Source organism: Chaetodon trifascialis, chromosome 6 (assembly GCF_039877785.1).
Source record: "Chaetodon trifascialis isolate fChaTrf1 chromosome 6, fChaTrf1.hap1, whole genome shotgun sequence".
In the NCBI taxonomy this organism is placed as follows: Eukaryota; Metazoa; Chordata; class Actinopteri; order Chaetodontiformes; family Chaetodontidae; genus Chaetodon; species Chaetodon trifascialis.
This window is the reverse complement of record NC_092061.1, coordinates 18,011,153-18,132,588: the sequence shown is the minus strand read 5'-3', so window position 1 is coordinate 18,132,588 and position 121,436 is coordinate 18,011,153. Positions and strand designations below refer to the sequence as shown.

The following is a 121,436-nucleotide window of genomic DNA, read 5'->3' as shown; positions in this document are numbered from 1 at the left end:
TTAAATGGATCAATATTTACAGAATCTTGTTGAAATCTTTAAGAAATGTTGCTCTTTCGAACCAATGCACTTCATCATTAAGCTCTCTTCCTTATTCTGAGGCTACATTATCACTTTGTGACCTTATATCCTGTGTTATTTTTTTGTATCACTTGTGTGTGTGTGATCTTAGTAGTACTTGTCTCAGTACTTGTCTTGATGCTCCTGGAAGTCCAGTGGAGGCCAGTGTTTCCTGCTCTAGCTCAAGCCAGCTGTTATGATGATGTAAGCAAGACGGAGCTGCTTACAAAGCTATTGGGACATGAAGTAAATGAGTTACTGCATGAATATGTGAGTATCATCAGTGATTTTTTTTTATTTTTATTTTTTTAAAGATCTGATATATTTCCTGCAACTTCCAACTTTGTTGGAATTATGCACAACACTCAGTCCATTGGGGACATTTGTCCACCAAGTGCAGTTTTTGTTGTTGGTGCAAATGTGACGCCATGGATTTTTATGGCACAGTCTGATATGTTATGTGATATGTGCTGCAGGACATCATCATAGCCCATTCCGCTCACTCATGGTGCTGTGATCATTTGCCAAAAATAGATGTACAGCCAATCCCCTGCTGAATCAGCACAATGTAGATACAAAGGAGTTTCATCTCACATCTACCACAGAGAAAGTCAGTTTGAAACTGAACTAAACTTTAAAGTTGCTGTCCTTAACTTTTCGGTCCTGATTGACTTGGTGAGACCCTTATTTACTGAGTAACAGCAAGGGGACAAGTTAGACCAACTGGTGTGTCAGCAACTGGTGTATATTTATCTATTGGTATATATGTTTTGAAGTTACATCACCATAGAAACTGAAATTTTACAATGATCACCTTCATTCTGCGCTTATGGGGAATTCATTTCTTTCTTACAGATTCGTATTCATGGACCACTTGGTCCATCACTTCCAGACGATGTCCCCAGTTCCACAGTATCTGGTATCAACATATATATGAAGCTGCAGGACATCTACACCAAGGATGAGCTTTTTTATTTGCACCTTTCAAAGGTGGAAGAATATCAGAGGGAACTTTTGGACAACCCACAATCTTTTGAGAGGCCCCTGTCACAGGTCAAAGGCAGACTCACCCACCTTTTAGGCAGGATAAGGACAGTTCTCATGCACACCAATCCGGAAATCCCTTTACCTACAACACCAGCCCCAGCACAGCTGTCCCACCCCCATGACTATGCAAAAAAAGTATACGGTTGGGACGTCATAGTCACACTGAAGGACTGGCTTACAACAGTGCTGCAGGTACTTAAGGCTAAGGAAGTGTGTGAAAAACAGCACGAGCAGTCCTGAGAAAATGACCCAAATCATGTCACCTGGTATCCTCACATGTTTTTTACTGAAGCCCAGGAAATTGCCATATCTGCCTCTGGTCATTGCCAGCATCAGAACTGGATGTGTGTTGTGGATGTCAGCATATTTGGGGGTCAAATTTCAATTTAATTAACCTGTGGCTGCAAAAACTGGTGGAAAATCAGTGTAGTGTGCACCATTATGGCTCACACAACTGCCCATGAGAGCATGGGCTTTTAATTTATATACTTATATACTGGCACTTATGGATATTTATTTTTTTAAATGTGAATTAATGTGAATAAAATCTATGGACAGCAGACTGAAATGTAGCTTAAATTAGAATTATGTCTTTATTGAATATGTCTTTATTTTCATAAAAGGGTTGACGAAACACTTTATTATTATTATTATTATTAGTAGTAGTAGTAGTAGTAGTAGTAGTAGTAACTTTTAGACAATAGCACTTTATTTATACAATACAGTACCAAAAGCAACATTCCCGGCAGCAAAAGCAAATACAGTAAAATGCGTGATGAGATGATGAAAAGGCCCTGTTTCCCAGGATGAATAGTTTTTGCGTGTTGTATCAACCCAATCGCCAAAGAAAATGTTGCCATTGTACGTTTCTGCAAACCACAGATATGCTGAAACTTTCCATTTCTTTATGTTTCAATTTTATGTGGTGAGAACATGTGGTGGTTAAGGTCTGGTTAGGTTAAGGTACCAACCCCATGTGGTTAGAGTGAGGAAAGCATCATGTTTTGGCTTAAAATTCCCAGTTTTGTTGGTGCAAAGACAGCTGGAAAACGTCCTGACGTCTTGTTAAAAATACCTACTTTTGGTAACTGAGTGAACAATTCTGTCTGCGAGTGGAACCCTTCTGCATGGCCAAGGCTAATTTCTGCTGTCAACTGTAACTAAGAAATGTTAAATGAATGCTTTATTTGTATGGTTTAGATGTTTTGGTCACAATATGCTTCCCTGAGCATGTTGTAGGTTCTTTTTCTCCTTTCTTCAGCTTGAGGTTGTTATTTTTATTTATTAATATTAATGTTGAATTTCACAGTGTTCATTTTTGCCTCCATTTCATTAATATTTTTGTTATTAAAAGCCTTCTTTTTTGCACTGGCTCTTGCCTTCCGATCTGCTTCTTCAGCATCTTCTTTATTGTTTTCCAGTGTCACATCACATCTGTTCTCTTTATATAGGGTGGCAGCACTACAATAGTTTACATTTGCATAAATTACCCAGAGGATAAAGATCTATCTATCTCTCTCTGTATCTCTCTCATATATATATATATATATATATACACACACACACACACACACACACACACATTTACAAAAATTGACAAAGTTGCGGGCATCAAATTCAGAATAAGCATGTATTTACAGACCCTGCCTTTCGCCCGTTGACAGCTGGGATAGGCTCCAGCCCCCCCGCAACCCCGAAAGGGATAGGCGGTATAGAAAATGGATGGATGGATGTATTTACAGAATCCAATGAAGCAGATGAGGTCAACCATCAAATATATTGTCTTCCTGTTTTCAACAAGTTATCAGAGTCTGTTTTAGGCTTGTGTGTATACAGTTGCACACTCTGTGTGAGGGGCAGGGGGGTGTAAAGGGGCACTAGCACACGGAGGCACTGGGCCACTATAGAGGGCACTTTATTACTCCTGAGTCCACTGTGTGTATGGATACAGTATGTCATATAAAGTAACTGCAGCCATAACCTCAACCTCTTCTGTAACATCTGTATTTGTATACAGAATGAATATTAATATATAAAAACAACAAAAATGCCATTCAACTGCTGTGCTGAGGGTTGGATCGCTTGTTATCAGCCTTCCCCATGTAATATCAAACAAATCAAGCCAGTGACTTAGAGTTAGAAGATGCAGTTGCAGGATTAAACTAGTCTGAACCAGGCTGACGTTAAAGGATATTGTCAAGCTGTGGTGAGCGTCACATCTACGTACAGGAAGTATCGTGTGAGAGGGATCAGAGAAGTAATGAATCAATCATAAATATGTCATTACAAAAGTATGTGACAAACACCTGTCATATAACAAAGAATGTTGTTTATCAGCCTAAGTGTTTCTTCTGAAATGAGGCAAAGATTTTATCTTTGCTGTTAGATCCAAAGAAAAAATACACATACATACAAAATACAAATTCACTGTTGTGTGTAGATCATGCAAGGTAAATAAAAGCCTCACTATCTACAACCCAGAATCATTTCCCAAAGCAAAGTTCTGTAGGATCTTTATTTGCTTAAATATGACTCGAGGAACCTGCTGATTTATTTATTTTTTCACTTATTTGCAGTTTTTGAATATATCTGCACTGGACATGACAGTTGTGCCAAAGACAAATCTTCACTGTCAAGTTCAAGGTCTTTACACGTTCAAGCAAAATATCTTCAGTCTCAATCTGCACTTCAGTAATTTGCAGCATTTCCTTTAGTGGGAGTGACAAAAAGCACTGCGCAAGGTGTTGACCTGTCAAAGGAACCCAATCTAGATTGGTTTGCCACTTTACTCTTTTTATCAAAGGATACGGTTAAGTTAGAGATAGAGGGTGTTTATCTTCAGTGCATCTTTCACACGCCTCCTTTTAGAGCTGTGCAAATATAAAAATGGTCTTGGCGTGATGTGATTGTATTACCACAGTGATCAGTCCTTGTCATGTTTGAAAACTTGTGCAGAATCAGAATGAAATGCAGAGCAGGTACAGTATGCCATGTAGCGCATTTCCTTCATTAATCAATGTGTGTCAAGAGTTCGTTCAAGCTTTCATGTGCATGTAATGGATTTGAAAAGCGGTGCATGTGCTTGCATTTGCAGGTTTTCTCAAAGTGGCGTGTGTCTGGATGGTGATTCTACTGCAAAGCTTGGATGCGGGTCACGCAGGGAGGAAACATGCCACCGGTGTTCAATGCAGGCCGAAAGAGCTGACGGCCCTCACCAAAAATCTGGTTGAAGCCAGCTTGAAGTTTTTTGTAAGTAACATAATACTGTGTGTCTCTACAGGGTACTGAAAAGTAAAAAGTAACTGCAGCTGTTAAGATAATTCTGGTAAACATAAGCAAACTAAATTTTTCACTGTTTCCCTGTATGGTTGGATATATTGTATTAAATTACATACATTTTAAAAAGAAATCTCAAAATTGTACTTCATACAGCACTTGTGTATATGCACTTATTTCTTTTTTTACAGAGTTTACTTACTTGACTAATAACAGACTTATGCTGGTTCGGAAGTCTGTTACACTGTACTATTTCAACACTAAATTACATGAACTTTTACCTTCAGTGTGTGGGATGGTGGCAATGTGTCGTGTCATCAGTCATTGCTCTTGTCTGTGCTTTGATCTCTCTTCATTCTGAGATGTCTCAGTGACCCTGCAGAGGTTCGGCACATATTTGTGATACAGTGAGCTCACAGACAATTAAATTCACTGTTGATCTTCTTCCAGGATGAAGCCAATGGGAGGCACCTTGGCGTGTGGTCCCCAGGCTTCCCTGAGCTCCAGGACAAAGACAACTCTGCTTTCCATGGGTCAAAAGTTCAGTGCAGTCTCCTTTTCATGGCTCAAGGCCTGGAGAAGGTCCTGGAGGACCAGAGGAACAACCTGAACCCCGATGATGTTTCACTTCACAGGAAACTCAGGGAAACCATCTCCAGGGTCAACATGCTTGCAGCATGTGTGAAGGAAATTCTGGGAGGAGAATGCTCCCCAAAGCCATCCCCACCAAAAATGCCCAACCATGTGTTTGAGAGGAAGCAGTGGAGTCACACACTGTTGAAGACAGCCAGGGACTATCTGGACTGGCTGGAACTTAAGTTTGGGGTCCAAATTTCAAAAGTCAAAGGGAAAGATAAGATGAAACCTCCAGGTACTGTAGCAACACGTCAGAGGTACTCAGTGGGGAGTGGATACCTCTTGTAATTTTTTTTAAAAACAAGTTGATGTCAGTTTGTGATGCAGGCATATTTACAGTTTATGGCAGCGTTTCTTTCAGGTCTTTTTCAAGATTTGTTCTCTGAATGTATCCAGTGTGTTGACATGCATTTGGGACATTTAAAACCTGTGTTTCTTTTCTTACTTTGTAGGAATGAATGAATTTAATGTAATCAGTATTTTTTAATTAAGTAGATAAAATCCCAATTTTAGCATTTTTTGTCAAAATACTGTGACATTTTGGGAAATATGTACCTTTGCTTTCTTGCTGCGAGTTAGATGTGAAGATGGATAGCATTCAGTCTGTCCGTGTTGGGGAAGCTGCTTTGAAAGCATAGCATTGCACGCTACCAATTACTTCAGACTGGAAGACGCTGAACCACAGCAAAGACATCAGTGGACAGAAATCTAGCTTGATTTTCTAAAGCTTCAAACTCCTTTGAAAAAATAAAAAAATAAAATTTACATGTGATATGAAATCTTAACAAACTAAAATTAGTGCTGTCAATCGATTAAAATATTTAATCGCGATTAATCTCACAAATGTCATAGTTAACTCGCGATTAATCGCAAATTAATCACACATTTTTATCTATTCTAAATGTCCCATTAATTATCATTTTAATACTCATATCAACATGGAAAAGTGGATAGGCTTGCTCTGTGCAAACGTTTTTGTAGTGTTTTATTTCACACTAACATGCTCACTTTGAGCAGTCATTCACATTTGAAGCAAAATCTCACACAATTTAACACTGTCAATAAACAGATGACAAAAAATAAATTCTTGGTCACAAAAAAGCCCCTTCAACAACCCTTTCTAAGGGATCAAAACAGGGTGATCCAAGATAAAGTTACAAAGTGCACATCATTGTAAACTAGGACTCAGCCTATAGTGCAGTTAAACCATGTCTTAAACTTTCATTTCTTAAGTTTCCTTTGAACACACAAGCAGTCAGACTATGATGCTCTTCTGTTTATTCACCAGAGGCTTATCAACGCAGCCTCTTATTTCTCTCCAGAAACAATGAACATTACTTGGCTATGGCTGCAGTAAGCTTGTTCTTAGTTGCGGTATCCATATGCCTGCTGTGATTTTTGTAACGTTGCTAGCAGTGGTCACAGCTTATAAAAAACTACAAGTTCACTAGGTCACAAAGAGCGTTAATCGCGCCCCAAAAAAAACAAACAAAAAAAAACAACAAAAAAAAACAATGACGCCGTTAAAATTGATTTGCGTTAATGCGTTAATGACGCGATATTTTTGACAGCACTAACTAAAATATAAAAAAAGTCACATAAACCAGAAAAATTAAATATCCTTGAGTCTTTATGCTAAGCTAAGATCATATTGACTTCACAGATATGAACGTAACATAAGAGTGGTATCAGTCTTCCTCTCAAACTCATTAACACGGCAAATGTATTTCCCAAGATGTCAATCTATTTGTCTATTTTAAACTATTTTAACTATTTTAAAGCTGAAATGCTCTGTTCCAATAAGACTTGATACTTTTCAGCGAATGACATTGTCCCCATGTGACAGCAATTAATCAACTTGCCTAAGAGGCAAATGAAAAGGGGCTCTAATAGGCTGCATTTCTTAATTATGACAGTTTGTTTTCTCAGCGTTCACAATGATTAATTGTTTTGCTCTGGCCATCTATCCCCTGTGAGCGGGCCATGTTGCCTGAGGTGGAAAGAGAAGCTGATGAGGCTCACCTTCAGAGAGCCACGAGTTTGGACTCCAATCAGCATATTCCACGGTGAAATTTGTGGACAGATGGACAGTGCATGGTGAGGCAGATCAGTCTGTCACACTCCCATCAAAGCAATGCAAGAGAACAACACTGGAACAAAGATTAATGTGGCCCCTGTCCTCCTCAAATTAAGTGAGCAATTAGTATTTAATACAAGTTCTGATGTTTTGTGGGTCCGGATGAGTTTCAAATGAGTCTGCATGTTTAAAGTTAGCAAAGCCCCAGAACTTTTCATACTTTACAGAACATGGACGTTTCCATACTTCCCAACACATTTAAAACGATTGTGGATATTCTTCATGAAACTCAAATGCTTTTATCACAGCTTTTTGAATGTTTTAACACCTTCTATTTGTGCACTAGTTCCATTAATGTCATGCTCATTTTGGCTAATTAAATAAAATGGTGATCTCAAGTTCCCTTGGTGCTGCTTGATCATACAGTGCTATTTCCTTTAAACACATTAGTTTTCTTTAGCAAGCTTTAAAACACATGATTTTCTTTTGACAATACACCTGTGACAGAAAGTTCATAAAAACAGCAAAGCCACTATCCTGAATGTCACCATTCATAAAAAGCATAAACTTATAACCCAGCTCATTTCACAGTTACTTTTATTAAATAGCAGTTTCATATGCATGCACTATACACCAAAGTACTGACACATTCTTTGCTGTTAAAATATTCAACAAAGCACAAAACAGCTGTTGCCTTCTTTTAAAATGAAGCCTATTTTATGTCATGAACTGATGTGAAGCGGATTCTGATGGATGAGCTGCCTGCTATGTAGACCTGATGATCATCATGGATGAATGTATGAAGCATTCTATGCACTTATGAAGTGTAAATAATCAAATCACATACAGCATTTGTCCATTTAGAGGTTGGTTGTGGGTGTCTCCACCTCTTTGTCACTATAATGCAAAACTGTCCAAGACGGCACTTTATTCGCAGAGAGTCTCTACTCCAAACAACCTTAGATGTCCAAACAGGGACGCTTTACTGGCCCACTGCTGCTGTTCCTCTATGTCCTAAACCCGAGAGGATATTTCATACAGGAAGGAGCTCTGGGGGGCTCTCTCCGTAGCAGTACTTCGCTTGAGGGTTTCGGTAGGTGTTCTCATGTTGAACACTCTGCATCAGAGGAACAAAAAAAAAAAGTTAATACATTCAGGTATTTATTTGTTATTTTTACTGCTCAAAAAATTCAACACATTGACAAAGAAAACGAGAAGTGAAGCGTTTCTCACCTAAAAAATAATGCATTTCTATCTAGATTCAGCAGCTGAGTGAATATTGAATTTACTTGTGGCGAAAATCTGTGACAAAACCATTTGCACCAATCATGCAAGCAGATAGGCTTTAGACTTATTGTGTATCTATAGAGTTAGGACTGGTGTCTGTCAGAGTTGATCGTCTCCATTCTGATCTATCTCATGACATACTTGTGATGAGGTCCTACACTTGGCCAGGCACAGCTCAAAGTGATCCTCCACAGCAGTGAAGAGATTCTGGAAGCCTTCAGCGGCACGATTCAGGAAGCGCTCAAGGAGAGGTTGCTGCAGAAGAGTGCACAGATAAGAGAGTGAGCATAGCAAGTGCAGATTTCAATCTGTTCATTTTTTGCATCTTTTTTCTGTCCCTCACTGTCACCATTATGAGCAAAATTCAAAATCAGTATTCAAATTTGAAACATATACAGTGTCTGAATTCTTGCATTTCAGGATCATCGATCAAAATGTATGCATGCAGCAGATGCAGCATTTGGACAGCACTTTGTGTGACGACAGTAATACCCCAAGCCCCTTAACATCCTTGATATGACAGATTACCTTATCAGGCTGGAGGCAACAAGACACGCAATACTCATAGATGCTACAGCAGCCGTTGGCCAGGCAGCTTTTGCAGATGTACTGTCTGCTGCTGGGAGCATTGACGTTACAGCAGCCATTAACCAACAGGTCTTTTCTCTCGCAGACATAACCTGTGAAACATTAACACAGATAAGCATATACGTTGATTAAAGGCAACAGTCCCGTGGAGCTTGCGTTATCGTCTCCGTATGGTGGTGAGTAATGGCTGCATTACTCACCAAGTTCGTCTGTGAGCAGAGTCTTGCCCTGGATGGAGTTTCTGCACTGAGTGATCTGTCGGCTGCTGTTTCCCAGGTTGAAACGGACTTTCCAGGGGATGCGATGGTCTGAATCTCTAACCTCTAAGAGTGTGCGGTCCCGTATGGTCCGCTCCTCCTGCAAAGTTCACACAGGAGGTCATGAAATGCCATCCAGCAACCATCAAAGGACAGCTCACCAAAGCTCAGAACAGGGTCTGACAGTATCATGATGTAAAAAGTGGGAAAATACAGTCAGGCTGGAAACTGAGATTTGTTCAAATGCTGAGAAGTTCCCCTTTTGTAGTAATACTAAATACATCTGCAGAGATTTTGTTCGCTCATGTATTAAGCCATTGAGGGCGACATTTCAAGTCAGTGAGCAGGGCTGCTTTAAGGCAATATTGGATTCAAGGGATTTTTAGCACCTTTAGGTGTCAGGTGATTTCTTCTGTGAGACAAAGACAGACATGCCATGAGGCATAACATTACACTTGTCATTTAAAACACATACATCAAGGATCTTATGCTGATTATCCACACCTAGTGCAGAAGATATGACCATTTGCTTTACTGTCTGTACCTGTTTTAGTGTGCTGGTGAGAAAGTAGATGAGAGACAGTCCGAAGACTACTCCCAGCACCCAGCGCTTTCTCAGTAATCGCCGTAGCACCATCATAGCATGGCTTTCTTGGGGAGACGTCGGTGTCAGTGTCCGTCCACAACATCAAACGTCCACGGGTATCAATTCCCTGACTGACGTATTAGTCAGGACTATGTGCTGATGTATGCCTACGCGACTATGACCGACTCAAAAACTGTAACACCGAGCAAAACTGGCTCTGTACACTGACGTTAGCTAGTTTTATCACGCAGCAAAATGAGACAAACACAGAAGCTACCAAAGAGAGAAGACGTTTTATTGTCAGTCAGGACAGCCGCATTAGCTAACCCATGCTGCTGAGTTAGGCAGCTGATTCGCAATTACGCTAAACGGACAACGGCTGTAAATATGAATTATGGTTTCAAACGGCTCAAAGCAGTTCACTGGTGAGTACGCAAGCTAACGACATTTCATCATTAAAGACAGCTTTGTTACCCTGCTAGCTAGCTGTCATTAGCATTAGCTTTCTGTCTTATATGAACTACACACACACATTAAAAAAAATTAACCACTATGATGCAGTCTAGTGTCGCACTTTCATCCTTTTTGACGACAACGATTCTGTAATATTCAGCATTGCGTCTACCAACATTCAACGGTGATATTTATCCAGCGAAAATTGACATCTGCCTTGGGAAAAACAAATTTCCAACACGGATGTAGTGGGGTGGGGAGGAGGACGCTGATTGGCTGATAGGCGCCATCGGTGACGTTATACAGGAAGTTTTTTTCGAGCCGGACGGTCGGAGCATCTTTTGCAGCGATAACAATCCAGCTAACCTGACACTAAATATGACTAGAGCCGAGGGGCAATTCGCTGAACTGATTCAGGTAACTTCGTCCACATTGTTATGCAGCCTACGGACGCATGTCTAACACCTGAAACACACACAGAGATCAATAGATGAAGATATAAGCTGTAAGCCGGCGGCCTGTCTGTCAGTCAGACTATTGATGTTGATTTGCATTTGCAGGGCTGGACCATGTGGTGATGAGCGGTATGCCATGCAGAGGAGACACAGCAGCAACACGGATGGCATGCCCTCTGAAAGGTAGGAAGAATAGCCCTCAGAAGCATCCCTTTGCTTGTGTATTGTCTTCATACACTATACAGCTAAATATAGGTCACAAGCAGCTCCCAAATGCAAACGTATGGGGAGAAGTCAGACCAGCATTCAATTTGTTACACTGCAGCACATTTTATCTTCAGAGTGACCTGTGATAGTCACATGTTTTGGTGGGGGGAAAGCTAATGTTTATATGCAATATTAACTAGTCTCCTCTAACCATACATACACTCATACATGACAACACAACAACGTATTACATGTTAAGAGAATATACTAGGAACGGTAGGAAAAATAAAGCATCTCCAAGGCTTTTAGCTTTCTTGCATTCTGCCTTTTTCCCCACTCAGGAGCCGAAGCCAAACCCTTGGATCAGAGAGCAGCCTGGATGAGGGTGGTGTGTTTGACTGCCTGAAGCCCGACTCGCCTGCGTCACCCCAGCAAATCTTCTCTGGCCTGGTGGGTGTCCCCTCCAGCTCTGTCTCCTCTGCCCAGTTCCAGGCTGCTGGCTTAGTCCTGGGCTCTCCCCCTGAAGTTTTTATCCAGATGACTGCATCGTCGAGAGAAGAAGGGGGCCCCCACCGCACAGAGGGTGGACCTTTTCTCCCTCGGCCACCCCAGCACCACCATCACCACCACCACCTTCATCACCACCCCCTGCAACACAGGACCTCCTCTCTGCTCCAGCAGGCCACCACGGCGGCCGCCTCGGAGAGGCACAGCTCCAGAGAGGAGGCCCAGGAAGACCCGTCCACCCCAGCACCAGCCCTGTCTGAGTTGAAGGCAGTGGTCACATGGCTGCAGAGGGGCTTCCCCTTCATCCTCATTCTGCTGGCTAAAGTCTGCTTTCAGCATAAACTCGGTATGCCAGTTTTTTGAGTAACAGTGCAGCTAACATTGTGTAATAGTGCTCTACTTACAACAAAGAATCATTAACAGCATAAGGTCTGGTTTAGTGATACTGTTGCACGTCTCTCCTGCAGGTATTGCTGTGTGTGTGGGCATGGCCAGCACATTCGCCTATGCCAATTCCACCTTTAGGTATCAAGTGTCATTACGGGTAAAGATCTACAGTTTATTAACTGCTGTGCTGATACAGGTTTTTAAACAATGCCAGCATCTGATATTTTTAGCTTAATCCATAGACAGATCAAATTCAAGCTTTTCACACATGCGAGTAAATGCTGCCTTTTTCTGGGGAACTGTTTTCAGCTGCAGATTAAGATAAAAGATAAAATAAGATATACTTTTATTAGTCCCACAGTGGGGAAATTTCAGGTATTACAGCAGCAAAAGTGGATAGCAAACATAGAGGGCATCAGTAAAAAGGACATTGAATATCAAACCAAACAATATAAACTATGTAAACAAGAAATAATGAAATATGAACAAACAATACAGATATTGCACGTTGATATGAACATTAATTATATAATTGACATTTTTAAGACCCATACAGTGCACCGGTGAGTATTTAGAGCAGTGGCACCGTGTGTTAGATTGACTCCAAGTAAACTACAGTGAAGGACATATGACCCAGTGCAACAGTGTGGCTCAATGATGTGTTTTCAACAGCTTTTAGACAGTGTAGCTCAGTGTATCAGGCTTTGGATGCACAGGCAAAACTTGGTAGTTTTGGTATTTTCATAGGGTTTGTTGACTGTTATAAAAAAAAAAAAGTAAGCATTTTTTATACAGTTATTTAAGTGTTTAAAAAGATGATAAACCTGTAGTTCTGTTATTTTGTAATACAATGTGGTACAATATTTTACTCAGAGAAATCACAAGATTCACATCTCACCATTATGAATCTTGCTATGAGCTGAACCTGCTAATAGGCAGACGGATCTCTTTATACGTGTGTTACTTGCCCTTTCGCTCATAAGTAAATATGAGCTGGTATTAAATTACAGTTGAGATGTGAAGAAATGTGTTATAAAAATATCTGTGTGTTCCTTTTATGCTTCCAGGAGGAACGTTCTGTAATCGTTGCTCTGTGGATCGTCATGTTCCTCGCAGGGAACATAGTGTATATCTACTACACATTTAGCCATGAGGAGCTGCACAACAGGTAGTGTACACGCAGGTGTTTTAATAATAGCTGTGTGTTTTTTTTTTTTTTTGCCGCCATCTTGTGTTTTTGCGTTGACTTTTTATATTTTGTTTTTCCCATTCACTTTGTGTTGTGTGAGTCATTTTCCTTTTACTTCCTTTTATTTCCTTTAGGGAGGCCTCCTGTTCTTGTCTGGTCTTGTCCTGTGAGTACTTTCAGTTTGTTTTTTGTGTTTTTCCATTCGACATTTGCCTTGCTGTCGCTTGTCATTTTTCCCATCCCCGGTGAAAACAGTAGACCTCCTGAGAACAATTCACCTGGATGCTGTTTCTATTTCTTCTAGCCTCATATTTGCCAAGCCCAACCTCAACAGCTTTGACTTCTTTGATCTGATCTGGGTGGTGGGCATCACTGACTTTGTCCTGAAGTACTTTACCATCGGCCTGAAATGCTTTGTCCTCTTCTTGCCCAAGATTCTTCTCGCCTTCAAATCCAGAGTAAGAAATGCACATTTATTCCTCTGACCTTTGGTACAGATTCATTTTTCATGGCACACTGCAGTTTACACTGTATCCACAAATTCTAACTAACTTAGATTTAATGATCTCCACACACAGTTAAAGGCATGGTAACATCCTTTTTCCCCTCAATTATGTGTGAAGTGACAGATCAATTAGTGGATTTTCATTTATTTATTATTTATTTTAAATCAAAAAGCAAGATGCAAAAACCTTCTTTGAGTTTTGGACTGTTGTAGTTCACAACAGTCTTACAAAACATTAATAATCAAGCAATTTAAATGATGATAATTATAAAAATTGTTGTCCCTCTGTTGTTGCTGCAGCTTTAGTTGTGATGCGCATTTAACGTTTTCTCAAACTGCAATGAATGCTTACAGCTTTTTGCCAAACCTGTTCATGTCAAATACTCAAAGGACCAACGTTTAACCTTTTTATAAAAAGTGACTAACAAATCAGTTCGCTAATATGGCTGCAACTCATAGACGTGTTGGATTTGTCCTTTAAACGCGTTGCTGAACGTGTCCACCAGGGAAATCTCCTTGAAAGGCATCTAATCAGAGTTTTATTTGCACTCATCCATAACACGGTGTAGACAATCAGTGAGTTGCAGGAAGTTCACTGTCAAAGTTGTGAAACTTTGCTGTTAATTTCAAAAAGAAAATTTGCTGAACGATGATGAAATACTCCACAGAGTGAAGAAAGCGCTCAAGGGTCACAGTGTGAAACTGTTTTGTATTCATAAGGTTTTAAACGGTACTCCTTAGGTGAGCCTGTGCACATGGGTGTGTGTGTGTGTGTGTGTGTGTGTGTGTGTGTGTGTGTGTGTGTGTGTGTGTGTGTGTGTGTGTGTGTGTGTGTGTGTGGTTAGTCTGACCTGAGGCGATGGAATATGACTGCAAACGCACACACAGACACAGATAGACTTTGATTTCCATACCGGGCAGCTCATATTCCTGCTGTGTGTTTGTGTGTTGGATGGTGGGAGGAGGAGGGGGTTTACAAAGTATTAGGATTGAATTTTCCACTGATAAACAGACCTACAGGCCTATCAGAACCACGGCAGCCAGCAACTGAGCTCATTTGCCCTCGAGGGGGTTGCACGGGTGAGGTCATCCCTCCCTGGAGCTGGACCATTACCTGTACCCTCCACTGACACACGCGGATGTACCGCACACACACACACACACACACTGAATTTGAACATGTTGGTTTTTAGGGAATCCCAGATTGTATCATCACTGTTGCTGGTTCACAGAGGCCAAACAGTGGCGTATACTCTGACCTCCACACAATCACATGATCAGCTTCATTACTGCATCCATCCACGGATACACTAATGATGCCACATAATCACCGCAGTCAGCACGAGTCTGCACAAGTGATGGCAGGCACGCGTGCACAGGTTCCATGATGGCTTTGTTTTAAAGTCTGACAGGGCTCCTGTCTGCAGCCTGTGGAAGTGTTTTCACTGTTGTACAAGAGGTTCTCTCCGTGTCTTTCGGCACATGCAGCGGTTCCTAAATTCGGGCTTCATAATATTGATCTGTGGTTTATTTTTTGCTCTGTTGGTGTTGCTCCACATGTCTGTTCTGTTGGCCTCCAGCGAGATTTAATGTTGAAGGCTTGCTGCAGCTCAGGGAAATGGTTCAACAGTGTGTTGAAGTCAGTCAGTCAAAACAGAGCTGCGCGTTCTGATTGTTTTTTTCATTTTCATCAACTGATGAATTGTTTCTAAATGTCAGAAAAGTGTGAAAAAAATGACCAAGACAAGCTCTGAAAGGCCAAGATCTTAAATGTGCTTATTTTTGTGATAACGAGTTGTCTCTGCGTCTATACGACGTACAACCTGGAGCACATCCGCACGACAGTGTCCTTTTTGATAACAGCGTTTGAGCTTCCCAACCTGAGCGTGACGTCACAGGAAAATGGCCGCTGTGTGAATATGGACTATGGCGCTGACTCAGACTTTTTGGCTTCTGTCCAAACTTTAGATTTGACAGTTTTCACGTGGGCGTGATGGGCACTGTGGGATACCAGGCTGAGGGGACAATAAGGAAGATGAATTAGCCACTGGCAGAGGTCTTCCTCCCCTGCCAACCTGGCTGCTTGTGGCTCTTTTACCCACAGTCATCAATCTTTGTCAGCTAACATCCTGGAAGTCATTATGGGAGCTGGGATGCCACGGGGGCCGTTGGGGAATCAAGTCTGCCTTCATTTCGGTCTGTTTTTAAACATCCCCATTAGACTTCACGCACTTTGTGGCGGTGGGGACTTATTCAGAAGTTCATTTCTTCTCTGTGATTATTTAGGGGAGCGGAGGTCCTTTAAAGGCAGCTAGCAAACCCCCGTAGGGCTGGGTTTAATGTGGGCACTGGGTAGCAGGTGGAAAGAGCCGCTGCCAGTTTCCCTCGCAGTGTGGGGAAATTGCCTGTACTGCTGTGAAACTGCGGCGCTCTGGACAGCAGCCATGTTTGGGCTGGAGGCGTGCTGTTTTAAGCTTTTAATACCGCGCTGCTCTTGACTAGATAGAAGAGTGCCCCAGAGCTGTTGGGCCCTTTCTGCTTTTTGGACAGTTAGTGAGTGGATCAAAGAAAGAATACATTCTGTCTCAATTTCCTAGTTTTTATTTCGATAAAACTTGGGCTGAGACTGCTGAGGTCCCTTTTTCTGTTGGTGTTTTGTCTTCGAAAGTGGCCTCATTCACAATCACTGGCACTTGTGTACAGACAGAAAGTTTGACTAAGCATCTAAAGAGGGCTGCACTTTGTGATTATGTGTGTTTGTCCAGGGTAAGTTCTACCTGCTGATTGAGGAGCTGAGCCAGCTGTTTCGGGCTCTGGTGCCCATCCAGCTGTGGTACAAGTACATCATGGGAGAAGACCCGTCCAACAGTTACTTCCTGGGAGCCACACTCATCATCATCTACAGCCTTTGCAAGGTAACCAGGGCCCAGTAGCAAAATATTTTGCAAAAATCAAATCAGTTTTTGTCTTTTATTTAGTAGATTTTTTACAGCACTATTAACCAAGAAGACTTACTGTGCAGATATAGATGACTAGATTTGGATTTCTGCATCAGAAACATTGCAACCCGTCTTTGATAAGATATACTTATATTACTTTTTAGTTGTCCAAATTTGATTTTTATTACCAAATATCGCCAATGTTAGCATGCTACCACGCTAATCTAAGAAAGTGAACATGGTTTACATTATTAGCATTGTCATTTTGAGCATGTTAGCATGCTGACGAGCTCCGACCATCATCAGGAGTATTTCTGTTCATCAGTTGAGGACCATGAGTGTCCACCAAGAAAAAATCCAACCATTAGATTTCCAGATGTGCATTGCCACTGTCTTTGCTATTTGAGGCAAGCTGGTGGACGAAACTAAAGCGACTAAAGTGCAGTCCTCACAGGTTACTCTTAATCTTCACTTGAACTGGAAACAGATTTTTTAAACACTGTTGTTTCTGGGGCGTCAAATGGAAAGCAATAGTTGTATAATAAGAAGGGGAGGAGTGAAAGAGACAGAAAAGCCAGAGTTACATGTCGCTGCAGGGTCAGTTACTGAACTCTCACATCAAGAAACTTCAAGACACTTCAGGAAAAAGAAGTTTTTGGAGCCGTGAGTCAGTTGCGAGTCAGCCACGACATCGAATGGGAAGCTGAAATAGTGAAACTAAATGGAACTGCGATGAATGAAGCTCTGAATGATGCACTGATGAATTATTTACACGGTGAGCTTGTCACTGTCATGTGTTGTATAGCGTGTGTTGACAATTATCGTCCAGTTCTGTTTTGCTCACAGTGATTCAGCGGATGTAGTTGCTAATGTTGACGCTTTCCTGGGTGTGTGTGCTGAGGTGGAGCAGGTGTTTTCCAGGGACAGGCCATATTTGCAGTGTGACAATATTGGAGTATGCTGATGAGCGTGATTTGCCTCGGTTGTTGATTCACTCTCGTCATGCTGTTGTGTCACATGAGGCTGGCTGAATAAAGTTTGGAGAAACAGGCTTGAGAACTAAAGCTTGCCACTTTGAGTCTGACTGTTTAGTTGAGAGTAAAACAAAGTCAGAATAGCGAAAGCAGCTTGTGAACATTTGTAATGGGCGTTCTCATAAGAAAAACTGACCGTGCTTTGTCTTTATTGTTTCGCAGTCCTTTGACATCTGTGGACGTGTGTCTGCCATACGGAAGGCCTTGGTCATGCTCTGCAGCTCCCAGGTCAGATTCAGACTAATTTCACTCAGAGATATGTTTCACTTTGTGTTTTTGCTTAGAGAGTTCAGAATAAATCTAGAAGAGCTTAATCCTTCAAATTTAACTCTTTTTTTTTTTTTTGTCTCATCCAGAGTTATGGCGTGAGAGCAGGCAGTCAGCAGTGCAGCGAGGCGGGTGATGTCTGCGCTATCTGTCAGGCTGATTTCAGAGACCCCATAGCTCTTCTCTGTCAGGTAAGGACTCTTTAAACTACTTAGAAGAAGCTTAATAAATACAAACTGCTTAAAAGATACAAACTAAAAAGCTGTTTTTTACTGTCCTCTCTGGTTGGAAGATTGATCACTGGTGTCTGTGGTTGGGTGGGGTCAGACGTGTCCTGAGCTGCACCTGTAACCACACCTAACAGCGATGTCACGCTGTGCTGACAAAGCAAATTATATAAAGTTTCCTATGCAAACTGCTATCATTATTGTTATTATTTGGTAATGCAAGTGATGGATTAAAGGTGAGTGTCAGCGATTGAACTCATAGACACAAGTCGCTCTTGCAGGGCGAATCTTTCATTGCCTGTGATGTTCACTCCTTCAAGAAGATTTCAACTTTGAGTTGCCAAGTGCAGGCTGAGCGTTCTCTACGCCTCAGACTCGAGAAAAGAAACGTGTGTACATTGTGTTCCTCTGCAGCACGTGTTCTGCGAGGAGTGCCTGTGCTTGTGGTTCGACCGCGAGAGGACATGTCCGCTGTGCCGCTCTACTGTCATTGAGACCCTGCGATGCTGGAAGGACGGCACCACCTCGGCTCACTTCCAGATCTACTGAGCTCATCATATGCACCCGCAAAGATGTGATTGTGCCGTAATGCCAGTTAGATAATGGTGTGTCATATCGCTCTGTTTATCTTAATGTGGTAACTCTGAAAATCAGGATAATCATGACTGCAGTAAACACACAATACATAGGGGACTTCAACTTTAGAGGCATCTGAAAAGGCCGCAGCCGAACGTGTGTAAGTCACATCATTTTCAGATTGCATATGAAGCTAATGGTTGAGGCCACGTGCACAAACTGAATGATCAGCACGGCATCACTAAGAGACATAGAGCTGGACTCTGGCCAGTTTTACAGTTGGACTGGCAACACTCACACCTTTGTGTACATGTAAACTTGCCACTGCTGTTAAATGTGAGCAGCAATTTATTTGACACCAAACACATGATGCGGCTTCGATTTAGTGTGGTGATAATGTAAACAGTCGCAGCATTTACACTATTTGTGGTGAATTTGGCACAGTTTTTTGTATTCTTTATCATATTGTCATATCTGTATACTGTCTATGTTAATCTTTTCTTTTTCATTTCCACTATTGGTATGTAACATCATTTTTATTTGATATTTAGCTGCAAGTTTTGCAAGATTTATTTGAAAATGTAAACAAAAAAGAGTGATCTAAGTAGGAAATCAGTACAAACATTTGTGCTGTCTGTAGGTAAAAAAAAGGTTCTTGCTTAGTGAACGGTGAGGTTATTTAGATACTGAGAAATTAATGTAAGTTGGCGTGTGACTTTTACTTACCCAGAATGTAAACAGTGCAGTGTGTAATTGTTTATGATGACAGGCATACGATTTTGTAGATTTGTATCAAGCGTAGTGCATTTTCATTGACAGAGCTCATGTCTGATCATCTTCCATGTTGCAACCTTCATTTCCTTTATAATATTCAAATAGTCAATGGTATGACTTTAATACAGAATGCACTGCAGCGGTCTTTGAGTATGACATTAAAGTACTTTAGCCCACTTTAATGGTGCCTCTTTGTCTGATTATAAGGACGCCTGCAGAGAATTTTATTTCCCAAAGATTTTATTAACTGCTAAAAATCCATATGAAATATTTAATTAGTATAAATAGCACACACTTTATAAAAGACAGTTCCAGCAGTTCTGCTCACGTTACACTTGATATATCAGAGAAAGCTTATTTCCAGACGTCACAGACAGCATTAACAGCATAGCTTCCTATGCGCAGGTCCTGCATGTTGTTTATGATAAAAAGCCACTTAACACTGCCCCCCACAGATAATGCTAAAGCACACCAGAATGTGTAGACATCATCTAAAACACTGTAGAAAACATCTACAAAAACGTTCACCCGCTCATTATTCACATGTTTACACTTACAGAATAGCTTATGTAAAAAAAAAAAAAAAGGTCCGTGCATTTTTCAGGATTGCTGCACTTATTGTCACCTTAGATACATTTGAAGGTCTAATCACTTTAACCCCCTTGTATGCACTCACATCGTGGGAGGTGAAAATTCAAAGGAGTCCTATTAGTAAGCTTTTCCCTCCGCTCTACCAGGGGAGGATTACATCACCGTTTTGTAACCGGGATGACTGAATCGGAGAGTCACGCAGGGGGCAGGACGTGCAACTGGCTGACTGCAGGGCTGCTGGGGTTCAGCGTGTCAGCTCGTTATCAAACAGTTAGAGCATCCAAATCGGCCCTGAGGATGTCTTCATGACACAAGGAGTTCGGTCAGACACGAAGTCCGGACCTTGGAGCCCACCTTAACCCCGCATCCTCCTCCCCTGCTGCGTGTCACACGTCCTCCTGGACCGCATCCTCCGACTCTCCCGCATCCCTTGCTTTTAGTGCAAATGATGTGCGCCCGTTCCTCCTGCATGGTCCTGTAAGCACCATCTACACAGGATAAAATGTATGAACTTAATTTACATAAAGCATCCATAAGAGAACCGTTTATATAATTCAGACGGCCTCTGGTAGAGGTGTAGATAAATCCATCAGTTTATTATTCATCTTGGTTATTAATGTGCACTTAACAGAGTATTTCATCATTTCAGCCAGGAAGGTGCAATACCCTTTGCTACACAAACCTGGCCAACATGATCACATTAGCTTGTCAAATGTGGATACAAATTAAGAATATTTAAAGATACACAGCGAGGTAAAAATAACATGAATGACGGGTGAAAACCTCAACCTTAACAGTTTTATGCGTTCACTATTCATCATGAAATGTGAATTAAACTCATCCAGAACTTAGTTCGCCCTCTCTTCATGTACAGAATTAGGCCAACATGAGACACTTCAATTGGATTTAATATAAAAGTGAAAAGTGTTAACTGCGTCTTTATGTGAGAATAAATTTAAATGAGACGGCTGAAGAATTACTGCTTGGCAATAATAAAAGTAAAGCAAGGAAAACACCTGTTTTGTAAGTTAAAACATAAACGGTTCAATTTATAGTTCACATTATGTTAAATTCAGTGTCACTTTATGACGTTTGTCTGATGTTTTCCCCTGATAATTCTGAAGCTTTCAGCGTTGTGTTGTGGAAACATTTCCAAAGTTTCAAGAGAATATCAATCACTTTTTTTTTTTTTTTTTTTTTACACCTTTAACACATTTTTACCAGTTTATCCGTTAATCTGAAAGACCAAGAACACTTGAAGAAGTAGAAAACTGAAGAGAAAACTTCTGTCTAAAAGTGCCTTTATGGCTCAAAACTTCGCCTCCAATTTCCTTTACCACTTTGTATCAAATGAACCTCGCGCTGCCAGATGTTCAAATGAATGCTGACACATTATTATTATCATGTTATTATTCGTTTAACATGTTTCCACAAACATTAACGCTTTTACACACAGATGTATGCTGATAAATGAAATAGTTTTCCCTCGCAACAGCTGGCCTTCATCGCTTTCTCACCTAAAAACTGCGCAGGTGACATGACGCTGTTTACGCACCTGTTGCTGGTGTTGCCGCCTCGCGCCCTACAGGTGTCGCCTCGCGACGACCAGCACGAGAACGGTGAAGTGTATCGCAGTGCACAGGAAGCTCTTGAAGTGGCCTCGCCCGGTCGCTGCCGCCGTCCGACTGCCCCCGCAGCTGAATCCGCCGTCCGTCTCTCCGGCCGTCCAGCTCTTCTCCAGCTGGTCCCCGATCCTCCGCAGGCGCGACGCGAGCAGCTGAGCCACGGAGCACGGCGAGGGTCGGCGGGCGCTGCAGGTGGAGTCACCGGGCAGGAGCAAAGGCTGGTCTATCGGCAGCCAGCACATCCTCCCTGACAGAACGACCAGTCTTTTCTCTTTAAGTCTTGAAGATATATGACCCTCCTTCTCTTCTCTCATCAAACCTTAACTGTATTTGCGTTCTCTCTCTCTCTCTCTCTCTCTCTCTCTCTCTCTCTCTCTCTCTCTCTCTCTCTCTCTCTCTCTCGCTGCTGTATTATTCATTACAGTGTCACATGGTGTAGGGTTTACATCATCTTTTCCCAAAAGAGAGATGCAATGGTTAACTCTTGAATCTCTCCTGTCTGGTTTGATCTTAGGAGCCTTTGTTACAGGGTGTTCTGGGACATTGTGTTCTCTTGTCTTATTTTTCAACTATAAAAGAAACATTTTGTATTATTTTCAAATACGACCATCCCGTCGGCATGGAATACGAAATACTTGCAGTAATATTCAGTACAGTTGCCAGTTGTGGCCACAAAACCATATATAAACTCTGAGAATTGCCGCTTCTATAATAAAACTGCGGAATTAAAAGCTCTAGGAACTTAAGTACAGCAGCGCCTTGTCCCTCTTCGGACTGTTTATAGAAAAGGACGTGCTTATTCTGCGTCAATACCGAGCGAGGGCTTTCGTTAACAGGTCTGGAACACAAACAAATGAATACGACACAACTCTGTAAAACTTATAGTGAAATTAAAGTTATATTTTGTCAACGATGAGTGAGAAACATGGCCGAGGACGAACTTGCTGCGTTCAGGACGCGTTGGAAACAAGAGTTAACGAGTAAAAAAGAGGAGAAGCGACTTGTTTGTGCTGCCTCCCCTTCCTGGGATGTTCCTGGTCAATCAGGTCAGAGAGACTTGAAAAATAGGTATTTTGAAGACTCCAAACAAAGTCCCAACAAGGTATGTCGTCCTTCAAAATCAGAGGATTGCACTGAGGATGAAGGATGCGTTCGTGGAAGCGGAAAGGCTGCATCAGAGGATCAGCCCGAGTACGTGTCCATTGCACATGGTTTGTTGAATGGGAGGACCAGTCCCCTGCTGGACAGGATTCAGGAGGAGAGAACCAGGAGAAAGAGGCAGTATGCTAATGTGACTAGTGTCTGCAGCACATCCCTGCAGCAGCAGCATCCGCCTCAGAGAAAGGTCAAGAAAGACGAGGAGCTGCTGGATCAGCTCATTCAGGATCTGGTATGAGGGTGATGATGATGATGGAAATGATGATGTGGTTGACCAGAATCAGCTCAGTATCTAATGTCCGTTTTCATTTTCTATTGCAGAATGAAGTCAATGAGATTCCCTTCTTTGATATTCAGTTGCCGTACGAGTTGGCCTTGAAGATATTCCAATATCTGAACTGCACTGAGCTCGGCAGATGTGCACAGGTGAGGAAGGAGCCTCATGCCCAAGCAAAATCCATTCATTTACTTCATTTTGTGTATAACGGCAGTGTCATGAAAGGGTTGGACAATAACAACAAACCGCAGACATGCAGAGTCCCTTTAAAGCAGCTGATTCAGACTAGATCCCACGGAGGAATGGACAGTACAGAAAAATTATACGACAAAAACATTTATGCTGCATTGAACAGGTGTCATTTTCTGACTTATCTTAAATTTCCACTATTTCCTTTTGAAATACCAAATAAGTCCTCAAACAGTTATTTATATAAAATCTGAGAAGGCAAAATCACACTTAAATGAAACAGCTCACAGCACAGATTTATGCAACCCTTTGAGGAGAGGCTGCAAGCAGACACAGTTTGATTTCACCCCAGAAAGGTCAGGAATCGCCACTTTAAGCCAACAATTTCTGCTCAAGGTAGTTTTGGTTGGATTTAGTTGTGGTGTTAGTGAGGGTAACGGTCTGGAAAGGGACTGTGCCTGCAGCTTGTTGGGCTCGAGCAGACTTAACAGTGAAATGTTTTTCTGCAGATAGATTGACTTTCCTGATGGTGTCTGGCGATCAGACTGTACTGTAACCTTGCACTTCCCCCAACATGCAAAATTGCTGAGCGCAGCTTTAATAAACCTTGTGTGACTTAAATTGGCATAGATTAGTAAATTGCATTTTGTGTGGTCGACCCACACCACGCGGTGCACGGAGTCCATCTGGCAGTCAGCCGGGCTCGTTAAGCACGAATAAATCAAGGGATGCGAGCCTGTAATGTATGCTGACTCAATCCACCATCACGCTGTCCAATCTCCTCCCAGGTGAGCAGGGCATGGAGAGTCCTCGCAGAGGACGGCGTTCTGTGGTTCAAGATGTGCACGAGGGAGGGTTATCATCAGGATGCCAGCGTGTCAGACTCCCCCTGCTGGAAGAGCACGCTGCGAGACTGCAGGAACTCGGCCAAAAGGGTGTGCTCCAACTGGAAGGTGGGCTCGAGCTGTTCCGCTGCGGTGAATCAGAATCAATCCTTTTTTCCCACCCAAATCCAGCACCTATGCTGGGGTTTGTCTGGTGAGATTGGGACAGACGTCAGTGTAGAATATACAGGAGACCTTGAACTGTGCATCTCTTATTTTCAGTTTTACATTTTATACTTCTGCAGCCAAGTGATTTATTGTTAGCTTCATGCTCTGCTTACCAGTTGCACACCCCAGATTCCAAAAAAAGTGTGTAAAATATCAATATAAACACAATGCGATCAATGGAAACAACTTATTTGATAGCTGTTGCTGCATCAAATTCAGAATAAGCAGATATTCACAAAAATCAATGAAGCTGATGAGGTCAAACATTAAATGTATTGTCTTTGTACGGTTTTCTATTGAGTATATGTCAAAAAGGATTAGCTAATTAAAATGTGTTTGTGTGATGGATGGAACGGTGCGTTTTCAACCAGGTCATATTTTCTCTCTAGAACCGAGTGGGCTCCATCAGCCAGCTGCAGTTCGAGCTGGGGAAGGTGCTCTGTGACGTCAGCTCCTGTGACAACTTTGTCTTGGCTGGGTGAGTTTCAAGGAGTCGCTCCTGACATCTGATGTGTGTTAACACTCACTATAGAGGGAAATACAGCCTGGCTGTAAATCGTCTGATTTATGACTGGCTGTTTAGTTAACAGTATATTGCATTTAGACACAAGATGTTATGTATCATGGGCTGATACAATGAGGTTGTGATTGACAACCAGAATTCATTGTCTTCTGCGGTTGGCCACAGAGCAGTTAGGAGTTTGATGATACGGTGAGATGAAGCCTCATTATGATACATTACAGTGATCAATGTTCCATACACTCACAATATATTAAACAAAGAGAGAAAAGAATAAACAGACAAAAAGTGCAAAAGTCGTTATTTTGCATATTTTTATACACCCATTAATGACACTACAAACAGCAGGAGCTGGTAAGGGAGGAGTCCATGAATTAGAGCTGAACTGCACCGAAGCTGCTCTGAAACTGTGCTGGGCTGGGACAGTGATAAATTGTGAGGGCCCGGAGGAGCCTGATAGACTGCCCACAAGGAGATGTGCAGCGTCTCCAGGGAGCCATGTGATTAGATTCCCTTCAGACCTGCTGTGTCTCACTGGAGAAGATGGTGTGTTTGTATTGTTTCAGGTTAGCAGCTGGACGACGCTCAGTACCAGAACAGCCCAGGCATGAGATACAGAGCACGTTGCAAAATGTGAACGTACTCCTAAATCCTTCTTTTTCTGCTGCTGCTATCAGCAAATTCACAACATCAATACTTTTCCCATTAATGGTGCTTAAAGGGCAATTCCGTAAGTGAAAGTACTTGAATTTGGTGAACCGGAGAAGAATCGATAACAGTTAAAGAGTAATCAAGAATGATTCAATTGCATCCACAGAATCTTATTAGAAAAGCGGTGGAATGAGGTTTGGCACTTAAAGGGGAACAGGAGACGTTGTCTCATTAACCCAACAACTCTTGCAGTCACACAGTGACACGCAGGCCAAATCTGTTGAGGCTTCCTCACATGAAGATCGCAGTAATCTGCTCAAAGTTTCCCTCATGCACAAGTTTTTTGACAAATGACTTGGGTGAGATTCAGCCTCATCATCCTGCTGATAAGCTGGCATTGAGGTGATGTACCAATTAAGTGAAAGTGTGTATTCCTATTGTTTGCTTCCTGCCCAAACCCTGCCAAGCCAGTCACACACACATACGGGCGCACACATGTACACCCTCTGTCACACTTGCTGTGTCACACACTCTGGCTGCGAGGCGGATATTTGCTCAGACATGATGGTATCTGTGGAGGTGGTAACGCCGGCGGTTTGTTGTCTCCCACAGTCAGATCTCATTGTCTTGGGCGCAGAGCGAAGGGGGACGAGGGGACGGAGCAGAGGCCGTTTGAGTGCGGGGGGGCTGATGTTGTTGTGGATGTGGATCCAGGCAGCACACAGGGGAAAAACAAGCACAGGTTGACGTGAGGTTGTACGAGAAGGTCACATTCTAAACTGACTTCGAGGGTGCTGCGTGCAGTATTTTAAGATCCAGAAATCATTAGCAGAAGTTACGAGACATTTGTGTAATTAGATTTTGTAAGAAGTCTGTTGGTTTGCCTTCAGGCGCAGAGAGGCGGCACAGTCAGATAGACGGTACGCCTCATACTGTACTAATGCAAACTGAGCAAACACTTTCAGTTTGTTGAAGAGGAAAAGTGAAAGGCCAGTGGAAGACTGTCTTCATACAGGTACAGGGCTGCAGCCCATGATTATTTTCATCGTCTGCTGATTGTTGTCTCCATTCACTGATGAAATGTGTCAGAATATTAGAAAATAACAAAAAAAAATGCCCATCGGCTGGTTACTGCTTTGTTAATATGAGAATTTGCATTTCTCTGTATTATATAATTGTAAATTGCAATAAATTGTCAGTGTCATGTAAAAGTGCAATATGTTGCAGAATTAACAAAAACGCCATGTGTTTATTTGAGTTTAAAAGCTCTTTGCAAAGGAGTCAACTGGATCGTACATTCAAAGTTGCATAACTGCGTAGGAGTTCTCCAAACCCAGAGACGTGTAGCGACCGCTCTGGTAGGATCGCTGTCACTTCCTGCTCTAAACCCTCCCCACGCGCGGCCAGCGGCAACGGGTGAAATGTTCAGCATTGTTCCGCCCAAACAACACCCCTGTAATCCTCGAAAGATCACGATGTAGCAAAGATTTTAGAAAGCAAAATAACAACAAGTCAGAGTGAGTAAAGTGAGGAAAGTGTGAGAGGGGAAATGATTCAGCGGTGAGAGGGTGACGTCAGGTATTCTTGAAGAGACAAACTTCTCAGCCTGTGCTGGAAAATGGGCAATAACTCTGCTGTTGCATTCGTCTGCCTTTTGTGTACAAACCTAAATGTTTGAGGCATGTGTGCTGAGCGGACTCGGTGTGCCTGTTCTGTATCTCAGGTACACGTCTGGCGATGTGAGGCTGTGGGACACGCTGCACTGGGACTCGACGGCCTCCTTCCTGAAGACCAACAGCCTGTCGGCGAACTCTGACCCCAGACCTTTTGTTAGTCTCGTCCAGGTCAACAGCACAGTGGCTGCTGCTGCATATGAAGACGGTGAGCGTGTGTATGTGTGTGATCTTCTGGTAGATGATGAGCACTTCTTGATCTTTCATTATATCTAAAGGAGATTCTTAGGTTTTAAATGACCAGCCTGGTTAGATGCCCCCTCCTCCCTCAGTGCAGCTATAAGGTGCTAAGTGGCTGTGTTTCACTGTCTTGGGTAAAGGCTGCGTGGACCTGTGGAGCACAGAGACAGGTGGAGAGCCCATCCACCACTACCAGAGCCCAGGGAGGATCCAGGCGCTGGCCCTGAGCCCCGACACCCCCGTCCTGGGCTCTGCAGCTGGGCCTGATGTTCGGCTGGACCGTGCCGACGATCGGGGCTACTGGAGGACGCTCTGCAGGGCTCAGCTACCCAAGACCGTAAGTTAAGCAGTTTGATCCCTCACATGCATGAAATGCTCCATACTTGTGCTTTATTGTGTTAATTAGTAATTTGTGCTAATGATGGAAGCATTTAATGCTGGTAAGAACTGGCATTAGTGCCGAAATGATCAGCCAATTCATCATTTTGTCGATCAGTTTAGGCAGCTGATCAGCTGTTTAAGTCATTCATCAAGCAAAGTTGCAGCACATTCATTGTTCCCAGCTTCTCAAATATGAGGCTTTTCTTATATTTGTATGTCAGATTTGTTCTGATGGTGGCACAAAAAATAATTGATTTGAAATGTGGAAAATTGTGATGGACATTTTTATACATTTTTTGAAATAGATTAATGAAAATAAACTTTGTTTGCAACTGTACATAAAATAATGGCTTCATGGCACACTGAAAACATAGTCATAGAAATTCTTGGAGGAATGAAAATAGGCAACGTTCTTATTCGCTGCTGTGTGAGTAAAGGGTGCCCGTGTCTTGTCTGCACGGCAGGTAGAGAGCCTGGTTTTGGTGCCCGGCAGGGGGCAGCAGTGCCCACTGGCGGCCCTGACAGCAGGGGAGACGGTGTACCTGTTGGACCCCCGGGAGGAGGAGCCACGGACGCTGCACTCGGTCTACGGTCATCCTGTGACCTGCCTGGATGCCTCTGACTCCCATGTTGCACTCGGAGTGAAGCGCACGGGCTGGGCCATGCATGATGGAGGAAACAAGGTGGGTCCAGTGTCTCTGCACAGAAAATACGTTGTTTCAGATCTTTCTGGCCCATCTGCACATGGAGTTTGACAGCCTTGCATGTAACCCAAGGACACGTTACACCCCGCGTTGCACTGCATTACAATAACATTACAGTGTAAAAGCAGTGCTAATGTTACAGACTTACGTGTTAAGTTATGCAGCACCAGAAAACATCTATGTTCTTCTAGAGAAAACAGGACAAGCGCTGTGATTTGATGATTGTCGAGTCCACTGTCATCAGCACTCCAGTACGTATATATATATTAATGGGACTGATGGAGCTGGATCAAGAAGCTTTTGTGCTTTCTGGAATGGAAAAGTCTCAGGAAGACAAATAAAATGAAACAAAACCTTGAAAGCTGGCAAAGCCTCTGAACTCTTGTTGCTGGATTTTAGATGTAAAAGAAATACAAAAAAACAAGTAAAATAAATAAAAATGCTAGCCAGAACTCACTAATTGCAATGAAAGGTTTCCAATGGAGTTAACAAGGTCACTTCTGCTCTCAACAGGTGCATGATGAAAAAAAGGGAAATTGGACAAGGGAAATAATTTAGTTTGCTCAAATGGAGTGACGCACACTTTCTCTTAGAAACACAGTCCGTCGAGGGGAGAGCAGTGAGGTGAGCTTTTGGCATTAGGCCATCATCAGTTTAATCACTGGCTTGTAGCTGAAATAGCCGTCTTCCCGGCTCTCACTTAAATGAATTACTCTTTTGGAGAAAATGTGCCTCCTGCCTTTTAAACGTGGAGCCCACTTTTTATTTTTACTGCGTCTGATGCACACTTTTAGCTGGTTTGAATTTTCAGTGCTTTGCAAACACGACTGACTGTTCTCGTAACACACCTTGTGTGTAAGTGTAAACTGGGTCTCTTGACAGTGTGATCGCTTTTACTCTGGTCCCCTTAGAAATGAATGTCATGTACCTGTAGGGGATTTGTTTATAGAAATAGCTAGCTTAAATAGCAGCAAGCCCTCCTCAGGCCCTGCTCCTAATGACTATAGCCTTTAAGGATAGTTTACCTTTAAGGGTCCCATTCCCCAAGCTGCATCTGTTTGCTTCTAATAATATCATGTTTGCCACCTAACTGACTCTAAAGCACTTACTTAGAATGTACACGGAGCCACGAGACAAACCGTTCTGCTGGGATCAGGAGGCGACGACGCAGCGGTCGTCATGCTGTCAAGTTCGCCTCATCAAGATGTTCAGTGTTACACGCATGAAACAAACGCTAAAAGCTGCTGCATCCAAAGTGTGTCGCCTCATTCAAAAATCACGTTAGTTGTAGAGAGTAGAAAGTGAGTGGACAAGTGGTGGCTTTAGTGGTGTGTGTGTGTGTGTGGGTGTGCAGCAATCTGTTAGTAATTGACATGGTTTTGGCAAAGCTCCTCCACTGACATCAGCCCCTGTGAGAAAAGCTCAGCTGATATTCTGCAGCACTGATTCAGTGGCAGCACTAAAGCACCACATAGTGGAGCAGGCAGAGAGCAGCAGTGAGGGAAGTAACAGCCTCACTTTCTTCTGTCCTCTCCCGTTGAATATTCTTTCTGTCCACTCAATCGACCATGTAATGAGGAAGAGGCAAAGAGTCGAGATGAAGCAAGGTCTGAGGTTCAGGTACACAGTGAAAAGTTTTCCCTTAATGGGATTATTTCACTGGATCTGCAGTTTTTCTTGAGACTACTGTATGTTATCTCAGACTCCCAATCCAACTGAAATCCTAATTTTTGTCTTCAGCTGTAAAATTTCTAGAGTTAAGGATTTAAAGCAGCAGTTCTTTTCCCAGGAAGCTTCACATTTTAGATTCAAATCATTGTATATGCAGCACAGAAGCACAGAAAGTCTGTCAGACTTTCTTGTTTCCATAGTGAGCTTAGCCCAAATTTCCATCTAAATTATGCCTATTCATGATTAGCATACCCCTCGTCCTAATTAAAATATTTCACAAGTTTAATTAACCTGTCTGCCACTCTTGTCATGCTTCTAACAGCGTTTTCATACTGCGAGGAAGACAAAGCATGAATTGACTGCAGTAGTAACTGATGCCAGGGACTTTCTACGCAGCCTGTAGTAAGAAAACATATGCTTCATTAAAATCTGTTAAAATGCATGGAGCCGGCATCCAACGAAGTCATCTCACACCTTTTTCTTTCACCGAAGAGTGAAACATTTTCATTTGCAGCATTTTGACTCAGATGAACTCAGACTCAGCGGCGATCGGCGAGTTTGCTGCATTTTTCTGACAGCTCAAAGCACAAAAGCTGCTTTGTGTCAATGATATGGAAGATTCTTGATCATATTTTTGGCGTGCATTGCAATATGTGGCTTTGTCTTCTAACCGTCCCAGTCTTTGTTGGTGTTGTCAGTGGGCGTGTATAAGTGCGTGTGGTCGGAGCCAGTCTCCAGATCCTCATTACTACTGCCCACCTTCTTGCCAGTGGACTGGGGGCACCCAGGCATCCACCCAGCTCGTCGCTGGGCATTCAACACAAGCTGGCATCGCCGTTGGCAAACTATCCATCCACTGCAGTGAATCTACCACAGAGCACAAGAGCTGTCAGAAAACCTGTCATCTTTTCATTGCCTCAAGTTCAGAGTGCTTATTGGATGCGTGGAAGGCTGGATGAATGGGTTGATGAACAGTGTGTATGTGCATGAGGTTTACAGACATATGGACAGACACATGTAGGGCGGATAGAAGTAATCAATGGTCAGGATCAGGGCATTGGTTTCATTTACTCAGTAACATTCTGAACAAGAACATTTTAAACATGGGTGGATGCTGGGGTGGAGGCGAGGTTTTTACAGTTTCTCTCAGTCGCTTCGGTACATTTCTCAGATCAGAATTGAAATTCTCAAAACTACTTATTCAATCTTCACATCATTGTATCACTTGTGCACATCAAAAAAGCGGTTTGTCATTCCTTTGAACAAGTTCTAAATGCTTTGGTACATCCATGCAAATGATTCTGTACAGTTCTCTTCTGTTTCCTACATTATCAATTGCTCATGTCATGTTGATCAAAATCTTTTTTAATGGGTCTCTGTTGAATATTCTCGCCCTCCACAACATTCAGGCCTTAGTTCATCGCATAAGTCTTTACATGCAAAATGGTTGAACAAGTTGTCATAACATGTCAAGCATATTTCTATAGTTTTCCATTAGACTTCTTTTCTAAATCTGTCCTGAATTATTAACATGCTCCCAGGTGAATCTCGACTTTCTCTAATGAAGGAAATTTGTGGAACGTCAGGATGTATATGAAGACTGCACTGTAATTCCTGCAGCACTGCAGGTACAGTTTTCCCTCAGGAGATTGTTTTTTTCTTTGTGCTGTGCAGTGCTGTCTTTTCCTTTCTGTATCACATGGCCTGTCAACAAATGACAGTACAAACAGTCAGAGCGTAAATGTGAATCTTGTCCAGTCTCTTGCAATCAATCTGCCACATACACTAAGGTGGAACTCACAATTTACAGTAATTGTCAAAACTTTGGCCATAGTTTCCATCAGAACATCCCTCCAGAGTAACTGTTATATCGAAAACATGACTCAGCAATTTGACTGTCTTATCCGTACACACTGACACAAGGACATGTCCTTCTGATGGCACTCACACGTTCATTGACACAGATATTTACTTTTGAGAGATGAACTAAGGATTTTGAGCAAGTCACTGCCTTTTGCAGGTAAATCATGGTGTTTTGTTATTTGTGCAAATTATTTTGGGAAATTCACTTACTGTTTTCCAAATGTGGAGGATGATTCGAGAAATGTACCAAAGCAACTGAGAAAAACTGTAAATGCCATAAGAACGGTACGCAAAGAGCCGCAGCACCTTATTGCTGCAGTTAACAGCAGAGTTTCAGGTAAAGGATGCATATCAAATATCTGGATATGTGCTTCTACAGGACACTGAGATATTTGAATATAAAATACATGCAGAGTTTTGACCTTGTTGCTCCCAGCACGCACGCACAAAGATCAGCCCTGCAGAGGTCGAGGAGTGATGATAAACACCACCCTGCGAAACCACAGTGCATGCAAATCTTAAGAGCAGCGATGATGTGTAATCCAGCTGACTTGTGGCCATTACACTCAGAGACCTGAGGTCGCCGGGGAATATACCGTCTCGTGAGCACCTTGAGTGGGAGAGCAGGGAATCAACCACTATGGGACTATTGCCCTGCTAGGCCCCCGAGGCCGTCATGGTAATATACTGCTGAACTAAGCTGGATAAATACTACTTGACCTAACTACCATTGCTGGGTAATTACATAGCATACACACCTCCCTACCCAGTATGATCCAACAATATCCACAATGAAACACCCTCGTACTTAACAGAACACCTTAAACACATGTCTGGTGCTGTTCAGGAAGTTTGTGCTTTCAGAACAGTTATCTCGGTGGATGACATGAGAGTGGCGACTTTCTTTCTTTATTCATCTTGCCTTTGTTTAATTAGTTTGGGAAGCAGCCAACAGCTTCGAACCACAAACCACTAATGAGCCAAGACTAATCTACTGTTTGTGATTTGGCTGTTAGATTTCTTGTTCCTTTGCTACGAGCTTCTTGTCTGTTCAGGGAGAGATCAGATTCAGCTACTCGCCGGCGTCTCTGCAAAAATAACAAGTACAGGTATACAGAAGTAGAGCTGAGCTTGTGAAGCATTCCTAAATGAGCATCTCCTCAGCGAGGCTCTGCTCCCAAATGACATCAAACCGCTAACCTGCCATCATCGTGCATCTGGTCCGCTGTGCTAATCTCTGTTTGTCCACATGGTGTCTGAACCGAATGCAGCTCTGGTTCCATATTTGCTTCAGATGTGGGTGTTTGTGCATGACAGGGATAGAGGATCATAGGCCACGGAAAGCCAACAGTCTACAGATTTCATTCAAACCTTTCACCTCAGCTGCTGGCTTCACTCCGTTGTTTCTCTCTACTTGATGGAGCCTTAATCAGTGAACTCGGCTGGTGGAGCCTTCGGTTGGAGGCCCTCCATGGCACGAGGGCTTCCTTCCCTGGTTTGTGATATTCCACTTAAGATTAATCAAAATCTGTTCTTTGGCCAAACGTGCTCAATGGTACAGACAATGGCGACAAAGGGTTTTCTCAAAAGGCAGCAGTATTTGCCAAATTTTTCATCTTTTTAAAAGCAAAGAGAGTAATTCCATTAACATCCCAGTGCAAGCCACCATTAGAGTGCCCTTTGTCTGCAAACCTCACAGGGGCTCCAGCAAGTGCATTAACCTAACAGCTCCTCTGTAGTCATGATCATGATTATTCTTCCTCAAGACATACTGCTGCAGTCTCCAAAAGCCCCCGATATTAACACAAAACCGCTCTTTTGCCTCCCTCAGTGGCATTTCTTCATTTCAGTGGGCAGATATTTAATAAAAGAATATCTTCCTGCAACTGTAATGATTCATCGAGAACAGCAGGCTGAACCTCACCCCCCCACCCCCCCCACCCCCCTCTTCCGCTGTCCAAATCCTATCAAGCTGTCATTTCAAAGTCTGGTGTGATTTGGGCTCTGCCCTGGGGTGGTGCACAATTAAAGCTCTGCTTGGCCCAAATAAGGGACACACAAAACCTGCTGGCACCTCCTTAAGGCTTACATCATGCCTCTCTTCCTTCAAACTTCTTTATCTTTGTCGCTGTCTCTCCATCCCTCTCTCTCTCTCTCTCTCTCCCTCCCACGGTTTAATTTCTTTATCGTTTTAATTATTCAAAGTCAATTTTGCCTGGCGGTTATCCTGTTTGTTCTCTCTCATTTGGATGAGAAAACACCAGCCGCTAATTGACCAATTAGGCCAGCTCCAGATGACATCATTGTAAGTTGTATGAAGAAAGTTTGCTGCAGCCATTGAGCCAGAGGCAATGGTGTGCATCCCTGTCTGTATTTGTAAGTATGGCCCGAGGTTGCTTTTTATTATTGTTTTTTTCATTTCAACCAAATTTAACACTTAAACGTTGCTTAGCAATTAATTAACTGGCAAAGCATCACTTCAGTTTGCTGTGTTTGTCTATTGTACCATATGTAATATCCAAATATCGTCAGTTCACCAAAAGTGGATCAGACTTTGTCCAACTGTGCATCTTTCTAATCTAATCAAAGGTGATACTCTGCACCACTGCTGTGGTTTGACGTGTCTTTGGACTTTGGTCCAACGTGCACGAAGCAAAGGGCACGCTTTTGGTGCAATTGGCGAATTAAAGGTAAAACAAATTATTTGAGTGAGTTAAAGGAAGCACTTCTCAGATCTTGACTGAAGTCAAAATATCAGGACAGTTCTTTAGTTTTGCTGTTTTCTCCACACTCCATCCAGTTGCAGTGTAATGTAACAGTGACTGTGAGGTAAGAGCAAATAATCATCTTCAGCAACTGAAATACATGATATGTCGGCTTGAGTTCAGGCAACTGATGTGGCCAGTCGAGATCACGTTACTGACTGGCCTCTGAAACTCTTTGTTTGCTTTGGTTGTATATTTAAGCTAATTATCCTATGTATAAAAAGAGCTACAAACACCGACGCGGCTCACCAGACATTGATGTAAACACGCTCAAAAGCTTAGAGTTCAGTTTTTCAGCTCATGGGCATGTTGTACTCCAGGCTTATACATTTGCTGCACGACTTTACATTTCAAAGGACTGATGTTTGCACGTGCTCTTGCTTTTCAGATCCACGTCTACAGCCTAGAGACGGGCCAGCCTGTGGCTTGTGTCGGGAGCTCGCCGGGAGATTTCACTTGCATCAACCTGAGAGACGCCCCCCCTCACCTGCTGGTGTGTGGAAACAAAGACAGGAGGTAGGACACAAAAAACACACGTTCACGGAGATGGAGACCGTGCACAAGGGCAGAATCTCCCAATACTGACTCTCTTTTATTCATTTCAACATCACAAATGGTTGAAAGGGGGCCACGAGCTGAAGCTTAAAGGAGTGTCTCTTAACTAGTTTCCCCACAGTGGCGCCTGATGAAGGAGGAAGCTGAGGCTACAGTGTCTGCCGTGGAGAACAGGTGTTAGGAGGCTGTGTGTGAGAAGACAAGGCTCTATTCAATTTGTGAATTATTGACGCGTCTCAGTCTCGTGAAACACTGAGCTTCTAAAAGCTTAATTAAATAAAAGTAAGACAGAGGCATTGAGATACTTAGATGTGAGGCGTTTTGTTCTTTTTGTTGAATACAGATGTCTGTCCGTCTCCTCTTCTACCTGCGATATCATACAAGAACAAGAAATTTGGCCGTCTTCCCATCCACCAACGACACACACACCCATGCATGGGCACACACTTGCCACATCGCTAACCTGGCTCTCCAGATGAGAAAAAGACACATAAAAGAGCCATTCTCATCCATTCTGCACTTGTTAGCGGCTGCTGCGGTGCATGCGCTGGCAGGAAAGCAAAAATCCCTGGCGCGTCTTCATCCAAAGCTGCCCCCGCTGTTTCTATTCAGCACCAAATCCATCTGGCTGTTAAGCAGTTGGCTTAAAGAGAAAGACAGACCATATCATATTGTTTAGGTTCTGTGTTTTTTTTCCCCGTCTTCTTAGTGGTTAGGACGACTCACGATCCCTCAACAAAATGCTCTGTTTCAAAGATGTTTCATCATGTGCCAAAAGAAAATGTTCAGCATTGTTTCGAGTGAAGAATTGAAACGGTTGTTTTCTTGCCAGAGCGTTCTGCTTTACTTTAGATGTTTGTCTTGCTGATAGATGTGCACTTTTGTTCACACACCAGCTTGGCTCTTCCACCCTGGCCCCAGCTGATGCGGGGCACAGTCGAAGGCAAATGGAAGTGGTGGAGACTGAGGGACAGTCTGCGATCTTGGCCCTCTGACAGGGTGGCTGAAGGCCAAAGCCTAATGCATCCCTTCCTTTTGTCCAAATGATTTTAGTCCCTCTGTTTTTTGCGCAATCCAGGGAGCAAATGAGAGGTCCTGATAAGGGCTGTTTGGACGACGGCCACATCTGTGCAAACAGGAAAGATGCGGGCAAAAAGCAAAACTGGAGACAGTGAGACAGAGGAAAGAAAGAGTGAGCGCCACACCTGTGGCTGTTGGTCACTTATCAGAGACCTGAGTCCAGCCTCGAGACCGCTTAGCTGAAGTCTTGGACTTGACTCAACTTTGTCCCGCCAATTTAAAAAGTTTCAGCGTCTTCAGTATCATTTTTAGTCACAGCAGCAGCATGGCTTCAGGGATGGCCGTGCCGGTCTGTTGGTCAGGGTCCCCCACTTCAACCCAGAGTGATGTCTCTCAAAAACCACAGAATGGGAGATTTATGTCCCCTCAGGAGGAATCGTGTTTGTGATAATCGGCAAATGTTAGCATGCTAACAGGCTAAACCAAGATGGTGATCATCATAAATATTACACCTGATAAACATCAACGTGTTAACATTGTCATTGTCAGCGTGTTACATGCTGATGTCAGCGTTTAGCCTGATGCACCGCACAGACTAACAGAGCTGCTAGCAGGGCTGTCGACTCTTAGTCTAGTTTACCTCCCAGGTCACATTTGCACATTCTGTTCTGAAACCATAAAAACACACCTGTGTAATATGTACTGTCCTTCAAACTTCTAACATCAATGTTTTCCGCCTGGTGTGGAATTTGGTTAATTCAGGCCTTGTTTTTGACGTCATTTTTGCTCTGATCATGGAAGAGAGAGGGACACAGGTGGTTTTAACTCATAGTTTGTAAATGCAAAATCTCTGTCAGAGTTTGACAGCACTGTCCACTGCAACAGCCAAAATGTGTTGGAATCCTGAAGTTATCCATCCGTATGGAATATCAAACAAGGTTACATCGTGGGATCATCCAATCACAGATCTGCATCAAACAGTCCTCAGCGTGTAATGATTAATGTCCCGTGTATCTGTGGGAAACTAACTGGTTTTATCCGAACCTCTCCCACACTTCTCTTATTAGGCAGAGCTCCTCCTGATTAATGAAGAGGAGTCTGGCCACTGACAGCTCACTGAAGACAGAGCCGCCTCCAACATTAGATTTATGGTTCCCTGCGGTCCGCCAGTTATGTTCAGCCCTCATTGTTTAAACGTGTGCTTCCATCACGTAATGCCACTGAACGGGCAAAACTAACTGCAGACAACAAGTCCGCGGTGCCCATTTAGCCATTTACCTCTGATTCTTTTGCAAAAAATTTGGAAGTGGAAATGAAATCTGCCTGAGTCCCCAAAGTGAATTTGATTATGGTAATGAAGTCTTGGAAGAAGGTTGAGCCTGGATGGAGTCATGTCCTGGATGCTTTCAGCTGCAATAAAGCCACAGTGACAACAGATGGAGCTGAAGGTCCCCCGGGCTTGTGTTTGCTCATGAACCCAGCAAGCAAAAATCATGCTCTCACTGCCAGTTATCCATAATACATACTAATACAAATGCTAGCATTTGAATAATAATAATATTAATAATGCTAATAATGTACAATATCTACGACATATATGGATGGGACACCCCTTACTTGATCTGCTCTTATCTAAATTCTGCTACAGTTTTGCACCTTTTTGTGCACCATAATGGATTTTTCACACCTCATCTAACATGACATCAGTTTCACGTTCAGCTGGTTTCTGTTTGTATGTCACACTCTGTATCTTCTCTACGTTAATTAGAGTTTCATGTTTTTCTGGATCCTGATCCAGTGAAAGTGATAAGTCCAGCATATCCTGGTGTCGGATAGCGTGAGATGAAATGATGTGATCTTTGGATTCGGCCCAGGGCAAGCGAGGCTGGTACTTGCATTGGTGCATGTGCTTCAGTTTGCATTTGTCTGTGGTCTCTTGGCTGAATGAGAAAAGTTCCTTCAAAAGTGAGAATAGTGTCCTTTTGTCTGGAAATGAATGCACTCTTTGACAAACTCCGCTCTCTCTTGCGCGGCCTTGGAGTCCTCCGCCTCCACCAGGAGGAAGTGCAATCCAAAATTACCACGCTTCACTGGAAGTGACTGATACTATTGTACTCACTATTCTTTTACTGGACTCAGCTCGAGCGTTGGAGAAATCCCGAGCACCTCCCTGGTGTTACATGAACAACCTCTGGCCTATAAGCACAAAACGACCTCCATAACTGCAACGACATGACAAAGCTAAACAGCACATTTCGCAGTAAAGAATAGCAGCATTTGTTCGTCTCTGCTGTGATTCAGGGTGAGGGTCTTTGACCTACGAGCCGGCTCCTCCGTGGCGTCCCTGTACGCCCACCACCTGGGCGTGGCCTCGGTGCAGGCGGATGACTGGAAGATCGTGAGCGGCGGAGAGGAGGGATTGGTGTGCGTGTGGGAGATGAGGATTGGAGCGAAGCTGTGGGAGATGCACAACAGGTGGGTTTTTTTTTTTTTAATCTGTAAATAAAAAATGTATATGTTTCACACTGAAGGTGTTGCTTTCTGTCTTGGCTGCAGACATCCTGTAAGGCATGTACGCTTCAACACAAGCACCCTGGTAACAGCCAACGTCCCCGATGACAAGTCGCCACGGGGGGCCTGCATCACAGACGACGACCTTACAGCTCACCGCAGGTCACTGATCTCCCGCCCACACTCTTCTTCTTTTTTTAACCAGGATCTCTTCTCTCCATCAATCTCACATTTCCCACAAGCTTGCAGACACTCTGAGTCAGAAATACTTGGTGAATTGACTGCTTCTCTGCACTTTACGCTTCTAAAAAGCGAATCCAACCTCGTAACGGTCTTAAATGACTTTGGGATATTTTGGGAAATACACTTATCTTAGCATGACTGGAAACGTGGTGAAGCAGCTCGCCTGGCTCTGTCCCAAGGAAACCAAATCCACCTACCAGCACCTCTAAAGCTTCTATTTTTCATTTTTTATTTGTCATCTGTTCATAAACCAAAGAGACTTCATTTAGTCGCTGGTCCTGGCCAAGAAATAGTCTGACACATCACCCTGTGTAAAACCGCTAACTGTTGCTTTTACACTTTTGTTTTTGTGTGGATTACACAAACCAGATGATGACGAGAGGCGTTAATCTGTGAGCCTTAGAGGCGCTGATAGGTGGAGTCTTTCACCTTAGGGTTTCTCCTTGTTTGTCTTTATGCTTAGCTAACCAGCTGCGAGCTAAAGCCTGGAATTCACTATACAGGTGTGAGAATGATGAGAGTGGCATTGATCTGCTCACCTTACTCTACAAATGTATTTCCCAAAATGTTGAACTATTCCTTTAAGTGGCAGTCATTGTTGTTACTGTCAAAGTAACTACAATACCTCGTTATTACAAATTAGACAGTGGTTAAGATGGCTGGTCTCATGCTGAATGTGTCATCAATGGGGCCACTTTTCCCAGACAACCTGCTGCTCCTCTCTGTTAAATGTTGTTGTTGTAAATAAAAACTCCAGAAAAGCACTAGTTTAAACTTGCACTTTGAAACAATGAATATCTCTGTTGCTGATTCTGAATGTTTTTATCCCTCAGACACAGGGGAGTCATCTGCCATTACGACTTCTCCGAGGACGCGCTGTCACAGGATCACATCCTGCCCATCTGCAGGTCCGACTACACCGAGTCATACGGCTACAACTACAACATCGGCCTGGCGGTGCCTTACGACAGGCTGTCAGGCTCCCATCCGTCGCACTGACAGTTTGATTCTCCAAACTGTATCCTTTTGTTTTTTTACTTTTCTTTTATCAGCCTAGTCAAATCATGCTTTTTGGAAATCTCACATTTTATAGTGTCCTGTATATCATATGTAACTGTTGCATAAGTATTTGTAATTTCAAATGCTGAATTCAGCTACCCAGATGTTGCACAGAATCACAGCCTTGTAAACAATTCCTGTAAAAATTTTGGATTTTTAATTGATATTTGATTCAGTTTGGCTGTGCAACACCACAGCAATAAAAAATAGCATTTCTACCTCAATTACTAAATAAGAGTGTTCTTTGTACATTTATTAGTTTTCTAAAAAAAAACAAAAAAACATTAACATCAATTCAGTGCAAAGTCTATTAATTCACATTAGGGAAAGTTTTTATTTATGCACTAACAGTCAGCAGAACAGCAGTGGTTGGTTACACAGAGTCTCAGAGGGACAGATAAATTAAACCTGTAACTATTCTGGAGCTGCAGAGGAATGGCATGTGCTTGCAGCGGATGTTAGCCATAACAGATGACCCATGAATGCCAGAGCAGCCACCGAGCAGGACTGACTTCATCTGAACTGTAAACCTTTTGACTGTAGTACAAAGAATCTTTCACATTACACGCCGATTACAAAAAGAGTTGTTGAATAGCAGGAGAATACAGACGAGGTAGTGTTAGTTTGAAACCTGATTAAATGAAAGGAGCTATATGTAAGAATTTTAACTTAAAACATTCAAAAATTTACTAAAATTATCAACAGAATGTGAAGAAGTAAGACTTTTGACGTGATGTTGCAGAGATATTAGTTTGCACGCTAACCAGCTAGCCTTGCACCCCAGCTTTGTGGTGATATTCTGCTCTCAGTTTGTTTGGGGTATGACAGGTGGCCAATTCTTACACATAGCACCTTTTAATAGTGTTACAAAAGATGGGAAATAAATCCCTTTGAAATATATGATGCTTGCTTCTTGTAGGATCACAATGCCTTACAATGGAATTAAAAACTGTGTGAAACTGAATTTTTAGGCTTAAAAGTTGTTCAGCTTGTGCAGCAGACAGTCTGTGATTCGCATAAAAATGTTCTTTCAGGATGGTATTTGGTCTATAATTATTATCCTCCGTCCAAAAATAAATTCGTGCGTATCGAAAGTGTTTGGCTTCATTCCATTTAAGGACTGGAGACGCTCTACTAAAAACAGCAGCAACAGAAACATTTCTTTCAAGAAGAACTCCTTCAAGAGGTTGATTTCCCACAACGCATTGTTGTGGTGTCCACGTCCAAAAAGCGAATGTGCATCCTGGACTCCATCTCCAGCCCTTTTAGAATCTGTGGGCAGACAACGACATGATGTCCAGAGTAAGTGACAAAAACAAAACGGTCTCCTACGTTTTGATCGGGTGGAACATGAAGTTGGAAAAGTGCAAACCTGTTCAAAATGCTCAAACGTAATTCCTTCATAGAAATCATCTGGGGCCTGAAGCGACAGAGAGGCAAACGGTTACTCCGCTGCAGACATTCGACTGTGAGGATTCATTGTCACACGTTCGTTCTGTTAAGTTCGTTACCATGTGGGGCACATTTGTGCTCGCCACTTCCAACATGGCAGCATCTGCTATCGCCTTGGCAGCTTCCAGCCCGATGGCGCCACTTTTTGACAGAAGCTCCTCTACTACCTTGGATGAGAAAAGCGTTGTTAGTCTTTAAACCGTCGTCGGGGCTTGAACAGCATCAGTCTTCAGGCCACATGGGGACTTCAGCGGCTGAGAGCTCCAAGTAAATACTGTAAGTACAGCACGCACAGCTGATGACTTAATGCCAGATGTTACCGAAGGGATCAACCTGGTGAGACTGGTCGCTTGTATGTGCTCACACACTGATGTTAAGAAAGTTACTTGAATTTCACTTACAGCAAGATTTAAAGTGAGAACAGATTTGTTTGCTAGTATAGAAGCTAATGCGTTCAGCCAATAAAAACGAACTCTTCATCAATCCCTATTGTCTCCGCTTCACCTCTTCCATCTAAAACGCTGTTAGTAACTTCACTTTTCAACCATCCCTGCCTACACTGTGCTCTCTCAACAGGAAAAACCCTCAAATTAAGGAAGCAATATGCTCTTTTTTTTTAACCATGATGTCGTAAAATGCAAATCTCAACCACCATTAGAGTGAATCACGTGTGACTTATTTAGCATATTAAGTGTTTGTGGCGTGTTGAGCAGTCTTGTGACTTTTCCTAGACTGAAGCAAACGGCTCCACAGGAGTCCTCAATTTCACTTTTTCATGCATTCAGAAAACAAAGTATAGATCCTGTCAGCCTGTATTCTTACTGCTCATTAAGTGCTAGTATAACAACAACATTTAAAGCTACTGCACCTCTATGATCAGCCCACACTTATTTTGTCTGATTACACCTCTTCTCAGGCCTGTGTGGGTGTGTGCAGACTGCTTGATTCATCCTCGTGTTAAAAACAGCAGCTTTGTTGCACCTGTTCGGGTGGGACAACATGAACCCAACACTTTTGAAAATACATAGTTTTGTGACATCATGTAATTGCCCCAACAGCTCAACCGTACGTCATCCCGAGCAGTATAATTTGCTTAAAGCGCACACAGCACGCACACGTGCACTTTCTGGTTTTTAAACATCCCTCTCTTTTGTTCGTAATGGGGTCCAAATTAGTTTAGATGCGATAAATTGTCCGATGGGACAAAGGCTGCCATGGTTTCCTTACCTTCCTGTACTCCTCCAGAGTGATGGTGCCGTCGTTGTCTGTGTCATGCATGTTGAACAGGACTGGGGAAAAACAGAAAAGAAAGAATTTACTGGTTGGTCTGATTTCTAAGGAACTTTCCATCATCACAATCTAGGACGGCAGGATGTTACTATTAGACCAGAGGAAGTTGAGATTAGAGGAATGTTTGTGAAGAGGCAAGACTATGCACGGCCCCTTCAGGCCACGTCAGGACCACCACTGCTGAATCGAAAGAATCACACCGAGGCAATGGCACACCTTTAAAATGCCACTACTCTCATTTACAGTGACATTTTCAAGATTCAGTCCCATGGCAATGCTGCATGTTCAGCAGTCGTGTGGCACTAACATCCAGTTTTCTTCCTCAGGCAACGTCCAGCCGAGCAGTCGATAGAATGTCAGTTTTAATGTCAAACCGACTCATCTTTGTTTGTGTGTTTGTTTTGGACAATTCCCGAGGTGGAAATTTATCACTGTGACAGCAGGGAGAGATGTCTGATTTGTGGTCACATTTGTGTTAAATGTGCGCGGAAACAACATTTTGACACAACAGGTGATGACAGGCAGACGGTTGGTGTGAAGCCAAGCAGGACTGGTCACTATCAGTCTTCAGGCTGTTTGAGACAAACGCAGTTTGTAGTGCCGTCTGGTAATTATCTCCTTTATGTAAGTCCTTGTGCTTTTTTTTTTGGCTCTAAAATAGTGATTTAAATGAAACTATCTGAGAGGCTCAGAGGAAAAATGTCTCTTTGGTCAAACTGCTAATGTTACCTTTTTATAAGGGCTCACAAGCCAAAAAGGCTGGAAACCACTGGTTTAATATTTAACAACACACAGTTTTCAACGTATTTCAAATAACAGAATTTTAAAAATGCGCTCACGAGGCTTTAAATTCTTAGTGCATTTTTTTGGTTTTGTGCGGTATTGGCCACAAGACTGTGCCACAAAACGTTTCAGTGATCTAAAACATAAACGGCAAATGGCAGCTTTTGGTGACAGCCCATTAGAGAATTAAAGGAAGCCGAGCTGCAACTGGAAACACACCCCAAGTGCATGAAGGAGGAGCGACTCGAAACAACGTGACTAACTTGTTTGAATGGTGTCTAAAGCCTTTTTATAGGGCAAGAGTGAGCTGAGGACATACCTGAATTCTATCCTACGTAGAACAATGGAAACAATGACCTTGTGCTCGTGTCAGTAAATTTGCTTTAATTTGAGTAAACACAAATTCGTTCAGGAACGCGTGCAGTATCAGTTCCGCAATCTGAGCCTAAAGGGGGCCCTTAGGCTGGATTTCTACCTGCGAGAACATGATGCAGGGCCCTTCTTAAGCCCCCCGTCATTTTAATTATTGATCAGTTTAAGATAATATCGTTCTTAAATGGTGTATATAAACACAAATGAGGTTTGGTTTAGGTGCCACACACCAACTGGACAAAAACACACATTGGGCCGTCGGGGCCCCTAAGAGTACCAGGGACACTTGCTAATTTGCCCAGTTGTTAATCCAGACTTGCTGAACAGGTCATTCCCATCTTTTCACACTTCTGACACTCTTTCCCTGGAGTGTGTTTCAGTTATTCTGGGAAATGTTAGAAGTCACAACTGACGCAAGGGGAAGGTTGAGGGGAAAAAAGATGCACCAAAAATGTAAATCGTGAAATACCTCCTACACTACCAACTAATTATAATCTCATTGCATTAAGATATCTGAGGCTGAATTTGGGCCTTGACTCGGTGGCTTCAAATGATCTTGTTCTACTTGTGAGTGTTGAGGTTGTAAGCTGCTGCTCTGGCCTTCTGCCAGCCAAGCCATGAATACATAGAGAGCCTCTCCAGTGTGATAGCTGACATGCAGTGAGGAATCCAGCGCTCACATATGCAGCTATGCATCGCAATACTCTTTGTGGCACGGCAGCGGTGGCTGAAGTAAGACTCACATTACCGATTTGTTAGCTACGCCGGGCGGTGCACTTTTTTCCGAGTATTTTGTAATTGAGGCACACTCAAAGGGGGATGCAGGAGAGAAAGCTTTGGTCCTAGACCAACAGCTGGCACTGTAAACACAAGTAAACCAACAAGTAAAGAGAGTTCCCCTGTGTCCAGTGCTGCTGTATTATAACTGAAGTGCAGTGTCTTACAGCGCAGCTTCTCTTTTCTCAAAGCTTCCTTCTCCTCCTCCGTCGTCTTCAAGGTTGGAGGGCGGAAGTGGGACATGACCATGAGGAACTGCTCGAAGCTGATCTCCTCGGAGGAGCCCACCTCACCCTGACGCTGGTTCCTGGGTCACAGGCAGAAGAAATCAACGTTTAGGCATTAAGAAGTGAAATTCTTCCATTGTGGCTTTTTCAAGATCGACACTAACACCAGTATTTTTTTCAAGTTGGAAATAGACTAATTCTATGCAGACTGCATGTATTCCCTCGTGAAAAATCCTGAAAATATGGGTGCATAGGATCCGATGAGACATCACAGAGTCAAATTTTCTAAAGTCCAAACCAAAAGGAAAATTTTACTGATGTTTTTTTGCTTCTTGTCCCTTTAGGTTTCCATTGTGCACATGACGTGTGGCTGTGAGCAAAGGTCAAATGAACAGATAGCTTTTGATTGGACACTGTGGTTTGTCCCGTTAAGCTCGACATGAGTATGAGAAACTGCTGGTTTTAACATGTCAGCAGTTAGCTGCCGTTTCCTTTGATTAATGGATGGATTACACATAATAGTCACAGTTTTTACAAACTGCATAGTGGGTGGAGAGACAGAGTGTGGTGTGAGTTGGCCGTACCCACCTTTTGTCGAAGAACGCATCGATAATTTGCTTTCTGATTGGATTATTGGCAAGGGCTGGAATGCTGTTCAAGTTTTCTTTACTGCAGTGCGACAAGAGAAAGAACATCATCATAAAACAGATAGAGCAGCGCCTGCAAGCCTTAATAACAATGAACGTTATTTATGGGAAGTAACATGAAGAGTGAGTCTGTCTGAAGGGCAACTGTGTAAGGAAACACATGCTATCTACAACTTTTGTTCCCTGTTTCCTTTTAAAGGGAACGAACTTGTGACATACCACGACCAGAATGCCACTTTGGCAGTTTTATGTGTGTGTTTATTCATGAATGAGTGTGTGTGTACAGTATGTGTCAGCTCTGTGTGCCTCGTGCATCGACATATTGTATTTACCGAATGTGTCTTGCATTAGTTCAGCCAGCATGTATCACCATATGCTGCGCGTTTGTGTCCATGCCAGAGACACTAGAAATACCCACAATTCATCACTCCAGCCACAGAGCAGGTAGTATTTCATATTGGCCATGGCAAAGGCCAAATGGTTTCCATTAAAACCACATGCGGCTGAGCAGCAGAGCTTTTCCACATGTGCAGTTTTTTTTTTTTTTTTTTTAATATATATGTATAGTCCGTTTTACCTTATTGTTTCTTCATTTCCACTCAGCTGCTGGAATCTTTTGTAGAGGTTTTTTATCTGGTCTGGTGAAACTGAAAAGAAGCAAACAACATAAAAGTATGTTCACGATACACCCATAATTACTCCACCCCATCAAAGGCCTCTTCCACTCCTTCAATTGTTTTTCAAGGATGTCCAACATGCAGTTACCTGATACTAAACACAAGATTATTCTCGCTGAAAAGACACAATCACTCATTTTCTTGGTTTTCTTTTCATTGTAATATACTAGATTATGATTCACCTGCACGGCAGGTGCAGCTCCACCATCAGCCTAATGGCAAAGCAAACACCCTTTGCACTGCTGCGATTGTCCTTTTACGCCATTTCAAAGCATTCCCGGAATCATTAACTCACTGTGTGGACTAGTGAACACACACTGAAAGGTTTAAACGGCATAACCAGGCTCTGCCTGTCCCCATATCAAGATGGGTTTGGCATTTTCAATTGTTTCGGTAAACACTTGTGTTTATTTTGACCATTTTTTTTCCATCCCCAGAGGCTGTTGGGTGAATGTTTGCAGGAGCAAGTGCAGCTGCCGTGGGTGAAGAATATGCAATGGACTGTGTGTATTCTCATGCAGGAACAAGTTTGTTGGTCTGAGTGGACTGACTATTACAGTAAATGTGCAGGATTAACAGACACAACACACAATGGATTACTATTACATGGACCAATTAGCTGAAGAAAACAACAACACAATCTGTGTGCTGTGCTCTGCCAACAAGCACAGGCCTGTTAGTGCAACCACACACTTCATCAGTGCGTCCAGGCCATGTAGATCCATAAATCTCAGAGAGAAACGGGGTCAAAGCCCCACCTTGAGGAGACAAAGACAATAAAACAGTTCGAAGTCTCACCCACACAGTATCAATAAAGTTGGGCTCAGTCTGGGATGCAGATCTTACCCTTGTTATTCAGACTCTGCATTCCGCTGCAAGCATAGAGCCCTTCCTAAAAGTGGATATACACACTGTTTCGATCCGCTTTTCGTTTCATTTCTTTATCAAACTTTCCCAGTCACATAGGGAGGGAGAGAGACAGCATACAGATACGTACTCCACAGTTGTACCTCAGAGCATGAACTGTTTGCGTAGCTTGTTAAAAGTGTGTTCGTTAAGGAGTTACTGATAAAAACGAGAGCATTGCGCTCACAAGGTAAAACTGAATATTCAACCGATTGCGTTTTGAATGACTTAATTTTAGCAGCAATTAATTTAACTATCTAAATGTCAATTAACACTTGTAACAACTTTGGGAGACAACTGGTATGATCACCATTTGTCGAGTAATCTGTTTATCACCTTTCATTTCCTTGACGACTCTTATTTGTCACTGCCACCAGACTTTGGCACCTTGAAACCGAATGATTTCAACACTAACTGCTCCGCGCACTGAACTGGCAGTTATTTAGGGTCTAATATAAATTGGTTCCTGTTGGATTTGTCTTACTCACATCCAGTTTTGTCCGCCAGGTCCTGGTACATCCCGGAGCGCGTCTGCGAAGCTCCCATCGCTGCGGTTCCACCGGTGCGTCAGGACGCACAATCTGGTTTGACTGGCTCAACTTTTCTGTGCTGCTGCGGCTTTATCGCGCTGCTATCGGTGAATCAATGCAACTGTAGTCTGCTGCTGGCGTCCTGCAAACATCTGGCCTCCTCCCGGTCCTAAATCCACACAGTTCGTGGATTAATGACCTGCTGTCTTCCGGTTTCTCCTCAGTTTTCTGCACCAAGTCGTGGTTACTGTTGCGCATTACAAGGTATGAATAAGGTCATTTAATTCAGTAAGATAAGTGAGAGTGACGCTAGAAAAACAAACAAACAAACATGAAACGCGTCTTTTCATTTATTATTTTTTGTCATTTCCTCAAAGCTCAGAGACATTTGTTTCTAGTCAGCCTGGTTCTTATTGATTCGTCTTTTGTTTTCCATGAACAGCTCAACAACACTGATGAGCCACGACAGCCTACATGTTTACTTGTAAATATACAGAAAAAACAAAACAAAACTAGAAGATCTAGAAATGTGAAAGTTGAACTTCCATGAGTGCATGAAACTTGATTAAAAGATGGGGAATTAAAAGTCAATTTACAAAGTCTTTTCCTTCTAGTCTTCTGTGTGGCACGTTGACTAGGTTTGGACTATATGCTGGGGGCTTGTTTGACTGGTGCTGGGTGCAGGGGGGTGGTCAGGGGTTGGGGGAGCTCTGGGTAAAGAAGCATTCCTTGGTTTTAGGTCAAAGGAGATTTACAGCACCTGGGCACCCATCCTGAACCTACTTGTCCACTTAACTGTGTTCCTCAAGTATATAATCTTTTTTCTTCAAGGTGTGGAACTACACATTATTTTGGATTTCCATACTTTTCCCAAACTCCGTCTCTCAAGTGGATATGAAGATCCTGCCTGTCGATTTCGCCAAACCACTCCACAGTTTGAGCTTTGTTTTCACAACAAATACACTGTGATATTTAGATATGTGTGTCCAAACAGTGACAATCTTTGCAGCACGTTTCCAGACTTTATGGTCTCTTCAAAACATGGAAATATTAAAAGAAGTCTTTCCAGACCGGAATAGGAACCTGACTGTGGTATAAAACCACATTTGTCAATCATTTCTTATTAAACCAAGTCATCAGTTTCTGAAAATACAGTATTCTGGTGAATTTTCCAACCATCTCCCTTACACATGACCTGGTCTTGAACGTGTGCAACACAGCAACAGCTACGTCATGGGGTTCTCAAAGTTTTGATGACTGAATGCCAAAGTAGGGAGCCAGCGTCTCACTGAGGGCTGCACAGGAAAACCCTGTCATAGGATTTGTGATTGGTCTCATAAAGGAATTCCTTGAGCACAGAATTCACCTGTTTGCCAATAAAGGCAGATCATTTTATCTTTCCCAAAGACAAGACAAAGTAAGAGCAGATTGATTTTTACTGAAACCCCCCTTTTTTTCCCTTGGTGGCTTTTCCATCTCACTTCCACATTAAACTGCAGAGTTGTCCACCAAAATACAGCACGAGCATTGATGACAGCCTCATAATTCCTGCAGCGCTTGCATGGTGCCACTAGTTGTCGTGCATTTCTAACCTGACAGAAGCTTAGGGGGGAGCAGTTTGTCACAGTGACCAAGTGCTGTATTAAATGTCGGCTGTTGAAAGCTGAAGTACTGAAATGGAATGTTTAAAATATAATTCATGCATTTCATGTCATGTTGCGTGAGTCTGAGGGCCCCCACTGGCCTGCGGACCACACTTTGAGAACCCCTGAGCTAAGTGGATTGTGAATTGAGAATGGGTGACCAGTAATTGGTTAGCCGGAGTCAGCAGGGTGTTGGACACGGCTACTTTGCTACATGGGCATGGCTTGGTGGTTGTTTTGGTCTGTGGCAGGAGCCTGGTCCTGGTTCTCAGAGCCAGGTGGCAGTCTGTGATAGAGCTCCTGCACTGTGCCCAAAGTTTCATCCATGTCCTCTGGGTATCGCGTCTGCAGTTCTTCGTTGGCAGCATAGTGGGTGTCGGCAAACTCAGAGAAGTAGCGTCCCACCTCTGGGTGGCCGATCTCCAGGGGGGCTGAGTGGGGCTCCAGGTTCTCTGCAGAACAACAAAGGAAATTTGACATTCAAGAGATAATGTGCACAAAGTACCTACTTAGTGCTTTGAATTATGTTTTTATGTCAAGTTAGCTCGATACCACCAGGGTTCCTGCTGAAGGAGTAAGGCTACAATTATGATACACACCACAAGAATACATCTCAATTTAATGGAATACACTAATGAAATTACAGTCAAGCCCTAATGACGGGGCAGTGATATTATAAGCCTATTAACTTGTGCATTCACACAGTCTGCTTTTTTCTGCCAGCTGTTCCTTCCTGTATTTAGCATCTGCAACTGTGAAGTTTTTTTCCTGGATTATATTTTTACATTCTTCGTATTTGTTTAATATCGTGGTTTGCTCTTCGCTTGTAAAATCTACTCTGCTGTCAGTTTACTTGTCCATGTTTGCCACTGGTCACATGCTGCGAACACCAGCCCTTCATGTGAACGTGCTGATGGCTTGATTGGGGAAAACCTGGCTTGACTTGACCACTTAGCGTGACTGCAACTGCTCGACTAAGCGAAGCCAGATTACAGAGATATCCTAGGTATGTTGAACTTGCTTGGCAGTACAGGCCCCAAGTCGAACAGACAGCTCGTGTACCAAAACATTTAGCTTATGTCTTTTCAGTTCCTGCGAAGTGAGTGAGAGAGATTGATCAACACACGTCCCCCTTGGGGTTTGTAGAGACCAGAGCCTGCAGGTGAATGTTGAGCTGACAACAATGAAAGTTGTGTGGCAGCAGCATCAGCAGAGCGAGCAGGTAAGCACAAGAGCATACTGGAAATGAGTCAGTCTATCAGGGAGGAGCTCTCTTAAGTGGGGAAAATGTATAAGGCACAAAAAAAGGGGGATGCAGCACCACTTAACTGTTCACCATGAGCAGTTAAAGACTGCAAGCTAAAGACTAATGCATTCATAGTCAATACCTACATATACAGTATAAACGTCACATTACACTACTAATATGGCTTCATCAAGCATTACAGAGTTGTTTGTTTTAAGAGCAAAATCCTGCAAAATTGAATAAAAATCATCTCTTAAGAAGAGGAACTGTGAGTTAAGTATGAACTTTCTGTCATCTGTCATGTTCAGCGAGGCACCTAACCAATGTGACTTCGTTCGTGTTTATGAGACATTTGAGTTTTTCCTGTTTATGTTAATGACTTCCTCTTGTCTTATCTACTAGCAGATTCTTTTTAACAGTAGCGAACATGTCAGTTCTGTGCTTTATATGCTTATATACCAGGGGGGCCTAAACTTTGTCCCTTGGAGGGCCAAATCTGAAACTAGATGATGTGCCCTGTGACAAAAGCAAAAGCCTATTATATTGTATTGTATTGTATTGTTGTGTTGTATTATTACAGTATTAAGGTATTAGCATCCCAAGTTCCCTCAATTGAATGACTTCCTGCATCATTTCTCCCCCCATGGTCAGGTTATGAGCTATAATTTATAACTAGGGATCCCACATATTATAAGAGCATTTTTATCTTGCATCAATAAAACAAAATAAATATTGATTTATTGTATATGTTTTTCAATTACTCAGGCTAAACTGAACCTCAAGATGGGCCAACTTTGACCTGTGGGCCCCACTTCGGGCAGCCCTGCTCTTATTCCATTTCTCCCAAATAACCAGAATTACTCTGTGCACAAAGCACTGATTTATTGGTCTGACTATTTCACTTAGGTTTCTTGGTAGCCTCTGTCTGGTGGGTGCAATGATACATTCCTTCCCAGAATCATCTATCAGACTTACACATATTGATAAGAATTTACTTTTCACCTGCAAATGATCATTTACCATAAAGACATTTTTCATGTTTATGTTTCTGATTCATACCCTGAGCTGCGTAGCGACATGTTCCGTCCTGTACGAGGACGTTGTAGAACGGCTGGTTGGCCCCACTGGACAGCTGGTGGACCCTCATGGTGGTGATCCACTCCTGACTCATGGTGCACTTTGGGTCCCAGCCGTAGATCACACAGTTATAACCCGACCTGGTGGAAGGGATGAAACATGACAGGTATTAGTGAGAGATGTGTTAACAGAGAAGAGGATTGCTGTATTACATGTTAGCGGGACCCACCTCTTGTGTTTCATGATGAGGCCGACTGAATACTGGACCTCCAGGTGTTCTGGAGCGCTACGCTTCTTCACCTCAGGCGTAACAGGATGTTTCTTGTGCTGGATGTGCTCCAGCGTGTGCTGCACCAGGTAGCCCACTGCCCCGTGCTGGGAGGGATCCAATGCCTGAATGTGCTGCAGGATGTCTAGCACCTGAGACAGAGGACAAACATCAGCGGACACAGCTGTTAGCTGAAATACTGAGGGCTGAAGAGTAAGCGCTTTGTGCTAAATGACTGTGCTCAAAGTGAATTCTTTATGACTTTAATTCTATTACAGCACTAGAGAAAAATGCTTCGGGTTGTGTGTCCTGACCTTTTCTGGCCAGATGCCCAGGTGGAAGTAGAGGCGTGCCTGCAGCAGCAGGTACTGCACATTATCTGGGTTGATAGTGAGGTAGAGGTCCAGAGAGTCTCTGAGCAGCTGGTAGGATTTCTCATTACCCTCGCTGAAAGAAAGCGCACAGCGCAGTTTAACACAGTTCAGCCAGAACATTCAAGCAAAAATCTAGCTTTCAACTGATTTATTCTGTTTTTAGACAGCAGTCAGGTGTTTCTCTTACCCTCTTTTGCCGATATTGAGCAGGTTTCCCACCATCCTGAGCAGCACCTCGGTGGTGCTGATGGCACTGTAGTAATCTGCCGTCACCTGGTGGCCAATGAGGTACTCGCACTCCTTGGCTGTAAGCTGCTTACCTTTACCAAAGGCATCAATGTAGACGAAGTCATAGATGTCCTCACTCCTGCAGGAGCAAAGTTATACCCAGTTAGTAGATGTTTTTAAAATACATCCATCACAAACTTAATAACAAAAGGTAGCTTTTTGTTATGACCCAGAGAAAGACTAAGATTTTCACTGCGATTATTTCCTGTTTGTCTTAATTTGTTTGTCTTAATCTTAATTTAAAGTATTTATATTCCCCAATAAAGCACTTTGAATTGCCTAGTGTCTGAATGGAGCATGTTCCAAAAAGCGTGAACCATGTGCATGACTGTCAGACGAAGTTAAGAGGAATTTGAGAGCCATTAATTTCAAAGCGTACCCCCTCGGTTTTTGGCACCAGCGCAGCAGGAAGTGATTGGGAAAGTTGACAGGTTCCAGCTGAACGCCCAGCTTCCACGCTAATGTCATGTAGAGGACAGAGAGGCTAATGGGAATGCCTGTACGGCGTAGTAGCACCTAAATGAAAAACAAGAGGGCTTAGTCAGTTCTAAAATTAAAAAACATGAGGACGTGACTGTAAAGCTTGTGACTTAAAATATGCATAATTTCACAGAAGATCTACCTGGTGGATGTAAGAGTTGAGAGGGTTGTAGTAGTCAAACTCGTTACCCTTGTATTGAAGTTGCTCGTATAAGACAGAGTTTATGGCACACACCACCTGCCTCTGCAGCTCGAAGTCCTCTACGACAAAACAGTCACCTGCATCGTACACAAGAAATGAAACTTCAGAGGATCCTTTGGCTGAAAGGGGAAAATATAGATCGGTGCAGTTGACACACTTGACCAAATATCCTTGTATTGATTTTTTTTTTTTTTAAACCATGCTGGGACTGAAAGCACATGCCTTCAGGCTTTAAGAGTCTAGTGGTGATTGATTTTGGGGGCAAGGATGTGAGGAAAAATAACAAAAACTCAAGTCCCAAGAAGACAACTTTTCATTTAGAGTTTTGTTAGTTTTGAAAGCCCACCTTGAGCGACACGCAGGCTGGGGTGAGAGGGGTTCTTGATTCTCAGCATCTTCTTCACTTTCTCTGCGATCTCGTCCAGCTGTGCTGATATGCTGTTCAGTGTTACATCAGCCAGTGGGTTACAATACTTATCCACCAGTACAGCACCTACAGGGGCAGACAAGACCAACAGGGGAATGCATGATGCTCCAGAAGAAACACATACTCTTTGTATCCAGATGTCAAAGCTAATCAGGGCCCAGTGCACACATGAGTTGAGTCTGAACATGAGCTCTTTTTTTATGCCTCACCCTCTAAAGCAGACTGCTGCTCAGCAGGCTGCTCCAGGAAGGTCTTCAAACTCTTCAGAATGTTCTGCTGTCTCAGGAAGTAAAGGATTTTCTTTGCATAGTACTTCAAGGTCAAGCTTTTCCTGGAAATGGCCACAGAACAGAAGATGGAGACATTAATGGTGCGACGGTGTGACACAACGAGAGCTTTCATCATCACAGATATCTCAGCAAGGATTAATGAGATTAACACCGAGTACTGTGACTGTGGGCCCGGTGTTGCTCTCACCTCTTGTCAGAGTTGAGTATGAAGAGGAGCTCGTCTTCACAGAAGTGCTCTGGCATCCCAAGCGACTCGATTTCTGCAAAGCTGTCTCCCAGCACCTGGCCAACGCAAGGCTGAGTTACAGATCTCTGGGTTAGTGTGGAACATAGAAAGTGCACACACAGACACACACATGCAAAAGACCAGCCAATACAGAGACAAATATTATTTTTCATTCAAATGGTGCATCTGTAAAGGCAAAGGGAAGTCAAACTAATGCTTTTGCCAATCTGTCAAATCTCTTAAATGCATTTAACCAAATCACATGCAACAACATAGTAATAACGATAATGTATTCTTGATTACAAATGGATTACTCACGACTTCAGTGAAGAATCTCTTTGAGATCGATTCCACGGTCCTTCGTATCTGTATACCAACTCTGTGGCGTGTTTTGTATTCTCTGAGCCAGTCACAGCACTCATTCTGACGGTAAAACCTCTGCAGTCTCGGCCATCTGTTGATGAAGGCAGCAAAACTGTTATTTCAATATCACTCTGGACATGCTCTGAATCAGCCTAGCAGCCTATTGCCTGATGCAGCATTTGACACGTCTATGAAACGATGCACAATCCCGCTGCAGACGTGGTTTTCTGCAAGGAAAAGCAGTCAGAGAGTAGCAGCCAAGGGAGTCAGGAGGAGGGCTCTGTTCTTGGCAGGAGCTGCACTCTCCTGTCGTTCACAGGCTACATGCAACATTCAAGGTCACACCGTTTCATTTTTGGTCATTCTGGTGAAAATGGAGTGTAAGTTGCAACTTATGAAAGATTCAGAGGCTAACATTTCCAAGCTTGTGTACAGAGAAGAAGCTTGCCATTGGCCTCGCGCGATGATGAATTTGGTGCATCAGCAGAATGTCAACGGCTGACAGCTGCCTGAGAGTTCGCAATAAACGAGCCCATCTTTAAGTAGACACTGAGCAATTTAGGGCTGTGAATAACAGAAATTAAAAAAAAGAGATGTTTCCGCGGATAGTAGTAAAATGCACCAGAAGACAAAATTACGAAGACATATCACACAAAAAAAATCATAGCACCTGAGTTTGTACTGGTGTCCCCAGACCTTCCCCCTTCCATGGCAAACGTCGTGTAGCCGCTTGCAGCAGCAGGAAACGTTACAAATGTCGACATGTTTGAGGACAGGGAAGCACAGGATGTGTTCGAGCAACTCGGTCGGCAGGTCGGTCAATTTTTTTGTTTGGGGGTCGGAAATAATCCCATTTAGACTTGCTTGCCCCTCTCCGGCTACAGACGTCGCCATCTTTACTGTTTACCACGATTACCTCATTGCCCAGACACCGCCCCTTTATGGCGCAGGGGGCAGAGCTATGGGCAGGGCATAGGAGGTGTACTGCATTGTGATTGGTTGTTAGGTCAAGGGGAGAAGAGACGCTATGCAACATTCAGGTTCATCGGATATTCCAATATTTATTTTCTTCCACATTTTAAGTGACAATGTGCACTGTCTTCGCAAAGAGGAATGTAAATTATTCAGCAGTTTAAAGGAACTATAGTTTTAAGGTACTTGACTTGTTTTACAGGAAAAGTATCCTCTGTTGGTGACAACTGAATCTGTCTTCCACAGAACACAACCACCTGTAGTGAAACAGAAAAATCTGTAATGTAAAATGACAACAAACAATCATAACAAAATGATTAGGTATAACTAACTGTTATTTTCATTATCAATTAAGGTATCAATTACTTTCTTGATTAATCATTTGGTCTCCACGATGTCCAGAAATGGTGAAAAATGCCCATGACAATTTCCTAAAGGCCAGCTATACATTTGCTTGTTTTGTTGGGCCAATATAAGAACACAGAAGAATTTTCACACTGCGATCAAGTAGGACAAAGAAAAGCATTTGGCATTTAACTTGTGGTGACTCAACTTTTTTTGTATTTTATATATTAGTATTGGATTGGGGTTGTAGTAGAAGTGAAGGAGATAAAGTGTAGTTATTAAGGGTTCATACATGATATTACAAGAAAACACTTAGCAACTACTACTGTATAATCAGTGTTTACCTAGATAAAGTATATCAATGTCATACAAACAAACAAACAAACAAACAAACAAACAAACAAACAAACAAACAAACAAAACGTGGTCTCTGGCGCTGAGAACCTCATCTCTGTTGTCCTTTTTATGTCAATAATGGGCGCACTATGTTACTCCAACATTCTTTGTGGTACGTGAATGCAGCATTGTTTTCCGGATGAAAAAAAGCTAACAAATGACTAGCAGCAGTTGGCTAGTGCTTCTTTTCCAGCAAAGTTTATGTGCAACAACCCATGAGTTTTGAACTCTCCAGAGGGGATTTATTGGCCTAAAATTTTCTCGGACGCGGAGATGTCAATAGTGACGGATTACACGGTATAGAGAGGTATAACCTTAGCGGAAGATAAGGGCTTGTAATGAATATGCAATGTTAGTTAGCTAGCTAACTTATTTTGTATTTAACCTAGCTAACGTTAGCAACAGTTCTAGAACAGTTACCCTGTATCTTATCAGCATCCGCTAAATGTATTAAGTCTTTTTTTTGGTGGCTGGCGCGAATTACAAAAAATACCATAAAATACGTAACGTCTTTGATGCATTCATAAACCAAGGAAATGTCAGTGAAAGCCAGATAGACACTTTGATGGAACTTGCCTTTAAGCGTCTATCCTGAACGAGCCATCGTATAGGCGGACAGTCACATGCACAGCTGTGTTTATCTTCAGTCATACCAAATCACTCATCTCATGTCTACCCCATAGAGTATAAGACAAAATGCCTTGACGGTGCACTAATTTTGTAGGAATTTTAAACAATTGAATAGTTACTTTATTAACTATTCGCAATGGCAAGTGCCTTAGCAGCGAAAATGGGATTTAACTCACTGATGAGAAAACAAGCTAGGAACTTCAACGTCAGGATCTGCACAATGGAGTCAGACATGGAGTTCAGCTGCGAGGTATGTATGCGTGTTTCAGACACTGAGCATGATTTCATTCATTGTACGTCAAAGGACTTCCACAAGTGCGGTGGTCCTGAACGCAACACAGAGTACATCTAAGCTCTCCTTCGGACTGGGTTACCAGTTGTCATTCATTGCAATGCAGCTAAAACGTCAATGTTAAACCCTCATCTGTAATGGCAATTGAATTAGGGTGTAGGTACAGTTTATCTTAACGACAATAGTGATGATGGTTGCTCGTAAGACATGGGAGTTTCCCTTTTCGACACTAGATGGCAGCAAGTAATAATGAACGCATGCTATTGCTATCATGGTTCTATTCTACAGAAGAGTATATCTGTTATAATTTATCTGTGTTATGCAGCAGTGGAATCATGAACATTTCAGTCTGTGGCAGAGCTCAATGCAGTATAGGACCTGAAATGCTGTGTGCATCATCCTGCAGTGTGAATTTAAAACAACCCACACTGATTTATGGTGGTTCATTATGTATTTTCGGCCTTAGCAGTGTTTTTGGTTTGGTCTTGCATGATGATATACTAGAACTGAAAGGCATCAAAACGACTTGCAGACACCACCTCTGTATTTAAAGGGGAGGAACCCCACCAAAGTTTGCAGTTGGTAATTACACACAGAGCAGCAGCAGGATTCTATTTTCTGTGCTGGGTGATGATTGTATCAATTATGGGTTTTGTAAATAGCATTTAACAGGGGTTGGTCGTATAGGCAAAATGCTCATGCAGCCTTGAAGGGGAATTTCTGATTCTGATCCCTCGTTGGCATTCCCACAGCATTGTGCAGCTCTTTTCTTGCAGTTTTTAACTTTTTTTTTCTTTACGCCAACCTTGAATGCACTTGACAGAAGCTTGCACCCCGAGTTAGCTCAGAGGCTAGAGATGAAAGCTATCTAAATTGAATATGTGTACCAGATATGCCTCATCATAGCTCTCAGCTGGATGAGGAGAACATGGATGGCTCCCTGCTTTGAACCAGACACTGAGGTTATGATGAAAATGCTCCTATGTGTGGATTCAGTAGACACAGCATCTTACAGATGGCTGTCAATAATTGACCTGATAAAGAATCCAGATCTCTTGCTTATTCACACACATTAGGGGAAGTCAGCAAATTATGTGGATTGTACTGTTAATATTTAGCTGCAGCAGACTGGATTTTCTGTGTTTTTAGTTTAGCAGGGGTTTTCTTTTTATGCTGCCTCTTTCAAATTCTTGTATTTCAGAATTTTCTGTTTTTTGAAAATTGTACAAGACAAAGACATTCATGTGTTTCAGGTCAAGTGGAAAGGAAAAGACCTTTTTGACTTGGTGTGCCGAACTTTGGGACTGAGGGAGACGTGGTTTTTTGGGCTCCAGTACAGCATCAAGGACACAGTCGCTTGGCTGAAGATGGAGAAGAGGGTGAGTGAATCTCATGTCATACTGGTCTTCTCACGGACATGATCCATGTAAACATTATCAAAGATGAAGCCAGCATTTTTTGGTTCATTGTTGTAGGTTCTGGATCAGGAGGTACCAAAGGAGGAACCAATCACCCTTCACTTCCTGGCCAAGTTTTACCCTGAAAACGCTGAGGAGGAGCTAGTGCAAGATATCACACAGCATCTCTTCTTCCTGCAGGTACCTCATATGTCATATATACACCTGCTGTTTTGTCATTGTGCTTAAATATGTTTGTTGTCTCTGTTTAAAGTTAAATCAGAATGACAGTGAAGCACCGACACGTCTTGTGGCTCTGGGTACTCTTGAAATGCTTACCTTGTTGACTTCCTGCCTCTTTTGTTTGTGCCTATCCTGCCATGAAGGTCTTATAGGAAAGCTTTTTGTTCACTGACTCTGGTTGACACATTCTCTTTGTTGTCTGATGCTTTCCAAGTTGACGTTCGTTCGTGCTTAGAGGTAAACCTGAAATTCAACATGCCTGTGAGAAGAAGCTGCCTGGCCAGTGGGCAAACACTTTAAAAAAAAATTTAATTGATCGTGGTGTTCCCAGAGGGTCGCTTGTTTTCAAGACTTTTCAAGCCTTTTTGTCTTTCTGAGGAACTGCTATAAAAAAACAAGTCTATGACAAAATGATAACTGTTCTTTAACACTTAGAAGCCCTCAAAATCATCTGTATTATTCATTTCACTCTTGCACAGGAGGCATGTGGCTGATGCGCTGCAGCTTCCTTACTATTCTGATCCAGTGCCAACAGGGGGCACGCTTCAGCAGAGTTTCTGACAAGTGGTCGAGCGGAGCGCTCTCCAGCACACTTTCCATTGTCCCGGTCTTATTGTGTGCAGCCATGTGGAATCAATGCACAACATATTACCGCTGCCCTTTCTCTCCACTTAATACTCTCCAGGGAATTCCTGCGCGGCCCACCACCCCATTCCCCGCACAAGAGATGAGATTTGTAACTGTGCTCCCATCGTCCGATGCTTCCAGCCACATTTATCAGTTACCAATTAGGCTTTACGGGCTCAGTTATTGGCCCAGTTAATGACATATTCTCCATGGGATACTCGTCCCCCAGAGCACTTCTATCATATCCAGCCCATTGTGCTGGGTCAGTTATATGGCTTGAGACAGCGGCGCGCTTATGCTCCTCAACATTTGGATAGAGGCACATACCGATTTAAGACATAGAAAAACTCTCTCTGTGTCCTTTATGTGTTCAGAGGTATTTGAAGGAATGTATTTATTTTGGGGGAAACCTTGCTTTAAAAGAAAAAAAAAAAAAAGGCGACAGCAGACAAATTACTCAACAGTTACAGCGGTACACAGCAACAAGGGGAGAAGAATACAAATGTGAATTGCCTCGCATTGCCTGTCTCCCATTACTCTGCTCTCATTAATTCCCATAATGTCGGGAGCAGGCCTCTGTTCAGATAGTGTCACAGGCATGACAGCTGGATTAGTGCTTATCAGAAATGATCACCGACCCGGATACGAACACACGAGCGTGCGCACACACACACACCCGTCACACACTTTGGACCGCTTAGACAAACAGACACATGCACATCTTCGTCACCTCTACCCGCAATCTTAGCAACAACATGGTCTCATTTGTAAACCCGATCGTAGCCTCAGCCGCTTAGCGCCTGCCACGATTAGGGGCTGTCACCTCGGGCTCCACACCTTTGTTAGTTCAAAACAAGAGAAGACAGCATGACTGGGTTTGCAAATGATAAGGTTTGAAGCATTAAATTGCCATCTTATATAACTACTGCTGAAATATGAGCTCTCTCCATAAGCTATAAACTGGAGACCTAAACCTTGAATTTGGCCCTCTTTCTGACTGGGCTTTAAATATGGAGAATCAACTGTCCTGGGGCACAGAAGAAACATGAATTATAAAAGTGGGTGGCGCTCTCCTTTAATTATGATTTGGAGCGTTTCTTGGACTAAAGCATTTCTGTCATGTCATTATGGTCTGCTGACTAGCAGGCTGAGATTCTTGGAGAACTTTAATGATCATATGAAATAATGTTGGCTTGGGTACATAGTTCCTGGCTCAGTATCTAATAGGTCCCTATGTGGCTATGATACTTAAGTCTTACAATATTTATTTGGCACAGTGTGTCCTGCTTCCATATCTCTCTAAATGTGCAAGTACTGCTGTACTGTAACAGTAGTGGAAGATTATTTACCCAGTTTGCAGCACATAATAACTTCATTTTGTGGCTATTAAAACCTGGTACCTGAACACTGGGCTTTAGCCCATTAACTTTCCTGCATTTGGAAAAGTGGAATTAAGGGAATAATGTTCTGGCTGTCAAAAGCACAGTCGTCAGAAAGTTGTGTTTCACCCTGCACTGTCACTCCTTTCTCAAAGGTGTCAAGTCTTTTTTTTCTTTCATTGTGTTTGAGTGAGATACCCTGTCAATCCGATTCAGCTCCTTCATCTCACACGAATCATTTTGCTCCTCTCATGGAAATCAATATAAAGGAGATGAAATACTCAAACTGAATGACAGAATAAACGTCCTGATTTATATTATAGATGATAGTTTTCTTCCAAAACAAAACGCCACTGTGACTGCTAATGCTGCTATAACAGCTAACAGTGAAAAGCGTCACAGAATATACATTTGTGAATTCTGAATTGATTTTTGGGTTAGGTTAGCTGGAACGAAGAGGGCTTTGCTATTCAGGTGGATGCATGTAAAGCTGATTTTATTTGGTAACTCCTCAGGTGAAGAAGAAGATCCTTGAGGAGGAGATTCACTGTCCACCTGAGGCCTCTGTGCTGCTGGCCTCCTACGCCGTCCACGCCAAGGTCAGTGCTCTTTTTGGAAATGAAGATTTCATTCTCACTTATTTTCAAAGAAGATCAGTACAGTCATCCACCCATCTGTGTACTCTTTGATGATTTATTTATCTTTACTTTAAAATTTGCATGACCACGTGGAAACTACTTCTCCTCTTCAAGCCAATTTCTAGAAAGATTGGTCTAATGAGGTGCTAACAGCTGTGAATAATTCACAACAACGGGGTGTTTTCTGTAACAGCACTAACGAGTGCAACCTTTTTTAAAAAAAAAAAAAGCACGGTAACCCAGACATGTTAGATGTTTCGGCCCAGTTTTCAGGCCCATCTCAGCAAAGAAAACTGACATTAGAATAAACTGGCTGGAGTGTCTTGTTTACCCTCCTTACATCTCAGGTAGTAATTTCTTTGTGGCTGTAGATTACTATCCAAATATATATATGTAACAAGTGGTGTTTCACATTACTTATTACTTTCATGCTTTTACTTTGTTTATCATATAAAAAATATATTAGCAGAGTGTGGTTCTTCTTCTCTTAGGATAGTGCAGAGAGGCGGCCTTTTTTATCCCCAGCAGGCTCGATTATTGTCTGTCTTATATGTTTTCCAAAAAAAAAAGATATAAATCACCTACAACTGATCCAGAACTCTGCCGTCTGAGTCCCGATAAGGACCAGAAGAGCACACATTACGCATGAAGTTCTTCCACCGGCTAGTTTTGGTATTGATTTTTAAAATTCTTTCACTCTTTCACAGAGTGCTACGGGGGCCTCGCACGAAATGCCTTTCATGTAAAAACCAGGAGCCCAGGGGCTCTGGATGTTGCTTTTAAGTAACTGTACTGAAATGCAGGAAAAAAACATTCTGCTAAAGCAGAGCAGCCTACCTGTCGGAGCAGCCTCCCAGCAGGTCAGCAGGTGGTCGAAAATCTCACATAAATAAAATGCCACAAACCCATTTAATTAAAGGTGCACCCAAATAGTGGAGGATGTTCAGTACGGTGGCCTCAGGACGTCTGTCAGCTTACATCCATGCTTCTTGCCACTGATGAAGTTATGACGTTATGGCCTCTTTGGGCTGTGAGTGTATTTGTAATTATCATTTGTGCTCTGGTAAATTTAATTATTCTCTTCAATTATTATTCTAATTGTTGTCTTTACACGTGAATGTTTGTCCAGTAATCTTTTAACTTATGTGTTTGCATTGTTTTGCTTTGCATATTTTGAGTGCTATAAACTGCATTATCCTGTATGAAAGGCGCTGTATAAACCCCTTCATTGATTTATTGGTTGAGGATCAAGCAAGTTACCTGAAGTTCATGGAAATCGCTCCACAGGAAAAAGCTCCCTTAATAAACCACAAGCGATGTGAGTCGTTTTGGTTGAAGGATCCCATCTCTCTGAAATCCCCACAAAAAAAAGATAGGGAGAGTGAGGTGCAGCTTTTTGACAGGTGGACAGGGTCTAGTGAGACTGGAGCTCTACCTCAAAGATTTGGCCAGGAGCCCTCAGAGACTCGCCTTTTCCATTCCAATTTAAAGGGCCTAGGTTAAAAGAGACTGTGTGGTTGAAGAAAAATCAGCAAATGAGCTTGAGACTTGCTCTCTCTGCTGTCAGCACCCTCAATCTGGGAACGGCAAAAAAAAAAAAAAATATATGGGGCCACAATCTGTTTTCGTTTAATCAGCAGTCCACTTTGATTAGAGCCAGTGTGAGTAAATTGGCATTGTAAAAGGGAGACAGGTACTTGTTTGCAGTGCAGCTGCTGAGAGCTTTTTGGCAGACTTTTCCCTTCTCCTTTTCAAATCATGAGTTGTTTTTGTACAGAACCACAGTGTATTCTGTGAAGTTGAGTATATCACACAGTGAGACTTACTTTGGTACCTTCGCTCATCTTTAATCATGATTATGCCAGGCTCAAGACAGCAATAAGGAGAAAGGCGTATTCCAAGATGGCATTAATGTTTAAAAGAGAGTTTTTTTTTTCTTTTTTAATAATGTGAATCATAACTCTGCTCAGGTACAGACAGTCTCACGCAGAATCAGTGAGTGCAGTCTGTTTCCAGTTGGAGGAAAAAAGAGCCGTATAATTCATAACAAACACAGTAGGAAGCCGTAAAAGCTACCATTACCTTGTATGAGTTTCAGAGAGTGCATGAATGGAGGGGATAATAGAAGTTAGGAATAGTGGAGGAATTTGTGTGCGCATAAACGCTCTGACTGACTTCTGTACAATTATTTCACTTTTGTGTCTGAGTCCTTAAACACAGATACCACAAAAAGGTGGTTTCTCCACGTTTTACCTTAATCATGGCTTGCACTGGAGTCAAATGCTTGATGAACACAACAGTTGATAGTGTCTGAAATGTTCTTGGTCATCAGATTTAAGAAGCACACTAACTATGTTCACTGTCCTGAGCCGACAGTTCAGCCTCTGTGGGTCCGCAGAGGGTTCAGTGCCCCCTGTTTTGTATTCTGAGTGGGTGAAGCGCTACAAGGAGGTGTCGACAGGGAATATCAAGAAACAGCTGCTGTGGAAAAAATGCAGAGGGGGTCACTCTGGCATGGAGGTTGAGGAGGAAGTGAGGTCAGCTCCCTCAGCCACAACGCCACTGGGGGCGTGGAGATACGTGTCCAGTTTAGTATGAAAGGGGATGTCAAGCTAACAGGCCCAATGACACTGGTGGCTTCAGCAAATATATATTTGAAAACTGAATGATTATCTTTCTTTTTTCCCCTCGCGGCATGTGACACAGATATGATTATTTCCAATCTGTCTAAACAACAAACGGCTCAATAGAGTTTCACTTTTCAGTTTCAATCCAAACCGCAAACTATGTAATTTAATACTATTTGTCAGCTTCACTGTGAGATTATGTAAATCCCGCTTCACTCACCTGACTCGGCTGTCATAATGTTGACACCCACCTCAGCTTGGGTGAGCTGACATTAGCATGAGGGACAATGAGGAGCAGGGATGGGAAGAAAATGATTTTGCCAATTTTGCTGCCAGCTGGTGAGACATGTCAATTCAGGCACAGTCTGCGGGCATGTAGTGGAACCGAGCGGGGAAGTAATTTGGAAAAGTGCAGGTATGGAACACTTCAAATTTCTGTTGCACATGTGTCATGCTGTGAATGCTTCTATGAAGTATCAACAGTTATTAAACAAGGCACACTTGTCTTTGAGGTAATTCTAACTTCATCTGTAATTAGCACCAAATGACAGAAGAGCTGAGGATGATGGGAATGTCATTACATTTATCAGTATTTAGGCAGAAGCAGCATCGGACAAATTTTGACCCGACGGCACTAGATTAAGGCAAGATTATAATTCATCCTGACAGTATGCCGAACTAATTTCATGGCAAACCATTCAATATTTTCTTCAAAATCACACATATGGGCCTCATGGTGGCAACTAGAAGAAGCCATGATGCTAGCTACCTACAAACATTTCCAAACTGACCCCAAGACCATGGGCAGTTGACAAAGCCTTAGTTTTGGTTTAGAGCCATATGCAGAGGTAGCAAGTCCAGTTTTGCCTGTTTTTAGGTCACACAACAGCAATGCTTTTCATTGGTTAGAGTGTATTTCTCACCATTGTACTGTAAATGGATTTTCTTCTAAGAGACTGGACTGTGTGAGAAGTCCATTTCCTAAATTTAGCGATGACACACAAGATATCCATTATTCAGAGGCCACTGTTGTGGTGCTGGTGATAATTGTTACGTGAAAATATTGACTCACGGCCGTCCTTTGAGAATCTGTTATAGCTGTTAGTTTTGGGGTTGTGTGAAATAATTGGAAGAAAGGTGTGTGATCAGAAGTCACCTGTGAGCGCTGTCACTGTCAAAATGCCAGTCTGCCTCTGCCTGAGCTGGTGGTGCTATAATACCCCTGTAAGTCTATATGTCATCAATTATGTAGCAGTAACAAACAAACAGGTGAGGAAGTGAGGGAGTAGAAGCAGTGAAACCGAAGGGAAAGGATCTAATTAAATGGCTCTCGGCTTCTCCACTCTGTTAGCCGCTGCACCGGTGTTCCAGTCTGTGTGTTGAGCTTATTAAATTTAGGTTTGTTAAGTACTGGTCTCAGACTAGTGTGCACGAGATGAAATCTAATTACTGTAAACCTTGTAATAAAGGTAACACTATACAACAAAACAACACAATGTGTAGCATTAGTGATTAGAGCCACATGAGTGGATGAAAGCTAATTCATTGTGTGCAAAACCGATGTGCTCCAAATTGCATTTTGTAATGTGATGCGGCTGTTTAAAGATGTATTTTCTTCCAAGCACTTTCTTCCAAAAATCCATCATTTTAGTTTCAGTCCCTTCCCTTGCATTGCTGAGACGTTTTCCTTTGTTGTGTTGTTGTTTTCTGCCCCTTCAGATAACTGGTCAGCTGAATGTGACACAGCAATCAAATTTGCAGAGCAATTACGGTGACACTTGAGCAGCAGCAGAGGGGTTTTTATGTGAAACCTCAGTGGTAATGTCACACGGAGAGAGTCTTTTTAGAGTACCAATTCTCCACCAAGTTACAACCTAAAAGTTCAATAGTCACAGAGGGAGAAGCCCATGAGCAGGGGATGAGATGGAGCTTTCTGGTGTCAAAGTCAAAGACAAAAATGCCTCTGCTAAAGCCCATTATTTTGAATCAAGTTCAGCAGTTGCTTTGGTGACTTTGGTGCTTTTCCTCTTGAGTTAAGGCACTTTTCGAGGATGTCCTTCACCAGAAAGTCACCAGAAAATATGTAATTTTCTTACTGAAGGTGTCTTGTGAATCTCATGCAAAGGCAAATTTGCAATTAGGCATAGAATGTGAAGACTGATAAGGTAAAATTTTCACAATGATTACATTTTTCTGTTTACTTCAGACACAAATTTGTCTCTTGAATACCTCAATGCTCCGACAGTGCTGTGAAAAAGAATTTCAAAATCGCCTGCCTCAATGACCTCTTAATCTTGAGCGATAATTTAACAACAAAATAGTCAGTCTGCTAAAGAAAGGCACAACTGGATTTGACAGCAGTATTTGAAAAACATGCACCGAGCACACAGCAATGCCCAGATATGGGCAAACATTCAAGTTAGCCTACTTACATAAATCTACAGTCATAGCCCACTTTTTAATCTGTAGCTACATGTATAATTCATATCCCTCCACCAGTTTTACAGCAGCCCAAAGGAAATTCTCCACTGCCACTCAGTCATGCTTAATCCATCCGTATCTCTCTTCAAACATGTGTGATTGAAGTTTTATCTTGGCTCTGTGATGATAACTGATCAGTCTCCGTTCCCTCAGAGATATGCCTAATAGCATCATTTACACCGTCTCCCAACAACTGGGCCACTGAGTGTGCGGTGCACGTTAATGACCCGATGGCAGACCAGCCTCCATTCATTCTCCAAGACACCCTTTTCTTACAGACGCTGTAGTTTCATCTCAAGAACAGCTCCCAGGAGAGGCATAGTCTGCCCTGTTATTGGCGAGAAGGTGGATAGCGGCCATTAGTTTGGAGTGATTTTAATCCTTTTGGCACCTTTGCTCTATTTTACAGTACGGAGACTACGACCCCAACATCCACAAGCCCGGCTTCCTGGCTGAGGAGGAACTGCTGCCAAAGAGGGTGAGCGACAGCTGGGTTTACTTAACGTCATTCATGAGTGTGGAAGTTTGCATTATGTGCCTTATTATCCAGGCCTATACCTGCATTAGGATCATTTCAGTATGTACTGCATTATTCTGCATGCCTTCATGGATATTTATGTCGTACCTCTCAATTTCAGGTGATTAACTTGTACCAAATGACTGCAGAAATGTGGGAGGAGAGGATCACAGCGTGCTATGCAGAGCACAGGGGCAGGACGAGGTAAAAACTGCTGCACTGAACTGTACCACTGTGAAGATCCACAGTCATCAGCAAATTTTCATTTTGAGTTCACACAGGATGTGCTTAAAAACTTGGTTCCACCACAAGGGATGTTTTATGCAAAGTCCATTTTGGAGATGAGATGCAAAAAAAAGAGCCACATGACAGAAAAGTTGTTTCTGTGGGAAAGTTTTTTAAAAGGAGCATTAATGAATCCAAAGTAGGAACTTTTCTAACATCTATTGTTGGCCGGGAAAAAAACAGCAACACCAAATGGCACAGCTTACCGCAGCCTGTAACTCATCAGTTATGTGTAATTACATGTGTTTTCACAAGATGAACCCAATTCATTTAGCTATTTTTATAGAGGATCATTTAGTGAGAACATATATCATGGTGAAAAGGGCTATAAAAATGATATTGCTGTAATTGCTTTCATAAATCTAAAGTGACACGAGAAGGAAAATCAGTCGTTCTGTTGTTGCACTTTGCTCCACCGCTAAGCTGAGCTAAGTTGAAAATGGATCGGGTGTAACTGTGAGGGATGTGGAGCGTCCTAAAACTCCCGTGGGGGGTGGGAGAATTTAGGGCTGGAAAGTGAGTTCTAAAAGCCAGCAAACCGCAGCACTTGTCAAAGTCGTAATTGAGTCACCGGTGCTGATCAATAACCCTTTCAACCCCAGCAGAGAGAGTGTAGTTGGCGGTCCTCACACCTTTAGCATTTTAATTGTTTAGTAAGTGATGCAGTGTAGTGGGGGTGCAAGAGGGAGGCTGCTGGCCCTTTGATGAGACAATAGTCACCATTTTTAGATGGTACCCAGCCATATTGACAGTTTTTTGATGCTAGTGTTGTGCCAATGCAGTATCTGACTGTTCGTATCTATTCCACTCCACCGCTACACACTCCACTCCACTTCCTCCTGTTGTACAAAAACAAAGCCAAAATATCCTGGATACAGGTGCTGCTATCTTGCACCCGTGATGTCATTTGGAGCCAGAGTCTGCGCAGTAGCAACAGGGGGATGAAGTCAGTGACAGCTGTTAATCATGACATCACACCCCCTTTTTATAGCCTCAAATAGCTAATAAAAACCAAACTTAGCATAAAAATGAACACTTGAACATACATCAATGTGACAAGAACGACCGAAAATGACAGAAACCACCTTTAGGAAAAAATGTACTCGATTTGTAGTTTGGTCCATGTCCCACCCACTAACAATGAGGGGGCAGCCAGCCACCAGGGGCCAATCGAGGTGTTTTGGCATCACTTTTGGGGAGCTGTCCTGTTGTCCATCTTTATATGCTACTTTGTTCCAGACTTAAATAACAACTGTTAGATGGATTGCCATGACATTTGATACAGGCAGTCACAACCCCCTCAGGATGCATTGTTGAAACTTTTGTGATCCCCCGACTTGTCATCTAGCCCCATAAATCCGGTCAATTTTAATTTGCCTAATACTTTTGTTTATGACCCACAAAACTAATGATATTCCCATCAGCCGTAGCTGTACTTTGTGTTTAGTGTTCATTTCCAAGTGTTAGTATGCTAACATGCTAACCTGACAGTGAAAACGGTCAACTTCAGACCTGCTAAACACCAGCTTGTTAACATTGTTAGTGTGAGCATGTTAGCTTGTAGCTCAAAGCACAAGTTTCCACAAAACCTGTTTTTTTTTTTTCATTGAAAAAGCTAAAGTTCTCAAATGTTAATTGTCATTTAAACACAAGAAGCCGTGTGAGATTTGATATCCATCCCACAGGGAGTTAAAGGTTTATTTCATCTTTTCAGATTTCATTCTTTTCAAACTTGATAAGCCATCTGTGTCTGCATCTTCTTTTCATAGAGTGCAGCTGTAACACTTTATGCCTCCACAGCATTAATCAAGCATTAACATTTAAATCTGACCCACTCTAAAGTCAGAATGTACTCCGCATCCAACCTAGTTAAGATTTTGTTTACTTGGCACAATGCTCTCTTGCCTGTTAAAACTTTGATAAAGCTTAAATCATCAATTTCCCAACCACCCATATCAAACAGCAAGTTACTAAAAGTTTAGGCAGAAGCATGCCCTGATTCTTCCTCAACCATCAAAGTATGCTAATGTTCTTTTTTTTTTGCTGAGTTGACCCTGAAATCACAACAGATCTGCCAACCAGGCTGCCGAAAGAGACGAATGAAAGAGTTTGATGCATTTGTTTTCTGTCTCTCGCAGTATTTAGAGTCTTGGAGGCATCAGAATTAGTCTTCATTTCCGTCAAGCACGACCTCTAAAGCCTGTTAGCGAATTAGAGTTGTGTTTTGTGTCTGTACTGTGCATATGTTTTCACTCTCGCAAGGGCTCTGTGGCAGAGTTTTTATAGATCACACAACATGACAGATGCTACACACAAAAGTGGAGGAAACAAGGTCTGATCTGCTTTTTCTCTCCACTTCTGCACCTCCTCTCCTCCCACCCTTCCCTCCCTCTTTTCCCCATTCCCTTGGATCCCTCTCAATCTCTTTCTCTCTCTGTCTGTCTTTGAACCAGGGATGAAGCTGAGATGGAGTATTTAAAAATAGCTCAGGACCTGGACATGTATGGCGTCAATTACTTTTTAATCAGGGTGAGCCAATGCCGCTTTGCTATATCTTTACAGAGTAAGCCAATATAAGAGATGAGCAGGCGTGTCACTTTTGCTGCGGTGTTGTAGGGGAATAGCAGTGTGACTCTCATCATCTTAAGTTCCTCTTGAGCATTTTTAAACAGATACGTATGTTATGGGGCTAATAAACATCAGTTTTTTTGTGCTGGATCTTTTCCAGGTAAGTCATACCAAAAACAAACCGGTAAAAACTCCAAACAAACAGAAATTCACTTGAGGTGACTCTGGCCTTGATCAATCGTTCTCTAAAAGGCCGAGGCATTTTCAAATACCACCAGCAAGTCAGCCTCAGCTTAAGTAATTCACTGTAGCATTACTTTTCAAGTAAACAAGCCCAGACTGAATAAAACACCCTGCAAATGGCATTGTTCAGCTCAGCTCTAACAAATGTTTTTGGCAAGCAGAGCCTCCACAATGCCACCTCTGTCAAACGCAGGTACAAATGAATGTTGGCTGCATGGGGGTTCCCACAGCTGCTCACTGGTGTGCCTTAACAGACTGGTGGAAGAAAAGCTTTGTTTGCTCTGCTGATGTGCTTTAGAACAAAAAGGGAACAGATCTTCTTCTGGGAGTGGATGCCCTGGGTCTGCACATCTACGAGCCGGACAACAGGCTGACACCCAAGTGCTCCTTCCCTTGGAATGAGATCCGCAACATCTCCTACAGCGACAAGGAGGTGGGGGAGTCTGCTGTTGTTCATCATTGTAAAGATTTGGTGGGACAGTACTTAGCTTGTGTTAAAGATGATTGGAACTTGAATATATGCTGTGAATATAGAGCTGGATATAGGCGATCATTTTTTATCATAGTTTATTATGCTGCTGTTCCACAAGTATCAGTTATAAGTTAGAGATGAGCCTGTGTAGTAATCTCTTTTATACAATCTCGTGTTTCATGAAGTGTTGAACCTCGTCCCATCCTTTCTTGTGATTGACTGATGCCTAGTGCACATGTGCGCTGGTGTTTTTTCCTCCGGTGTTCTAAAAAAACTGGGAAAAAAAAGAACTCCGTCCACATGAAAATGCAAAAACAGAATTGAAGAGCATGCCAGACCAACAGGCCCTAAATCCAAAGCCATGTTGGCAAATCGGAAGCTTGAAAAGAGCTTGCTACCTGCAGCTAGAGCTCCAGTCCTACTATGGCAAATTTTGGAATCAGGGTTGTACATTTGCCATATTTCATAGTAGTCAGCACTCCTTATCAATATTGATATCAGTTTCAAAGACACTGTGCAGCCTTGCCTGACAGACATCTTTTTTTTCTGTGGTTTCATCGAAAATCTTTTTGTTTGTTTTTTTTGTCTCCTCAATGTTTAGTTTACCATCAAACCTCTGGACAAGAAAACAAATGTTTTCAAGTTCAACTCCTCACGGCTAAGAGTCAACAAGTTGGTGAGTTCAGCTGAGATGGTAGAAGTGTTTGTTCTGCAGCCAATAAATATTGCTTTTCCACCAGCCACTTTAGCAGCCTGTAAACCATCATTTTGGTTTGTTTCTCACAGTGGAGGTGAAGAAACATTTTGGAAGTGGGTGGAGGATTAGAGTTTTATGATGACCAACCTGTCATATCATTGGAAATATCACCCATTATTGGTTTTGTTTCCCTTGTGCAGATCCTCCAGCTGTGTATAGGGAACCATGACCTGTTTATGCGCCGGCGGCGGGTCGACTCGCTTGAAGTCCAGCAAATGAAGGCTCAGGCAAGAGAGGAGAGGGCCAGAAAACAGGTACTGATAATGGAGAAACAAAGAACCTGCCAATAGCCAAGTTTCCATCCAAGTCTAGTCAACGCCAGTGAATGCGTGTTTCCATCCACGACTGTTATGCTAATGGTGGACGCATCGAGATAAAAGGTTTCAGGCGCTAATTGTCCCCTCAGGTGCAATTAAACCACTGCAGAAGAAGAGGGCACAATGAGATGATGTAATTAAAAGAGTGCCAGTCAAATCTCAAATGATGGTATTTCAATTTGTTCCATGTATTAATTTGAGGAAGGTTTCAGTCTCCTCATCGCTCCACACAGACTGGATGTGTTCCTGCCGTTTAAGTCACATTCATGTATGTCATGATTTATTGCGTGTCGATTGATGATTTAAGTGTGTTTGCATTGAATTTAGTTGTATTTTCTTTTTATAGATACACCAACTACCTCCTCATGATATTTTGACTTTTAATTGAATTTCCGGTGTTTTTACACTTTTTAATGCTCAAATGGAGAATGCATGTGAAACAGGTGGATGGAAACGCACAGAGTGCATTCTGCCCAGCCAATCTCATGTTATTTCACACTTCAACAGTATGTGTCTTTGATCTGTTGGCTGTAATTGTTCACGTCTGTGTTCCAAGTCATACGAGGGAGACAATTTCAAGCATCTGAAAATTCATGGTCACTTCATTCTTAGTACATGAAAGTCACTTCTTCCCCTTTTTTAATAGCAAGACGTCGATTTTTTTTTGTTCTCTTGTGTGATGCCGTCCATCAGGGGCACCTGCTGCACCTGCTTCTGTCAGAGTCATTTTTCCATTGTATTTCCGTTCCTGTTCCATCTCCTGTTTGTTCTCTGGCTTTCTTTCTTTGTCCATATTTCACACCATATCCTCTTTTCTTTCTTTTCCACGCTGCATCTGTGTGTGTCGTTCAGGTAGAGAGGCAGCGTCTGCAGAGGGAGAAGCAGCTGAGGGAAGAGGCGGAGAGGGCCAGGGACGAGCTGGAGAGGAGGCTGATTCAGCTGCAGGATGAGGCTCACATGGCCAACGAAGCACTGGTAAGATTCACTTGTTTAGTTTAACCCAAAATCCACCATTTTGTTGGCTATGTCACATATACGCCAGGTTTCAAATGCAAATATTCAGTCAAATTGAGCTCCTCTCACACCATCCTACTCTTTCTGTTCACCTATTTCCATTCTCTATCTTTGCTCTGTTTGCCCATCTCCTTTCCCATTTGCAACTTTTCTTTTCCCTTTCCCTCTTCCTGTGTTTGCCCTTCCTCCTCCCTCCTCCTGCCGCTCCTCTCCAGCTGCGTTCGGAGCAGACGGCAGACCTGCTGGCTGAAAAGGCCCAGATCGCAGAGGAGGAGGCCAAGCTGCTGGCCCAGAAAGCTGCCGAGGCTGAGACAGAGATGCAGCGCATCAAAGTGACTGCCATCCGTGGCCAGGAGGAGCGGCGGCTCATGGAGCAGAAGATGCTGGAGGCAGAGATGCTGGCCCTCAAGATGGTCGAGGAGTCGGAAAGGAGGTGTGGAGAGGAGGAAAGGAGGCCTGTGTGGATGAACGTACAGTGCACAGCCATCTATGCGGCAATGAATATGATTTTGAATCAGATTTGGCCACCGTGTGGCTTTGTCTCCGTCAACACTGTCTCACTCATACCCAGTTTCTCTGTCTGTGTGTCTGTCTCACACACACACACACACACACACACACACACACACACACACACACACACACACACACACACACACACACACTCTCTCATCTGCGTGGCATGCATTATTTTTTTTTAGATCCTTAAATAACTTGTTCCCATATCTTACTTACTTTGCAAGAGTTTTTTCTTCCCTTTGTAATGTGAATACCTCGAACTGAGGAAGATGTCTTACAGGAGCATCAAAAGGCAGTTCCTGAATAACCTCCTCAACACACGAGCCTCCCGAAAGGTTTTTGAGTTACTATGTTGTTTAATGTGAAGGTGCACAAACACACCGCTGCACTTCAGTTTGCTCAGCAGAGAAGTCGGTCGATATGCTCTGAGCACGGAGCTAAGTCACGCAGACGCATTTAAATTTTGCCGGATCAAAGAATAAGAAGCTCCAACTTGTTTAAAATCATTTAATTTTAAAAGCTTTGTTCTTTCACTGCAGCTGAAAAGCAGGTAATCATGCGGTTACAGCTTCACAGCTGCACAAAGAGGGAAAGGGGGGAGAGCTTTTTCTCAGCAACCCCCCTCCGAGCCTGAGATGCAGCAGTTAATTTGTGCTAGTTAATTGTTAGCAGTAGTATCGATTGATGGTGGCAGCCCCTATCAAACTCTCTACAGCCTGAAGCTCCACAGTGCTGAAAGTGATGTTGTGATCTGGGGTTTATCTATGCCATTAAAATCAATTTTTGCGATTTCTTTTTTCTACACCTCCTTGTCCAAATCAAGTACATATAATAGCCGCTGTTGACTTCTTTGTTTCTTTGGATGTCCGATGGATGAGGAGATGGGGGCTTGATGAGTGATCCTTGATCAGCACTCTGTGAAGCTTCATAGATGCCAATCCATTGTAGTAAAGAACTTCAGTCACTTTGACAATAAAACGGTGTACATATATAACAAGAATAGCACTTCACAGCCTCTACTTCACAATTTATTAGGCAATCATTTCAAATGGACACCATTAACCACTTGCCAGTAACTGCAATTTCTGGATGAGCACTTTGTGCACCAGAGAAATTTAAACCCGTGGCACTCAACATGTAAATGACTACGTCCACTCAAGCCCTTGAGGCACATAGCTCCCCCACATCAGCGAGGAACTGCTGAGTGTTCAGGAACACAGTCAAAAAGAAATGTAATCACCTGCATGTAACTTTCTTACATCTCCGTGTGCGAACTCGATGGTGGAATAATGGAGTCAGAAACGATTGTCTGCTTGGGTGATACATTGATCACCTGGGTAATAACAAAGCGACACTCCAGGTTTGCTGAGTACCAACGTACCGATTATATAAGATAATTTTGGATTCGATTTAGATAATTCTGTTCCCTTTGAAGGACTGGGAGGTGAGTTAAAGCATTAACTGCATCTGCTGGTCTATCTGTTCCTCCCTCAGGGCCAAGGAGGCTGAGCAGCTGAAACAGGACCTGCAGGAAGCCAAGGAGTCAGAGCGCAGGGCAAAGCACAAGCTGCTGGAGATTACCAGCAGGGCCGTCTATATGGTAACAGACCTGGAACTCACACAGACGTAGATGCACACATTACATATAGTACAATATTAATGTATGGCAGGAAACAAATCAATGGAAATTTTACTGATTGATTAATCATTTATATCATTTATTGGGAAAATAAGCAATTATTTGCTGTTTGGAACCTTTGCTTGAATAATCAATAACTCATTATTATCATGATTATTTGTTTGATTGAATATATAATGTTTCTTTCTATCAATCAATTAATCCTTGCAGCTCTACACATTGATAATTGTTAGTAAGTGTAACTAACAATAATTGTTTACATTTTGTATTGGACTTACAGTGTGAGCTCTGCTAAATTATGATGGGCATTTCTCACTTTTTTCATATTTTACATACAAAGATAAATGGATTAATTGAAAGTACATCAAAAGATAAATCAAAAGTGTTAACAGTTGAAACTTACAACCCCCAACAACAAATATAATACACATATTATGCAGTACATGTATACACTCCCACTGCACACCCCACAGAATAGTACTATGTCTGTCCACACTGGGAGCATCAGCCCCAACTGTTGGTATGGAAATGACCATGACGCACGCACGCACACACGCACGCACGCACGCAAGTGTAGCCCTGCAAAGCCACACTGAACTTGCATAAGAACAGGCAGCACATAAGGCAGCCTACGCAACATGTTAAAAACCCACACACTGCACATTTCATCTGCTTACACACATGTACACACACACATACACATATTGAGATGAGGCCAATGATAGAGAACGGCTTGCTTGTAAGCTTATGAATAAAGAGTCTACACACACACACACACACACACACACACACACACACACACACACACACACACACATAAACGACATGCCACTAGAAATCTATTGTACATGTATCAGCTATTGAGTGAAAACGTGTACACACACTCGCACAGGCACACAATTTTTTCCCTTCCCATTTCCAATGTCCTCATTCAAAACTGCCCCCTGCGCTGTGCTTTATTTTGAGTGTATCCGCCACGTCGTTTGGATTCACGTGCCAAACGATAGATTTACATTTATATAGTGTATTAGGTCGCCTTCACATCCAGCCGGTGGACGAGGTGGCATGTGACTAATGCATTTCTGACATTTGCTCAGGAGCTAAAAGTATATATTTGTGTGTTCATGGTGTGGCCATCAAAGTGGTCATCTTTTTACCCTTTTTGTGTTCCCTCAGTCTACATTGTGACATGCTTGCACAGGTCTTCTCCATTGCTTCTCATCAGTTTTTTCTTTTCACTCCCACTTCCTCTTCATTCTGCCCCATCCTCTTTTTTTTTTTTTTTTTTTCCCTGTCAGTTTGTCTACATCGCTTCCCTTCCTCTAATCTCTTTTTCCATCTCCCCTCCCAGTCCCCTGGACTGCCGCCTGACAGCATGCCTCCTGACCTGAGCTTCAGCAGGGAAAACCTCAGCTTTGACTTTAAAGATACTGACATGAAACGCCTCTCCATGGAAATCGAGAAGGAGAAGTGAGTGGCTGGCCCTACTCTGCTGTCTAATATTTTGGGCCTCAGCAAGTTTGCATTTGACACGTTCTGGTTATGTGGTTTAGCCTGATTGCAGTGGTTTTGTGATATAATTGCTAATCAGCTGAAGGGACTCTTCAACTGATGAATATCTGTATTAATTTTAGATGCGCCCAAAATGTGTGAAAGATTGAACTTAATGCATGATTGTGCTCGGAGGGACAGTTTTTGATTTGCACACTGAGACGCAGGAGTTTGACCCTCAGCATTAGCTGTCACTGATGTCACTGCCAGCCTTCAAGCGTTTTGTGTCACTTGAGCTTGCAGACAGGAAAAATTACATTGAGAGTATGTACGACTCTGGCAGTGGAGTCGAATAAATTACCCAGGTCTTTGTTGTCATGTAATTTGGTAATTAGGTTTTGAAGATGAAATTAAGTGAAGACAGAGACTAAAGGTCTCATAAGGCTTGAAGAAAGACAGCAGTGGAATTGAGAGATACATAAATAATAGTAAATTGTGTCACTACAAAAAGGTTGGCCAGTGAAATGTTCCCGAAACTGTTTCCCCCCACCATTATTTCGTAAGAACTCTTTGTAAGACCTACTATTATAGTTAAACGTACACAGCTCATTTAAGTTCTCTGGAATTACAATACCTCCACCATTAACCAGGCAATCAGTCAATGTAATCAGGAACAAGGCATTATATAATTGCACATTTCAGCACACTGATTCTAAAAATTGTGCATGTCTCATATTTTCCTTCCAGATGAGAAAGTCTGGAAAAGACTTCCCTAAACTGTGAATAAGGTTTACAGACACGTTTAGACACAGACACATTTTTGCAGGGTTGCTCTATTAGGAAAAACATTAGATAATTGTTTCATTTTATTTGCTGACCTTAAGAAGGCCTTTGCATAAGATCATATAGCCTTAATTTTCACACTTTTTTCATTTTGGCCAACACTTGAGTAATTGGGTTAGAGTACTATATAACAGCACTGGTTTCAGGGTTATCAATAATGATTATATCTCAAAGTCTGTGCCTCTATTAAGGAAATAAAACAAGGATGCCCATTGTTGCCATATTTATCCATAATAGCTATGACAATACTAGCTATTGAAGTCAGAGCTAATGGGAAAGTAGGCCTTTAAGTTGGGATAAGGAAACCAAAATTTCCGGATGACAGATTTGTTGGAAAATGGTGGTTAACTGTTAATGGAGACACACATAATCAGGTGGTGTACCAAACTGTTCAGCATAGTTGACATTTGTCTTAAGGAAAAGGGCTGAAAGGGAAATCTAATAAACTGTCTCCCAACCTGCAATTTGGTCATGTTCAGGGTCGAGTACATGGAGAAGAGCAAGCACCTGCAGGAGCAGCTCAATGAGCTGAAGACGGAGATTGAAAGTCTGAAGCTGAAAGAGAGGGAGACTCCTCTGGACATCATTCACAACCAGAACACCGAGCAGGGGACCAGCAAGCACAGCAACTTTAAAAAGGTACCGATCAGCTCTGCTACTTTCATGCTCGACACACAACACACATTCTAACACATGCCACAAAGGACTCCTTGTATGTTCCTCTGGAATACACTGTACATGCATGATTTTACATTTATGCCTCATGTTCACACTCACAGTCAATTATTTGTAGTTCTTTTAGCACCTTGTAAGCATGCACAGATTCGCCAATAGGTTGCAGAACAGAAATCCGATTACATCAACCCCTTTAGGTGATTTAAGAAAATGAGGTGTAAAGATTAACCGCTACATATCAGACAACCAATACAAGACTCGGGGATTAGACTGTATCAATACACAACCACAGATCTGACCCAGATTCTAACCCAGAAATGTGAAAAAAAAATGATGCAGCTGTCAAAAAACAATCTTTAGGAGTAACTCTGTCTCTCTTTCTGCATTTCTTTTGTGTGTGTGTGTGTGTGTGTGTGTGTGTGTGTGTGTGTGTGTGCGTGCGTGCGTGCATGTGCAACCTGCCCCTCCCCTGTTAGCTAGCTACATTCCCTGAACACAAACCTACCTGAAGGCATCCACAACATCACCACACTGGAAGAAATATCAGGACCACAACGCTACCTGAAATCTTTACATTTGCAGTCTTCACAACACGCAGCGGTATCATAAATTATGCAAATCTCAAGATACTCATAGACTAGTACTGAAGCTGTTTTGTCCAACCCAGAAGTTGAGGTTAAGGAAAAAAAAAAAAAAAAAACAGCCAATAGCATTTAAAGGTGCCTTGTGCTGTTTTCTTGTAAATAAACAAAAGTTTTTATTCACTCTCCGTAACAAACTGTGTGTATCCTTGAGCTCTAACAAATATGTTGAGTGCATTTTTTACCCCCTAAAAGAGTTTCTAAGCCAAGTTTTAAAGTATGTTAAATCTAGTGCTGTTTACATGCAGAGGGTTTGAAAATTTTTAGAAACTTTCCGCAAAATTTAAGGTCTGGGTTTTTGGGAATTGTGGGAGATGTTGAACAATTTCAATCTAAAAACTGCTTTTAATTATTTGTGGTGAAAAGTACACATAAAAAGTATGCCCATTTAATTGAATTGTAACCATGCGCTGCATTCAGCAGTGCACTCTTCCATCACATGCACAGATAATTTGTCACCATCTCATTAAATAGGACGTGAATAAAATTACAAGCCTCTGCATGCACAGTGCATTCTCCCACCATATGTGCAGCCCACACAACTGCCAACACTACCTCACTGTCTGATTCACAGAACTACACGCTTTCAGTCAAAACTTGATTATATAACTGGAGTGGATATATTTTGTATGATATTTCAGTTAACCAGCAGATGGCATTTTAAAGCAAAGCATTACTTGTTAACCCCATCTGCTAGTTGATGCTAGCTAGCTATTACCATGTGGGATGTAGCTTGATTGAGAAGTTTTAATTAATATATTTCCCGTCATTCTTGTTAAATGAGTCTACTCAGTTAATTAAAGTTCAACTTGCTAAATTGCAGATTTTTTTCCACGTCTGTTAGAAGGGGTTTCAATCACTGTATGTGTGCTCATCATATGCTAAAAGGTTTGCATATATCTGCATATGACACGGCTAATGTAGCCTGAGCAAATAACTGATACCTATATTTCCAGTTTATTCCCACTATTTCCTGCTATTTTCCATAAATTCTTGTTAATTCCCATGCAACGTGCCCACCTTAGATATTCCCTGAAATTTGGAACCCAATGTACATCCATCTTACTTGCTAGCAGGCTTCTTCCTCCCCTCCTTTGCTGGCACATGGTGTGAACCTCTATCTCAGTATTTGAGAAGAAATCTGTTTTAGTCAAGTAGTAACAATATTAAATCCTAACTGCAACCGAATCGTATCGAATCCACTTAGAACCGCAGTCTTGTATGTCTCGTAAGTGTTTCTACCAGATTGTCGTCTTTTGTATTTAGATGCATATTAAATCGTCTTAGACAGAGAAATACACACCCCTATCTACCCCTAATGCTTCAACTGCAGTCAGATTAGCTGGAGAGACATGAAGTGTAAATGTGGCTTTCATACTGACCTTATATCATCTTCCAAGGATAACTGTCTATCCAAAATTTGATAGTCCTCCCCTGTAAAACACCCACAACTAACCATCGTGTTATTTTAAGGGGAAGTATTGATTCTCAGAGCATCACTTAATCGCAGCGGTCTCCACTTGGCCCCGGGTTCATTTTTGAGCCTCCAGCTTCTTCGTTTAAGGACCTGCTGGGGGAGGGGAACCGATCATTCATTTTTCACTGTGACAGCTAAAGAGTGTGCAGTGATTACCAGTCCTGAGTGTATTAAAAAAAATAATCTCACACATAAATTTAGAGGGAAACCCGTGTTTTTGTATGCATCTTATGTCAACTCCATCAGTGGTGATGATAGAAACTGACACAAAGAGGTTACAGACTCCTTCAGCTTGAGGGATATCCCTAAATTGATTGGTCAGAGGCAATGGAGCTGTTATAAAAAGTAGATTCTGTTTCTACTGTCCTTTGATGAATTGGCAGATTAGACTCATTTTCCTTTATCTTCCCACTCGAGTTATTTCTCTGTAATTCTGATAAAAGTGTCATGAAAATTTGAGCCGTGTCCTCAGCACATTGTGTAAAAAAAAGGCCTACCCGTCCTCTCTTCTTGTCTTCCAGTGTAAAATACACTGGTTAAGGGAGCGGTAATTGATTTTTGCTTGGTGATTAGTCATCTAGATGGATGGGGGCACCCCTGGCATGCAGGGGGAGAAGGAGCTAAGTTAAAAGTGTTGGTTTAATTGAACTAGAGCTGGTTGGCATTCATCTTGTTAGCGAGGGAAGGGATGAGGGCATATGGCATCGCAGGGAGAAGGGAAGAAGAGTCGAGGAAACTAAGCCGCTTCGCCAAAAGAGGCCAGAAGTTTAGGGGAGGCTGAGGTTGACCAAAAATATTCAAAAGGATGAGGAGTTTGAGGGAGGCTGAGCCCCGGAGAAGTGTTCTATGAAGTTGGCAACCAGAGGAGGGCAGGGTGAGGGTGGGGGGATATGGTGGGAAAGGAAGAGCAGGGGAATGTAGAACGAAGCACAGATCTCTGAGCCAGAAGCATCAGGACCTCTGGGCAAGGTTTTCTCCTTCCAGACTCCCTCTCCCCTCTGGATGATTAATGAATGGCCCCTTAACACGGCCCAGCGCCTCTGCACTTCTACGAGGCCACAGATTCTGCTCTGTTAGCACCGGGCCTGCCAGGAGAGCTCATTCTCAGCAGCTGAATCACAACACAAGAGCTGCAGTGATTCTGTGTGAAGATTCACTGAGAGGAAATGCCTTTTTGTATGTATATGGAAGACCATCCACACTGTCAAGTGGCACACAAAGGAGGTCAACCATTGGGGTTACTCTCATTGTGCTCTCCTGCATATTGAAACAACAGGCAGAAGGATTTATTTTCTGGAAAAAGGCTGCTGCCGTGCCACTCATAACATAAATACTGTGCCTGGAACAGTGAATGAAGTGTTCTTGGTCTTTCCAGCATGGAGACTATGGGCAGTGTGGAGTATGGTGTTGCAGAGTAGGACACCAATAAACACACACTCAGGCTTTCACATTCAGGCTGCCTGTCAGCAGGGACAATGGAAGGTGATCTGTAAACATCGTGCTGCAAATCCAGGCCTCTCCCACACATTTTCTGTTCGGATTTGCTTAAGTCCCTCCATCTCCACATTCCCTGGAAATAACCTGGATTTCCCAAACTGTCCTCCTTCATCCCCAGTCTAATATTTATATTTTTGGCAGCCACTTTAATTCCCCTTACCCTACAGATGTTTGAGAGAGGAAAAAGTTTGCCCAGCCAATTTGAAGCAGTGCCCACTTATGCTACATTAGATGAGCTAATGGTTAGCTGTGCTGAAGGGGTTAAAGCACAACCGGTGGCCTGGATTAATCCATCACCAGCTCATTTAAACCTGGAGAGAAAAACAATTAGCAGTGCTTTCTCTGACTGGCATTGATCTTCTGCTCATCCTCCTCTCCCTGTCTCTTTTATCGTCTCTGCAGTAGCACAGAGTTTGGAAAACCCACAGCAGTTGTAAACTCTGATTGAGCCTGATTTTTTTGTTTCATTAGAAGATGCATCAACAACACTTCATGCCTTCACATACCATCTTAGATTCATTACAAACAGAATAACCTTGGGGGAATGTTTTCAGTAGACACACTAAACTGTACAGTCTCTCCAATTATCCTCTCCTTATGATCACTTAGTCTTTTGATTAGTCAAGGGAAATAAGTCTAATCATGTGTTTTGATGGAATGGAATACTATGGACAGTGAAAAATTAAACAGCATGCTCTCACAAAAGAGTCCACAATGTTAGGAAGACCTCAAGTGCAACCAGCTCTCCAGAGACCGTCCAGGGCGCTGAGGGTTTCATGCATTTGCTCCCAAACTGAGTTCTAAAAGTTGGGCTCAGGATCATTCACACGTTGGCACCCCAGTCAGATATTAAGGGTCTTTGTGGTCATGGTGCTTGCATTGGTAATACACAGAAGGACTGAATCTGCTAGAAAAGTACAGATATCTGATGATTTCAGTGACATTAGTCTCATTTGGTGTCTTATTTTGCTTGCTGCAATATATTCTGTACATGTTTAGTTCCACCATAGTTAAAATAAAACCTTATCAAGTCTCTCGTTATCTCCTCCACAGCTAACACTACAGAGCACCAAGTCCAGGGTGGCCTTCTTTGAGGAACTCTAAACTGCATACTTGTAACGATGGGAATGCACAACTGCCAAGAACCTCATCATTCCACATTCTTGGTCAGTTTAAGTGATTGGCCACACTACAAAGCCTTGTGCTCCACCTCCTGGGAAACCACCACGAAACACTACGGACCAAGAAAAACAAAAACAAAAACTGACCATTGCCTTGATCTGCACCAGGGGTCTCATGTGTACGCACAAACAGGGATGCATGCATAATGCTCCTGCACTAAATCTGGAATTTATTACAAAAAAAAAAGTGTGTGTGTTTACAGTAAGAGTGTGTAGATGGCACACTCTCCTTGAATATTTTGAAGTGAACTTGGGTGTGGGTTTTTATTCATGTCAAAGAACAAAGGTTGACAATGCAGACAGAAAAGAATCTGGTCTCAGACTGCTTTGGTTCCACTGTGGCTCTAATGAGTCAGTATTTGTGGAGTTAGAACAGTTATTATATCATGTCCAAACTGGGTGACCTACTTGCTGTAATTTGATTGCCGAACTGTTTTGAAATTCAGATAGAAATAAACCACTAAGGGATAAAGTTGAACAAGACAATGAATTGATTATATGGCTGATAGGCCGGTGTTATCCTCACCCAAAGGTTGTAATATTTCATTTTCAGTAGTTACAGACAGCAAAATACTATATTTTCCTTGACTGCCTTCTACATTAACAACGACCAATAATATAATGCCAACAAATTCCTCCATATAATATACTTTATTCTGCCTTTACTTAATTACATCGAGCTGCCTTAGTTTTCTTGCTTCAGTGGAATTGTTACATAAAGATCTTAATGTTCAAGCAGCAAAAATGGGGCATTCCTTTGTCATAATACATCTGAACATCCATTTATTGCTCATAGTGGGAGTTGATGGGCTGTGGCGGATATTAAGCTCAACACAAAAATCCACTTCTGTGATTTATCGCAATTTCATCTGTGTTGCGTGAGCAGTGTTTTTTTTTTTTAATCTCAGAGTTTGTGTACATGTCTGTGTTCTTCATGCAACTTTTTACAGTGATGTAGACAAAGTGTTGTACGTGAAGCTGCAGCACCTACGTTTACATCTCGCATACAAAGAGAAGTCATGTTGCATACTGTAACTCTGGCTGCCTCAAACAGCTGAACACTTGATTACTGTGGGGTGTCCTTACGCAGGGCACCGAGTGCACTATGCTCCACTCTCCACACTGAAGAGATGATCATTTGTACCAGGTGGTGCTTAGAATTCAAACTGGATGAAGGAACTGTGATTCTCAGATGCGAGCTCATCTATCTCCTATCTCCGTTTTTTTTGTGTGTATATGAAAACAACCACTTTTTTGAAACATGAATTTGCATCTATTTTGAATTACTGTGTCTGTTTGAATTAATGTGCTCTTGCTGTCTGAAAGCAATTTATTTTGGGGAATTATAATGTGAAGAAAATACAATAGTTTTTCTTCCTGTCCGCATTTAATGAGGATAGTAAGCAGTGTTTAAAGTTAAACTTTGGGTGAAGATACAGTACCGACATGACTAGATTGACATTGTGACATACAGTACATGTTTGTTTTCCATGTAAAATAAATGAATATCAGGTCTACACATATGTTTATGTGTTTTTTTGTACATTTAAATTTTTTCTCCATCCAGAAAAAAGTGTTAGTTATTTTGACTGTGATGAATGTCAGCTTTGATATTGCCAGTGCCGAGAGCGTCTTCCACCCGAACCGAACAGACATCCAATTACACCTTTGAAAAGAATCAAGTGTTACGTAAGCACCCTCCATCTTGTGTCACATCACATACCCTGTTTGCTTGAGTGACAAGGTCTTTGTGTGCGTGCGTGCTTATGGGTGCGTGGGCGAGTGGAGTGTGTTGTATGCCCTGTGCACTTGTTTTCATCACATTAACCCTATAATGTGAGTCTCTTCCTGTGTGAGTGGCGCTGAGGTCGGGGGGCTTTTCCACAGCTCTGTCACCTCTGGGCTCTGTTGGGGAATGGCCACCCTTAGCTTGTCAGTGTTGTGACAGAGACGTCATCAGAAGACGACTCTCCCTAGGGGCCAAGAGCTCAGAGGGACAGGGGTTGAGGGTCTGCAGGGGCATCAGGCAAACGGACAGACACATTCTCCTTCATTGCTGCCTCCCCTTCAACACTGTCAGAAACAGGGGAGAGGAAAGAGGGGATAGGATGGGAAGAACGGCATCTTTTGTCATTTATCCATTCTCAAGGGATCATAGTTGACGTCACATGTGTACGCACTCGTCTTGCAGCAGATTGGAAAAGGTTCTCAGTTTACTGCAGGGTGAGGGGAGTTGATGGGGACTGCACAGCACCTGCCAGGGGCTTGAATATAGAGCAAGCACACACAAAAGGAAGGAAAAACCCTTGTGTCATCATACAGGGGCGAGCCTCCGTTTAGAGAGCCAATTCATGTGTCAAAAGAATGATGCAGTAACGTTTTATTGGCTTAGTACAGTAGCCAATAAAATCTCATTACCATTTTTACATTTGACTGCGTACATTTGACTGGTCCGGTCACTGACATGACCTATAACTGGCACTTCTAGACTGACTTGCTTTATTTGGAAACACAGTATTATTCTATGTAAAGAATCTTAATGTGGTATACTGGCCTGACTGTGGTGATATTATATTGAGAGCTCGGTTGTGGCCTCTGGCTAAAACCGAGCTACCAATATTATGTTGCTCCTGTTAAAGTGTGATACCAGGATTGAATGTACAACCCTGTTTCCAGAAAAGTTGGGATGCTGTGTAAAATGTAAATTATAGAAACAGGCTGTGATTATTAGCAATACACTGAAACCCCATATTTAATTGAAAATAGCACAAAGACAACAAGTCAGAAATGTCATTGCAGTGGCAACAAAAGACTGGGAAAGTTAAGATTCAGTATTGGATGGCCGTGATCTTTAGGCCCTCAGACGGCATTGAAAAAAGACACGATTCTGTGGTGGATATCACTGCATGGGCTCAGGAACACTTCCAAAAACCATTGTTAGTGAACACCGTTTGCCTTCAGCAAGACAAACCACATTCTGAACATATTCCAACAGCATGGCTGCACTAAACCAGCCTGTCTGCAGTCCCCACTTGTAAATGTTTGGCGCATTATGACACGTAAAATACACCAAAGGAGACCCCAATCTGTTGAGCAGCTAAAGTCGTACATCAAGCAAGAATGGGAAAACATTCCACTTTCAAAATGACAGCAATTGGTCTCCGCAGTTCCAAAAACCAGAGTGTTGTTAAAAGAAGAGCTGATGCAAAAGAGTGCTAAACATGACCCTGGGGTTTTTATGGGGTTTATATGGGGTTTCAGTGTATTGCACATCATCACATTGTTTCTCTTTTACACAGCGTCCCAATTTGCTTGGAAACAGGGTTGTGTAAGATATGAGTTATTTATATCAAATGACCAAAATCTCTTTAAGCTGTACTTGTTTTAATGCTGTAGGCTGCACAGGGTAGCATAACAGCTAAATACAGTAACATTAGCTTTAGCTTAGATTCACCTCCTGTCTTAAGCCCCAGCTCTGTTCACTATACATTTCTACTCTGCTTCCTTGAAAATATAAGTTTTAATAAAATGTCATTAATGTGGTTTGCTCGCTCAAAACACTGAGTTAGCTAGTTAGCTAACATTATTTTCCCCCCCTTTTCCATAACTGTTAATGCACATTAAGTGCAGTGAAGACACAAAGTCACAGTCACATAAACACCTTTCTACCTTGGGTCTCTCTACATGCTAGCAAAACATTTACTAAAACTATTAATATTCTCTATAACAGTGCAGCTATACTGGCTTCACAAAGCTAATGCTATATATAGTGCTAACTATGCTACAAGCAATCATTGGCTTCCATTGTTGCCATTACTAATGTTAAACTCTGCCCACCAATTGGCATTAATACATATAATGTAAGGTCAACAAACTCTTAGCAACCAATTTCCAGTGATCACACCCGAACTCCACGTCCATCGCTCCATCTCTGACACCACTTTGTATTTCCTTTCCCTTCATCCGCTGTGTCCTACCATGGCATTGTGAGCTCCACAGCCTAAAATATCCATTGTGTGTTTTATCTGTGCCAGCTATGGTGGAGCTTGCCATTTCCTGTAGGCTTATCAACTGCTTCCTCAAATCTACTCCCATGTGCTAATCTCTTCCCACCCATACCTGTCCTAAAATATGCCAGCTCAGTAATCCTTTAGTCCTTTTCTTGTTAACACTCAAACAGTCAAACGTATATTCACACCAGATGACAGATGAATTTCGATCCATTTGCTCAATTTCTGTGGCGAGATCATTTATGTTACCTGGCATATCATGCTTGGACAAACTGTAGAGCTGTGGTGAGCGAGTGAATCTGAGCTTCTTTTGATAAGTGTGTGTGTCTTCAATTATCACAGCCCCACTACGCATTGGTTCTAAGTTCTGCAGGCCAAAGTGTTGAGGCATCTATGCTAAGACTAGGTTAAATTTCAGATTTTTGTAGACTTGACCTGCAAATCACCAAATGCATGCTCACTCGAGGCACAATGGCTAATCCTTCCGTGTTGATTTTCTCCACTTGATGTTTGAATGATCACCTCCAGTATGATTATAAAAGGCAGGTATAAAGTTGTAGCCCCATGATCAAGCAAATTCCACTTTGAATACTCACAAAATACTGAATGACAATAATTCTGCAAATCAGAACCCTTCCACAAAAGCTGTTATGGTATACAGCCAAAGGCATTAGTAAGGTCTAAAAATACCATATGGAGATCTCAGCTCTCCAGCTTTGCTGGCTGAATTTGGTGCCAAGTCATGCTTGTATGCACTAAGCATCTGAAAACGCCTGATATTCCAGGTTTTTGCTCTGGTGTGTCAATTAACTCACTCGAAGTAACTGGACTGTCTCCACCACAGTAAAAAATATATCTTTGCTCATACCACACGCAGACAAATCTGAGTAGCATGTACATATTTTCATTCATGGAATACTCTGCAGCTCTTTGCCCTCATGCAGGAGTAAATTTTTTTTCCCAGGATGAGTCTCTTTGCCTACATGAGGATCTCAGCATGGTGGGTTTTAGTCGTCATTTAAGCCCATTAGAGTTTTGGCTTATGACAGAAAGACAGCAAGTTGAAACATCTAAATGTGCAATGTATGCTGCACCTGCAAGTTGTGCCGCGTTGTCCTGCCAGGAGGATCCACTGAGTCTTTTCTTATGAAACACCTCCTCAAAGAGGTGAAATCCCCCACTTGCCTCGATGTGTGGGGGTGAGGAGCAGCAGCCTGCCTGCCTGCCTGCTCCTGTGGGAATGTGTTTTATTCACTAGATAGTCAGTACAAATCCTCATGACATTACTCCTTTCTGCTTCTCTTCATGCTTGTATTTATTTGATAGTGTGTCACCTCACCTTACACATATGTTTAGTGTGATTAAATTTTTCCAGTCCCCGGGGACGGAGTGTGGTGGCAGGGAATGTATAGGATTTGAAAAACTTGGAAGCCTTGCCGTGCTGCATCAGGTTGCTGGCGTATGTGTATTTTGCTCAAATTCAGGCACCCACACTCTTGACAGACACACAGAATCACAAAATCCTTTGCGGTCCTTCCAGCCAAATTAGTATCTCCTTTCATTCCAGGCTGCAGATGTCTCTGAGTGAAATACCTGTGGAAAATCGCCATGATTGGGTTCATTATGTTGCCTGCAGTTAGCAAAGATGGAAATGAGTTTGGTATTTTAGGCTGGAAAAAAAATAAAATCTCTTTTCAAAATATCAGCTTGTTAGACTGAAGGAAGGGCTGCTGCCTGCCTGTTTTGGTATGTCTCTGCACTGCTTGATGAGGGGCTATGAATAAATTTCCTTCTGACCCTGAGATAATGATAAGCGCTGTTTTAATTGTCTCACTCCATTAAAAAATTACAATATGAATATCAGCTCGTCTCTGTCATTGTGATATGGATCAATCTTCAGTTCTGTTCTGTTCGTTCTCTGCTTGTCTGCGTCACTTATTTCCTCTTTTATCTTTTTTTTTTTTTCCTGCTCTCTCTGCCTGCCTTCAGGGGCCAGTGCTGCGGCGGGAGTCACTGGACGTCATGATCTTAGATTGTAGATGTGTAGATTGTCAATACAGAGGTTATTAATGAGACTTTGGCTCTGTCCGACATGACGAGAAGTCAGCTGTGAATTATTAATGAGCGGGCAGATTATTTGTGGATATTTAAGGCTGACGAGATCATGAATGAGTATTTTTTTCCCTCCTTGGCTACGAAAGCTCATTATGCATGCACATACCCTGAGGGGCTGTTCAGTGCACCTTTACCTTGCAATTTCTTCCTTGTTATTTCCAAATGACTTTCTCTTTACATAGCCTCTATTTTAATGTCCTCCTATGGTGGAGTGACAACCTTTTCTCTGTCGCTCAGGCTAATGGTCTGACCGCCGAGCCGCTTGTGGCTTGTTTGGTGGTGTTACTGTGGTTTTTAAAACGAAATGCTAGCAGAAGGGGGAAAAATAGCTCAGGAGAAGTCTTGGAGGTATTAATTAGATCGTAAGAAGAATGCATCTCCCTCATTCATCCATCTTGACCCGTTTAACTGACCCACTTCTGTGGGTACCTACCTGTCTGTTGCGGTGTTGTAGATCTTGCATCAGAGGTGCTCAGGGGGAAGAGATTTGCATGAGGGGTTTATTTGTTTTCCTGCCGGAGGCCTTTCAGCAGTCTCTCTTTGTACTCAGTTGTTTAAAGAATCTCACATCACCTTGCAGTTTATTTCCATCAGGGCCCCTTTTTGGGACAAACAGCTCACTTTGAGTCTCCCTTGTTTGCACATTATTTCCAGCACAGAGGAAAAAGAGGTCAGTAAGTCACAAAACAAGTAAGGCACATGCTGATGATACAAATATAATATGGGCACCCTGCGGACTGTTTGCAATTCTCTGTGCCTAAAGTTTAGCTTTTTATTTTTTGCTAAGCTGTATGTGAACTGAACAACTCCAGGTTAAATGGATGGCAGAGCGTTGAAGAGGTGGAGAAGCAGCAGCCCAGTGGTGGTTGTGTAATTGGCTGCTCTATTTATGATCTCTACACTATTGCAGCAGCAGCAGCAGCAGCAGCAGCAGCAGCAGCAGCAGCAGCAGCAGCAGCAGGAATATAGAAGTGTCTGGGGGATGATGGTGCAACGTGCACATCTCTCTCCTCTCCACTTGATACCTCTGCATTGAAATCTCTTGAGACAACACTGTGCTTGTAGTAATGGCTCACCAAGACTTTGAAAACAGGCTTGAAGAAATTACTGGTAGAGATCCCCAAAGCCCAGAATAACCTATTTGGTTTTTCCTTTGGTCTCCAACGTGTCACCATCTTTGTGTTTCTGTAGCCAAAGCCTCATAAATCTTATTCATCTGTGTCATAGGCCACTATTGTTGTCCAAAAACTATTCAAGAAGACACCATATTGCATGATGTGTTCCTTCATTATTATGAACATGGCCTATTGCACTTTTGAAACAATAACTTTACTAGCGCACCACAAAAAGTGACTGCATTATTGGCTTTTTTTTTTTTTTTTTGCTATAAACTTTTTATGATAAATTGATGAAATTTGACATCTTCAGAGACAGACACAGGCAGGGAAGTTGAGAAATACTTATTTGTTGACAAGAAAAATCTCAAATGTTGCCTGCATCGACTGCAATTTCTGTGTAAAATCCAAATGGCAAAAATAAGGAATTGTGAGTGAATCCAAGTATGCCAGCCTGGTTTATCTGTTCTCTGAGGACTTGGGATGTAATATAGAGTTATGCAACAGGCAGAGACTGGGGCAGAATGCAGCACAGAAGCCTGTCTCGCTGTGGAGTGATGTCAGTTGCATTGTTCATTCATGTGCCTCTCTTTCTCTCCAAGCTGATATCCTTCTAACATCCCGGTGGCAGGCATCCCAATACCCCTGGTTGAGTGTAAGGGATTCACATACACACTTGGCAGAGTCTTCTACTCTCTCGCTGTCCCTCTTTCTCTGTTTCTTAACAGCTAAAGAAACAAAACTCAAAACACTGTCAGCTCTGGAATTGCTCCTGCCTCGTCCCTATTTTTAGGCTGGCTTTGAAACAGCACATTTCTGTTCTGCTTTATGCATTTTCCCCCCTGTCTAAAATCTATACTCACGCAGGGAATCTTTTTTCCTTATTCCTCACTCTTGTCATCTCTGTCTTCTTGTACCTTCCTTCCTCTCTGCTGCCTTCGTTCTCTTTCTCTCTGCCTCACTCTCAGCGGCCACAGAAACAGAAAATTATTGGCATCTAAGAGGAAAAGAAAAAATCACGAAAAACTGTCACATGGCTCACTTAGTTACAGCAAAACATACAAGAATTTAATGCGCTACATTGTGAAGCATCGTAAATCTGCGTAGAGCGGTATAATTAGAATCCCTTCGTAGCCATTACTCGGCTCAACAGTGGCTGTCAGTCTGTCCCATATTTTATGCTTTCTTTTTCTCTCTGTCTGCCCAGTGAATCACATCATCCTACTTCCTCTCCTCCTTGTTGGGTTGTGGTTTGGTGACCCATTTGTCGGCATTCGGAGAGAGTCACATTTTCTGGCTTGTCACCTCTTTCCGTCTCACAGACGTCATTGATTTGCATAGATGTCTATTTGCTGCCACCGCTGACTCAGTACAAAGGACACCTTATTATTCAATCTTTAGGGTTTCTATATAAAACTATATCCAGAACTGACTGGTCTGCACTGTGGGTGGGAGTGTATAAGCACTGATAAGTTGATCTGTTATGGAGATAAATACTGTAGCCTGAAATATATTAGCCCTATCTGAGTTAACTGCTGATGCTACACCTGTCAAACTTACCTTTCTTGCACTGCAGGCAGTTTGCAAAATCTGTGGCAGATTTATTCCCTGAAATTTGTCTATTCCACAAAAAAAAAAAAAAGTTTGTGCTTGTCTACCTTGACAGAAATGATGAGGAACACATAAGATCAGACTGTTATGTCTTTCTGACACAACCCACAAGTGTGTTTTTACTTTTGAATTAAAGAGAAAAGGCTTTTAGGATGAGGATGAAGAATTTGCATTTTCCTCTTGTGTTTTGGTTTTAGAAAGACTAAAAAAGCAAAAGAAAAAAGAGAGAAAAGACTACTTAGTTAAGCTATGATTGGACAATTAATGTTGGGTGGGGGGGGTTCAGCGAATGGCCACTCGATGCCATTTTCTTGCTATCGTGCCTGGGGATACAGTAATTATTGACATGGCCAAAGCAGTATTCCAGTGCAGGTTCCAGTAAAATGCCACAAAGCCGAAGTGCTACTGTATTATAATGATGATGATAAAAGTGTTAATCACAGTAATATGAATATATTGTTCGGAAATTCATTAACCCCCTGGCTCATATTTATATTCTTTCAAAGAAGCTAAAGAGTGAGAGTAGAGTGTCATTTCAGTTCCTAAGCGCTGGAGCAGCACGGTTGTTTTATTAATAAGGAGGTCGTTCATTTATGGAGGGGTCCTCTGGCTATTAATATTGGATAGACATAAAAGACCAAAGAAATTAGATAAGCTGCCGATATTTGAAAGGCGAAATGGAGCATGAAGTGAAAGATTGACTGAATTTACATCTCTCAGTGAGGCCTAATTTTAAATACGTTAAATCTGCTGGTGTTTGGTAGAGGCTTTTCAGGAATTAACAGACGCTTACAAAAATAATTCAGGACAGAGCAAGTTTTCACATAGACGGAGCACAACAGCCAAAGAGTGCTGATATTACTGGTTGGAAATAACCTTTTTTGTGAAGATTTTGTAAGAAAAGAAAAACTTGTATTATGTAGCCTCATATATAATCACCTTAAAAGACTTCAGACCTCAGTGGCTCACCAGTGCCGTGCAGCCAAACGTTGTTTGAACTCACTGAGCATTACTTTCATTTCTAGTGGAGATCCCAAAATTTACAAGAACACCAAACATGAATTGAAATTTTGCAGCAAATTAAATTAAATGATGCACATCAGGAATATTTCTGTAAAGATAATCTTGGGTTTGAATATTTTGCTCAGTGTAAACATCATATGGCTTCACTAAAGAAGCAGAACGAGCTGATACAGAATATATATGTGATGCTATGAGACAGGGTGTAATAAGACGATTTTCCAACCTTAAAGCTATTACAGGAAGCAAGAGTTTATGACAAGATTAAAATAGGTAATCCATGACCTGAATCAAACCGCCCACGCCCCTGAGCTAGTGACTGAGAGAAACACAAATCACATTTCCCTCATGTAGACAACTGAGTTAGCTAATAAGGAGGTGCAGCCTCGGCAGACTCGAGGAGCTGCTTCCTCTTCTGACTGTGCAGATCATAAATGCAGCCCTCAAGCTCTTTAGCTTATGACACTTAATGAAAGGTTCGACATTTAAGAACATGTGCTCATTTGTCTTCTTGCTGGGAGGTAGATGAGAAGATCAATACCACTTTCAAGTCTGTACGCCAAATATGAAGCTCCAGCCAGCAGGCGATTAGCTTAGCTTAGCTTAGCTGGGGAAAACAGTTAGCCTGGCTCCTCCAGAGCTAAAAAGAAAAACATTTGTCTTCAGTCACCTCTAATGCTGAGATCTCTTGGCCAGAACTTCCTGGTCTTTGCTTGATTCTGGCAAAATTACAGTGACAAGATTCCAAGATGTCGCAATTTTTTTTTACCTGATATTGTCGTCCTGTTTCTCCATATTGCACTTTCATTTCTGTCTACTCAGTATACACAGCGCACATGGCATGTCTGTCCGTGCGTCAAGAGGAATGACTTGTCTGTTGTTTTTCCTGACGTTTCTCCTTCGCTTAAGACATGTTGTTTGTATGACTCGAGCTGTATGTTGCACGTAATGTCAAGAAATTTTTTTTTTTGATTTAGGTTGTTTTGTGTGTTGTGTAAGATGCCTGCATTTGAAAGATCTGCAGCCTCATGAACTAAATTTAGATTATTATATTTCAATATGTATCAAGCATACGTTGGAATCTTATCTTTCAGCTGTTTTATGTAACCTATAGGTTACATAAAAGGTTAACAAAGTGGTAACATACCACATGACCTCGTTTTTGGCTTCAGAATGAGGTCTGTTACCCTTCATCGCTGAATTGCACTCCGACTCGTACTGCTGTCTTCCGTTGCTGAGTGGTTGAAAGTGCAAGCAGGTGGAAGTGTGCTGAAATGCCAGTAGATGGGCAGATTTTGCTCCAAAACAGAGTAGAGGCCAGAAAATGAGTTCTGAAAGCCAGATGCCTCAGCACCTGGTGAAGTAAGTGCTGAGTCATTTGTATCTATCAAGAACCCTGTCAAAGCCTCAAAAGCATGGCTAATTAGCACTTGGGAACAATTCTTACGTTCTCCCCTTTTAACTGCATTTGTTACAAAACACTCGTCTGCGGAAGAGTGCCCCGCGTAGCTGGCACACTGTCAAAGTGGAACTCATTCACCAGATCATGGAGGTGCTGCAGACGACACTTTGAAAAAATACCAAACTGATGCACGATGATACACTGCGTCACCACTGCTCGATTCAATTTCATGCCCACCGAGCACTGAAGCAGGTGCTGGCAAGTCCACTCGTGGTTTTGATGCCATGGGCGACTCTCTGGGATTCTGTTTAGCTCTTGGCCTGTCTGAGAGTCTAGCAACCCTGCTGGAGACCCCAGTCACCCGCCGTAGACACACACACCCCAGGGCGAAGAGCTGTCCGCTGACATACAGTCAGCTCCATTGCTTTTTAAGTTTCTTTCTTTCTTTCTTTCTTTCTTTCTTTCTTTCTTTCTTTCTTTCTTTCTTTCTTTCTTTCTTTTGCAGTGTTATCTATCGTGGATGAATTCCTGGTGTTGAAATTTGTGTGTGTGTTTCCAGCAGATGCTATAGGCTCATTTTGCTGACAACCTGTTAATTTTAGAAAATATTAATCTCAAACAGATGCCGCTGGGGGACATCACAGATTGGTCAGACGCTAAAAAAATAACTGTAAATGTTTGTTTTTGTTAATGTTTTTGACAGACTTTCATTAGATCCTGCCAGTATGCCAATATATTTGGGTGTATAATAATGATGCTTTTAATGACTCTGGAAAAATCACTCTAATTATTCCTTACACTCTGTCGCTGAGGCAGTGTTAGCTACTTTGTTTTTAGCTTTGTGTATTCATCAGCACTGTTAAATTGCTGCTATGATTTATGACTGTATAAACAAAGTGCACTAATCTGACTAATTTCAGGAGCACACATCTGAGAGGACAGCTGATTGCAATGAGTTATAGTTAGTAATACACAACATTTGTCCCGGAAGCGCATTATCAATGCACAATGAAATATGTTTTGTTTGTTTTCATCTTTTGTCTTCATGAGATGTAGCGCTGAAGAACAATTGGTATCATTCACAAGGTCAGATCATGAGGTAAGATCTAGCAAGCATTGTTCTAAAACACATTAACACACACGCAATTTCTATAGAAGCACAATGCAATGCATGTAGAGGAGGCGGAGCAGAAGGCCATCACTCCATCATTTAACTGAAACATGGCTGCAAGCAAGATACATTACAAAGCGCATTCATGAAAAGGCAAATTTTATGTAATTGCAGCTACTTTAATTGCATCATTAATACAAATTACGAAATTTGTTTAGTTCATCCTTTGTTTCTGCTCCCCTGGAAATTTCTTCACATAGTCATGCTTACTGTTCGCCACAGATGCCAAAAAGCCAATTATTTCACCAAGCCTTTCATTTAACAAAAAAAAAAAAAAAAAAAAAAAAAAAAAGACAAGAAAAGAAAATTAAAGAAAAGAAAAGAAAAGAAAAGAAGAAAAAGTGAATTGGGTGAGATTGCCATTTTCCTCCTTCTGGCCTGTGTGGGGCTGCTGAAAATGACGGCATTAGCTCACGTTTTTTTTTTGTTTGTTTTTTTGTTTTTTTTTTTAAGCAGGAGTGAGTTTAATTGGGAAACTGTTTCATCTGGGGGCTATCAATATCGAGGCCTGGTCGGCTTGGGAGCTGATGCGCTGGCTTGTTCTGCAGGGGTAATTTCATTGGGATTGTCTACAATTGGCTCTCCTGCCTGTTTCCATTACCCTCAGAACTAGTGGAAAAATAAACAATTTGAGATGAATGAGAATGTGTGGTGAAAAGAAAAAGCCGAAAGGGTGTTACAAGGAACTCCTGCTGTCCGGCTTTTACGGTTGGGTGAACAGTGTTTTAACAGAAAATGCATTGTTTTCTCTCTCTCTTTCTTTTTTTTTTTTTTTTTTGAAGGCAGTGAAGTTAGCTCTGGTGTCAGAAATGTTCCTCTCTGTTGATGCTGTGTATGTACGTTCATGCACTTGTGCATTTGGGAGAATAATTCCATGATTATGCAGATGTCCTCTGGATGACCTTGCGAAGCTATTGTGAAAGACATCGAAATATTAAAAATGTAGATAGCATTCAGTGATAAGTGAGTGATATATGACAATAAAGACAACATTGTCCCTGTCTCATTTTGTCTCCAGAATCTTCCCTTTCTGTCATCGATCAAATGCAGTTGGTGCCATCTGGGAGACTTACATAAGTTCTATGAAAACCCGCCTCTTTCTGCAGCTGAACGTGCAGCCTCTCGCTAACGAAGATCCCTCACTTCAAAGACTTTACAGGAAAGGACTCCAGGCCCAAAGTGTCCTTGTGCGTCCTTCTACGCTTCCGTCTCAAAACACTGTTGCACGTGACCTGCACGTGAAATGCCGCATGTCTGGTTTCAAAAACAACAGATACCGTATATGTGTTCTTAGGCTGGGAGATAAGAACACGCTGCACATGGAAGAAACCAAAAGATTAAATCAAATGGGAATTGAAATGTGTTCCTTCACTCTCCAGCTCTTGGCCCCTGTTGAGAAGGCCAAGCTAATTAATTCAACACAATCATAATGAAGTTTTATTATCTTAGCTTTCATGCAAAACTTTCACTCACTCAACGGCTGCTTCTTCACATTTGTTTTCCTCATATTCGTATTTCAAGATCTGGTAGTTCATAGGTTCATATTTAAAGCATGACTCTGGCAGTATTTGGCTAAATATGGAAATAATTGCCTGACTTTCAAAACATAATTAGCCAATATGATGTAATTCCGAATAGCTAATTAGTCTCCCAGAAAGTTTGCACCCTCTGAAAGCATTTAAAAACCTCTCAGCAGTTGTTTCTCTTACCATCTGCTGGAGTAATATTTTCCACAATGTGAGTGGCGTTCTCTGAGCTTTTAACAAGTAGGGTGCAGACTGCCAAATGCGCCCAGATCATTAAAAAACAAACATGTGGAGAAAATCTTTGCACCTGAAGGTGTGTTCAGAAAGCACAATGATGTTATTAGAAGACGCTGAAGTGTAGATATCAGTGAGACAGACGCAGCCTTGAGGCATATTTAACTTTTCACTGACTGCTAACAAGAAGCAGAATGAGTGCATGAGAGCTCATTCTTCTTCTTCTTTTTTTTTTTGTGGTGAGGTATGTGTCCAGTTAAAGCAGAAGCACTCCGTCATTTGTTCTCTGTGGTGCACATGAGGATGACTAATTGTATGAGTAATGGGTTTTATATTGAAGGTCACCTAATGATGGCTGTCCTTGAAAGGACGGGTATCTGTCAAGAAGCTTTAGCTCCTGATTACCGCGCAAGGCAACGATGACAGATGAACCTCTACTGGGGACTGAATTTTTTTACATGTAGCAAGGGGCCGATAGTTTGACCATTTGTGGGCAGTGGAACAGGCTGCAAAGAACAACACTGACACTGTCAGTGTATGAAGTTGTTATGGTGAATGTGTGAAAGTCAAGATGCAGAAAGTCGTACAGTTAGCAGACGGGGAGCACTGCGGTGTTAGCATTCATTTGGTGCCACCTGACAAATGTAGCTCCAATACGTCTGCCATTTGTTCAAGATGGTGGACTTTGACTTTCAGAGTCAGAGGTTTCCCTCTGTAAACAGCTACCTGTTACCAATGGAAACAAAGCTGAAGATTGTGGTGAGAATGAACCAGAGTTTCCACAAACTTGCAGGATGTAAAAACCAAAACTACTGTCTTAAAGGATGCTAAAAAACTCTATGGGCTCATCACTTTGAACAATCCCTCTTGCGTTACACATAGTCATTTGACCCACTGTTGATAGAGAAATTTCAATTAGTGCAGCTTTCAAAAGACCTACAATAATGTTTTCCTGTCAGGACCAATGTCTTCAGTAGCACGGCCTTCTTCTAGGATGGAGGGGTTCAACAAAGCTTGCACATGGAACGCTGGTCTTCACAAACACTGGCCTCTTTAAACCATGACCATGACCAAACAAACCTTATGATTTTGGTCTTTGAATGCACCAGCAAACGATATCTAATGAGAAAACACATATGGGTCAATCTATGTTGTCATTTAGGTTGGAGGACGAATGGCCACAGAAGCCGAGAATTATTGCATTTTTCATGGTTACTTTTCCCTCCCCGATGTATTTTCATGATAGAAGCCCATTAACTACTTCCTGTTTGTTTATCCAAACTACTAGACCTTATTTATATCCCTGTGGAAATCCTCTGACATTGGACTCCTGGGCCTAACAACGGTGCCTCAACATACAGTGACAGAATTATCCTAAACGATTACCCACTAGTACCAATTACGGACACCCTAGAGTGCTCGATCTGCCTTTTTAATGCCATAAATATTTCCCTTCATAAAACTTCAGGCAACAAGGGGATAGGCCTCACTTGAAAAATGCATATCAAAGGAATGTGTCCCTGAGAATGATGAGGCACCATTACTCTGGGAGATAATATATCCTCTGATCGTGAATTTGCTTCTCACACAAGTCTGCAAGAGACGTGTGTGAGAGGTTGTCGAAAAGGAGGGAAAGCTGAGATCTGACTTTTTCATAAGCACCCGGCGTCATGAAAGAAGAGAGAATGGCGCTCGTGTGATCAGGTGATAAAGTTGAAATCACAGAATTCAGGGCGCATTAGGCTTACGGCAAATGTTGCAGAAAGCTTTACCTCACTAATGCGTGAAAAATATTGACATTACTTAAATGGTTTTTGGGTTTGAGCTGAAGCAGTATCAAATATCAGTAAATGAGCGTTGTATCAGCACAGTGCTGAGATGGGTGTTTCTCTGTGAAATGTAGATTTTTTCATTCGAGTGTCTTGCCGCAGGATGAGGAGAGTGTGTGATTGATGGCTATTGAGAAACTAAATAAGAAGCAATAAGAGTTCTTTTTGAAGAATATGCACCCATTATTGTTTTTTGTGAATGTACAGTGACAATACTCTCTCTCTCTCTCTCTCTCTCTCTCTCTCTCTCTCTCTCTCTCTCTCTCTCTCTCTCACACACACACACACACACACACACACACACAAACACAAACACAAACACGGGGGATTTCATCACTTGTGGGGACATTACATAGACTTACATTCATTTCCTGGAGACTTACCCTAACCCTAACCATCAAGTCGAAACATTGCTTTCATAAATAATAATAATTTAGAATCAAAAATTTGATTTCATTTTTTATTTTTCATTTTTTTTCCAACCTTTTCTAAAAACATTTTCATTTATATATTAAAATAGTTAAAAATACACTAAAAAATAGAATATAAAAACACATTAAAACCACAGCCATGAGTCTGGACCAGGACTCGGGCTGGACACGTACGCCGCGGGAATGGGCGTGGTCGCCCCCGCGTGCGTACAGATACGAACAGACCACGAACATATTTTAACGGTCCTCAGGGCCATTTTTGGGATGATGGGGGTGGTGTTCACTGGGGGAAGGACCGTGCACTTCCCCGCCCCCATTACTTTGGGGGTGGGACTCAATTCCCATACCCTAACCATCACCACTGTTTGCCTATTCCTAACCCTAAACCTAACCTTACGTAACCCATAACCCTATCCTCAGTCTTTACCCTATGTGTCATACCAAATGAAGACTTTGACCCAAATTGACATAGTTTATGGAGAGTTGTTACTTAAACTGTTATTGTGACTGAACGGCTGAAATTTCTTTCTTCTTCTTTTTTTTCTTTCTTTCTTTCTTTTTTTTTTTTTTTTTAACCAAACAGCTTCAGGCACTTTACCTTCACCCTCTTGACTGAAGTATCTTGCCAACAGAGACACCTGAAGATGAAATCTTTTCCAGATACACCGACCTTGAAATTGTAAATAAGGCCTAAGTCTTTGTGGGGCAGTCATCCTTCTGCCGACGTGCTCATGATCCCACCTTGTTTTTGGCTTTCACTCTGATGCCTGCTCCGCTTTTGGTTTTGTTGCTCTTGCTGACTGCCTACGTGTTGCTGACTGTGAACAAAAATATAGTTAACTGCCTTCACCCTCCTTGCGTCTTAATCCTGTTTTTGATTTGTCACAGCTTGTCATAGTAAGGATACCAATTTAAGGTGGTGTTGTACAGTTCTGCGAACTGTGACACACAGAATAAGCTTTTTGTCCATCATGAGTCACTTCCAAGTCACGCCAAGGGCAGCTGTCATCTTGTTGGTTGCACATTTAAAGGTCACTGGCAAAACAAAGTCAAAGTTGAAACTGATCGAGCTTTGACTGAAGTGGCAAGATGTAAAATTTAGACACCATGCAGCCCCAACGTTTAATCATCTTCACTCTCTCCACGAGGAACCAATGAATCACACAAAGCGATTCTGCCACAGATCATATGTTGAAGGCATTAGAAACAGCCAGATGCTGTTCATAGTACTAAAACTGAGAAATTGCATTTTTGGCATAAAAATGGAAAATCTGAAAGCTTCTGAAATACACTGGCACACATTTTACGACTAGCCTTCTTGAGTATGAAACAGAATGGGACAAAGGGATAAATGCTCTGCATCTCCATCTTTTCTATTGTATTCTAGTCTATTCCACCGTACTTGTCTCCTCTGTTCTTTCTCTTTTGTGCTGTTGTGCCAAAGGGTTTTTTTTCCCTTTTTTTTTTTTTTTTAGGGCAACACACTGCTCTCCAGGTAAAGACTTTTTCTAAGTGGACTCTGTCGCAGTACCATTGCAGCTTAACTGACTGGACTGTCTGGAAACAAGTATGTTGCAGAGAGAGAGAGGGGGAGGGAGGAAGAGAGAGAGGGAGAGAGAGAAATAAAGAGGTGTATTACTCACATTGAAAAATTTTAGTCTCAGCACTTGGGTTAAGGTTAGGGTTAGGGTTAGGCAATAGGGTTACAGTTAGTCTCCAGGAACTGAATGTAAGTCTAGGCCATGTCCCGAATGGTGATGGAAAAACAGCGATGTGAGTGTATGTGTGTGTGTGTGTGTGTGTGTGTATGTCACTGAAAGTGTGTCTCATTCGTGGCGGAGAGGAGTGGAGTGAGAGAAAGAGAGAGAGAGAGAGAGAGAGAGAGAGAGAGAGAGAGAGAGTGTAAAGCAAGAGAATACCCCCTCCACCCTCGAGTGAAACCTCAACCGACGTGCTGTGCAGAATCTTAATGGACTCTACTGTCAGATATGGGGATTTTCCATCCAAATCCCCAGACATAAAGGATGCGTACACACACACACACACACACACACACACACACACACACACACACACACACACACACACACACACACACATTAATGAGTTAGTCAAGGAGGAAAAGCACCTTGAAGCAGATGAAGCAGATAGCGTGTTACAGAAACTGCGTACTTATGTGCAGAGAAAATGACAGAAAATGTGATCAGAACCATTTCATCAATCAATATTATCTACACCTTATCTGTACAGATAGGGTTCCATCACACTCATCAGTCTGCAGTGAAAAGAAATTCTCCTTCGTGTTGTTTACATACACAAACATGCATTGGTGAGTGAGTCAGTGTGGGAATTGTAAGCATCCGCAATCTGAGATTCAGCTCAAATAGTTGCATTCTGAGGCACCTTTCCAATATTTGCTGAAGTCAAGGGGTGGTAGAGCAGGGAAATATGCTCTCTCTTTCACACAGACATGCTGTTTTCATTTCAGATGTTTGTCACAGCTGCCGTTAGTGTCTTGAATTTGTTAAAATCGCTACGAGGCTGCAGAGACCGAATGTAAATCATTAAGATTTAGCTGCTCAAATATGTTTGGATTCACAGTTTTGTTGGTTTCTTATTTGTGACACACTTTAATGAGGAGAAGAACCTCAGAAAATTCTCTGCTAATGAAGGGCTATTTCCTGCACGAATAATTAGCAGAAGTCTCACTTCACACGTTTCTGCTTGCTTCATTTTCATTTTCCGTAATGCAAGTGTTATCGTGCGCAGTGACTGCTGCACAGTCAGGTTCACCTGTCAGCCTGCCAATTTGAAGCAGGTACTTTATATAATAGAATGTTTTACACTCCATAAGTGATTTCATTATGTAGCAGTCAGGACAGACTTCCTGGACTGTCAGATGTAGTGATGACCGGAGTGGAGGGTGGACGGAGTGGACAGCTTCCATGTGAGTGTATCTAACTGTGTGAGTGTGTAGCAGGGTGTTACCTTCAGCCTGAATACACAGATTCAACAGGAAGTACTGCATAAAGTCAGTGAAGATGTGGTTACTGTTGTATTTGATTCAGGAGAAATGTAGTTAAAGATAGGTTAAGTGGGAAGTGATGCCATGAGCTGGACAGGTTCGGGCAATGTTACATTCATGAGTGAATCGTTCTCTTAAAAGAGGGACGAGTTAACTCGTTCTACTAATGGAAGTGAATCCAAAATCGTGCTTCTGTGTGTTCCATGTGCAGTTGTGCATAAGAGCCAGGTTAACTTCTGGCTCACAGAGTTTCTCTGAGTTAACTCATTCGTTCCAGAGTTTTCCTGACTGAACTTCCGCTAAGCTTCATTTATATAATAATTTATTCAGAAAATAACTTGGACGCAAAAAAAAAAAACTGAACACAGCCTTTGTAGACGTCCTTCTCCGAGTATTATCTCGCAATAACAGGCGACTGCAGACAACTGCTTCTTAAAAATGAAAGAACAGAAATAAATTCTCATGTTTTTTAACATCAAATACTTTGTTGAGTGAAAGATGTCATTATCAAAGGAGCAATGCAAAACTGTGGCAGCAAATTAAAACATATTGCAATGTGGAACTACAGTGCTGACGTCTGACCACGACACCGTTTTACATAATTAGTCACTGTCCGGTGGAAACCACGTATCTCCAAACTGGGTGATTTTAAAATTTTAAGATGAACTTTGGGATAAAGTTTTTTGGGTTTTTTTGGGAGGTGGTATGTGGGGGCCATTTAAATCCTCATACTTCTTAAACTAAATGCATCATTTAAAGAAATCCGGCTTGGATTATCTGAAAAAAATGCAATGACACAAAACTGAAAATGGAAGTTTTCTCAGCTCATTAAACGTTTCGGAGAGAGTGGGTTTTCACAGGGCAACACCATTTGTATAGTATCTTGCATACCAAAACATTTGTTATGTGGCTGGCTGAGTCACTTATAATTCACTTCCCCCAAACCTTTTGCACATAGCCTATTGCACCTCCAGTATATGAAGAAGAATAGCTGGTACGCCTGCACTGACCTTTCACAGATTTGCAATTTAAACTCCTTAAAATGGAGGCCTATATCACGAATTGCACAGTGCAGACAACCAAACACAACTCTGAATAACAAGTGAAAACAAGCTCTGGGAGTGAAGTGTTCTACCATGACTGTGGTGGAGACGTGGATGAACTGCGGGAGACAACATACATAATTTAGGGGCTTGTCTTGACATATGCCTGTCTCCTAAATGCTAAATTGGACACATAAGGACACGTCTATTGTCAGATAAATGATGCATTTTTGTTGCTCTTAAGACCTTTAAAACATGATTGATTTGCCTTATTAGTTTGAATTAGTTAGAATTTGAAATTGAGCTCTCTAATTTGTTCATTTGCACTGTTTACTGCTAATTATCTGGATAAGGACAAGATCTGTTATTAATACTGCTTGTAGCAATTAGCTAATGTTAATTGACGTTATGTGTATTTATTTTAAAAACACGCATTTAAAATGTGAGGACCGTTTAGTCAGCACAGGCAGCAGATTCTCTCACATAGAAATAAAACTTAACAAAGTTCAGTTTGGCGTGGAGCACTGAGCAATCAATAAATGTGTCAGAAATAAGATTTTAAACAATTTGCTATGTCAGTAGTTGCAAAACTACACTACCATGCCCTCATTAAAACTACGACCTGGGAGAGCACTGCTTCCCTCCCTCCGTCCCAAGTTGAAGGCTACTTCAGCATGTTGACGAATTTGCTGACATTTCCTCCTCGACTGCCAGAATTCAGGAACCTCTGACACTGTTGCAAGGCAAAGGCATTCATAAGTGCACATTTGCATAATGACATATTATGTTGTTTACATTGAAAAGGGAAGTGGCAATTAGTGACGGACTGCAGAGTCGGGGAAAAGAGGGGCACCTGTTGAAATGGTATTAGAGGTTTCTCAGGTATGGCACATGCAAGATTGAACACTGACATGAAAGGTACTTTGACTTACTGAAAGGCTCAGTTAGAAAACAGACATAAACACACCAAAATCAAGACTTTTCCATTCCTTATAGTGAAGGAGAGCCGCTCTTGCTCATACCGAACCTAAAGCTAATAAGGCACATACAATACCATTCTTTCTAATAGCAAAGTAAGAGACTTTTCCCTCAAGTTTCTTCAATTTAGAGTTTACTCTTGCACTCTGAATATATAATAGGAAAGTCTGAAAAAAAGTGAAATCATTTTGAATAAGCTAACTCTTGTCCCAGTCGTTTTGTCATCATAATCATCAGTTCTGCTGTTGCCTGTATAGGTGCGCGATTCCATTTGAATTAGCTGCAGCAGCAAAATTTGAATAGGCAACTCTATAATTTCCATTATGTATTTTCCATTGCTTTTAACGCTGACTCTCCTAATACATTGTTTTGATGAGTTAACACAACCACCCGGCAAGCACTGATTAGGTGGTAATTGAAAATGAACACAAAAATGAATATAGCTGCTTCTGAGCTTGCTATCTACCTCAGTGGTGGTTGTCTCCGTGTATTTATTTATTTATTTTTGAGCTGCTTTTTTTTCCCCTATTTCTTTGTTCCCTCTCAAATTAAAGTTGCACCGGGCAGGACTGCTGTTAATATAATTAAATCCATTCTAGCGCTTCTGATTGGCTGCATGTTGAGCCATGCCGTATGTTTCTCAGCCAACAACCTTGCTGACAGTCCACAGATTGTCTGTGTTCTCTGATTGTGAAGCTCTAATTTACATACTGTATATATTATATATTGTTGAATTATTAAATAGGATTCTACTGCATATGCTCTGTGTATACAGACACTGCAACAAATGTACATACTGTAGAACAACAAATTTACATACCCAAACTAATGAGTGTGCAAACTTGAGCTCACACAGACCCTGCCAAACCAGCAGTGAGGGTGTCTGTCCTAACAGCCAATCCCGTTCCTCCGTGCTGACTGGGCTTTAAATCAACACAAATTGAAGCTTGACATTTCTGCACGCACTTGCCTACATGTCCACCGAGCAGCGGTCACGCCACCTGGGCATTGCCCATAAGGCTGCGTTGTGGTTGGCTTAGACAACTGAGAGTGAACATCTGCCGGACACAAACTTCCTGTGCCTTTTTCTTTCTCTTTCTCATCCCTCTCCAAACCGCCAGACTGCACACACACACACACACACACACACACACACACACACACACACACACACACACACACACACACACACACACACACACACACCAAACATACTCCTAATGAGATTTACTTGTCAAGGAATGGTAGTTCATTCATGACATGCCATGGCAACACAATAGAATAAACATGAGGCTGTAATCCTCAGGAGAATATAACATGAGCCATTGGGTGGATCGGTGGTCATATGCATTAATTTCAGTACAGGTGGCCCCAGGGATACAAACTCCAACTGTACTCTAGTTTCCACAAATTGAGGACCTTGTCAGTTAAAATTTTCTGGAAGGACCTCCCCCCACCCCCCACCCCCTGAACTGAGACTGCCATTAAAACATGGACCAACTCTGTCTATCCAGTTATAACAGTCAGATACCACAACAGCACGCCAAATGAAGATGAGTTATGAATGTGGAGTGGCAGTGCCAGAGTGTCTTCAACGGTGTCACGAGACCCAGCATTGCTGTCAGCGGCTGTCCAGGAAGTGATTGTTGATTTTGGAAAGTCCCCAACGGAACAGCTGTCCAATCATAATGAGTTTGGAAGAGGTGTCTTTCTCATTTGCCTGACTCAAAGTGGACGTGATCCAACTGGCGGATACTCCCGCGAAAGGAAAGACTTGTGCTAATGTAATGAAGGGTTGCATCCAAGATTGCTGCCGTATGTGGTCAGTGAAATTATTGCAAGATGATCAGAGAATATTGAGATTTTAAAGCTGGGATACTTTGGTTTTATAGCATCACTCTCATGACAGAGATTATTTGTGACAGGAGGAACATTTGTTTCCCAAAGGTTGGTATTTTATTGATAGGTGTTGGTTTGGTGGATGCCTTGTTTATCCGTCCAGAGAAGGTCACCACTGCCTTTACTTCATCTTGTTTAGGCTTCTACTGCTTTCTGTAGTCCTCACATATACAGAAGCAGATCAGGGACTTCTGGCACAATTTCACCTGCCTCCAAGCTGCACAGCTAAGGGAAAAGGTAGAGGAATGGGTCAAGACTTTAGCAAAGCTTTGTATTGACAAAGAACAACTTTATTTTCAGACAAGGGCAGCAGCATGTGAATCAGATAAGAAAGTTGTTCTTTATATGAAAAGTATTGCTGGAATTTTCCCCTCTTTGTCCTCACATCCATAAAAATCAGTCTTACAGCTCCAGCTGCTTCAGAAGCAAGTTTAAAACTTCTCCACAAGTTGCCAACTGGAGTTTGTTTCTGTATTTTTTTCCTCTTTTTTACAGATCACATTGAAGGACACATTAGAGGCAGCTGTGGCTCAGGAGGTAGATCGGTTGTCCACTAATCAGAAGGTCCTGATTTGATCTGCAGTCTACATGTCGAAGTATCCTTGTGTGAGATACTGAAGCCCAAATTGCTCCCGATACCTGTGCCATCAGTGCATGAGTGCGCTGATGAGCAGGTTGTATGGTAGCCTCTGCCACCAGAGTATGAATGTGTGTGTGTGAATGGGTGGGTGCTGGCTTGTGTTGTGAAGTGCTTTGAGTGATGGGACAGACAAGAAAAGCCTGATATTAATGCTGTCAATTTACCATTGAAAGAAGAGGGTTATACCTAAATTTTAGCTTTTGCTGATTTATACAGCACCTCCGAATGTTGTTTGATTTTTTACTTGTGTGCTATGGTTAAAAAATATTTAATGTCATAGCAGATCATAATCCAAAATGTAGGTTTATTTTATTACTGTTCGTCAAATTTATCAGGATAAACCTTATAGATGTATCTTCATATTTTCACCATCATTAACATTTGTATTTGTTGTCCAGTTCTAGACACACTGTATGTAATTCTGGCCATTAGGGGTCTCTCAAAACACAAAATGTAGTTTGATGATATTGTGATGTAGCATGGGATCATGGGAGTTGTTGTTTTTACTGTTAAACAAACACCGTTGTTGAGAGACGTTCATGGATGAGGTAATGTATTAATGTTTCATTCAAGTTATGTTCACTCATGTTCGCCGGCTTCCTTCCTCTCTCTGATGTATCATCTGATATTTTCCTAGAAGTTACAGCAGCTCGAGGGGTAAGTGGATATGACGCTATCGACAGGGGATCAAATGAAAAGCACCGTTACCTTGAATAAAATCATGGATTTGAACATTGTTGGAAACATTTGGGATAATGCCAGTACACAACTTCACAAAATACATAACAAGTAGTTTTGGGATATTTTGATGTGGAATTGCTACATATCATACCTTTAATGCATGCATTAAATGATAATTAAATGATGAAAACAAGTTCCATCCTGTATTTTTTCCTCCATTTACTAGAACCATGCCCTCAAAGCAACCAATCTAGGACATGCATATTGTCTTTTAGTTAATTTCCTCTGTGTGTTTATCTAATATTTTGTTTTTCTGGTTCTTATGAGTCCTATTTTATCTCCTCTTTAGGGATGTTACAGAACTTTTAATCTATTTGTGTCTCCTTTAAAGGACTTCCGGTGCTCATGAACTGATGACACATCTTGTTTTTCTGACTCCTGCATGAGTTGTGTGGGAAGACGCTTTACTTGATTTTGAGTCAAATACTTTGAGGCACTTACATGTTGCAGATTCATAGTCACAATATAATATACAGTAAGTAGTTTGCACTAATGGTTTGATTTCTGTCTAGTCTACCAATCCTTCAGACCAAACCTTGGGTAGTCATATGCATGAAATTTAGCTTTTAATCAATTCACTGACAATTTTGTTGCCATTCATTATGCCAATCAATGCACAAGATCCAGGTCGGTGGAGAGATATGATAATGAACACATACATATTGCTGGTGCTGTACTGTTCACATGATATGTACAGTGTATCAGGATGGTAAATATGTCATTAATAGCATGATGTATGCTAGGACTTGGTGGTTCATATCCTCTTCTTCTCAGTCTTGAATAATTTCCTCCTCAAAACTGGTTCATTCCAAACCCTCTACGCATCATCAGAAGCCTCCTCTGATATCAAAAAGTATATTTGCGTTCTTCAACACGTCAACACCATCGCTGTCAACTCTAAGCTAAAGATAGCATGTCAAAGATTTCCCCCTCTGTCTCATTCACTTCCTTGCAAAGGCATCATTTACCCCATGATAGCAATCAGCAATGTTTCATTGATTTGTGGCACCAAACTTAGCGAAGGCCTTGTGTCAAGCTTTGAGTGACAGCACTGTCTCATGCAGGCATTGATGCCCAAACTGAAACACTGCCTGTAGGCTAGAACCAAAATCAATCAAGATCACTTAGGGATGACCAGCTCAGCCCGTCTTTCCATAACCACAGCTGTCAGGTGACTTGTCAGATGGAGAATTGACCTGACTGCATGAAGGCCCTATGTTAATGTTGCCTGGGTCCAGTGTGTACTCATTACCCAGATGATTGACATGACTTCATCCATATGAGTTGCTACTGTCGACATTGATATCAACCACGTGTGATCACAGCAGCTGGAGACAGCGTTGTCAAAGTTTTTGTTCAGTCAAAACATGTGTTCTGTTGTTGGTGGTGAAATGCTCTTAAAAAAAGACAAGCAGACATATGCCAGCTTATTCGTAACACTGATCGTTGTGTGTGGCTTGAGGTAAGAAGATTATAAACTCTGTGAACTCCATTCATTAGGAGGCAACTCTGGCAATTCTTTTGTAATCCTTTGAAAAGTCTGCAGAATGTTTCTGCCATTGTAATGCCACTGTGCTCCGGCAAGTTTCCAACAAAATACACTAAGGAGAAAACAAGAATAAACACCATTAAGTGTTCTGTTGGAACACATCTCTTGACTTATTTTTTTTTGTTCGTATACACAATATTTTCCACGTTTGTTCACTTTGCCAACTTCACAACTTCACTACAATTCACCAATTATTGCTTTTTAAAGTGGAAAGGCTTGTGGGGAGGGGTTGTCAGACACTGTTCAGTCACCCAATAAGCACTTCGGTTGAAGCACATGCACTATAAACATAAACATTTGGGTCATAATTCTTTGTGGGTTCATTGCAACAAACAACCCCTTTTGGGTTGCACACAGTCATTTGATTAAGAAAATATTGATCAACAGAGCTTTAACAGTTTTTCATTTCACACTCCCAAAGTGATGTCATCTTGCATGTGTATGAAATAACAAACCTCTAACCTCTGAGGCTTGACAAGCTAAAGGGATTCTATTCGTCCAAAATCCACTAATGGTTCTTGGGTGCTGTGTTTTAAACATCCTTGAAAGCATGTTGTGCTATCACATAACCCACCGCTACCAGCAGCACCACCAGTGTGAATCACGTCCTGTCTCCTATCTTTATGGGCATGCGCTTAATGAAGATGCTTCAAATCGATGCGCTCTAATCGCCAGTCTTTCTTTGAGGCTAACCGCAATAAATATTACACTTCCAATTGACCTCTCCTTATTGAAATGCTTTAAAGGGGAAAGTATTAATATGGGGCCGTTCCCTAAGTGTATATAGGTAAATCCCTTCCTCTCTCATCTTTAATGGGAAGTTTTTCTGGTACGAAGCTGTATATAAAACATCAGAGGTGGCGGCCTGTAATAGTCAGGCTTATCAGTAACCTGAATCCTCCAGCAGTGGAATCCCTAATCTCTACTGAGGGATGGAGAGGACAGCAAATTTTAGACGGTGGTGTGGGGAGGGTAAGGGGGGTGCTTTTTACACTCTAATGAAGGCTCCTCACCCTCCTGCAAGGCGTTTGGTTTGATATTCCCCGACAGGCTGCAATACATTAGCCTCTGACTGTCCGTTTCCCATTTGACAGCATTACACAGGCAGGCAGAGGTAGGGGGTAGCGCAGGGGGGGGATCAGGACTGCCTGAGAAACTCCCACTTTTCTCTTTCCTGGAAGGCTCTGACTGACACCTAAAGTCACCGATGTCAGGAATGCAAATAGCAAATCACTTGCTGCTGAACATCAAACGTCATATAATACACAAACACCAAAATATGAGCACACAAGTGACCCTTTCTCAGTGTGAAACAGCCAGTGATTTATGTGATCAGCAGAGGATAAGGGATGATTTATGATTCATTTAATACCCACCGTTCAACAGCCAGCACAACATATTGGTATGCGGACCAAGTAATGTTTTTGGTTCACTGGTTACAATCAAAGCTGGGTTATTGTAGCGGTGCAGCTCCAGCAATAGAGCACCAGGAGAGAGAGAGAGAGAGAGAGAGAGAGAGAGAGAGAGAGAGAGAGAGATAGAGAGAGAGAGAGAGAGAGAGAGTGCAGGAGTGTGCATGAATCTGGTGTATATTTGTGTTACTGTGTGTATTCAGGCTGGAGCTTATCTAGTGCTAATGCACCTACAAGAGCAGGTCCCTCTTTTGTCGCTGTATAATACATCTGACCTGTTCTCTTTCACGGTTCGTAACGCCCCTCTGTTAGGACATAACTGTACTAAATTACAAAAGTTGTCCACTACTATATGTAAGGTAGAGTTAAATTAAATGTCAAAAACTAAAATGAAGTAAATAAACTAACATCTAAAACGTGAGCTAGGTTTGTTCTGTCTGTTCGGTTACAGATTTGTAAACAATTAAAATATATTTGTAATAGTAATAAAAAGTAGAAGAAGAAGAAGATGATGAGGAAGATTATGGAGCAGACTCTTCAAACAAAGACAAGGTTATTTCATCTGTGCAGACATTTCTCTGCCAATGGTAGATTTGTTTTTCTCAGATCTCCAGCTTGTCTTTGGGAGATGTGGCTGTCACTCAGTCATTTGCTGACCTTGCTCCTGCTGGCACTGGTCCTGCTCTGTTATCTTCCTTGCTCATCAAGACTGCTGTAGAGTTGCTCCTGATAAGGTTCTGCGGTCACGAGGACCCTTCATCACCCCTAGAGTCTCTTAATCCATCTTTCAAAAAGACATGCTTGTGTACTGATATATGTGTATTTGTACATTACATGGAAACATTGGCTTTCTTTTTTTACCAACTGCATGTAATGCATCCTTACATTTATATATTAATAAAGCGTTTAGGTAGAAATGAGTGAGCCCACCTTGAACACAATTCTCACTGATCCAACAGAAAAGAGCGAGAGAATCCTTAAAATATGATACCAGTCTAATTTTATCTTACTGTCACCATTAATGCCAAAGCAATATTTAAACTGTCTAGAAACTGTCCAGTACAAACAGCTCAAATGACTGCCTCAAGCATCATATTGAAGGTCAGGTGCTTTGTCCTTGTAGATAGGTTTGATAATTTACTGTAATTTAACGTAAAAAAAAAGTAAAAACACAACATAAAACAATCACATTGGTATCATTATCCAAAGGTATAACAGACACATAAGGATGTTCTTTCTCTACATCATCCATCATAATCTGAGCACTCTGGCACTAAAATAACTGCACTAACAATCAGTGCTTGAAGTGGAAAATAAGTGCCAGTATTCCCTTTACTCACATGTTGAGTCGTGTGTGAGTCAGTATCAGCATATGATTGAGTAGGCCTATTATGTTCTGAATTTCTGCAGTGAATAAACGACACTATTGATCATATACACTAACTTTAGTATGTAGTCAATCAAGTCATCAGGCTGGTATGCCTTTATTTCCTTGGATTGCCGACGAAATCTGCCACCTACAGAGAAAACCATGGAGGTGAGAATGGGAACAGGTGCATGTCACATAGTGGGTAATGCAGTTTGTTTAAGGCCATTATGAATCACCCAGAGAACCTGATATGGAGAAGGAAGGAAGTACTGGCAGCTGGTGTAGAAGAGAAAGTCATGGTAGTAAAATGTAAAAGTACTGTGTAGCGGTGAGTACCGGCCCACTTCAAGCACTGCCAATAGTGGAGTTCTACGGGTTGTATTTTGTATAGTAATACATTTACCAGGACAGAGACAACAGATAATAATACATGAATTACTCAATAGGGCAATTGCCAGCAATGGCCATTGGAGAGTATCTGCAACAGACCTTTGTTGTCACGTAGCGTTGTGAAAGGGTTACAGTTGCTTAGGTTTTGGCAAAATAAAAAATACTACTTGTTTGGGTTCAGGAAAACATGATGGTTTGGGTTAAAAATGTTACGTTAATGTACGTACAAATGAAAATAAGTCAATGTTTACTTTTGGTTTCTGCTAGGAGAAATTCTAGGTGTTTGTTTGACCCATCCATCGACCCCACCTCCTCCATACTTGGACTTTCTTGCTCCTTATGCAACCTTGATTCCAAAAAAAAATAACTCATCAGCTTCATTGATTTTTGTAAATATCTGCTTATTCTGAATTTGATGCAGCAACATGTTTCAAACAAGTTGGGACAGGAGCAGCTAAAGACTGGGAAAGATGTGGAATGCTCCAAAAACACCTGTTTGCAACATTCCACAGGTAAACAGGTTGATTGGTAACAGGTGATAGTATCATGTTTGGATATGAAAGTGGCATCCTCCAAAGGATCAGTTGTTCAAAGGCAAGGATGAAGTGACGTTCACCACATTGTGAACACATGATTGTATAAAGGAGATTATTACATGGGCTCAGCAACACTTTGCTCACATCATAATTAATAAGACCACTAGAGATCACCACCTCGCAATAAACTCAAACAATGGCGTAACTACTTGCACAGACGACCACAGCCATTTTTCTGAGGAGGGCTGGACAGGAATGAATAATATCTAACAAATACAGATGTAAGGACTGTCATAATAAAAACATCTTTATTCAACACGACTGAAGGAGAGTTCCTTTCACTGAACATTTGTGGGCTCTCTGCCGAGTGACTAATTCAGTGTCACTGTTAGTATGAGGGGGCAGCACAGTGGAGCAGCAGGTAGCCTGCGTGCCTCACAGCAAGAACGTTGCTTGTTCGATCCCCGGGCGGGGCCTTTCTGTGTGAAGCTTGCGTGCATGTGTGGGTTCTCTCCGGGTACTCCGGCTTCCTTCCACAGACCAAAAACATGCTCATTAGGTTAATTGGTGACTCTAAAATTGCCCCTAGGCGTGAGTGTAAATGGTTGTCTGTCTTGTGTGTTGCCCTGCGATCGACTGGTGACCGGTCCAGGGTGTACCCCGCCTCTCACCCATTGACAGCTGGGATAGGCTCCAGCCCCCCTGCAACCCTGAAAGGGATAGGCAGTATAGACAATGGATGGATGTTAGTATGAGAACATAGTCTCAGTGTAAAGGACACAGATGGCCTATAAAACCGGTATTTGACTTTGTGCCAGTGTTCATGAATGTGCATGTGATAGTTTTTAATTCTATTGTGCTCCCAACAATCAATGGTCAGTCTATACAGAGGAGCTAGCAATACAACAAACAGTTGGCACTATCAGGTAAAAACAAAAGAAAAATGAAGTGGAAATCTGAAAACAAAGCATGGGCCATAGACTTTTTGTGTGAAGGTAATTTTTGATCCCAGTTTCTCAGGAAAAACAAACACACACACACACACACACACACACACACACACACACACACACACACACACACACACACACACACACACACACACACACACACACACTTTTTTTTCTGTGGATTCTTTTCACCGTGGCATGTTTAATGCACCAAATCATGACCCTGAAACCATTTCAGTGAGAAAAAACATGGTTTTGTTCCCAATACTTTTACTTCCCTTTAATTCTTTTATTGTGAAAAACAAAACAAAACAAAAACACATTCCTCACAGTACAAGCAGAGAAAGAATCTTTTTCTTTGAATCCATGACATTGGTGTAATGAATGACTGAAGAGCTTTCTCCCGCGTCAAATGTGTCACAGTTATGCAACATGTTACTATCCAGCACAGACTGAGTGGACTGCAAGCAGTGGAAGAGGAAATAACACCGAGTCCATCTGTGTCAATACGTGGCTGCGAACACAGTCGTAGTGTCACAAGGAAATGGATTCTTTCACAATGGGGGAGTATTGACCACAGGCTGTTACCTGGGAAATGCTGTTGTGGGGGGGTGGGGGGGGGGGGGGTGATAGATAGGACCCATTGACTGACTAGATTGAGCCACTGCTTTGTAGAAGTCCATCCGTCAACAGTGTATATGACACACACATAGCACATATAGAACATAGCACGGCTTAGGATTTTCTTTTGCTGATTTTCTGAAATTAGTTTAAAATCGCACTATATTTGGATGGAATTCTGGCTCCAGTTTGCCCATTCATCAACACATCCACTAACAACAAAGACATCAGGGTGCCCTTCACGGGTATCAGGAAAAGCAGATTGGCACTGACTGTTTTCCTTTAACAGGCCTGTGACTGCTGGAAACCGTTGAGAATGATTTCACCTTTGTACCTCTCAGTCATTGCAAGTTTGATTCAACAAAGCTAATTCAGGAAGTCTTTCAAATTCATGAGTTTGAAAGACATTAAATGAGGTATGTTTCTCATTTACATTTTAAAGCGGATAGGCTTTAAAAGTGGATAGGCTTGCTTTGTGTAAATGTTTTTTATTGAAAACAACAATGAGTAGTGTTATATTTCACACTAACATTCTCACTTTGAGCAGTCATTCACATTTGAATGAATCATTCAGAATCTTGTTCGCATCCAATTCGGCATTTCGCACTTGACATTCACACAAACCGGTAGCCTACTCTTTTATAGCTAGCGAGCAGACAAGACCAAACATGTGCGTGGGGCGTGCCTATTGTTTTGTTTCCGGTTTATAATCGGATCCTGTAGTTTCTCTTACGTTACTAGCAGTGGCCACAGCTTATAAAAAACTACAAGTTCACTAGGTCACAAAGAGCGTTAATCTTGCGATAAAAAAAAATGACGCTGTTAAAACCAATTTGTGTTAAGGCGTTAATAACGTGATATTTTTGACAGCACTAATTTAAATACAATGATGTAATTAAGTCATGGCATGAGCTTTCTGCTCTTTTAGGAGTGGACGGGTGGACTGCGTGCAATGTGGATCAGAACCATTGGCTTCAATTCCTACACTTCTTTTTTATTTTCTTTGGTCAAGGTCTGGTGGTTCTACCTCACAGAGCGAATGCATGTGGGGGGTCACTCTAAGAGAAGCTGCTAAGGAAGAATGCATGGCAGGTCAGCATTCAGAGCTGCGTTTCTTCAGGTCTCCTACTGGGTTTGACAAAGGAAGCTGAAGATGGAGTGTCACTTGTTTGGTATTCAGGGAGAAACCCAGTGCGGTGCAGTGGAGGAGTTGTTGACAGCAAACACTAGCAAAAACATGTGGCTATCAGAGCTTATTGACTACTGTGCTCAACATCGGGTTTACACTGTCAATACACACTCAATGTGATTCAGAATGAGAGTGAAGCGGAGAGGCCAGCTGATTGATAGAATACTATAGAAAAATGACAAGGACTTCTCATTGAATGAAGTGCTCTCTGGTCTCAATATTTTTATAAGGAAGCAACATGCAGCTTTTTCAACATTACAATAGCTATAAGGATATCATACTGGAGATGTAATGAAAGGTAGCTTATTTGTTAGTGACACAGAAAAGACTTGAGGACAAAACACAATCAGAGAAGAGTTAAAGATCAAGAAGTTTTCATCAAAATACCCAGGGGTCAGTAAGAGAGGGCAAACTTAACCAGACACAGGACAGGCGACAAATCATCAAACTGGGAAACAGGCAGGATCAGGCAGGCAGAAACTAGACTACACCGCAAGGCTGCATGAAAATTAGGCACTGGTGGAGTGCTGTTGGAAATGAATCGGAATGTAAGCTATTACCGGACTGATTAGAGACAGGACGGAGAGGCTGGATCTGGCCGGACAATAAGCAATAAGCAGGACAATAAGCAGAATGCATGTTAAGATCTGGCGGGAGTTGTGACAGCATGCTGCCTTGAAACTAACACAACCCCGATTTGGCTGGCTTCTCAATTTGGTATAAATCAAACTTTTTGTGTTTTGTTTTCTCCGCTGCCTTTGATTTGAGTCCAACAAGGTGTGCAGACTGTAGTTAGATTGTATTAGAGGCTGATCAGAATGAAGGGAACTCCACAACAACAGTAGAATGCAGAAAGCATAGACGGCAGATCTTGTTTGATAAAGAAAAAAATGTTCGTTATTACTATTTGTTGCATATCTCCAGCTCCTGTGCTGTCTTTAAAGAAGCAGTTTCTTTTTGGGGGACAGACAGCTATTTAAACCAGGTTACAGGTTTGGGAATAAAAATGAACTGGTTTAAAGGGAGAAGGACACAGCTAGCAAACACTTGGTTGACTCATGCTGGAAAGCCACATCATAGCTTTGAATGAAGGCTGATGACTTTAATTGAAATGATCAGCACATTGGGTTCTGTGCCTGTTAATTACTTTATAAAATTCACTTGTAAAATTCATGGTGTAACAGGGTACATCTTGCAGCAATATTTTCCCTTGGATATGTATTCATCTTGAGATGTTTTATTCACCATAACAATATCAATTAATTTGCAAGCCATAATCTATGTTGCAGCTAATTAACCTGACATTTACCTTGAGGACATGTCTAGCTAATAAAGACATGGAAACATTTTCAGGGACAGTTTCCCCAGTATCTGTGAACGGATGTGTTATTTAATGTGTTTTTGTTTTCTTCCTCTTTTGTCTCTCGTTTGTCTTATTTTGAATACATGTGCTGACACAAACAGTTTGTTTCTAATTAGGCAATTAGCTTTGTGACTAGTGTAAAAATTATTAATGTTACAGACTTTTGGATTAGATTTACAGACGCTTGTGGTTATGGTACACTGCTGTTATGGTAGTAATATTTGAAGTACTTAGTAGTAGTTGTAATAGAAGACTTACAAGGAGCACTAGCATATTACCAGAAATAAATGCTGTTTATCTTGTAAATATTGAACAGGTGCTTTCCACATTATCCAAACACCAGAAAGATATTTAATGTGTGCCAGTATAGAAAATAATGGACATAATTTAACAATTACTATGTTGGACATAATCTCTTTGACTGGCAGGCCATGTGCGTGCCTGCTAATAATTCCTGTTATGGGCACTAAGTACAGGAGAGAAAAAAAAAAGAACAATGGAAATGAGAGGAAGAAATGAAAAGGTGTAGAACAGACGAGCAGGCGCACAACAGTTGCAGTCACTGCAGGCTGCAGAGGAACAGTGCACGCTCCTTCTTTATAAAACATTCACAACTTCTCAGCAGTGGGATAGCCAGCAAGACGCTACACTAAAGAGACACTGTAACCTTTTCCTATCTGCTCTTGCAGACCTGTCTGAGAGGGCCATTTTCTCAGTGGGGTTCAGTCATGGAGGAGACGGCAGTGGCAGGGAGGGTTTGCCCGGACACAGTCCTCATCCTGAATGTTACTCACATTACACTAAAGGGTTTAGCTTGAACTTCCACATACTCAAGCGCACACACACACTTCGAATCATCTTAGGAAACTGCCAGGGCCTCCACATCCCTAGAGATGACTGTGAATAATTGATTTTAACCAGGGAGACGTTTGCATTTTTTCCCCCATTTCCATATAGAGGAGAGTCTTGAGGAGGTGATTCAATAGTTGACTGATACTTGCAACACTTTGGAAAAGTTAGAGAAAGTGTAATTTGTAGGTCTAGCATGTGTCCCTAAGGATTTTAGGAAACATTGTCGTATTAAGAAATCTATGGCAAATTATATGATTTATTTTGCCCCACAGGTTGACAGGTTGGATTCAGAGTAACATGGAGCTACAGCTACACAGACAGTATGCTAAGCAAATGACAAACACCAGATCCTTTAGGAACCTCGAGTGTTTTCATTTTTAAGGACTTCCACCAGGACATTTTCGCCAGTGTCATGGTTATCTAATCAGATTTCACCTCACTCTTAGTGAACTTGGAGTTTGCTTAACTTTTTTCAAAAGGCTAAATTCCCTTATGGTTTCTCTTTCCACTGCCTTCAGTGTTGTCTTTCATTTCTGGGTCATGAGAGGGAAAACAGACTCGGGCGTTTTGATGTCTTGAAACGGTTCCTGTAGAAAAGGTGTGTAAACACTCGGCAGCTCACTCAGGAGGTAAACATGACGAGGATTTCTTACCCTAGTTTCCACAACTTTGATGTTTTGGAGATGGCATTAACATTCTGGAGGGAGAGCGAGCTCGGTGCTTGTGTTCATCTGATATCCCTCAAACTAGGAGCTTAAGGCAGAAAAGTCCACCAAGAATTTTTTTGCTCTAAATCCTGAGTGGTTCTCAGATTATTCTGTTGGCGCTCAGGCGCCTCTGGCTGTGGTAACACGGTCAGCCTGACATCACAAGGGTTTGTGGGAGAAGCTGAGGGCGAATGTGTGATAGCTTTTTCAAAGATGATGTCTCCTGTGCCTGTTCAGTATCATTGCATTGGAAGTGGTTTCAATCCTGTGGCCCTGCAAGGACTAATGGGCATCCAGATCATTTCAGATCTGATTGATGCACTCTTAATGGAACATTAAGTTTCATAAAATGGCTGGGGGATAACCCTACACTGGCCAGCCGCACAGTTTCTGGTTTTAATGAGCAGTGGCCTGGGTGATATATGCACAGTGTTATCTTTGCATTTAAAACTGCTCACACAGCACTGCTGCAGTGAGCTTGCGCTTGTTTTGCCATCAAAGCTGCAGTGCTGGTATGCCTACTTGTCCAATGATCAATAATTGATAAAAGGTCGATCAAATACTGAGAAACTTTAGCTGTATTTATTTTGCAGTCGAGGAGACCTAAGCTAAACTGCAGAAATGTCCTCTGTCCTCAGTGAGAGATTTGACCTTGTCGGATCACACAACATAGCACCAGTGATTATTGCATGCTTGGGGAGTTTTTTTCCCAACCCTACTGCCAAGAACATGAACATCAGCACTGAATCTGCATGCTGCATTTACTGTATGTTAGAGTTAAGGTGAGGTAACGAGCACGGACAAGGCAAATGAGCCATTGTCATATGGTCAAGGTTAGGGAACTGAAACACTGATTAGGTGTTTTTTGAGTTTACCCTTGTCCCCTTTTTATTGTGTCCACACTGTAAGAAACTGGGATTGATTGTAGTTCCTCGACAACACAAGAGAACCTTGAATGACGGAATAATATTTTCGTTGGTTGAACATATGAACCAATGCAGCACTGGCAACAACCATTTTTAAAAATCCATGTGAAACATTAGCTGTGTGTCGTATGTGACGCAGAAGTGATGTTGCTGTTCTAACCATTTGCTGGCTTTTGTCACTTCAACGTTCCTATTGGTGGTGCAGATGAAAACAGAAAAGAGCTCTTGAAGGTAAGTAGTTCTTGGCGGTGGAGCTCCCCAATGGGCAGTTCCTCTCAAGAAGTCCCCACAACAGTTTGGTTGTCACTACATCTGAAGATTTAGGAACTTCATCCAGAGCATGGTTTTTCTAGTCAAAATGCAGGGAATGGTTCCCGGACCCACAGCTAGGCTTGGTTAGGGAAAAAGGTTAAGGAAAGATAGTGGTTATGGTTATTGAAAAGGGGAATGTTAATTCCAAGTCTGGTCTCTTTCATGAAAGTCAGATTTCAGACACATCCACCTGCCACCCTAAACATCTCACCTTTACCTCCTGTCTTTCTACATAAAGGACACAGTGCTTCTTAAACTGGCACTGACTATTGGCCATGATGACGTACACAGTTGTCAAATCTGGACATATTTCCTGGGGATACTGGGTTTATTATTTCCTCATTCTGTTTTGACCCTTTCAATTGTTTGTGGGATTTCTTCATGCTTTCATGATGCTCATTTAATGATTTCATATGCCAGATTTTTTCCAATCAGTCTTCCTGTCAGGACCTGTCAAGTCAGTTCTGGTGACTTTTATTGCCCTCACTCACAAGTGAACCCTGTTAAATGAATAGGGCTCATAATTGTGTCCAGGAACAGCACACAAACAAGTCATACTGCTGGTAAGTGGAACATATCACCTACAGAAATGTTACATTTATTTTTCACAAGAAAGAGAATCATCTTTCATCAAATATAAGAGTCAATAAATGAACATGATTCAGGTAGGCTGTATGTCCAATAAGAGAATAGAAAACTACAACGAATACACTCTGCCAGACAGAAATATCAAAACATAGAAAATAGTTTGAAAGATGCCATTCTGCTCAAACTCCAAAGACTGTAATCTCTGTCTTTCCTCCCCTCACAACAGCTCCTCATATGGCCTCAAAGTCTCAGGCTCCTACAGAGGCTTGCATGATTTTTAGTTGGAAGATCAAGTCTGTTTCTATAAGGAGGAACCAGCGTGCATCTATTTGCCACCAGGGGCTGCTGTTTCGTCTCTTCCCCAAATAAAGAGGTTTTCTTTTTTTCTTTTGCTTCCAAATCCAATCTTTTTTTCCTCCTACACCTCCTCCCGGCAGAAGCTCCCCAAATAGCAAAGCAGTACTTCAAACAGGCACTGACATCCTCTGAAAACCATCGGAGGGGTCCAGCTTGGGGCTGCCCAAAAAGGAAAGGAGGAACGGAAGAGAGGATGGCGTATCATGGTTATAAACACAAGCCAAAACACTGAGGGAATACATGTTTGGGCCTGCAGTGCAGCTTATGTTGATCCTGCAGCTTCATTCAGAGGCAGATTCAGCGCAGGCGCCCACTGGCATATCCATAATTCCCTCGTAGACTGGAACTGCTCTTCCCACAACCAGAAACTTTTAAGAATGGCAGCATCAGGCCAGCCATGATTTGTAGAGGAAGGAGGCATAATCTGAAAAGAGGGATGATGCCAGTTCTCCCAACAGAGGATGTCTGGATGTGTAATGGGGCCGCGGGACAGTGGAATGATCCAAGGCAGAGCTTAGTCAGTAATGGCAGACTTTTGTGAGCATTTCAGACTCCCAAACATCCATCGTGTCAGGTAGACATTCTACAAATGCATCACCTAACTACATTAACCAGTTGTAATGCAGAGCTTTAATGACATAAGTCTGTTCAGGGGTTTGTGAAATGACCACATCTGTCTTTCCCGTGTCTTCCAAACAGAGGGGAAAAGCTCTTTCCTCCATCCTCTTCCCTCTC

The 121,436-nt window shown here is 42.1% G+C and overlaps 6 protein-coding genes across 8 annotated transcripts; 3 read left to right on the top strand and 3 right to left on the bottom strand.

The window, feature by feature from the left end:
• Window positions 1-7,676: 7,676 nt before the first annotated feature.
• Window positions 7,677-9,975, bottom strand: spring1 (SREBF pathway regulator in golgi 1). Its single transcript, XM_070965485.1, has 5 exons — window positions 9,773-9,975; window positions 9,172-9,328; window positions 8,912-9,063; window positions 8,525-8,638; window positions 7,677-8,213 (listed from the first exon to the last, which is right to left on the bottom strand). The coding sequence occupies exons 1-5, from the start codon at window positions 9,866-9,868 to the stop codon at window positions 8,130-8,132; spliced, it is 603 nt and encodes a 200-aa protein (XP_070821586.1). The 5' UTR covers window positions 9,869-9,975; the 3' UTR covers window positions 7,677-8,129.
• An 18-nt stretch (window positions 9,976-9,993) lies between these two features.
• rnft2 (ring finger protein, transmembrane 2) lies at window positions 9,994-19,526 on the top strand. 2 transcript variants are annotated; one of them, XM_070965482.1, is made up of 10 exons: window positions 9,994-10,239; window positions 10,828-10,905; window positions 11,271-11,782; window positions 11,904-11,980; window positions 12,891-12,991; window positions 13,317-13,470; window positions 16,283-16,432; window positions 17,653-17,718; window positions 17,847-17,948; window positions 18,399-19,526. In XM_070965482.1, the coding sequence occupies exons 1-10, from the start codon at window positions 10,202-10,204 to the stop codon at window positions 18,531-18,533; spliced, it is 1,413 nt and encodes a 470-aa protein (XP_070821583.1). In that variant the 5' UTR covers window positions 9,994-10,201; the 3' UTR covers window positions 18,534-19,526. The 2 variants fall into 2 exon arrangements, with proteins under 2 accessions (XP_070821583.1, XP_070821584.1); XM_070965483.1 differs by lacking the exon at window positions 9,994-10,239 and adding an exon at window positions 10,557-10,684 and having other exon boundaries at window positions 18,399-19,515.
• A 2,014-nt stretch (window positions 19,527-21,540) lies between these two features.
• On the top strand, window positions 21,541-40,443 carry fbxw8 (F-box and WD repeat domain containing 8). The gene is made up of 11 exons (XM_070965478.1): window positions 21,541-22,940; window positions 23,030-23,134; window positions 23,963-24,127; window positions 24,616-24,704; window positions 27,121-27,278; window positions 27,451-27,647; window positions 28,156-28,374; window positions 35,083-35,210; window positions 38,571-38,744; window positions 38,826-38,942; window positions 39,857-40,443. The coding sequence occupies exons 1-11, from the start codon at window positions 22,476-22,478 to the stop codon at window positions 40,020-40,022; spliced, it is 1,983 nt and encodes a 660-aa protein (XP_070821579.1). The 5' UTR covers window positions 21,541-22,475; the 3' UTR covers window positions 40,023-40,443.
• tesca (tescalcin a) lies at window positions 40,399-47,869 on the bottom strand. Its single transcript, XM_070965481.1, has 8 exons — window positions 47,702-47,869; window positions 46,208-46,277; window positions 45,572-45,652; window positions 44,924-45,063; window positions 42,762-42,823; window positions 41,594-41,701; window positions 41,455-41,502; window positions 40,399-41,354 (listed from the first exon to the last, which is right to left on the bottom strand). Exons 1-8 carry the CDS (start codon window positions 47,757-47,759, stop codon window positions 41,262-41,264), a joined length of 660 nt encoding a protein of 219 aa, XP_070821582.1. The 5' UTR covers window positions 47,760-47,869; the 3' UTR covers window positions 40,399-41,261.
• Window positions 47,870-48,071: 202 nt separating this feature from the next.
• On the bottom strand, window positions 48,072-55,557 carry fbxo21 (F-box protein 21). Of its 2 annotated transcripts, none has more exons than XM_070965479.1 (12): window positions 55,298-55,557; window positions 54,583-54,718; window positions 54,226-54,335; window positions 53,958-54,079; window positions 53,668-53,814; window positions 53,262-53,398; window positions 53,019-53,155; window positions 52,539-52,718; window positions 52,292-52,424; window positions 51,939-52,129; window positions 51,692-51,849; window positions 48,072-49,838 (listed from the first exon to the last, which is right to left on the bottom strand). In XM_070965479.1, the coding sequence occupies exons 1-12, from the start codon at window positions 55,519-55,521 to the stop codon at window positions 49,597-49,599; spliced, it is 1,917 nt and encodes a 638-aa protein (XP_070821580.1). In that variant the 5' UTR covers window positions 55,522-55,557; the 3' UTR covers window positions 48,072-49,596. The 2 variants fall into 2 exon arrangements, with proteins under 2 accessions (XP_070821580.1, XP_070821581.1); XM_070965480.1 differs by having other exon boundaries at window positions 54,226-54,320; window positions 55,298-55,549.
• Window positions 55,558-56,470: 913 nt separating this feature from the next.
• Window positions 56,471-82,907, top strand: nf2a (NF2, moesin-ezrin-radixin like (MERLIN) tumor suppressor a). The gene is made up of 16 exons (XM_070964647.1): window positions 56,471-57,220; window positions 58,516-58,641; window positions 58,738-58,860; window positions 61,424-61,507; window positions 67,064-67,132; window positions 67,293-67,375; window positions 69,910-69,985; window positions 70,566-70,700; window positions 71,341-71,415; window positions 71,637-71,750; window positions 72,666-72,788; window positions 73,043-73,260; window positions 74,841-74,946; window positions 76,337-76,455; window positions 77,799-77,958; window positions 82,663-82,907. Exons 1-16 carry the CDS (start codon window positions 57,107-57,109, stop codon window positions 82,711-82,713), a joined length of 1,776 nt encoding a protein of 591 aa, XP_070820748.1. The 5' UTR covers window positions 56,471-57,106; the 3' UTR covers window positions 82,714-82,907.
• Window positions 82,908-121,436: the final 38,529 nt, after the last annotated feature.

What these genes read in the sequence shown, in the direction of transcription:
- spring1 (XM_070965485.1), bottom strand. Translation starts at nt 9,868, where the DNA reads ATGATGGTGCTACGGCGATTACTGAGAAAGCGCTGGGTGCTGGGAGTA. An exon ending in TCTGCTCACAGACGAACTTG is followed by an intron (nt 9,064 to 9,171) that starts GTGAGTAATGCA and finishes AATGTTTCACAG; the next exon opens with GTTATGTCTGCGAGAGAAAA. An exon ending in AGTGTAGGACCTCATCACAA is followed by an intron (nt 8,214 to 8,524) that starts GTATGTCATGAG and finishes CCTCTGATGCAG; the next exon opens with AGTGTTCAACATGAGAACAC.
- rnft2 (XM_070965482.1), top strand. Translation starts at nt 10,202, where the DNA reads ATGAATTATGGTTTCAAACGGCTCAAAGCAGTTCACTG. An exon ending in CATGAGGAGCTGCACAACAG is followed by an intron (nt 12,992 to 13,316) that starts GTAGTGTACACG and finishes TATTTCTTCTAG; the next exon opens with CCTCATATTTGCCAAGCCCA. An exon ending in TCATGCTCTGCAGCTCCCAG is followed by an intron (nt 17,719 to 17,846) that starts GTCAGATTCAGA and finishes TGTCTCATCCAG; the next exon opens with AGTTATGGCGTGAGAGCAGG.
- fbxw8 (XM_070965478.1), top strand. Translation starts at nt 22,476, where the DNA reads ATGGCCGAGGACGAACTTGCTGCGTTCAGGACGCGTTGGAAACAAGAG. An exon ending in TGTGGAAACAAAGACAGGAG is followed by an intron (nt 35,211 to 38,570) that starts GTAGGACACAAA and finishes GCTGTGATTCAG; the next exon opens with GGTGAGGGTCTTTGACCTAC. An exon ending in GACCTTACAGCTCACCGCAG is followed by an intron (nt 38,943 to 39,856) that starts GTCACTGATCTC and finishes TTTATCCCTCAG; the next exon opens with ACACAGGGGAGTCATCTGCC.
- tesca (XM_070965481.1), bottom strand. Translation starts at nt 47,759, where the DNA reads ATGGGAGCTTCGCAGACGCGCTCCGGGATGTACCAGGACCTGGCGGAC. An exon ending in GGAAATGAAGAAACAATAAG is followed by an intron (nt 45,653 to 46,207) that starts GTAAAACGGACT and finishes GTCGCACTGCAG; the next exon opens with TAAAGAAAACTTGAACAGCA. An exon ending in GATGCGTTCTTCGACAAAAG is followed by an intron (nt 45,064 to 45,571) that starts GTGGGTACGGCC and finishes CCTGTGACCCAG; the next exon opens with GAACCAGCGTCAGGGTGAGG.
- fbxo21 (XM_070965479.1), bottom strand. Translation starts at nt 55,521, where the DNA reads ATGGCGACGTCTGTAGCCGGAGAGGGGCAAGCAAGTCTAAATGGGATT. An exon ending in TCAACTCTTACATCCACCAG is followed by an intron (nt 53,156 to 53,261) that starts GTAGATCTTCTG and finishes TTTTTCATTTAG; the next exon opens with GTGCTACTACGCCGTACAGG. An exon ending in ATGTCGCTACGCAGCTCAGG is followed by an intron (nt 49,839 to 51,691) that starts GTATGAATCAGA and finishes GTTGTTCTGCAG; the next exon opens with AGAACCTGGAGCCCCACTCA.
- nf2a (XM_070964647.1), top strand. Translation starts at nt 57,107, where the DNA reads ATGGCAAGTGCCTTAGCAGCGAAAATGGGATTTAACTCACTGATGAGA. An exon ending in ACATGGAGTTCAGCTGCGAG is followed by an intron (nt 57,221 to 58,515) that starts GTATGTATGCGT and finishes CATGTGTTTCAG; the next exon opens with GTCAAGTGGAAAGGAAAAGA. An exon ending in ACATGGCCAACGAAGCACTG is followed by an intron (nt 72,789 to 73,042) that starts GTAAGATTCACT and finishes GCTCCTCTCCAG; the next exon opens with CTGCGTTCGGAGCAGACGGC.